Here is a 142,844-nt window from a genome sequence, read left to right as displayed (position 1 = left end):
AGATCAAGCCCCACATCAAGCCCCACATCAGGCTCCCTGCTCAGTGGGGAGTCTGCTTCTCCCTCTTCCTCTGCTGGTCCCCCTGCTTGTGCTCTCTCGCTCATGTTCTTTCTCTCAAATAAATAAATAAATAAAATAAAAATAAAATTGTTTCCAATGGTTTACACTGAAGAAAAAGTACAAACATTAAACGTCTCATTTTATAGCTTAGTGCTTCTCAGGTGCAAGGGCCCAGTCAGGCCAAGACCCTGATCTGGAGTTGTCTATGCTGTGCTGGAACAAGGCAGGTAAAGCTCAGTGAGCACTGCTACACCTCATGCGATTGCAGAGAAATGCGCTCACAGCCAAAGGAAATGAAAACAAGGTTCTGTTTTCCACAGAGACAAAAATGAAGAATAAAAAAGTTAATTCTAAAAATCATGATAGTATTTCACAGTGAGGAGAAGGCACATTCATCACTGCTGATGGCAGTGTAATTAGTAAAAAGGCTTGCTTGATGGATTTCTTCTCCACATTTGTCAGGAGTTAGAGAAATGCTCATCTCTTTGACCCTGGATTTTCTCTGTGGGGTCCTAGGATAGTGTCAAGGAAGAAGAAAGGCCTGAGGTGACATAACTTCCTTAATAACTAGTTCAAAATGACAAAAATAATTAAGTAACTTGTGACATGTCTATGTCATGGAACATGCAGTTATTAACGTGAATACCATGTAGTTTATTTTTTTTAACTTAAGGTCTGTGATTGAAAATGAAAAGAAACTTTTTTCCTTTCCACAATGCTCAGCATTGTGTGTGTGTTGGAGGGGAATAAATACAATGAAAATACTTCTTTTACTAGAAGATAAAATCCTTTGCCAATATCTCTACATATTTCCTTTATACTTATCATCTTTCTACTAAAATATATGTATTTAAAAAAACTTTATAGGGGCGCCTGGGTGGCTCAGTCAGTTAAGCATCTGCCTTCAGCTCAGGTCATGATCCCAGGGTCCTGGGATCGAGCCCCGCATCAGCCTCCCTGCTCGGCGGGGGGCCTGTTTCTCCCTCTCCCACTCCCCCTGCTTGTGTTCCCTCTCTCGCTGTGTCTCTCTCTGTCAAATAAATAAATAGGGGCGCCTGGGTGGCTCAGTCGTTAAGCGTCTGCCTTCAGCTTGGGTCATGATCCCAGGGTCCTGGGATCGATCCCCACATCGGGCTCCCTGCTCAGCGGGAAATCTGTTTCTCCCTCTCCCACTCCCCCTGCTTGTGCATGTGTGCACACTCTCTCTAATAAATAAATAAATAAAATCTTTAAAAAAAATACATGTGCTATTGGGGTGCCTGGGTGGCTCAGTAGGTTAAGCATCCAACTCTTGATTTTGGCTCAGGTCATGATCTCAGGGTCGTGGGATTGAGCCCCACATCGGGCTCCCTGCTCAGTGGGGAATCTGCTTCTCCCTCTCCCTCTGCCTGCCGCTCTCTTTGCTTGTGTTCACTCTCTCTCTGACAAATAAATAAAAAAATCTTAAAAAATAAATAAATAAACTTTATATGTATGTGTGTGTGTGGATGGATAGATGATGGCTAGATGGATGGATAGGTAGATGGATGGATGGACAGATACAAGTTTGTATGAGCTGGAAGTAAAGCAAACTGATTACCTCATAGAGGTGGGATATGTGAGGAGGTCAGGAGAGATTATTTTTTTTCTTTACACATCTCTTTATTTTTTATTTGTTATAACAAGTAAATATTACCCTTAGAATGGGGGGAAATTGAAATAAATTTTAAACGTAAGGAGGGGAATAAACAAGAACATTTTTTAATTTTAAGAAAAAATAAATTTGAAAAGAAAAGCAGTACTTACTACCACTAAACTGTACACTTAACATAGTTAAGATGCAATAAATGTAGGAGTGCATATGTCTTTTCAAATCAGTGTTTTCATTTTCTTTTAGGTAAATACCCAGTAGTGGGATTACTGGATCATACGATAGTTCTATTTTTAACTTTTGAGGAATCTTCACACTGTTTTCCACAGTGGCTGCACCAACTGTGCATGAGGGTTCCTTTTTCTCCACATCCTCACTAACACTTGTCATTTCTTATGTTTTTGATTTTAGCTATCCTGACAATGTAAAGTTGATATCTCATTGTGATTTTAGGTTGTATTTCTCTGATGATTAGTGATGTTGAGCATCTTTTCATGTGTCTGTTGGCCATCTATACATCTTCTTTGGAAAAATGTCTATTCAGGTTCTCTGCCCATTTTTTTAATTGGATTATTTGTTTTGGGTTGTTGTGTTGTGTGTGTGTGTGTGTGTGTGTGAGTTGTATAAGTTCTTTATATATTTTGGATATTAACCTCTTAGTAGATATATTATTTGCAAATGTCTTCTATTCACTAGGTTATCTTTTGTTTTGTTGATAGTTTCCTTCACTCTGAACCCCTATGTTTATTGCAGCATTATTTACAATAGGAAACAACCCAAGTATCCATCAATAGATGAATGGATAAATAAGATGTGGTATATATGCACAATGGAATATTACTCAGCCATAAAAAGAATGAAATCTTGCCATTTGCAACAACACGGATGGACCTAGAGGGTATAAACCTAAGTGAAATAAGTCAGAGAAAGAAAAATACCATATGCTTTCATTCATATATGGAATTTAAGAAACAAATGAATGAACAAAGGAAAAAAAAAGAGAGACAACCAAAAAACCGGACTTGTAATACAGAGGACAAAGTGGTGGTTGCCAGAGGGGGGTGGAGGAATGGGTGAAATAGATAAAATGAGATTAAGAGTACATGTATCTTGATGAGCACTGAGAAATGTATAAAATGGTTGAATCATTATATTATACACCTGAAACTAACACTGTGTTAATTATACTTGAAGTTTATGAAAGTTATTAAAAATGGTTAAGATGGTAAATTTAATATGTATTTTACCACAATAAAAAATTTTTTTAAAAAAAAAGAAATGATAATCATGCCTTAGGAATTTATAGCTAGCAAGCCTCTGAAGGATCCCTTTGATTTAGTTTTGCCATTCTTCCATAGCAAACATGTTTCCATTGTGCAGTAGTACTTAGCATTGTTAAACAATAGGAACACAGTAAATAGAACAATATGTTATCACGTGTTGTAACAACAATGATATTCTTAGGACATTAGTCAGTATCTCCAGATCTATTGAAACAGCTACTAGTAACATGGAGATATGCCTCTTTATCATTGAGCAAGAGTCATTTCATGTTTACCAGGGAATGGAAAGATCCAAGGTGTCTTCTTAAAAAAAAAAAAAAATGTCCAGGTTAGAAGGGCACAAGAACAAACCCTAAACCACCTAGCACATGGGATAATAACAGCCCACGTGTAGCCTGTGGTTGCTGTGTGCCAGGCACTGTTCCAAGGGTCTTCCATTCCTCATAGCATCCCTATGAAGCAGGTTCTATTATTTCCCCATTTTACAGGTGAGACACTGAAGTACAGAAATTGAGTAACTTCCCCAAGGCCTCACAGCTAGCAAGGGCAGGATGATGCCGGAGAACCCAGGAAGTGGATGCACAGACCGTCTCCCCTCCTGGAAACTTGTACAGGCAGCCTTTCCCTTCCATTGTATTTCCCCCTCTTAATGTGGCCCCTCTGCATAAACTGTGCTCCCCATGTCCCTGGATTTGCCCACACCGCCCTCCCACACACCCACAGCCTCCCATTCTCCTGCCATTTAAACCACACTTGTTCCCAGAAATTCTCCCCGAACACACAAGCCACAGGCGCAGCTTCTACCCTAAGCCCTGCAGGCACGCTCTGCCCAGCACTGCACTTCTCTGCCCAAGTCTCCCTCCCGGATCTGAATGTTAACGATTCAGGGCCCGTCCATATGTTCCATTCTCTAACATGGAGGGCTCATCAGACTCGGTCAGCACATCCCTCTCAATTTACCGATGAGGAAACAGAGGTCCAGAGGGGAGAAGACACTTGCCCAGAGCCCCCCAGCAGGTAAGGACTTGAATACCTCATTCATTCCAAGACTACTCTGACACTCCTCAGAGCCCAGTGGGGCCAGCACCCCATGGACGGTGAACAATGTTTTCAAATGAGTGAATAGTCGAGCTGGAGAGGTTCATCCCCTGGGATGCTGCTACCAGTTGGTTCCACAAGTTTACTGCCTCACAAGAAATGTATCAGCCTGGGAATTAGGTTGCCCCTCAGACGCAGGAGGGCTGTTGTGTCAGGCCAAAGAGGACAGAGTAGTCAAAAGACTTTGGAGCAAGGAGCAGAAATCCTCTTGCCCCGGCTCCAGCTGGGCAGGGCTGAGATCATAGCATCTCTGACCGGGACTGTATGGGGAAGGCAGCACTCCTGAAGCCCATCAAGGGCAACTCCACTGAGCCTACTGTCCTGGGGTGAATCTGCCAGCAAATCCAGCCCGTGTGACTGGATTTACCAGGATATGTCTGCATCTGTGTGCAGGCTCATATCCCTGTGTACTTCTGTGTCTTGGTGCATCTGAGAGTTTGCTGCAAAGGTGACCTTTTCCACAGCTGCCTGGGAGATGGGGTTTCTGGTTCTATATCCAAAGTATCTCTGCCTCATTTTGTGACCTTAAACAAGTCCTTCCTATCCACTTCAAAGCAGACACCTGCCATACCTGGTTGAATCACAGCCCCTAAGGAAGGGGCTCTGAGTGAACAACACTAGCTCTGCATCCAAGGAAACTGGTCCTGTGCCAAGCTTTCCAGGGGAGGCAACATAAAATTCAGTCAATTTATCTCCCATCACCAAAAGTGTTTAGGGGCCGGGTGGGGGAGGAAATGGACACTTATTAAGCACAAGAAATGGAGGAGAGAGGCCTTTGTGTGGGCTGGAGAAGTTAAGAAAGGATGGGGGGCTTCTTGGAGGAGGTGGAGCCTGAGTTGGGTATTGGGAAAGGGTAGACAGAGCATTTTGGGTAGGGATCAGTGTACAGGAAAGACATGTGAGAAAGGTGTAAACAAGGGACAGTGACGATGCTGACCTGGCTAGGGTGAGGGGACAGGGAAGCCTATGGAAGCAGTTGGAGCTGAGACCCCAGAGAACCAAGTTGTAAAGCTCTGGCCACCGGGCTGAGCCATTTGCACTGTCCCTGGTGGGCAATGGGAGATGGGCAGGGCAGTAAACCGAGTAGATAGAGCATGGCCCAAGAATTCCCAGGGTCCTTATAGCTCTGGCTTTCTCCCTCTTGAAGGCTGCTGTCCTAGCCCACAGAAAACACACTGAAGTTTCTGCATGAAAATGGATGAGAATGCATCTGTCCTTAAGACTGGGGACCTCTGGTCAGGAGGGAAACCAGCCCACAGACTCTGCGGACAGCACTGAGGCCTGACATGCTGACCTTCAGGTGAGAGAGCCCAACATTCCTCTGCTGTCTTCTTGCCTTGGGTCCTATCTTCCTCCCTACCTCACTCCACTGTGCCTTACAGTGGTAGGGAGGAAGAAGCCACATGTTGGCTCTCCCCACCTACAAAGCACCTTTCTCTGCCTTCACATTCTCTCCCCCTGCCTGATATCTTCTTCCCAACCCCAGTTCCAACCTCACCTCTTCTTTGGAATCTTGCCTGGATCAGCCAATCACGGGAAATTACTCCTACTTTGTTCATACAGTTAGTGTAGTGCTTATTATTATGCGTGGCTGGAGATCAAGGACAATGGCTGACCTACCTTTATGATCCTAGAGACCAACACAAAGCCTGACCCAAAGCAGGTACTCAACAGATAGGTGTGAAGTGTACAGTTGAGCTGTTATACTGCTCCCAGGGACTCCACACAGCCCAACCGCACCAAGACCACTGTGTCCAATTCCAGTTGAGAAACACATTGACAGGAGGCATCTTTGAGCTTGCCGAGTAGACACCATGAGCAAAGCTCACCCTCCCCAGTTGAAAAAATTCATGGACAAGAAATTATCATTGAAATTAAATGGTGGCAGACATGTCCAAAGAATATTGCGGGGGTTCAATCAGTTTATGAAATCTTGTGATAGATGAATGTGTGGAGATGGCAACTAGTGGGCAACAGAACAATACTGGATGGTGGTAATACGAGGACATAGTATCATCATGTTAGAAGCCTTGGAGTGAGTATAAATAATGGATGTGTTCATCAGAAGAAATCAACTGCTTCTACATGTCCTCTCCATAGTACCTATTTTACTACAATATAAAAATCAGGTCATGTGCATTTTCATATTGAACTTTTTTGTTAAATAAACTTTTATAATAGTTAAAAAAAAAAAAAAAAAAAGCACATTGACAAAGCAGAGAGTGACCAGAATGGAAAAGGACCTGGAAATTAGGTCCTATAAGAAAGAAGCTAAGGCACCAGGGGCATTTGGGTTGGAGAAAAGAATACTTAGTAGACTTAGGATGGGTTTTTTGAACACTGTGTGAAAAGCTGCAGAGAAAGGAGATTAGGCATTTAACCCCCAGTGGTCAAAACTGTGATCACTTATAGAAGTTACAGCGAAGCATGTTTCAGCTGAGATTAAGAAAAACATCTTTAAATAACTACAGTGGACTGGATTGCTTCTAGTAGCCTCAGGGAAGAGGGAGAGGGCATCAGAAGTTGACAGAAAGGGAACTAACATCTACTAAGCAGTCATTCTCTGCTACATGCTTATACATACATTACCTCATTTAATCTTGACATCAACCATGCAGAGAGGAATCATTAGTATTTCCATTTTATAGATGAAGAGAGTGGGGATGAAATGAAGGTGGGTCTATGTTTACAAAGCCAATCAGGATTAAAACCCAGGTGCCTCTAACTACAAAGCCAGTGACCTTTCCTCTACATCCCACAGCTGCCCACTTGGAGGTGGGGAGGGAAGTCAGGGGCTCTGTAGAGCCCTGCAACTCACAAGGGGATGGATGGGAGAGGTGCCATGTCCTGGCTCTTCAACACTTTGGCTCTATGCTGGGGGAAGGGGTGGAGTTGGCATAAGCAGATGACTCCCTGGGATAGCCAATGGGTGACAGTGATAGAAAAGCAGAAAAAATGAAAAAATAGACTATAGGCTATACCTGGGGCTTCTCCTGGAAAGCGACAAGAGTAGACATTGCAGTTTGCCCATCATCTCCTCTCTTTCACCTTCCCTTCCCTCTTTTTTCTCTTATTGTTCTTTAAAAAGCTTCATTCAACAAATACTGCTTGGGTGAACTTTGTGTTTAGGCCACTGGCAAGACAGAAAACAAGCACAGTGTCTTCTTGCAAGGAACGTCCCTGCTAAGAACTCACTGAGTCTACTCTCTGGGATCTCATCAGAGCCTGGCCCTCTTACCTGGCAAAGCAGGAATAGACTAGGCCAGTAATAGAACATTTATAGAAACTTTGGAGCAATGGGAGAAAATGTGTTTTAAGGAAGAAATTGAGTGGGGAACAAAATGAGTGCCTTGTTTCTGAGATCACTGAAGTCACTTGGTTAATTGAGAAACTTTGAAGTCAGCTGAGGTCAGAGCAAAGACAAACCTTGGCCCAGTATCATATGTGGATTTCACCTTCTTCATTCCATACCTCCTCTACCAACAATCCCGCACCACCTCTTCCCCTGTCTGGATGCCTCCCCATCCCACACCATAACATGTCTGTAGTATAAAACCCTATTCATTCTCCAAGACCCGGTTCAAATCCCATCTCTTCTTTAAATTCTTCCCAGACTCCTCTGGCAGAATAATTTGTTCCCATGTGGTTCATAAAATTAGTAAACTATGAAACACTGCAAGCTGCCCTAGGTCAGACTGTGGGCAAAAGCTAAGACTCACCCTGTTCCCCACAGTCCCTAGCACAGGGGTCAGCAAACTACGTCTTACAGGCCAAATCTGCCCCCTCTGACTGTTCTGTAAATAAAATTTTATTGGAACATAGCCATTGCCACTCGTGTACATATTATCAATGGCTGTTTTCATGCTACAATGGCAGAGCTGAATACTTGCAACAGAGACTGTATGGTCCACAAGCCTAAAATGTTTACTCTAAGATCCCTGACAGAAAAGTTAATAATTCCTGAGTTAGCACATAATATGTGGTGAATAAATGAATGGCAAATGCCGTAAGGTGTTTTATGAAGAAACCTCAACTGGTATTCAGATGTCTGGGTCCCAATTCTGCCCCAAATACTTGTTTGACTAAGCAAATAATGGTAGATGATAAGTACATAGATAGCAGATAGGCAGATAGGTAACAGTTTTGTGTGCTGGGTGGTGTGCTAAGTATTTTAAATTTCTTTTCTTTCTTTTTTATTATGTTCAGTTAGCCAACATCTAGTACATCATTAGTTTTTGTTGTAGTGTTCAATGATTCATTAGTTGCGTATAGCACCCAGTGCTCATCACAACACATGCCCTCCTTAATATCCATCACCCGGTTACCCCATCCCCCACCCACCTCCCCTCTGTAACCCTCAGTTTGGTTCCTGGAGTCCAGACTCTCTCATGGTTTGTCTCCCTCTCTGATTTCTTCCCATTCAGTTTTCCCTCCCTTCCCCTGTGGTCCTCAGCGCTATTCCTTATGTTCCACATATGAGTGAAACTATATGATAATTGTCTTTCTTTGCTTGTCTTACTTCACTTAGCATCATCCCCTCCAGTTCCATCCATGTCTATGCAAATGGTGGGTATTCATCCTTTCTGATGGCTGAGTAATATTCCATTGTGTATATGAACCACATCTTCTTTATCCATTCATCTGTTGAAGGACATCTCCTTTCACAGTTTGGCTATTGTGGACATCGCTGTTATCAACGTTGGGATGCATGTGCCCCTTCTTTTCACTACATCTGTATCTTTGGGGTAAATAGTAGTGCAATTGCTGGGTTGTAGGGTAGCTCTATTTTTAACATCTTGAGATACCTCCATACTGTTTTCCAGAGTGGCTGCACCAGCTTGCATTCCCACCAACAGTGCAAGAGGGTTCCCCCTTCTCCACAACCTCGCCAACACTTTTTTTTCCTGTCTTGTTAATTTTTGCCATTTTAACTGTTGTAAGGTGGTATCTCATTGTGGTTTTGATCTGTATTTCCCTGATGGCTAGCGATGTTGAACATTTTTTCATGCGTCTGTTAACCATTTGTGTATCTTCTTTGGAGAAGTGTGTTAAATTTCTTTTCCACTTTATCTTCACAACCAACTTCAGGGGTAGCTAATAGTATTTTCCTCAATGAAAGAAGAAAAAACTGGGGCTCAGAGAGGTCACACCTGAGCAGGTTAAACGCATAATCTCTACCTGAGTGGTAGAGACAGGTGTCAAAATCAGATCTGATCTACTCCCAGCTTGAAACTACGAACGACCTCAGGACACCCTTCTGAGATTCAGTTTCTTCATGAAATGGGTGGGCAGTGTGGTTTCCAAGCCTTTCTAGCAAGCGGAAATTTAAAAATAGGACATGGAACCCCGACATGCTGAAGCCTACCTAGAGGTGCCAGAACTTAGGCCTGCTCCTCATCTGTCCTCTCAGCACCCCCGCCTGTCCGGCTACTCCATGGCCCCGGCCAACCTCACGTCAGCCCCAGAGTTCCTCCTCCTCGGCCTGGTGGATGGAACAGACATCCACCCCGCTGCTCTTCCTGCTCTTCCTTGGTGTCTACCTGCTCAGTGCGCTGGGCAACCTGACGATGGTGGTGGTGGTGAGGTCGGATGGGGCCCTCAGCTCCCCTATGTACTATTTCTCGGGTCACCTAAGCCTCGTGGACGTCTGCTTTACCACTGTCGCTGTCCCCAGACTGCTGGCCGGCCTGCTGCACCCTGGCCAGGCCGTGTCCTTCCAGGGATGCTTTGCCCAGATGTACTTCTTCGTGGCTCTGGGCATCACCGAGAGCTACCTGCTGGCAGCCGTCTGTCGCCCCCTGCATACGGGGCGGTCCTGACGCCCGGGCGCTGCGCCGCGCTGATGGCCGCGTCCTGGGCGGGGGCCCACCTGCACTACCTGAGGCACACGCTGCTCATCTCGGCGCTCTCCTACCCGTGCCCCGCCCCTGTGCGCCACTTCTGTGACATGACAGTGATGCTGAGCTTGGCGACTTTGGACACGGCGGCCGCCGAGGCTGCCATCTTCTCTGAGGGCCTGGCCGTGGTGCTCACCCCGCTGGTCCTCGTGTCGCTCTCCTACGCTCGCATCCTCTTCGCCGTGCTGGGAGTGCTGTCAGCCGGGGGCCGGCGCCGCGCCTTCTCTACCTGCGGGGCCCACCTGGTGGTGGTGTCGCTCTTCTTCGGCTCCGTCCTTTCCGTCTCTTTCCGCCCGTCGTCTGCCTACTCAGCCGGCTACGACCGCCTGGCCAGCGTGGTCTATGCGGTGCTCACGCCGACCTTGAACCCTTTCATCTACAGCCTTCGCAACAAGGAGGTCCAGGGCGCCCTAAAAAAGGAACTCAGATGGAGGGCTGCGTCCCAAGAGTTGTGAGGGCAGGTCCTGATTAACAGGCATTTCAATAATAAGAACGATTACAAAAGAACCTCTCCCCCCTTTTCTAGTTTTGCAAAGCACTAGCAATTTTGATCCCACAGCATCTTATTTCTGGTTAAATTAAGTGTGGTCAGCAGCAACCTAGTGGATGGAGAGGAAACCCGAGAAGCAGTGAAGATGGAATAAGGTTCTTAAAAAGAGGGTTTGTTTTTTTTTGTTTTTTTTTTTTAGGTGGAGAGGGTGCTGCATTGTAGACCACACCATCTTCAGACTCTTTCCTGGAAACTTCAGGAGAGATCTAGTTTTTATAAAATTTTTAAAAATTCTATTCCCTAGATAATATATATCCATCATTTTCATGGCAGGAACTCAAAAATAGAAATAAAGATAAAATTCTCCTTGATGATCACTCAATCCAACCTCCACTCCCATCCCAGTTACCAGCTCAATACCTCCTCCACCTTTCTCTCCCTGCTTTTGACACATAAATAGTATCACTCTCTACATATTATTTTGTAATTTCTCTTTTCATGAAATAGTAGTCTAGGAGATCTTTTCTTATCCCTACAAATAGAACTTCTTCATTTTTATCTTCATGGTGTACTGTGATATTCCACAGTTTAACCTGTCTCTTATTGATAGTTATGCTTTCCCAATGTTTCACTATTACAATGGTGTGATATCCTTGTAATAAAAATAATAAAAGATAACATTTAGTGAGGACTTGCAATGTGCCAGGTACTGTCCTAACTGCTCTACGCATATGTTTCCTTTAAACCTCACGAGATTCCAGGAGGAATATATTGTTATTCTCATTGCACAAGAGAGGAAACAGGCTTAGAGAAACCAATTCTGTTAGACTCAGCAATCTTCTATCTGGTTCTGAGCTCTGACTTGAGCTGCTGCTACACAACCTCCTCACTCATTATCCTGATAACCTCTGGAGACACACTCGCTCTCAACTCCATCTGGGCTCCATCAGTGTGTGTAAGAACTTTTCTGATCTTCATGGCCCAACATGGTTGAGAAGATTCGCGTTTGTGTGCATGTTGAGGTAGAGGTAGAATTTTAGACACTCTTCCTTAGACCAGCCATGTCGTGGTATGGCTGCCCCATGTAGTGGTGGGCCCTTCTGCAAAGTGCCTTCTCCCAAAGTACCACCAAACAGGTTGGGAAAGTTCACTATGCCCTCCAATATCCAAAACTATTTGAATATTCTATAATCCCCTCCACTTGGTTATTGAAGGATAAAGAGCAGGACCTCACACTAACATCTGAACTCTCCTTAGAATAACTATTATTTTACATTTTTCTTGAAATGGTATTCAATGCAATTAGAAAAGAGAAATAATAGAACTATTTGAAAAAAAAATTCATACTTATCAATACTGATATTAGCTTTGATTGTGTATCTTCAGTACCGAGATATTTAACTGAAAATCCTTATTAGAAAAAATAAGAGAATTTAATAAGGTAGACTATTATAAAATTGATATACAAAACAATCAGTAACTCTTCTATGTACAAAAAATTACTTGTCTAAAAACACACTAGTGACCCCCCAACATTTTTTTAAAATGTAAAATACCTAGGACTAAATGTAGAAAGTAATATACAGTAATATGCCAAATTAAGAAATCTACAGAATTCAACTGAGAAATGAAAACTTGGAGTAAGTGGAAAGATATTTGTTATTTATAGTTTGTAAGACAACTGTATAAAATAGCCAACTCTAATTCATAAATCAATGTAATAATTCAATGTAACTCCAGTTAATTTCCCAATAGATTTTTTTAAATTATAATTTAACAAAATAGATCTAAAACATATCTGAAAGGATAAATGTGTCAGGAAAGTTTTGGAAGAGAAGAATATAGAGGAGGGCTTGTCACATAAGGTACTTAACATGTACTGTTATAGGATAACATCGATATAATAAGTCCAGAAATGAATAAAATATAATAATATAATAAGGAGGTATACATGAGCCTTAAACATTGTAAAGGCAGTTTTTCACGTCCGTGAAGGTGAAGACAAATCACTTGCTGAGGAATGGGAGAAGAGAAAAGGGGCAGTTGCCCTTAAACAAAATTTTAGGTGGATCAAAGATAGAGATGTAGAAACTAAAACTGTACAAAAACTAGAAAAAATAATGAGGTAATAATAATAATAATAATTTGGGGATCGAAAAGCCCTTTCCAAGCATGTCAAAGAAAAAATATATATCATGAAAGTAAGAATCAACTTACTTGTCTACTTTGAAGTTTATGATCTTAGTAACGGAAAAATACATCACTACCAAAGTCAGAAGTTGAATAACAGACTGCGGGAAATGTGGTTTATGACATAGATATAGTGGCACCATAAGAAAAAAGAAAATTGACTTAAGGCAAAGGACATGCACAAATTACATGCCAAAGGAACAGTTAATCAATATAAAGAGATGTTTGACCTCACTGATATGTATAGAAATTCAATTTAAAAATAGTAAATCTCAGTGTACCTGGGTGGCTCAGTAGGTTAAGCAGCCAGCTCTTGATTTTGTCCCAGGTCATGATCTCAGGGTCCTGAGAAGGAGCCCTGTCTTGGGCTCCACGCTCAGTGAGGAGTCTGCTGGAAATTCTTCCTCTGCCCCTCCCCCTGCTCGTGTTTTTTTTTTCCTCTCTCTCTCTCAAATAAAGCAATCTTTAAAAAAAAATAGTAAAATCTCATGTTTTGATATCAGGTTGATAAATATTTGGAGAATAAAAAATCCAGTGTTGGGAACATGTAAAGAAACAGCCATGCTCATTCACTTTTAGGAGTATACCTTAACAGAATTCCTTGGACACAATTTGGCAACTTCTACCCAATTATAACATGTTTTTGATATAGTAAACCCATTTCTAAGAATGTGTCCTTAGAATCAAACCACAAGTCCACAAGAAAACATATGGACCAGGCAATAAAATTGAAGTATTGTTCAAAGTAATAAAAAACTGAAAACAACCGAGATTATTTAAATAAGTTACAGTAAATGCATCCATTCAACAAAACACTATACAGTCTATGTCTTTATATGAAATGATGAATTCAAAATATATTTTATTCAAAATATATTTTACATAACAGCATGAAAAAATGGTATGCATAATTTAGTCTTATTTATTACATGCAAAGTTAGTCTGTGCATAGAAAATATCTATGCATATAGAATATTCCCCAGTTCTGGGGAGAGCAGAACTTTGGGGGACCCTCACATTCTCACTTTATTATTTGTTTCTTTATTGTTTGGATAATTTTCAATGAGAATGTATTCTTTTTTTTTTTAATTTTTTTTTTATTTGACAGAGAGAGACACAGCGAGAGAGGGAACACAAGCAGGGGGAGTGGGAGAGGGAGAAGCAGGCTTCCCGCGGAGCAGGGAGCCCGATGCAGGGCTCGATCCCAGGAGCCTGGGATCATGACCTGAGCCGAAGGCAGATACTTAATGACTGAGCCACCCAGGTGCCCTGAATGTATTCTTTTTGTAATTAATAAAAATTTTTGAAGAAGAAATGAAGTCAAAGTTGGCATTATTAGGAAGACTTTTTTTAAAAGGTGAGATTTTTTTTAAGGCACACATTAATTTCAAGAAACATATGAAAATGCATTCAAATAAAATCAATTACTATTCTACATCTAGCAAGTACAAGACATAACTCATCACTGAAGAGATTAGAGAGCACCTGTCTTCAAGACATTTATAATATACCTCATAAGAAAAGAAGTAAACAAAGAAAGCTTCATATAATTTTAGCATAATATTTCAGAAGAAAAAATCTACTGGGGAGTCATAAATAGATTTTAATCCTTCTGTCACTATTTGTGCTACCTTAGGCTGTGTATGGGCTACCATTTTACTTCCTATAAATTAAACAATTCATAACAGAATCACATGGTTCATTCCATATCATATGATTTTAACTCAAAAGAGAAATTCTCATCCAAAATATAGATATTATCAAAAGAAGTAATCTGTCATTAACTGACAAGTGATGGATAAATCAAAAAAGAAATTTTAGAGTGTGGTCATTAAAGAGGTGAATCAATCAACACCTGAAATGAAAATTAAGAACTGAATAGGTTAGCAAGTGAAGAATGATGATCTTTGGAGAATAAAAAATTACAAAAGGATGTACATAATAAATCAGAAGATATTCCTCATGGAATAAACATATTTGGCAGAAGCAAAGCACTGAAGTGGCTGAGAAATCTGGATTTATTTCTTAGAGAATTAAGAACTACTGTACATTTTTTGTGTGTGTGCAGTAAACAGTAAGGTTAGAGTGGTATTTATTCAAATTTGAATAATAATTACTAAGTGTCCACTACATGTCAGTCTTGTGCTACATCACCCCCAGAAACTGTGGTAAACCCAAGAGGTACGATGGACCCACCACTAGTGACATATGGGAAAAACCCCAGAAGTGCTATCAGGGCTGCATTAGCTTGGGTACTACCAGACTTTAAGAATACTACTCATTGTCAATATTACATCTACTGTTTGAAAACATACTTTAATCTTTAGAGTCCCTGTCCCAAAGAAAGCTGAACTGTCCACTTTGAAAAGATTCTTCCCAAGGCTCCCTTTATGTCCTGATTCCTCAGGCTGTAAATAAAGGGATTCAGCATGGGGGTAATCACAGTGTACCTCACAGCCATGACAGTCTCCTTAACAGTAGAATTATTAGCTGATGGGCACAAGTAGAGACCAATAATTGTCCCATAGAACAGCGATACCACAGAGAGGTGGGAGCCACAGGTGGAGAAGGCCTTGCAGATGCCCCTGGCAGAAGGGACCTTGAGGATGGAGGACACAATTCGTGCATAGGATGAAAAGATCAACAGGAATGGAACAATTATGATTAGCCCTCCCAAAATAAAGATCACCATTTCATTTATCTGAATGTCAGAGCAGGCCAACTTTAGCAGAGCTGGTATGTTGCAGAAAAAGTGAGGGATCACATTATTAGCACAGAAAGACAGCCGAGCCATGAGCAAGGTGTGCAATAAAGAGATAAAAGTGGTCAGGATCCAGGACAACACCACCAGGGAGAGACAAAGCATGGGGCTCATGATGGCGGTGTAGTGCAAAGGGAAGCAGGTGGCCACATAGCGGTCATAGGCCATGGCCACCAGGAGGAAGCTCTCTAGGTTTCCAAAAAACAGGAAGAAGTACATCTGGGTCAGGCAGCCAGCATAGGGGATGGATGGGACTTGGCTCTGCATGTTCTGCAGCAATTTGGGCATTGTGACAGAGGAGAAGCAGAGGTCAGAGAAGGATAAATTGCTGAGAAACAAATACATGGGCGTGTGGAGGTGGGAGTCCAGGCGAATGAGGACAATGATGAGAAGGTTCCCCAGGATGGTGGTAACATACATGGCCAGGAACAGGGCACAGAACAGGTTTTGCTGATCTGAATCCATGGGCAGGCCCAGGAGGATGAATTCTGAGATGACAGTTTGGTTTCCCATTTTCATGTTGTTTTTGTTCTACCTTTTTAAAATTAAGAATAATCTGTATGAAAGTGTGAATATATATGTATGTGTGTATATATATGTACATATATCATATATGTGTAAATATATATATATATGTATATATATATACATATATATATATATACACTCCTGAGCTGCCTCTCCACCAGCTTTATCTGGAGCAAGGAGTGTGCAAAACCAAGTGGGGCTCTACCACCACATACCCATCAGCAGCTGCATCCTTCTCACTGCACTGCACCCAGCACTCCTACTCCAAAGAAAAGCCCATCTATTTGTCTGCCCACCCAGCTTACACACCCCCTCAACCACCCACCTCAGTGGTGTGGGGAAGGAGATGATGAGCCAAAACTGATCTGAGCCCATGTTCTGCACCTACCACAGCCTGGGGGCCGTTGAGAACCATGGGGAGATCCCCAAACTGCAGAATGACACGAAGGTCTGAGTTGCTGCAAATTAGAAGGCAGTAGACATTCTCTCATCATCAGCAGGCACTAGAACCCAGCCCCTAGAACGCCAGATCCAGTTCCTAACACTGGAACTACCAGAAAAATGGCCCTTCCACTTTAATTTCTTTGTTACTTAGATTAATACTACCCAATCCACATGAAAATCTTGTCTGTTCCCCTTTTAAGACTTAAAGAAAAAAAAAAAGATTTGATTGACCCGGGGGACATTAGTCAGAGAAGCAAGAGTTAGAAGGGAATAGGAATGAGATGGACAGCAGGGGAAGCAGCTGAGATTGGGAGGACCCCAGTGTCCCTAGACAGCATTTAAGTTCTGGGCCCTGGAGCCAGTCAATCTGGGATCACCTTACTACACCCATACCTGTACCATGACCTGGCCAAGAAACTTAACCTCCCTTAGTCAGAGTTCCCTAATCAGCTCAATAGGAACACAACAGTACCTAATTTATTCCGCCAAAGGAAGTCAAGACAAAGTGTGACATTGGTAAGACATACTACTATCATCGTTAAGTTATGTGATGAGGATGCAGTATTTTCCCAAGTACCCCTACCCTCATCTCCACCCACCTCACTACCACCCATGAGCACAGCACCTTGGTGCAAGTAGAGTAAGTGGAAAGGAGTATTATGGGGTGGAAGAAGCTACTGGCCCAGAAGGGACAAACATTTGGAACCCAAATAGTGAGGATTTCCTCTCAAGTTATGAGTTCAATCTATCCCTAGCTAAAGATACTAATATTAGGATAACTCGATGGAGGGTGAGGAAAACTGGCTTCATGGGAAGGGGCTCCCAAATGGTCTCTTACACTCTGTTTACCTCACCCCCAAGCAAAATATTTAGGAGGCCACAGGAATCAGACTCCATCATTTACTGGCCTGTGACCTTAGCAAATTGCCGAACTCCACCAGCAGTGAATCTTACCTACCTTGCAGAATTGCAGGTTTGGAATGATTGGCACTTGCAAAGTATAAAGTACTCCACGAACATACAATTTATTTGTTCCCACTAATAGCACGGGTGATTCCCAGTTACACTCAGAGATAAGAATCACTGTTGAGAGAGGAAAACAATGAGGCTGATGACTTCTAAATCATCCTGCAAGAGTTGTACTATATAACTATGGAATCTTAATTTAATCTGCGAAAGGGGATTTTGGAGTAACTCTTCTGAACTCCCTTCCAGCTTACCCAGCTTGTCTTAGTGTGGCTCCAGAGCCTGCTTCCTGTTTGTTACTTCCCCATCATGCATGTTCAGCTGGTCCCTGCCATTGTCTTCTGACTCCTCTCTTCTACAATGCTTTGACCCGTGGGATCCCTGGGTCCCAAAGAAACTTGTTAGTAACAAACTCAGTACTTGCCTCCACCCTTACTCCTGCACATTTCTTTTTCTTTTTTTAAAAATTTTATTATGTTATGTTAGTCACCATACAATACATCATTAGTTTTTGATGTGGTGATCCACGATCCATTGTTTTTGTATAACACCCAGTGCTCCATGCAGTACGTGCCCTCCTTAATACCCATCACCGGGCTAACCAATCCCCCCCCCCCGCTCTAAAACCCTGTTTGTTTCTCAGAGTCCATAGTCTCTCATGGTTCATCTCTCCCTCCAATTCCCCCCCCCATTTTTCCCTTCCTTCTCCTAGTGTCCTCCATGCTATTCCTTATGTTCCACAAATAAGTGAAACCATATGATAATTGACTTTCTCTGCTTGACTTACCTCACTTAGCATAATTTCCTCCAGTCCCATCCATGTTGATGTAAAAGTAGGGTATTCATCCTTTCTGATGGCTGAGTAATATTCCATTGTATATATGGACCACATCTTCTTTATCCATTCATCTGCACATTTCTCAGTACGTCATGTCCTGAGACAGAATTCTGGGTTTACTCTAAGTCTGATCTCAAGAAAGCTTTCCCCAGACATTACAGCCCACACTAATATCTCCCTTCTCTACCTTCTGCAATATCTGGCATCTACAACAGTTATCAGAGTCAAATACTGTAGCACTTGGTCACCATTGTTGTATGTTGTCCAGTGATTGCTTCCATATATACCAACCTTCTCTTCTCAGGTGGGCTTTAAGCTCTATGATAGCAAGCATTGATTTACCCAGGAAATCCTTAATCTATTAGTTCATTAATGCATTCCTTCTAGAAATATTTACTGAGTACCTACCATGTGCCCATGACTGTGGGAAAAAAAAAAACTGTGGCCAAGGTAGACATGGTTCCTGCCCTCAAAGACCTTATGCCTAGCTGGCAGACATGGCAACTAAACAAGCTACTATGAAGCATTACAAATGTTATCATAGGGGAAATATAAGATGTGATAAGAGTGCTTATTAAGGAGACCTAACCTTATCCATTAGGTCAAAGAAGAGATTTTTTTTAATGAAGTGTAAGCAGAATCTGAGGAGTTTTCCAGAAAAAGAAAATAAAAGTATCTAGAGAGGAAATAGTATATGAAAAAAATCAGAAGTGAGAGAGCCTGGAGCTTTTTAAAAGCAAAGAAAGTTCAGTGTGGCCGAGGTATAGTGCAGGTGCTAGGAAGCAGGCAGAAGATGGGGGTCATTGGGAAGGAGGGAAGGTGAGTGATTCAGTTTGGTGATTCCTCAAAAAGGTAAACATAGAATTGCCATATGATGATCCAGCAATTGCACTACTGGGTATTTACCCCAAAGATACAAAAGTAGGGACCCAAAAGGCTACGTGCACCCCGATGTTTATAGCAGCAATGTCCACAATAGCCAAACTGTGGAAAGAGCCAAGATGTCCATCAACAGATGAATGGATAAAGAAGATGTGGTATATATATACAATGGAATATTATGCAGCCATCAAAAGGAATAAGATCTTGCCATTTGCAATGATGTGGATGGAACTGGAGGGTATTATGCTGAGCGAAATAAGTCAAACAGAGAAAGACATGTATCATATGACCTCACTGATATGAGGAATTCTTAATCTCAGGAAACAAACTGAGGGTTGCTGGAGTGGGGGGTGGGGTGGGAGGGATGGGGTGACTGGGTGATGGACACTGGGGAGGGTATGTGTTCTGGTAAGCGCTGTGAATTGTGCAAGACTGTTGAATCTCAGATCTGTACCTCTGAAACAAATAATGCAATAGATGTTAAGAAAGAAAAGAAGAAGAAGAAGAATGTAGCAGGAGGGGAAGAATGAAGGGGAGGAAATCGGAGGGGGAGAAGAACCATGAGAGACGATGGACTCTGAAAAACAAACTGAGGGTTCTAGAGGGGAGGGGGTTGGGAGGATGGGTTAGCCTGGTGGTGGGTATTGAGGAGGGCACGTTCTGCATGGAGCACTGGGTGTTATGCACAAACAATGAATCATGGAACACTATATCTAAAACTAATGATGTAATGTATGGGGATTAACATAACAATAAAAAATTAAAAAAAAAAAAAAAGAATTGCCATATGATCCGGCAATTCCACTTCTTGGTATATACGTAATAAATTGAAGTACTAACAAATACTTGTACATGAATGTTCATAGCAGCACTAATCACAAGAGCCCCAATGTGGAAACCACCATCAGCTGATGACTGGATGAAAAAAAATGTGATGTATCCTTACAATGGAATATTTCTCAGCAATGAAATAAGCAAAGTACTGATACATACCATAATATGGATAAACCTTGAAAACATTACACCAATTAAAAAAAGGCAATCACAAAAGCAACATATGATACTATTTATATGAAATATCAAGAACAGGCAAATCCATAGAGACATAAAGTAAGTTGGTGATTGCTAGGGAAAAATGGGTAGTGATTGTTAATGAGATTTATTTGGGGGTAATGAAAATGTTCTAAAATTGATTATGGTGATGGCTGCAGAATTCTGAGTATATAAAAAATTAATTTTATACTTTAAATGGGTAAATGGTACAGTATGTGAATTATATGTTTACAAACATCTAATAAAAACTAAGTCTTTATCATTGGAGAAATTTGTATATAGATTGTATTAAATATATGTATATTAATGTTAAATTTCTTCTTTAAAAATTTTTTATTGTTATGTTAATCACCATACATTACAACATTAGTTTTTGATGTAGTGTTCCATGATTCATTGTTTGTGCATAACACCCAGGGCTCCATGCAGGACGTGCCCTCTTTAATATCCATCACCAGGCTAACCCATCCTCCCACCCCCCTCCCCTCTAGAACCCTCAGTTTGTTTCTCAGAGTCCATCGTCTCTCATGGTTCATCTCCCCCTCCGATTCCCCCCCTTCATTCTTCCCCTCCTGCTATGTTCTTCTTTTTTTTTTTTCTTAACATATATTGCATTATTTGTTTCAGAGGTACAGATCTGTGATTCAACAGTCTTGCACAATTCACAGCGCTCACCATAGCACATACCCTCCCCAGTGTCTATCACCCAGCCACCCCATCCCTCCCACCCCACCCCCCACTCCAGCAACCCTCAGTTTGTTTCCTGAGATTAAGAATTCTTCATATCAGTGAGGTCATATGATACATGTCTTTCTCTGATTGTGGATCAGCCATTTTAAAAAGAAGAAGAAAGGAAAGGAAAGGAGAGAAAGAAAGAGAGGGAGAGAGAGGGGGGATGGAGGTAATGAGGAAGGGAGAGAGAGAGTTTGATATGTGCTATAAATATGAATGAATGAAATATGAACAAATCTGAGCAACTGATGGAGTATAAGCAAAACAAACTAATTTGAAATTAAGCTTGTAGCTTTTGTTTTGAATGTCGCAGGCGTAATGACACAGGATTTCATCTTTTAAAATATTCTCACATTTTGCTATTTTTTTTTTTAAAGATTTTATTTATTTATTTGACAGAGAGAGACACAGCGAGAGAGGGAACACAAGCAGGGGGAGTGGGAGAGGGAGAAGCAGGCTCCCCGCGGAGCAGGGAGCCCGATGTGGGGCTCGATCCCAGGACCCGGGATCATGACCTGAGCCGAAGGCAGACGCTTAACGACTGAGCCACCCAGGCACCACCTCACATTTTGCTATTAAAATAGAAATTCAATCATTTATAAATTTGTCAATTGTGTGGTCATTCAATTATCAAATCTTATTTTTTCAATTTTATTTTTCCTGGTTATCATTGAAGTCAAACATCTTTTCATACTGTTTATTCTTCATGAATTTTCTGTTAATATTTTTTTATGTATTAAGTTTTCATTTTAATTTCAGTACAGTTAACATAGACTATTATATTAGTTTCAGGTATACAATATAATGATTCAACAATTCCATACATCACCCAGTGCTCATTACAAGTGCACTCCTTCGGGTATGTGTTCTGGTAAGCGCTGTGAATTGTGCAAGACTGTTGAATCTCAGATCTGTACCTCTGAAACAAATAATGCAATATATGTTAAGAAAGAAAAAAAGAAGAAGAAGAATGTAGCAGCAGGGGAAGAATGAAGGGGGGGAAATCGGAGGGGGAGAAGAACCATGAGAGACAATGGACTCTGAAAAACAAACTGAGGGTTCTAGAGGGGAGGGGGTTGGGAGGATGGGTTAGCCTGGTGATGGGTATTGAGGAGGGCACGTTCTGCATGGAGCACTGGGTGTTATGCACAAACAATGAATCATGGAACACTATATCGAAAACTAATGATGTAATGTATGGGGATTAATATAACAATAAAAAGGGGCGCCTGGGTGGCTCAGTTGGTTAAGCAACTGCCTTCGGCTCAGGTCATGATCCTGGAGTCCCGGGATCGAGTCCCGCATCGGACTCCCTGCTCAGTGGGGAGTCTGCTTCTCCCTCTGATCCTCCCCCTTTCATGCTCTCTGTCTCCCATTCTCTCTCTCAGATAAATAAATAAAAAATCTTTAAAAAAAAAAAATATATAACAATAAAAAAAAAAATTAAAAAAAAAAACAACAAGTGCACTCCTTCATCCCCATTGCCTATTTCATCCATCCTCCCACTCACTTCCCCTCTGGTAACCATCAGTTTGTTCTCTGTAATTAAGAGGCTGAAAAATATTCCATTGTGTGTACATATTTACCACATTTTCTTTATCCGTTTATCTACTGATGGACAATTGGGCTGCTTCCATCATTTGGTTATTGTAAATATGCTGCTATAAACATAGGGGTGTGTGTATCCCTTTGAATTAGTTTCCAGCTTTGTTTTCCTTTTTCTAGATTGCTTTGACTATTCGAGGTATTCAGTTTGTTTTATTTTTATATTACTTGTAGGCATTCTTTGTATATTCTGAATTTTAATCTTCTGTGTTAGGCATATTACTGTCTGTCAATTTTCTTCCAAGTTTGTTTATATTATCTTTTGTTCTAGATAAGTTTCCTCTTTTTATGTGGTCAAATATGTCAAACATCAATATAAGCTTGTCAGTTTCCACAAAAATAATTCCTTTGAGAATTTGACTTGGATTGTACTGAATGTATTAGGAGAACTGATGTTAAAATATTGAGGTTTCAAAACTCATCAAAATGCACAATTTTAAGTGGATTGATTTTAGTGTATAAAAATTACTCTTTGAAAACTGTTTAAAAGGAGGCATCCAGGGTCATTGTATATGTCCACTTATTGTGGTATTCTTTTATATCTTTCAGTAAAGTTTTAAAATTTTCTTCTTATATTCTTGCACATAAATCCCATTGTTATTGAGAATAGGGTCTATTTTTCATTCTCTTTTTAATGGAATTTTTCTGTTATGGAGGAAAGTGGATTAATTTAAATATTAACCTTTTTTCTTGTCACTATATATCTGTTGTATGATGGCACTGAGATTTCAGAATTTATCTATTATAGGAATTAGTGTTACCTTAGCTGCCTCATGGTTATAATAAACTATTTCAAGAAATACAATATTAAATGAAAATGTGTCATGCAAGATTGTATGGCTGTTCAGGTAACTGGGTAGAAAGTGACATAAATGAAGATATAGAATAAAGGACAAAGAACAGACTTGAGGGAATATAAAGAGTTCAATATTGGGAATGTTGAGCTTGAACTGTTCATAGAGCCTCAAGTGGAGACATCCAATGGGCAGATGACAATAACAGTTTGGAACTCTGGAGAAAATTCTTGATAGCGATGTGGAAGTCACCAGAATGTACTTGAGGATGAAAGTGGGGGGTTTGGATGCCATAGCTTGGAGGGGACAACTGAGGATACAAATGGACTGAGGTTGGAAAACTAGTCCATGCCATAAATGGAGCTAAGAGGGTTTTGGGGTTTTTTGGGGGGGTTGTTTTGTTTTGTTTCTGTTCTGGTTTGTTTTTAATGGGTGCTCTCTTTCTTTCTAAAGTTAAAGAATATGAAAAGAAATCATAGAATCACAGTCTGGGATCTTACATAGATTCAACAATTGACACACTCTGTGACTTGACAAGTAATTGAACATCATACTCTTCAGTCTATGAAATAGTAACCATATCTTCTCTATTCCTTGGAATTGTCATGAGGTTGAGGGTAGGATAAAAACATAGATACAAAGTTCTTTTACGAGGTCCAAAATACCAAACAGAAAAGAAGCATCCTTAAACTCCGAATTTGTTTACCAGCTTCCAACTTCTTTCCCCATTCCTGGGGAAAATTTTCGGTCCCTTGAGTATTAGTTATTCTCAGGTAAAGACAAAATACACTATTGTAGCAAGGGCTAGAAAAATCCATTTCAGGTCAGGCCAGGTCAGAAAACAGAAGACATGAAAACAAATAAAGAGGGGGTTGGATTAAGAGATAAAATGATGTGAATCTTATGCAGAGAGAGGTAAGTAGGAGACATTAAGAGGGAGGCTGGGAGGTGGAGATGTTAGATCTCATTTAGTATTGACTTAAGAGTATAGAGAATTATTTTAAAATTATAACACAATCAAAGCAGAGTTCTGGCTTAAAAAAAGAAACATAGTCTCCCATGATAAATTAAAGAATGTAAGGCATGAAGATCATTTAAAAGAGGAGGGTTTTTTTTCCTGTTACTTGTCCATTTCTCTTTTTTAAAAATTTTTTATTGTTATGTTAATCACCATACATTGCATCATTTGTTTTTGATGTAGTGTTCCATGATTCATTGTAAAACAGGAGTTCTTAAACTACACACTTTGCCAGAATCACCTGGGGAACACAAAGAGGAAGGCTTAGCCAGCAGGTCACCAAGACCCCTCTTTCCTAGTTCAACTACAGATCTCAACTTCATCTCATTTACATATTGAATAATTATTTACTATATCATTTTAACAGAAAGTTTCCATGGTAAGGGAAAAATCTGGAATAATACTCCAATATTATTTTATCTACTAGATAGAAATATGTAAAAATATCAAATGTTACCATCATACAGAGAAGGTAATTTTCTTTCTACAGAAGACTCTTAGCAAGGCTCCCTTCATGTCTCTGTTCCTCAAGCTGTAGATGAAGGGGTTCAGCATGGGGGTGACCACAGTGTACATCATAGCCATGACAGTCTCCTTAACAGTAGAATTATTAGCTGATGGGCACAAGTAGAGACCAATAATTGTCCCATAGAACAGCGACACCACAGAGAGGTGGGAGCCACAGGTGGAGAAGGCTTTGTGAATACCCTTAGCAGAAGGGACCTTGAGGATAGAGGACACAATCCGTGCATAAGACATGATGAGGAGGAGGAAGGGGAGGACAAGAATGAGCCCTCCCATGATAAATATCACCAACTCATTAACTCGAGTGTCAGAGCAGGCCAGCTTCAGCAGAGCAGACATATCACAGAAAAAGTGGGGGATTGTGTTGTCTGCACAAAACCACAATCTGGCCATGAGCAGAGTGTGTAACATAGCATGGAACATGGTCAGCACCCAGGAAAGCACCACCAGGGAGAGACAGAGCTTGGGGCTCATGATGGTGGTGTAGTGCAAAGGGAAGCAGATGGCCACATAGCGGTCATAGGCCATGGCCACCAGGAGGAAGCTCTCCAGGTCTGCAAAAAACAGGAAGAAGTACATCTGGGTCAGACAGCCAACATAGGAGATGGATGAGTCTTGGCTCTGCATGGTTTGCAACAACTTGGGAATGGTCACAGAAGAGAAACAGATATCAGAGAAAGACAAATTGCTGAGAAACAAATACATGGGCGTGTGGAGGTGGGAGTCCAGGCGAATGAGGACAATGATGAGAAGGTTCCCCAGGATGGTGGTAACATACATGGCCAGGAACAGGGCATAGAACAGGTCTTGCTGATCTGGATAAATGGGCAGACCCAGGAGGACAAATTCTGAGATGACAGTTTGATTCTTTTCTGTCATGCTCTGTCTTCAGTATCTTTAGGAGGAAATAATAGTGTCCATTATAAACCTGAATAAAAATAAAAGTATTTCTATGATACATGGTAATTTGTTCTGCAATAATTGATTTCACCCTCATTATCCAGAACATTTTGTAACCACAAATATAACAAATCACTAAATCCAATCACTTTCAGACTTTTTTTTTCATCTCTCATTCATCACCATTTAATAATATTGACTCTTCCTTCCCTTCTGAAACACTCTCATCTCTTATCTTCTGTGCAACCATCCCGGTTCTCAGCCCTTCATTCTCAGTAACTATGATTGGTGTCTTCTATAACAGTATCTTATATATTGGTGTTTCCTTAGGCTTTTTCCTAAATACTGTTCTCTTATAATGCTACATATGCAGGCCTAAAAGAATGGCCTATTCCCATGGCATAAATTACCATATAAATCTCATTGATAAACCTCTATCATGTCAGAAACTGTATCAATTGCTTAGTGATTATCTCTTCATATAAAATCACAAGCATCTTTGGTTCAATAAATCGCAAATAAAACTCACGATCTCACCCTGCCCTTCTCCCAATCTGTGCCTCCAAGTCTCTCACATCTCAGTAAAAGAAATCCAGGCACAACTCATACACCTGAGTTTTCTTTCCTTCCGTCCTTTCTCTTATCCTCAATATCCAATCTGTCAACACATCCTACAGTTTCTGCCACATTAAACCTCTTTTTCATTCATCCACTCCTTATCTGGTTGCATCACTATCCTGGCTGGGCTGACATCATGTCTTATCTGTACTATTGGAACAGGCTCTTCTCTCTTCACTTATCTCTCTGCTTCCACACTTGAACACTTTCTCCTTTGGGACGCCTGAGTGCCTCAGTCCGTTAAGCATCTGCCTTCTGCTCAGGTCACGATCCCAGGGTCCTGGGACCAAGCCCCGCATCGGGCTCCCTGCTCAGTGGGGAGTCTGCTTCTCCCTCTGACCCTCCACCCCTCTCGTGCCCTCTCTCTCACACTCTCTTCTCTCAAATAAATAAAATCTTAAAAAAAAAAAAAATACCCACTCTCTCCTTCAATATACTTCATTCACAATGTGGCATTCTAAGATGAAAATCTGATCATCATTCTTCCTGATGCCTTCATGGATTCTCACGGCTCTTAAGATAAAAGGCAGGGGACGCCTGGGTGGCTCAGCCAGTTAAGTATCTGCCTTTGGCTCGGGTCATGATCCCAGAGTCCTGGGATTGAGTCCTTCATCGGGCTCCTTGCTCCACGGGGAGCCTGCTTCTCCCTCTGCCTCTCCCCCCTGCTTGTTCTCTCCCACTTCTCTCTCCCAAATAAAATCTTAAAAAAAAAAAAAAAAAAGATAAAGGCAAAATTCCTTTCAAAGGAATTGCCCAAAAGGTGCTTCATGACCTGACCCTTGCCGACTTCCACAGCTTCACCTGGCCCCATAGTGACACTCACAGTTACCTCTCCAGAAATAGTGACACTCACAGTTACCTCTCCAGAAATGCTGGACTCAAAAGGCAAAATTTCTTGCTTGCAGCCTTTTCTACTTGCTGTCCCACCCCTGCCTAGCATCTTCCTCCCTCTGCTTCCTCTTCACCTGGTTTGCTCCTACTCACCCTTCAGCCATATTCCATGTCACTTACTCAGCTGTATCTCTCCTGTCCCCACTCCTCAGACCAGGTGAGAACCTGCTACTATGTTTTCCTAGCATCCTGTACTTGTCCCTAAGGCACTAAATGCCCAGGGGATTGTTTCCAGCTGTTCTCCCTATTGCATTGTAAACATGCAGGAAAGGCCACGTCTGCCTTCATGACTGCAGAAGCGTCAGCACCTGGCTCAGTGCCTGGATATAGCCAATGTTTCATAAATATTTACTGGCTGTGCTTCAGGTTGAGACATGCATTCCTTCAACTTTAGAGACAGCAAACTCTTATTAGAATATCTACTTCTTAGATAACCATCTTAAAACAAAAATTTACTTTTTGACACTTTATTATAGAATTCCCTGACATAACCTCTAACTCATGGAAAATCTGACCTTCAACTACACTGCTCTTTAACCTAAACAGACAACCCCGTATACATCCACACCATCACTATTTCCTTGTGTTATATCCACAGGATTCAGTGATATTGCTGTAAAAAAAAATGAATCTGATGGATCTTGAGATTTAGTAATTTGGGGAGAAAAGGAAGAAATAAAGGTAATTTCTACACTGAGACCTTATATAGCAATATTTATGAATGCTATCATTAAAAAAAGATTAAATGTTGTGAACATCAGTCAAAATATTTCCAGAATGTGGGGAAGTCTCAGGATGCAGGGAGGTGAAGACGACGAGGGTTATCATATCTGAAGAACTATCCTGCAGAACGTCACACAACCTGGGAAAGCAAGGTCCTTGGGTTGGAAGGACCTAAGGGACCAGCTCCTTCCCTCTCTGCCCAACTTACCCAGTGTGTCTGAGGGTGACTCCAGCACCTAACCTAAGGTCCCATTTCCCCTTATTTACCAAGACATGTGAAGCGACAGCCTCTGTAGTTGTCACCTGTGTCTGCAACATCCCTTCTCACATCTCCCATTCTACACATCCCTGGGCCTGAGCGGCCCTGGATCCCAGAGGAGCCTAGGTCCTAAAGGAACTCATTAAAGACACAGAAATTACCCAGGACCCTTAGGACAAATGCTCTGAGTCCTGGAGCAGTGACTATTACATCACTGATCACACCTGACTATATTGGGGGAAAGTGAGGAAGGAGAGAAGTTCATATATGGATACTTAATCACTGCCTGTTTAGGGAATGGACAGTAGTCCCATGGGGCTAGAGCCCACATTTTGGTAGGTGAAGGAGAATGGTTGGAGAAGCCATAGAAAGGAACAGGGACCAGGCCATGAATATCCTAAAATATCTTACAGTGTAAGAGGATTTATCTTGTGGGCAAGAAGAAGTCATCAGTGGTTTTTGAACAAAGTGCCATGAAAGACACATATTTTGGAAAGATTGCCAGGGTGCCATAATCTCTCACTATGATCCAGTTTCTCATTAACATACTCAAGGGGAGAGATAAACCTGCAGCTAGCAAAGATCAGATCTCTATGACCCAAGCATATGCAGATGCATAGAAAGTACTGGAATAAAAGAGAATTCTCCCAGATTATTTTCAATTTTTCCTCAAGCAGAGATAGAAAAGAAGCCCAGATTTTCAGTCCATTGAGGTATGTTTAGCTTCTTACCTCTGTAGGAAGCCTTATAGCACCCTGCCACCACTCTCCTCATGTGTCAGATTACCTCATTTCCAGCTGTTTCTTACTCTGTATTCATCATAAGGCCATAGGTAATATTTATAACTTCTTCTTCCTTATTTCCTCTATGTGTATCACTTCAGCTTTACATTCTGAAATACATATGTTTCTTTACATTCAACTTTCATTCCTTGGAGTCTGAATCCTCAGTGTTAATGTCTTTATTGGGTTACTATAGTTTACCATTAACTTTTACTAAGGAGTACTCCAAAGAACCTCCTGGATATCAGGCATGGTCTTTCCACATTGTGTAGAGAAATCCAATTTTCTATTGTTAATTTGGATTGAATTACCCCAGATAGTATGGTAACTCATTTCTTTGCCTGTTGGTTCAGTAACACACAAAAAAAACTAAAATGGTCAAGTGGCAGTCTCAGCTTCCTGTAGAATAGAACCATTAAAGCAATCCTGGTAGAAACATTCCTTAGGAGCTGTACCAGAAACTTCTTGTGCCCCACTTCAGATTCTCTCAGACATCTTCTTTTATTCCAGCTACAGCTGCAGTAACCAGTTCTGCAGACTTCGATCAGCTTCACAGAGATACAATCTAACTGTATTACCTCAGGCCTGCACCACCTGTTTATTACATCCTGTCATAGGGTTTTTCTGCTTCCATGGAGTAGAATATCACGGGTAGCCAGTTCAATACTGATACATACACACTGAAAATGGGAGTTCGGGACCCATGCTCCAACCCTTAAAAAAAACAAGTGGTAGGGAGCTAAGGAATATATGCTCCCCATTTTCACTCAGGTGGACGGTTCTATGATGCATTTCATCAAGCCTTATTCACACCAGTAGCAGCCAACTTAATAAGCCACCCCAGTTATTGGTACTTTCTTGGCTATTTACATCCCTCTGTCTCTTCCTGTGAGGTAACAGTCCCAAATAAACTACTAGCAAATAATAAGATTTTGTCTACATTTTGAGCAACCCAGACTACAACAGAAAGTAAGATCTCTAAACAAGCAGCCTAAAATTGTCAGGGAAGCAAAAATTTTATGAGTACATTATTTGGTCTAATAATGACAAGAGTCAGTCCTGCTACCACCTCTTGATTCCCAAATTCCTAAATCATGGCTATGGGAGAAATAGCACCATATATGGGTTCTTGGTTCAAAGTATATACCATATTCTATAGAAGTGTACACCAATCTTTCTGGATGTCATCTCCCAACTGCCATCACAACTGAATCTTTGGTATAAGGCAGTAACTGCAAAGCCAGAAAAAAACTTGCTATCATCCTCTGCATCCTCCTTTCATCTACCTTCCAAGGGATTCTTCCATCTTGATTGATTGTTTTTGAAGGTGGAGACAATCATTCTCCACTTGTTTGTTTCATAGAGTGGTAAGCAACTGAGATCTTAAAATGAGGGCAGGGAGAGGATGTAGAGAGGAAAGACCAGAGTGCAGATGCATTTTAGAAGGACAGATATAAGGAAATAGAGAATTAAATGCAAATTATATATAAATATGTACATAAATATATATATTACATATGCTCACTAAATATTTGAAATGATTAAATGAACTGCATAGACTAGTAGCTCCAGTATAATGCTTAGTAACCGTACTGATAGTGGGCACCCTTGTCTTATTCCTGATTTTAGTGAGAATGTCTCTATATTTCCCCATTAAGCTTGATGTTGGCTTTTGGGCTGACTCAAAGATATTATTACATCATGTTAAATAAGCATCTATTCCTATTATTTTGAGCATTTGTATCTAGAAATGGTTATTTAATTTTAGCAAATGTACCATTTTCATAAAAAAAAACTCTTTCCACATTTAAAAGGATTGAAATATTTTAATTCAACAAATGAAATACAAAAGAACAGTAGCTATAACCATGGAGATGATCATTTAAACAATAATAGGAAAATGCTTTAAATTATACTATTTAAACTTCCCTTATCACTATTTAAATTTCATTCGTTGTATCAGTATAATACCTCATCTCAGCATCTACAATTTTAACAAATGCTTGGAAAGTTTTTTGTTCAGAAACAGATGCTGGTCTAACAGAAACACATTTGAAAATATTCTTTTTCTGGTCATAGTTTCCAACACACCTATGAACTCGGCCTCTAATCAGTCTCGGAAGTTCACGATCCTGTTTTTAAAAAAATAAATATCAAAGAAGTTATTTTTTTACTTCATCTGAATTTCAGTTTTTTAAAACTAATCATATGACCAATTAAATATGAATCACCCCAAAAAGCTGTAATTCCCTGACTTGATTTAGGGCCCCACCGCTGGTAAGACCATGATAGCTAGGCATATATGGGTGCCCTATCACAGAGGAAAGACCTTCACTTGGGTAGGGCTTCTTTCAAGCTGGTGAGCTGTTGCTTCTTAACAGACTGAATAACTCCCAGTGTAATGGCACATGAATTATTCACTTTATTAGACTGCTAGAGTTCCACTTCCAGTAGACAGCAGACAGGTAGTTCAGACCAACTCTCTAGCCAAGAACAACTAGAATAGCTGGATGAAATATTTTTAAATCTCCTTGTAGACATTAGAGAGATACCAATGCAGTGAGGGAGTAGAGAGACTCCCATCTGGGAGAGGACAGGAGTCCAAAGTGGGGCTTGACATTTAGGGATGTTTCCCCCCTTGAGATTATCTGTCAAGAACAGTCAAGGCAGTTGAGAGTCTAAGAAACTGAGCAGAGCTTTTGACAGGCTCCTAGGACTGGGAGATAAAAAAATGGAATCAGAGGCTCCCAAGGAAAAGAGATTCTGGTCACCATTCCCATCCTCACCCCTGGCTTAGGGTTGGGACCCAAAAGGGCTATGCCTTTCATGGGACTAGTAAAATGGAAAAACACCAGCCAGCATCAAATCCTCTCAATCATTAACTAAAGGTACGTATTCTGGAATTGCTTTCACCAAATGGTCATAAAAAGCACTAGCTACAAAAGGTAGTGCTGATAATTGCTAAAAAGACTATATTAAAAAGAAGAATTTCTATTCCTCAAAAGCCATCAAGACTAAAAAAGCAAACTATGGAGTATGAGAAAAAATTTGTAATACAAATAATGGACGAATAACTTGTACCCAAAATAGTCACATGAAAAAAACCCTCCAATAAATCAGTAAGGATAAAACAATAATAGAAAAAAAGAACAAGGGCGCCTGGGTGGCTCAGTCGTTAAGCGTCTGCCTTCGGCTCAGGTCATGATCCCGGGGTCCTGGGATCGAGTCCCATATCGGGCTCCCTGCTACGCGGGAAGCCTGCTTCTCCCTCTCCTACTCCGCCTGCTTGTGTTCCTGCTCTCACTATGTCTCTCTCTGTCAAATAAATAAAAAATAAAAAATCTTTAAAAAAAAAAAAAAAGAAAAAAAGAACAAGAGGCCTGAACAGACTTTACAGAAGAAGGTATCTAAGTGGCCAGTAAACACATAAGGTGTCCGACCTCATTAGTCACCAGGGAACTGTAGAAAAGTAAGATAGCACTAAACACCCACATAGCCAAAATAAAAAAGACTGACAGTACTAAGTGTTGATAGGAATGCAGAAAAACTAACTCGTCTACACTGATTGTGAGAGTGTAAATAAATACAAACCTTTGGAAAATTCTTTGGTAAATAACTACTATACTGGAACATACACATGCACTATGATGCAGTGATTTTACTTCTAGGTATATGCTCAACAGAAATGTGTGCATATGCACAAGAGACATATACAAGAATATTCATAGAACATTATTCGTAACAGCAAAAAATCTGGAAACTTGGATGCCACCAGCAGAATAGAAAGCTAAATTGTGTTACGATAGAATATTGTACATGGAAATATAAATAAATGGACTACAGTACATGAAACAACATGATGAATCTTACAAACATTGTGTTGAGGGAATGACATAAAAGACATACCATATAATACTATTTATATAAGGTTCAAAACTAAACAATTAATTTGTGATATTAAAAGTCAGGATAGTAGTTGTTTTTAGGTAGGAGACAGGAGGTAGTGAATGGGAGGAGACACAGGATGCATAGGGTGACAGCAGTGTTTTATTTCTTAGCCTTCGTAATGTTCACTTTGTGATATTTCATAGGTACTTCATAGAACTGTACAATTATGATTTGTAAACTTTTAGGTATACGTTATACTTCAATAAAAGATTTTTATAAACTTAACAGACTAGAAAAAATAAGCATTAAAGATATTATAGAAATTAATAATATAATTACTATTTCTTGATCATCTACTATGTGTCAGAAGATGTACATTCATATATTTTATTATCTAACCTCCATAACAACTTTTCAAAGTACGAATTAGTCTCCCCATTTTACAGGTTAAAAAAACTCAGGAAATTTAAGCAGCTTACTCAAGGTCATATAGCTAGTAAATGGTGGAGTAAAACTGGAATCCAAGCCTGATTTCAGAATTAAGGACAATTTCAGAATTAATACCGAACTCTTCTAAAAAGCATGTAAGTTTTACAAAATCTCCAGCCTCCTTTGTCACCTGCAGCCCCCTTTGTCACTAAGAGTCTTTCCTATATCCCAGCCCACTCCCTGCCTTCCTCCAACTTCAGAACCACTATCCTTCCACACTCTGGTGATTATTAACTACTTGCAGTTTCCTCTACAATCTATGCTCTCAGCTTCATATCCTTGCATATGCTGCCCTCTCACCTAAGAATGCATTCCTCCCACGTCTCCCCTCTCCCAACACACTTTGGCTTCATTTATTCCTCTTTAAATACGTAAGATAAGTTACTACATTCTTAAAAAATCTTTCTCTGATCTGCCCCATCCTTCCTATCTACTTTTATAGCACACTGTACATACCTCTACCCTACCATTTATCATACCACAGTGTAACACTTATGTAACTCTTTCTATCTGAGATTATAATAAACTCTTTGAGAGAAAGACCTGTTTAGCACTTACATTCCACTTTGTATCCCTTGCATCTAGCACAGCACCTGGCACATAGTAGGTTATCTATATTAGCTGAACAAATAAACTTTTTTTTTTAAGATTTTATTTATTTATTTGACAGAGAGATAGAGAGAGAGAACACAAGTAGGCAGAGAGGCAGGCAGAGGGAGAGGGAGAAGCAGGCTCCCCGCTGAGTAGAGAGCCAGATGTGGGGCTCGATCCCAGGACCCCGGGATCATGACCTGAGCCGAAGGTGGCCGCTTAACCAACTGAGCCACCCAGGCGCCCCTGAACAAATAAACTTTTATAAGTCAGAACTAAAACCAAACAGAATTTTGAAAGTATTACCAAATTGTTAACAGAATTTCTACTACAATGGAACTGTAGCCCGCATTTGCATGTTTTGTTAGCACAGGCTTTGCAAAGAATATTTAAACAAATACTCACTATTTCATAAAATACACAAGGCAGAGTATTTTTCCCATCTCTCATAAGGAAAGTCTTTGAATAATATGGACCAGGTGTAACAGCTGAATCGAGAACAGCTAAGCAACATTAAAATAGGGGAGAAAATCAGTGCTGGTAAAATGCAAATAAAATTTAACAGTGAGAAGTAATATTTATTCCTACACCAAGCTCTTCCAGTTTTATTTATACAATAATAAAGACAACATCTTAAGAGGGAATAGTATCTCTGAAGCTGTTTTATACTAAGAAAAACAAAACTTCTGGCCCTATCCAACTCAGGGGTTAAGTCAGAGCCCCTGTAAAAGTCTTCCACATTTTAACATTATGAATCAGAAGAATACTACCATAAATAACCAAATATATCTTAAGTCACACAAATCAATAACAAATCCAGGAAGTGAAGAAAATCCTCATAAACCATAATCTCCTTTTGCAAATTTTATTTTTCAGATCCCCTAGGTATTCCTATAGACATTCAAAACTATTGTCCAAATAGTATTACTGAGGTTTTCTGAAGTACTATACCTACCCAATATTTCAAAAAGAAGTACAGTTTTCTGTGCATGTTCACGCCAGTACTTCATGCTTTCAATAACTGCAGATATAATTCTTAAAGAATTATCTTTTTCCTTAAGCTTTAACTGATACAATGAGCCTTCCTTTTGAAAAATAAAAACATAGCATTAGAAAAACCTTTCATTTTTTTCATCATACTCTTTCACTTTCCATGAAAAGATTCTAGGTCCTTATGTATAAAATATGTAAAAAAATATTGAAAATTTTAGTACAGTTATTCCCCTAAATTTAAAAGACATCATTAGCACTTTATAGGAGGAGAAACTAGGATGTACTTGGAGACAATAAACCAAGAAGAGAATTATTTGTCTGGACATTCACTCACTCATTTGTGTATTCATTTAATATTTTTAAAGCATCGTGTGCTAATCCTCTGATAAACACAGGTGAGTAAAACACAGTTCCTTTCCCTAATGTGTTCACACTCTAAGAGTGGAGCCAGACACATTCACTCATTCATTCTAAAAGTACTTACTGGCATTTACTATGTGCCAAATATAGATAATGAGAAAACAACACTGAACAAAACAGACAAGATATCTCACAGATCTTGCCCTCTAATGGAGTATTCAGAAAACAAACAAATAAATACATAATAGAATGTCAGGAATTGATATATTCTATGAATAAAAAAAAAAACAGGGTGAAAGGATAAAGAGAAACAGGAATTACTATTTTAAATAGGTTGTTAAGTGAGGATTGAGGGAATAGCAAAGTATAAAGGCCCTAAGATGAGAATGTGTCTGTCATTTTTAAAGATCAACTTAGAATACAGTATGTCAAGGTACTAATTTCCCAGGGGGAAAGAGGGCACTTTCCTTTGTGAGGGTAGGAGCACATCAAAGAATACTTGATGGGACTTTTTTTTCTAACTACAATTACCTTCCCTCCTCCTCCCCTTCCTAACCAAAATATGAATGCCTCCCATTGAGAGCTACTGCCATAAAGTTACTAAGGTAACTACAGTATATCATTCTTTTGTACAAGGAAACATAAGGTTGAAAGCCACTATGAGGGGCCCCTGGGTGGCTCAGATGGTTAAGCATCTGCCTTCAGCTCAGGTCATGATCCCAGGGTCCTGGGATCGAGCACCACATCGGGTTCCTGGCTTGGTGGGGAGCCTGCTTCTCCCTCTCCCTCTGCTTCTCCCCCTGCTCTTTAAAAAAAATAATAAATACTGGTAAAGTGGGACATAAGAAGAAAGAAAGAAAAGAAAGAAAGAAAAGAAAAAAAGCAAGCAAGCCACTATGATATATGCTGCATTAGTTAGATTTTTAGCAAAAAAAAAAAAATTTACCCCAATGGCTTGTTGAAAAGACTTCTTACAGGTGTATGGGCAGAACAAACAGGGTACTTAAGCCCTCAAAGACTAACAACAGTAAGAGATTTCTGTCATTCCTAGGCTGAAAGGGCAAGGGAAAGAAATAAAATTACCACACCTGTGAAAGCTGGACTCATGGAAGAGCTGTATCATTTAGGGACAGCTACTGCCTACAACACAACATTTAAACAGGGACAAAATGGGAAAACCCAACCTCTCTCTCCACCCTCTGATTTCCTGCCAGTGACTCCCACTGGCTGACCCCTAACAAGAGCTAGCCTAGGGACCTCAGGATGCTGCAATATGTAGGACAACTCAGACTTCCAGAGCATAGAGAAGAGTGGAGAGTAAATAATCTATTGGGCCAGGGGACAAGGAAAGGAAGGTAGTGAACAACCAGCACACAAAATATATAAAAGATATTTACAAAGAACAATTAGAGCAAGGAGTGGTGAAAGGAGGAAGTAAGGCTGATGTACAGGTATAGGGAAAAATATAAACCAAAGCAGAGTCCTATTAGATGGCATATCATGTTCAGAGAATTGTGAAGGGTCTGAAATGGCTAGTATATAGCCATTTTTGGCTACGATTTGTAGACTGTGGAATATGAAGCTGGAAAGGTAAAATAAACTCTGGCCTGCAGTCCAAATCTAACCTGTTGTTTGTTTTTGTAAACTTTTACTGGAACGCAGCCAAACCTATTCACTTATGAACTGTCTATGGCTGCTTTCAAGCTACAATAGTAGAGTTGAGTGGTATACCTAAGAGAGACAATATGACCCGTAAGGTAAAAAAATATTTACTATCTGGCCCTTTACAAAAAGAGTTTGCTGACCGCTATTATAAAAAACTTAGACTGACACATGAAGAACTGGGAGAATTTCTGTAAGTAATGGATAAACTCTCATCATCTCAATAATCAGTCAACAGTGAAATTCAGAACCCAGTAGGACACTCTAAGGCAACTACAAAAAGGAGCAGCCATTCACAATCCTTAAGAAAATATTTTGGAAACATTCATATATGCCAATGGGACTAGATATCTGTGTTAACCATGTAATGCATGCCATAAGATTGATTTTAAATGCTCTCATCTCTGTAATCTAAATATTTATTTATCTCATTTTTAAATGTAAATGACCCATATTTAAAAGTTTACCTTGAGAGTGCTTTTTTCTGAAATATCATCCAACATTTTCTTCTTAAATTGATTTTGTTGAAAATTAGGCTTAAATGCCTGTAACACACTGTTTTTGTCTAGACCTCTCATTGTGGAGCCAGGTATTTTTGACGAATGTGTTTGTCTGAGTACTTCAGCTTCTCTTTGGTGAGATGAGTTAGGAGGTTCTGATATTCTTAATTGTTTCCCTTGTTGAGCTTCCCAACTCCTCGGACAAGAATTTATTCCATCATTTGCCACCAGGTTTGTTCTTTTGCACTGAGGCCTAACATCATTTCTATCCCAAGTTTTCCAGCTGGTATTTTTGTTGTCATCCCTGTAGCTGTAATAGGTTTGTTTGTTTTTTAATTAGTATTAGTTTGTTTCTATATACTTTTTCTTTTAAAAAATTAATAGTGAAAAATTATGGTTTATAAAGTACTTTGTAACTACTGACTAGTTGGAAATTCCAAATACATTATCACAACAACCCTACAATACATTATACCTCTCTTTTTAGGTGACGAAATTGAAGGAGGAAGTAACTTGCCTGAAGTTATACAACAAGTTACTGTCAATCTGGAACCCAGAGAATCCTAGTCTCCCAACTCAGAGTCCAGGGCTATAAAGTATATTTTTAAACTATTAAGCTTTCATACGATAGTGGTTGTCTCTGAGTGGTAAGATTCTGAGGACATTTGCCTGCTTCTTTATACATTTATTTTTAAATTTTCTACAAAGTAAAATTTTAACAAGTTAAACTATGGCTTATAGGTGAGTTTAAATCACAAGGAGAATAAATATAGGCAGTGTAGATAACTATTTGATTAGAAATTTTGTACTTTTACTACATAGCTTAAAAGCCCAATTTATGAATCTGTTGCAACATTTTAGTAGCTACATTAATCTAAGTGAATTATATTAGCTGATGAGAACATGATGTTAATGAGGCCAAAATCAAAAGTATAATTTCTAAGCAGACCAGTTAAGAGTTCCACAGGGAGAAACTAGTCCAGGTCACAAATTCTTATTTCTGGATAATTTTCCTGAAAATATCACCAGTATTACAAGGGGGCAAATAATACAACTCATCCCTTGTTAGAGAAAATAATTCAAAGAAAAGTCCAGGTTCCCTAGTGACCAGGCACAAGTCCAGACTTTATGGGGCCTGAAGCTTGTATAATGTGGGCAGCCGTCTTAAGTAAATTAGGTACAAAATTAGGTATGAAAATAATGAGAAAAGAAATCATGAATAACTTCAAACTTTTAAAAGTTGATAAATATCATAAACATCACAATATTCAGGAAAAAATATTACTAGTATTTTTATTAACTACCTGCCTGATACACCTCCATAAAATTTGTCCTACATTGATCACCTCTTCATATGACAGCAATTTTATTTTCAATAGAGAGAACAGAAACCAAATTTTGCCTTTCCTCTCTCATGGCTATAGAAATCACATTTATTATTCAGTTTAGAAAAGTTTCTTTCCACTTCACAACTCCTTATTGATAAACAACGCATTTGCAACTTCCTCCCACATCTTTGTCTAGGAAGTGCTCCTGGCCTGGGGACAAGCCCTGGAAGAACCATAGTCCTTTGACCTTCCTGGGTGAGCCCACACAAAGATGCTGCTTCAGCAGCCAATCCAGCTCAGCCAGGTCCTCAGCATCAACCATGAAAGGCGCTTAAGTTGTAGTGGCTTCTGAGAAGGGAAGAGTAGTGTCTGTTTTGGATTCTTCTCCTTGGATCTAGGTGTCCAGTGAGATCCCAAGAACAAGCTCTTACTGAGGCTACATGGATGTGAAGGTAAAGCAGAGATTCTAAAGCTAAGCAGAGAACCAGTTAAAAGAGCTTCAGGAGATCCAGCTGCCTACTTGGATTTTCAAATGGTTTTTGCCCCTGGATTTTCTGTTGTTATATTCCAACTATCTGATAAATTATCTATGATTTCAAATTGGAATATCTAATACTGACTGCCTGTCCAGATTACAATGTTACCTAATTCTCTAATGCTAGTCAGAACAGATTTTCTTATAGCACCTGCAGCTGAAATTGTGCCTCCAAGGACCATCTCAAACCACTGAATGGCCTAGGTAATAAGCCCTGATCCTAAAGAAAGTAACTAACTGGTTCTGAGAAAACTAGCATGATCAAAACTAATTTTAAAATATATATATTATTTTGATGTATTTATTAACTATTTTATTAAAAGTTTCTCCCTTTTAAAAAAATGGTATCTCTAATAAAAGTGAAGGTAATATTAACTTTACAGGATTGTTGTAAGGATAATTAAAATAACATATCAAAGCACTAAATAAGACTGATACATGATATGTGTTTGATGTTGTTTTTCTAATACTTTGTTCCCAAAATTACTTCCTTCAGTAGTTACTAGTTACTCAAGAATACTAAAATCCAACCTAACAAATAATCCATGTCCTTTCCCTATCTATTTATTTTTTCATCATATTTAGGGATTAAACTTAGATTCTTACGGCAATGATCCAGAAGCATCCTCACCATCTTCCTTGATGGTCATCATTTCCTGAGCACCTATCACTGTTTATGCATATGCATTTTGGTCATCATCTTTCTTTCTTACTCTGTTCTGTTTACCATGGAGCTGACTGTCTTACTAGGGTGAGATTGACCATTCTATCTGGTTGTCAATTTCTAAATATATCCAACACTAAAATACAGTTATTCCTGACTCTTCACCTACTGTCAATTAGATTATTAATGATCCATAGCATGATGATAAATATTGGCAGAAATTTCATTATAAAATGAGGAATTCTTTGGAAACATATTCACTGACAAATTTGCCTATTTTTAAAGTTTTATATAGCATTTTTAAACTTCTTTTATAAAACAAAGATAATACTGCTATGTTTTTATACTATTAAGTATAAAAATTTCCTAAATGTAATTTTGCCTGAGAAAGGAAGAAGAGATGAAGGAGCAGGGAATGGAGGAGAGAAAAAGAGGGGAAAGAGAAGAAGGAATAGAAGAAAGAAAAATCTTAAGTAAACTCACCTCCAATGACTCTTGTTTCTTTCAGTATTTGATTGAATAGACTTACACACAGAATCTTGACTTCTCAGAGGATGAGAAACTGAATGTGGTATTTGCCTTTCAAGGAAACATGTCTTATTAAATATTAATAGTTTGTTTCCAAAGTGAGAAATGTAAAATACACAATGAAAAATAACATCAGTCAGCAACAGACACTACAGTCACCGGTATATTTTTCCACCTACCCTGTGTTCATTGTTTTCATTAAAGGAGGCAACTCTGGATCCACAGCTTCCCAGGCCCAATCTCAAAAGATAGAGATAGCATAGACAAAAGTAAGATAGGTAGCATTTAAAAAAAAATAATTATTTCATACTTATTTAATTGGTAGAAAACTAAAAGCCTGCAGAAGAAAAGGACTTGGAAGATATGGATATGTTCTTCAACAGTACTTTGTTGTGGAATTTGTCTTATTAATTTTTATAGATGTCTTTCTTTCCCATTGTATTTTAAACAAAGGTAATAGTTAATCTGTATCTTTTCCATGATCAATTCTAGTGTGGTACCTTGTACTCTGTAGCATGAATTCAGTGTAATCAATGTTTCTTAAATATTTTGATCCCAACCCACAGCAAAAAGTACATCATAGCCCAGAACATACACACACACACACACACACACACACACACAACACACACATGCATGGTGTGCATGAGAGAAAGAGAAAGACAAAGGAGAGCGAACATAACAAAACTGCAACACCAATTTGTATCCCTACCATGTGTGATGCACCCTGACATTTTCTACTCTATTCTATTCACTTCTATTTCCTTCTTTAAAGATTGGTTCTCAACCAGACTAATGGATCAAGACAAAAATTTGAAAAACACTGATCTAGCCCTATCTCTTACCCAATGTAAGAATCTTATTATATCTCTGACAGATAGTAATATTGCTCAGAGCTTGGACAGTTCAGTACTTCAGGAGGATGAACATTTCCCTATGGAGCAGCTCCAACTGTTGTTATTTTTCAAAGCCAACATTCATGCTATTTATAAAAATATTTTAAATGTCAGAGAATTTTTTAAGATGGCAGAGGATGACCAGATAAATGCCCATTTATGTACATCCATGTGAATTTTTATCTTTTATAGATAAAAATGAAAATAATATAAAATTCCTAGTTTGAATTCCTCAAATGTGGAAGAAAAGAAAATAATTATAGATTTACAAGCAGAGTAAGGCCTATGGTTGCATGCTGGATGAAATTAACAAATACAGACACAGAGAGAGAGAGAGAGAAATTTTAAAATTCTAGTTGCAAAAAATCCTATTAAAGATTTTTAAAGTATCCTCAAAAATATATAAATGTATATAACCAGCATATACCAAGTATATTTCAGAATGCCTGCCTGTCCGTGCCTTCTTCTGAAGAGAAATAAAAAGTCAGCAAATATTAAGACGGCTCAGCACCCACCACCACAGCTAATTGTTGCAGAGATGAGAGGCCTAATCATAAAGCTAAACCAGAATTTTAGTGACCTTACTTAAAAAGATGTGCTGAACCAAAGGCTATCTTTAGAATTTAATCAACAGATACAGAAGGCAGTCAACAGTGGACTCTGAGAACTAGAACTAAAAGGCTATGTTAACTTCCAGCAAGGACAATTTAGTTCATGGGCTAGTTAAAGCTATAAGGAAGCCAACTGGATGAGAGAAATAAAGCAACAAATGAAAAAAGGCAAAATGCTATCAGAAGAGAAAAAAGCCAAGCAGTAGAAATTTTAGGCTTCTGCCCTTCCTAAGGTCTAAATTTTCTCCCATTTTTCATGTGTTCATGTGTACACATATCCCAATTCCTGAGGCAACTTGAGCTTCCCCATTCTTTATCACCACATGCCTAAGTCACAATAGCCATATATCTTGAAAAAGAAAAAACAAATCTTTACAATGTGGGTTACAACTTCATTAGAACAAAGGCTCCAGATCTAAGATACTCTATTTAAATGCTAAGCCACCCTTGTAGACAAGGAAACTCAAACTACTGTACTGGAATGTTCAGAAAGAGCCAAGTAATCCCTATATTTGGATAGGGGAGAGAAGAAAAAAAATAAACTTTCTATTTCCATTATAATAAAATAAAAATGATAATTTTCTATAATCCTAATTCCTATTTTCCAAAAATTTTCACCTTATTTTCTTACCTGGTGGTAGAGGAGGGAAATCATAACTGTCAGAAGCAGTACTGATACTTGGATCATTTGTAAGTGGATTGGATGTTAATGGCTGTCTATTCCTCTTTTTCTGATTGAACAATGGTACAGGCAAACAGCCTAAATTGAATGTATCAATAAATTAGTACACAATAGCAAATAGATCCAGTTATAGAATTAACTGTGTATAATAACAACTTTAATTTGTCTACTTCTATATGTTAATTTTATACTTATCACAGATATATTTCTACATCTTTGGATTGATTTTTACGTTCTTTTTAAGGTCCCAAATAACCGCATTTGTCTCTATAAAAACGCCTTTCTTGTTCTACATTAACGCTGATTTAATTCCTCTTGCATGGAAGTAATTCCCATCTCCTTCCTCACCCCCCAACCATTTCCAAATCCACTTTTTGTTTTCCTTATTTCCTTTCTGTGCTTGCTTATTACCATGTCAACTGGAGGGGGCCCTTCAAGTACAATAGAGGTGAGGGAGAACCAAACTCTGACCCATGCTTTCCAAAATCCTAACGACTCTTTGGATTATGACAGCACAATCTTTAGGGCCATGGTTCTCCAACTTTAGTTTGACTAAGATTTACATGGAATTGTGCTTAACATGCCAGTTCCTAGACCCCACTCTCATAAATTTTATTTCAACAGATTTAGTTTGGAATCCAAAACTCTGCAATTTTAACATGCACTCCAGGTGTCTGTAATGCATATTTTCTGTGGATCATCTTCAGAATGCTTAAAGTGATAATATTCAATCCACATGAGGGATAAATAAATATTACCTCCAAGCCCTCCAGATGGGAGGCCTGGGATCTCAAGTCAAGATAAAAGTCAGAATTTATAAACACTAAAACTAGAAGGGATCTCAGACAAAAAAAGGGGGGGCTCCAAAAACCTTGCACAGTGCCTAGATAGGACCCAAGCTTCCTAAATCTCAGTTCAGATATCTGGCCACTAGATCATACTCTAGCTGGTCCATCAACACTTGTACTATGGGAAAAACACAGACTCTGTGATAACTGTCTGATAAAAGGTTGGGAAAATTATGTGAGCTCTGAAATCAGATTGCCTGGTTTTGAATCACAACTTTGAAGTATAAATTTGGGCAATCTCCTTAACTCATTGTGCTATTATGACATACCCAGAGAAGCAGGATAATACAGGGATTAAGAGCATGGACACTAGAGCCAGATTCCTAGGTTCAAATGCTGGCTCCACCACTTCATAAATTACTTATTTAACCTCTCTGTGCCTTAGTTTCTCATCTGGAAAACAGGAATGATAATAATAATGCCTATCCCAGAGGGCTGGTGTAAGGATTAAATAAATTAATACATATAATTAAATGGCTAGAATACAACACAGCCACCATAAATAGTTATTACTGTCTACACTGTGTATTATCACCATTCCCCTGGTTCTCTTCATTCTTACCCTCTGTCCTTCTACTAACTAATAAATTGGGAAAGCAGAAATGGTAGGGGAAATTGTTAGGGAGACAGAAGTGCTTCTGGAAATATTTTAAGTAAGTAAGTCACAAATACAAATAGAAATAAATCAATTTCTATGTTTTCAGCTTAAAAGTGAAAAACAACTCAAGCACACAGAGTTCGTAGAAAGAATACTAGGGTAAATCCAGGAATGTTTCATTTTACTCCCACCTCTGCCACTAAATGTTTTGACTAAGTTATTTTATTTCCTTGGACCTAAAAAGTAAAGAGGCTAGACTATATGTTCAATCTTTTTAAAAAGCTCCTTCCAAAACGTTCCATCTATAAACTACACATGGTTTACATGGTATATAAAAATATACAAAATTTAAAATAAAAATTTAATAAATAAAATCAAACAATAAAATTCTTCAATACCTGCTGTACTTCGAGTTGAATTTTCACTTAGGTTTCTCTTCATTTCCTTCAATATCAAAGTCTGTAACTTTTCTTTAGCATTCCAAATTTACAAATGAAGTTGTCTGACTAAATCTTCAAAGAAAGAAATTTGCAACTCAAATTGTATCAACAAAAAAAATCAAATTCTCAGCCTAGTAATTACTGAAATTATGATTTAACACTACGGTTTCAAACCTGATAAGGGAATCACTTTACAGAATCTTTTGCTTCCCGAATAAGAATTTATAATATAATCTATTTTTCCAACTCTGTTCGAAATTGGTTAGGACTAAGGCAGCTATAACCTTGCTTCCTAAACATACATGGATTTTCACACACTCTACATATGTATTCCAGGACCAAGGACCCACAATAACAACAGTTCTGAACCAGATTCATATAGAGGGAAATGGACTACAAACACTGGCAAACTGGTATGCTTACAAGGCCACGGAGGAAACACAAACAACTGAACGAACCACGTGAGAACATGCTCTCTCTCACTTTAAAACACTGTGCAGATCACTTGCTTTGGCCGTTAATTTGAGATCCCTGTATTATATAATACCAAAGACCTTAAGGCCTCAATATCTATAATAATTGTAATGATAAGTTTCTATTTAGTGTCTATATAACTCCCAACAAGTGAAAGAAGTTTTTTTCTTTGTTTTTTCTTCTACAACAAAATATATTGTAATTTTTTCCATGTTTAGCCTCCTAATATATTTCAATCCCAATTTAATTCAAAAAACACTTAACTATTACATGAAAAGGCAAAACACAAACTTAATAAGGTAATTTCTGCTCCTAAATTCACTATCCAATGAGGAAAACAGACATGAACACAACTAAGCAACAATATAAATCATACTGAGGTAAACATTAATGTCCAAATATCATTTAAAGAAATAAAACTTGGGAAACCTAAGGGCAGGGACTATTTCTGCTTTGGTTCCACATCTTGGGCTTGAAGCCGGATGTGGCAGGCCCTTTAGAAAATATTCTTGATGTCATCCTAGGAAGCAAACAGAGGTTACGCAACGTCTTCTCAGCATAGAAGTACCAATGCAACGCACACCCTGAACCTACAGAGGGGCTTCCAAGGGCTATTACGTTTCTGAGTACCACGCAAACAAAATCAACAAAAGTACGACACACACACACACACACGCATCCCCCCAAAGACCACTGCCTCTCACACACACACACACACACATACACACACACACACGCATCTCCCCCCAAAGACCACTGCCTCAAATGGAGGCCAGGAGGGCCTATTATGGCTCCTCCCGGACGGTCCAGTCAGGGATAAGTTCTCTTCCAACGACCTCTACTGATGCAGGGACTGGGGCAGTTTGGTAACTAGGGACAACACGTCTTTCCCTCCTTGGCCCTCCAGCCAACATGACACGCAACTTCAACCTTCAGGTTCCCACGCCTCCAATAACCCTCGCCGGTCGCCCGGTCATCCGTCACCGACACACTCCAGTCAGCTACCGCCTACTTCCCGGCCTCCGAAAAAGCGCGAGAAGTCGAGCTTTGCGCAGGCGCACCGCCTCCCGCGCCTCCAACTGCGCAGGCGCAGGGGCCACCCACCTTTGGGTCAGTGGCGCAATGGCGTCGTCCGCTCCGTGGGCGAGGAGAAAGACACATGCCGCCTGTCTCAGGAACGAGAACGTTAACGCACCTGCCCTCCCGTTCACAACTGTGCAGTACGCGGCGCAGGAACGGCTCTAGGGACAAACCTGTTTCTGTTCACTGCTGAGGCGGACCCAGGACTGGTCGCCCAACATTTCCCTGCCCTCCTCCCTGCCTCGCACACATATTTTTTAGGTTCTAGACATCAGTTTGTGAGACGCTGGGAGTTCACCTAGAAGAGAATAATTCAAAGGCCACAGGCCTCAAAACCAGGTCATAGGGCTAGCTTCACCTTGCTTGGTCAGGGCTGGGAATTAAAGTCTCCCGGCGGGGCCCTCAGTGGGAGAGCTGAGGCCGGTTCAGAAGCGGGCCCTGCAAATCTGAGAGCAGTCGGTAAGGCTGGGCCTGTGCTGTGTGAGCTCAGCGGAGAGAACAAGCGCTTGAGGCCCGGAACAGGAAACGCAATGGTGCAGTGACCAGGGCTCTGGTCCTCCCGCGACGGACGGTCACTTCCTGGCCCCCCGGTCTTGGGCAGGTTATTTACCTCCTCTAAACCTACATTTCCCTTCTCAGTAAAACAGCAACGACTATCTGATCAACTACCCTCAAAGTATTAAAAGAGAAAGTGAACAGTCCTGCCACACATGCTCAATGAATGTTAGCCTTTATTTAATAAGAGTAGCTGCTATTTACCGAATATTTACTATAGGCCAGAAATAGTAATCCTAGCTCTGTCTGTGGAGTCCAAGACATGTTTTTTTGTTACTATAACTTCTGACTATTTGAAGACTGGGATAGGTGAACAGAAACGCAGAGGGTCTAGAGATGGAGGGAAGGTTATTAGTACAGGCCTAGGACTATGAAACCATGAGACATATTAATACAGTTGACCCTTGAACAACACAGGTTTGAACTGTGCAGGCCCAGTGATATATGGATTTTTTAGAGTACAGTACTGTACATGTATTTTCTGTCACGATTTTCTTAATAACATTTTTTTTTTCTCAAGCTTACTTTATTGTAAGGATACAGTATATAATACATATGCAAAATATGTGTTAATCGACTCTTGGTAAGGCTTCTAGTCAACAGTAGTCTATTAGCAATTTAAGTTGTTGGGGAATCAAAAGTTATACAGGGATTTTCAACTGCTTGGAGGTCAGCACTCCTAAACCTTGCATTGTTGGAGGGTCAAATTTTATAAGATTAAGTCAAAAGAAGGAGAATGAGGGGCACCTGGGTGGTTCAGTCGGTTAAGCGATGGACTCTTGATTTTGGCTCAGGTCGTAATCTCAGGGTTGTGAGATCGAGCACCACATCAGGTGCCCCACTAGGTGTGGAGCCTGCCTTAAGAATCTCTCCCTCCTTCTCCCTCTGCCCCTCCCCTCTCTTAAAAAAAAAGAGGAAAGTAAGTATGAATGCCAAACTAAGGAATAAGTTTGAAGGAATTGTGTCTTCATTTAATCTGGAAAAGAGAAGATTTCACACAATAAAATGTCTGAAAAGACTTGTTAGTTGTCATGGTTCCAAAAAGGGATTTTTAAATATGACTAAAAGCTTTGGGGAAACAGATTTTGACCTGATACACACACGCACGCACACACACACACACACACACACACACCCCAAAAATGATTTCTCATTAAAAACAAATACTTTAGGGCACCTGGGTGGCTCAGTCGGTTAAGCGACTGCCTTCGGCTCGGGTCATGATCCCGGGGTCCTGGGATCGAGCCCCACGTCGGGCTCCCCGCTCTGCGGGAGCCTGCTTCTCCCTCTCCCACTGCCCCTGCTTGTGTTCCCTCTCTCGCTGTGTCTCTCTCTGTCAAATAAATAAAATCTTTAAAAAAAAAATAAAAAAAAAAACAAAAAAAACAAATACTTTAGGGGCGCCTGGGTGGCTCAGTCGTTAAGCGTCTGCTTTTGGCTCAGGTCATGATCCCAGGGTCCTGGGATCAAGCCCCGCATTGGGCTCTCTGCTCAGCAGGAAGCCTGCTTCTCCCTCTCCCACTCCACCTGCTTGTGTTCCCTCTCTCACTGTCAAAATAAATAAAATCTTAAAAAAAAAAACAAAAATAACAACAAAAAAAAACCCCCAAATACTTTAAATCCACTATGAGCAACATGCTGTGGTACATCTGTCAGGACTGCAGACATGATCAATGTGGAATCTTTACTAGCAGTGTATAAGCTTACCTATTTTATCCCAATCTTGTTCTGGCTACATTGATATATTTTCATCTGGAAAGTTGGTCAGGATGGGTCACAGCAAGAGAGCCACAAAGGAAGGAAAAAATTTAAATAGAGTAGTTTGATTACATGACTGCTGGACAATCGCATTATGAATGAGATACCTTCCTTATATGTAATATTGGAAAGAAGACCCTCCTTATCTCCCAGTCATACTATTTTGTAAACAACATCTTAAATATGTCTCCCACAAAATTTTTTGCATGAATTTATTGGATGACCAAGACAATGAAAAATTTATTCTCCCTTTAGGAGAATATGTTTTATACTACATTATTTTACTAATAAATCAGGCACCACCACCCCTACAAAACATTTGTAGTGCTGGAAATTATTAGGCTTATTCTTTTAAATACTTCAGAACATTAAATATTCAACCTAATAGTGAGATGGTGATAACTAGAAACAGTTCCACTTTGTATACCATCAGTTCTTTGAGTTCTCAAGAAAGAATTAGACTAATAAAAATTTGTAGATTTTGTAGGGCTCAAAAATTTGGTATGCTTTGGGAAACAGGGAGTTAAAAATCTTTCGGAAGTTAACTTGGTATAAGAGTATGAAAAGCCTCTGTTGCTCTAGTTCTAAGGAAATGCTTTCCTTTTTTCTAATAAAGCTTTCCGCAGAAGACAAACTCTGTACACAATAAACAAGGTAAGTATAGGACAGAATTGCTGTAATTCATTAACTCTCAAGAAAGTTATTCATTTTGACATGTAAGGGAAACTTTATTTATGAATGTTAAATGTGCTTCGAAGTGCTGATCTGTTAAAATTCCATAAAACAAGCCTCGAAATGCAAGTAATTTGTGCCAGCTACGAGTAAATAACCAAGGCAGCATTTCCAGAGAGACTAGGGCAAAGAACAGAACTAACCACAATCAGCAGAAAAGAAACAAAACATAATCAAGTGTTAATAATTCACCATAGTTACAACTCTTAAAACCAAAGCAAACAATACAACTATCATTTATTTACATTTAGGCTTGTTTTCAGCATCTCTACACTGAAGTGTTCCCTGTACATTGATGTGGATAGAAAATCAAAGGCTACAGAGGCTTTTTCTTAGGTTAGAACGGTAATTTTAATGTGTAAATTTGGATTTTATTATTTTGCTTTCTCTATCTCTGCATTATAATCTCTTAAAGGAAGAACATAGGGATTAATTTATTAAATATTATGAAACATTCACATTTTATATTCTCTAACATATGTTTTGTTTGTATGCTTGTTTGTTTCCTGAGCACACTGTAGTAACTGTTTATGTGAATTCCAAAAGAGCAAAATTAGAACTTTGGGAAAGTCCAAAAATAACAGGAAGCACCCTGTTCTGTAAGAAACACTGGGCTCAGAATCAGAAAACTTGGGTCCCAGGCCCAATTTTCTCCTGGTAGCTGAGGGATTTTCCCTTTAGCACTACAATGGGAATGGCAATACCTAACCTACTCTATCTTAGAAAGTGAATATATGAATAAACTGAGATAACATGTGGGAAATTTAATTATAAATGAAACTACTCTGTGGTTGTAATGAATTACTCTTGTACCCCTATCAAACAATCTGACATTACTAGTACATAGTATTTCCAGTATTTGAACATATTTGACTTTCTGGATGATTGAGCATGAAATCAAATCTGATTTTGTTCAGAGTCATTTTTCCAAAGGGATGTAATCATCTTAGTATTCTGGATAGTTTCCCCTAATAAGGCCCCCTGTTGAGTAATACATTCCAATGAAGAGTCTGTGCTGCCAGTAAGTCAGACTGTGTATTATAATAAATTCTTAATTTGGTTAGTGTATATAGCATGCCCCAAGACATTTTCAAGCATTGCAAAGACTTGAAAATTATCCCCAGTTGCTTTTCCTTTAGTATTAAGGCAAAAAGTGAGGATGATTCCTAAAGAAATTGACAGAATTATCAAAAACTTCATCAGAAGGAAATTAAAGCATACTTGAAAGTAACTTTCTAAGTCCTAGGGATCATTTATTTGGTTCTCGTGTCTCTGACCATGAAAAAGCTACTGAAAGAAACAATGCTGGTTCCACAGGAGGTCTCTTAGGATCTATCTGTCTTTGGCTGTTTTTGGAGGTGAGATTCAAATGTCCTCCAGTGATGAAAAGGATTTGAACTCATTTCAGAGAAGAAACATAAATATCAAATAATAGCATGCATATTATGAACCACTTCCTTATTTTTATATAGTTTTTAAATTTTTTATATTTTTGAGGATTAGAAAAGTATAAACTATTTTTACTATTACAAGTAGTCTTAGAAGCACCAGTAGGTGACATTCTAGCTGAAAGGAAAACAGAATTTTTGTATTAGTATGAGATGCTAATTTATTATTGCATTTAGATCTACTGACCATGTGAGGGAGTAAGAAGTTAAACAGCTGTATCTAGTTCATCTCTGCATATTTTAATCCAAATATGGTAAAGGGCAGGGCTAAAGAAGGGAGTGTCCCTATAATAAACAGGGCTCAGGACTTGTAACAGAATATTAAATTACACTCCACTCAAGAGAACTCTGCACTTTGCACTTTGGTTAAAGTCTCACTTAAATTTAAATTTCTAAACTTTTTTAAAGAAATTTTTATTTGATCTCCTCTTTTCTGAATTGCAGAAATCAGATAAAACTTCTTGATAAAAATGACTTCTTGTCATGTTACTGAAGATCCTATAAAAAAGGTTGCTATCTTTGGAGGAACTCATGGGAATGAGTTAACAGGAGTATTTCTAGTTAAGCACTGGCTGGAGAATGGCGCTGAGATTCAGAGAACAGGGCTGGAAGTAAAACCATTTATTACCAACCCAAGAGCAGTGAAGAAGTGTACCAGATATATCGACTGTGACCTGAATCGAGTTTTTGACTCTGAAAATCTTGGGTAAGACTACATTTTGTGTTGTATGCATGGGTGCACGTATGGGGGTGTGTGTGTGTGTGTGTGTGTGAAAAGTGGTATGTGTGAGAGAACATGTGTGGGTAGTGCATGATATACAAATCCGTACATATGATCGCTGTTGTGAATAAGATCACTTTCACTTTTAATCATACTCTACTATGAATTTCTCAGTTACTTAAACTGGGCATTCACATGCTCTCTTATAAACTTTTTAAAGCATCAGACTATTCTTAACTGATTTTCTTTTTAAATGCATTCTGTATAGACTGAAACAATAAATAACAATGGTTTTTATTTTTAAATCCTATATTTAAAGAAACAGATTTAATGGTCTTGAAATTTATTGTGTTTGGCCACTATGCTTGCACACATATTTGTTAGCTTTCTAGGTGGTTCACTACTATGTGTTCATGCAACTGCATTTATGATAGTACATAAAGTTCTAGTCAAGAAAATTGTAATGTTTCAATTAATATTTTTTAACAAAAAATGTGAATATTTTCAAAAAAATATTCATCAAAAAAATCAGGCCACCCTGTGAAAGAGGAGTAGATGTACTGGCTTCAGTGGTGGATCGCTGAGAGATAAAGACACTTCACCTGCATGTTCTGAATTTAACTTGCAACTGGTTTATAATATATTGCACACAATGTATGCAATAGTAACACTCTAGGTATTAATTATAATACATAATATAACACATAATATAAATAATATTAATTATTTTTCCTTTGTTTACATCTTTGTAGCTCCTAGTGTAGATATATAGGCCTCTTAGTATTTGCTTCTTACTACTTTCTTTTATTTATCTAAAAATATTATTAAACACTTACTCTTCACGGGGCACTGTGTCAGGCACTGTGGGAGTACAAAGCTATGTACAAAATGGTTTCTGCCTGCAACAAGTTGGAAGACGACTAAGATAGAAGACATGCAAAGGAACAACTAACACAGCATTGATTTATGTACTCATTTTCTAATAAAGACTAACTTCAGTTTAGAGTTTCTTAAATTTAATCTCACAGCCGATCAAAAGATGATTACTACTTTTAGTACAAATACGCCTCACTTTATGAAATAGATGTTTTCTAGGGAAAATTATAATTAGTTATGTTTTGTGAATCAAATCCTATTTTTACTAGTATACATTTTAATTTCAGGAATGCTTTATCTTCATGACTGAGCTTATGTTGATACAATTAAGGTTTATCTAGTCACCTAAAATAGCTTTTAACTAACTCTTACATTACAAGAATTTGTTGAAGAATAACTCTTTTAGTCAGCATGTTAACTTCTCAGATAACTCTGAAATGGACTGGGGTGAGTCTTCTTATTAGGACCACTCAATAGTATGCATTTTCAATGAGAGCAGTCTTTTAAATTAAATTCATTTCCTAGTTCTTATACTTTGACACTCTTCAGAGGTTAGACAGTTCTCTCTCAGGGTGGTTATGAAACTTATAAGATAGATAAGTTAATTACCTTCTCTGGTCTTCCTTCTCCCAAATCTGTTCCTTTTCCTGTATTCACCCTCTCAGTGATGTCACCATTATCCACCAAATCCCCTATGGAAATCAACTTAGAACCTTTCCTGTTCCTCAAGCCCCATGTCTAGTAAGTCACAAAATCTTCCCCTTTATTCAAGTATTGAATATTTTGCAAATCCAATCTTCCTCTGCATTTTCACTTCCTTAGTTTATTTCTTCTGTGGACAGTTAGAGTAGCCTCCTAAAGAATCTCTGCATCTACCCCTACTCCATTCCTTTCTGTCATTGACTCTCTGTAGCAGCCATAGGGATCATCCTAACAGGCAAATCTTATCATGTCTGTCCCCAGCTGAAAATTCTTCAAAAGTCTCCTATCCAGCATAGATTTAAGTAACTTAGTATTGCTGCTGTGCCTTTTAGGATCTTGCCCCTACCTATTGTTTCAGCTTCATCCCTTGGGACTCCTCCTATGAGACCTGGACTCCAAGCATGAAAATGCAAAGTGTCCATTATCTTTAAGGACTCCAATCCTAGGCTCTGAGCAACTGGATGGCTAGTGACGCCATTTATTCACATGAGGGAGAATTAGAAGCAAATCAGTTGGGGGTAGAGGAAACATGGGTGGCTCAGTTGGTTGGGTGGCTGACTCTTGATTTCGGCTTAAGTCATGATCTCAGGGTTCTGGAATCGAGCCCCACATCAGGCTCCATGCTCAGTGGGGAGTCTGCTTGAGATTCTCTCTTTCCCTCTCCCTCTGCCCCTCCCTCCCCTCTAAAATAAATAAATAAATCTTAAAAAAATAAAATGCTTATCTATCCATTAGGAATTATGTTTGGTTGCATATGATAAAAACCTGAAAACAGTGGCTTAAATAAATGTTTTCTTTTTCACAAATAACTGCAGAGGTTGGCAGTCCAGGGCTGGTTGCAGGGGTTCAATAACATCATTAGTGTGACAGGTCTCTTCTGTCTTCCCACTGTACCATCCTTAGTATATGCAAATTTTGTCCTCATAGTTTTGCTTTATGGTCAAAAATGGCTGCTCCACCTTCTTGATTGCATTTCAGACAGGAATTACCCAGGTTCAAACTGTAGGTCCCTTGAAGATACTAACAAAAATAGTCAGGGAACAGATATAGATGGAATTATAGAGAAGTGATTGAATTAAACCGTTGTTTAATGAGGAAAAATAAACTTAAATCGTCATCATGTACAGTAAGAAAAAAAAATGTATCCTAAAGAGTAAGGGGAGTTAGAGACTCATATGAGAATTCAATTAAAAAAAAAAAAAACTTATCTGAAAAAAAAAAACATATGCAAATACCTGCAACATTTTGTATTTTCTTAAGAGTTTACAGACTTTGTAAAGCTTGCCCTGGACCACTAGTTGTTCCCTGATCTCAACTAGAATCCCTAATTAGATAACATGATCTCCTAAGTTTGACTATTTTTGTGCACTAGAAAATTGGCTAGAGGACAAAAAAAATTTATGTGTGTGTTTGATGGTCTAGCCCCATAAAATAGCCCAGTGCACATAACTTTTAAAAAACTATTGATTAAATTAATGAATAAATGTTGCTCAACATTGAAGTCAAATGGTAAATTCTGTTTGAAATGTCGTTTCTGGGATCAGCCACATAAATGAACTATGGTTTGTGAGCATACCAATACACCATTACATAAAATCAAATGGAGAAAAAAAAAGGAATTTTTTATTTATGAAGTTTTCAAATAAGTTTCCTCTTCCCTTACAGATTTTTCATATTAAAGATTTGGCAACTCGTTCCTTATACACTGTGTTCTTATTATACATTTATGTTATCTTAGCCACAGATGTTGTTAATCTTTTTCTTTCTGCTAATAACAGCAAAACCATGTCAAAGGATTTGCCATATGAAGTGAGAAGGGCTCAAGAAATAAATCATTTATTTGGCCCAAAAGACAATGAAGATTCCTATGATGTTATTTTTGACCTTCACAACACTACTTCTAACATGGGATGCACTCTTATTCTTGAAGATTCCGGGAATGACTTTTTAATTCAGATGTTTCATTATATTAAGGTAATGTCAATGTTATTAATTTATAAGTTAGCCTAGTTCCTGTACTTTTAAGTCAATTATAGGTGTAAGACAACCAGAAAAGCGTTAGGAGATGAGGGAGTGTCCAAGAGAGATGAGGGAGTGGGAAGGGCACCAGAATAGAGGCAGTGTTGACAGGCAGGAAAAAAGGTGAGGAAATGAGTAAAATAACAAAGACAGTGAATAGTGAAATAAGTCAATCAGAGAAAGACATGTATCATATATCCTCACTAATAAGAGGAATTCTTAATCTCGGGAAATAAATTGAGGGTTGCTGGAGTGGTGGGGAGTGGGAGGGATGGGGTGGCTGGGTGAGAGACATTGGGGAGGGTATGTGCTATGGTGAGCGCTGTGAATTGTGTAAGGCTGTTGAATCACAGACCTGTACCTCTGAAACAAATAATACATTATATGTTAAAAAAAAAAAGAAGAAGAAGAAGATAGTAGGAAGGGAGAATTGAAGGGCGGGAATCGGAGGGGGAGACAAACCATGAGAGACTATGGACTCTGAGAAACAAACTGAGGGTTCTAGAGGGGAGGGGGGTGGGGGGATGGATTAGCCTGGTGATGGGTATTAAAGAGGGCACGTACTGCATGGAGCACTGGGTGTTATACGCAGACAATGAATCATGGAACACTACATCAAAAACTAATGATGTAATGTATGGTGATTAACATAACATAATAAAATAAAAAAAATAAAGACAGTGAATAAAATAATGAGACAGTTGTGGATACTTGTGTCTATAAAATTATAAATCTTTTATCCAGACAGCCACCAAACCGTAGGCTATTTGGTAAATTTAAAATGGTGTGGTTGAAGTAGCTCAATTCTAGTTTTAGGAAGCTCAAGAAATAGTCATTTAATGTTGACTAAAGGCCAGTGATGGAAGGAGTGGCTCTTTTTAGTTCTGCCCTTGTCTGCATTTGATTCAGATACCCCAACACACATCTGTTCTTCCAGTACTTGATAAAACTAATCATTTTAAGGCTCAGAAATTTACAGGATGAAAAATTCAGCAATCCAGTGCCTATAGCTAGAGAAACAGTTGCTAGAAAGTAACAACCAAGCAAAACCACAAATAATAAACTATATGTTTATTTCTGTGTAATAGATGCTCTTCCTTCCAGAGGGCTAGTATGATCTAGTGAAAAGAGTTTGACCCATGTAGCCAGGAGAACCTAGGTTTATAATCCTTGCTTTCTCACTCACTAACCTTGGACAAGATAGCCCACTCCCAAAACCGTGCTTCCCTTGTTGTATGAAATTGGCATAAGAGCAACACTTACCCATATGTCTGTTAGAAGCCTTAAATGAGATAAAGTATTTAAAGCATTTAGCCTCATACCTAGCATATAGTAAAGAATAATTGTTATTTTTGTTTCCCTTGAGTTTTTGGTAATAACTAGATAGTAGTTCTGGTGGGAGATCATAATGCAGCAATTTTTTTGTTGCTCATTGAAGGGAGAGCCAAATGCTCTGTTTGCCAGGCATAGAAGCAGCATGGCTGACATTGTCATCAAAACCTGGAGGCATATCTTGAATTCTCATTCAGATAAGTGGAGGTGGGGGAAGTCACCTAACCTCTGCACAGACCTGGACTGTAGGGGTGGAAACAGAATTCTTTATGTGACCCATCCGAAGCTAAATAGTAACTGTAACCAGTGGTGAAAACAAAAATAACCAAATCCATCCAGAAGGAAAAATTATTTCATGTTCTTTGATCATGGTCTTCGAGAATTGTTTGATGTACCTTCTACCCAGAAAGCTATGCAGAATTCAATTTTATATGTAATTCATTGGTGTGTTTTCAAAGCTATAATAATTAACACTGAATCTTGGAGTATTTCATAAAGCTGTCTTTCTAATCTTAGCTGATGTAGTAAAACATATTGAAGGCATTATTGACCCTCTAGTAGCAAAGAGAAAAAAGCATATGGTCTTTACATAATAAGAAAGATGTTTTAAATTCTTTTCAGACTTCTTTGGCTCCATTGCCCTGCTATGTTTATCTTATTGAACATCCTTCCCTCAAATATGCAACCACTCGTTCTATAGCCAAGTATCCTGTTGGTAAGTCATAATTTCCATTGTCACAACTGCACAAAATATGTCCTAGGTGAAACTCTGAGAAAATTATTTTTTGAAGAATATTTATAGCTACCTTGCTTATCATTATGGTTTATAACTATCAATTAATAAGCAAACTAACTCCAGACAGGCTCTAATTATATCAAATTTCCTCAATTTCATTGAGCAGCTTTCTGCATTCCAGGAGAGAAACAGTGAGCTGAGGGAACTTGAATCTTTTATAATGAGCAGTAAACATGCCTATCTTTTGTGCCTAGAAAGAGATCATCTCCATCTTCCAAGACTGTTGACTATACAAACATTCTTGAAAAATAATCTGGAACTAAGGCAGTCAGTGTCTTGCTGGCAAGACATGCAGAAACACAAAAGACCCATGAAAAATCTTCTCTCAACATTCCTCTTAGCACTTGCTTTGCATTCATGTCTCCCATAAATAGTTTGCTATCCATTCACTTATTTGCCCTGAATGTTACTAGGCTGTGAATTCATCTTTACCTTCTAGCAACTTCCAATATGGAGGCTTGCACACTAAGTCTCTTTTTTCTATATTCCACTGTCTTCCTGAGTGACCTACTAACATAATTGTTTGCAGATATACTATAATCATTAAAATTGCTGTCATAACTTAAAATCCTTTTTTGTTAGATTGCAGATGGTTTTAACCAAGAGCAATTTTTTTTTTTTTTAAGATTTTATTTATTTATTTGACAGAGAGAGACACAGGGAGAGAGGGAACACAAGCAGGGGAGTGGGAGAGGGAGAGGGAGAAGCAGGCTTTCAGCCAAGCAGGGATCCTGATGCGGGGCTCAATCCCAGGACCTTGAGATCATGATCTGAGCCTCCCAGGACCCTGAGTTCATGACCTGAGCTGAAGGCAGACGCTTAACGACTGAGCCACCCAGGCACCCCTAACCAAGAGCAATTTAATTTAAAAACAAGTTGCCAAACAATGTAAGCAAATTTAAAGTTATCTTGGTTTTTCAGTTGTTGATAATTTGGTGCAAAATCAGGGATCTCTTGGGCCAGGCTAAATATCCAAGTATAGGTAATTATTTGAAACAAACCAAATGCTTAACAATAAAGGATAGAGATCCCATTTCTCTGGGACACCAAATAAATAAAAAGATTTCCACACTTTGAAAAAGCAATCTTGGTCTATGATGTTTGTGGGGCAATGCTGCTCTTAGCTAGAATTAATATCTACCAATATGTTTGGCCCTAAAAAATAGAGCCAAATCTTTCAAACATTTCAATATGAGAATATTATTAAATATATTTAAGATCATCATAAATAATTAGAAATATTGTATGTTCTCCTTGCAACTTTGCCCTTTGGAATATTTTTATACCATCCACTCATTGAGGGGAAAAACACTTAAGATCAGAGAGAAACTATCTCCAACTCAACATTTTATTTTATTTGTTAAGAAGATTTTATTTATTTATTTGGAGGGGGAGAGAGAGCATGAGCAAGGGGAGGGGCAAAAGGAGAGGGAGAAGCAGACTCCCCGCACACGGAAGAGAAACTAGACAGAATTTTCTACTAACTGTCTCAGATTGACCATGGCCTCACTTTAGACTCAGAAGATTTAATTTTATGACCATTACTTCTTCAGCTCCACTTAGGACTATGCCATGGCCATTTTCTACAAATTTAAACATTCTTCTCTGACACAGGATCTTGTGTCAAGGTTAATTGCTGGTTTAGAAAATAAGGCCACCCTAACAGACACATGAAAAAGTGTTCAATATCGCTCAGCATCAGGGAAATCCAAATCAAAACCTCAATGAGATACCACCTCACACCAGTCAGAATGGCTAAAATTAACAAGTCAGGAAATGACAGATGTTGGCGGGGATGCGGAGAAAGGGGAACCCTCCTACACTGTTGGTGGGAATGCAAGCTGGTGCAGCCACTCTGGAAAACAGTATGGAGGTGCCTCAAAAAGTTGAAAATAGAGCTACCATATGATCCAGCAATTGCACTCCTGGGTATTTACCCCAAAGATACAAAAGTAGGGACCCGAAAGGCTACGTGCACCCCGATGTTTATAGCAGCAATGTCCACAATAGCCAAACCGTGGAAAGAGCCAAGATGTCCATCAACAGATGAATGGATAAAGAAGATGTGGTATATATATACAATGGAATATTATGCAGCCATCAAAAGGAATGAGATCTTGCCATTTGCAACGACGTGGATGGAACTGGAGGGTATTATGCTGAGCGAAATAAGTCAAACAGAGAAAGACATGTATCATATGACCTCACTGATATGAGGAATTCTTAATCTCAGGAAACAAACTGAGGGTTGCTGGAGTGGGGGGTGGGGTGGGAGGGATGGGGTGACTGGGTGATGGACACTGGGGAGGGTATGTGTTCTGGTAAGCGCTGTGAATTGTGCAAGACTGTTGAATCTCAGATCTGTACCTCTGAAACAAATAATGCAATATATGTTAAGAAAGAAAAAAAGAAGAAGAATGTAGCAGGAGGGGAAGAATGAAGGGGGGGAAATCGGAGGGGGAGAAGAACCATGAGAGACGATGGACTCTGAAAAACAAACTGAGGGTTCTAGAGGGGAGGGGGGTGGGAGGATGGGTTAGCCTGGTGATGGGTATTGAGGAGGGCACGTTCTGCATGGAGCACTGGGTGTTATGCACAAACAATGAATCATGGAACACTATATCTAAAACTAATGATGTAATGTATGGGGATTAACATAACAATAAAAAAAATTAAAAAAAAAAAGAGATTCATTCTCAGCAAAAAAAAAAAAGAAAAGAAGGCCACCCTATTATCTTCCACTCACAATCAGAAACGAAAAAACCCTTCAATAACTGACTCTTCTGGGTCAAACACCCACTCCTAGCCATCATAGCTGCTCTCCACATAGGACTGCCCACACCCCACCTTCCATCTCCCCCCAAAACAAGAATATGTAGAATATTTTTTTGGCTGCAAGAAGCTCAAATGGCTTAAACAATAGGATAAATTTATTATTTTACATAACAGCTCAACAGCATCATGAGGGGCCAGGTTCTTCTTATCTTTCTAGTCTACCGTCTTTAGCATTTTTTTTAGCAGTCCCATGGCCGCAAGATGTCCACTGTAATTTTAAGCATCATATGCCAACAAGACAATAGCTAGCGGGTGAAAGAAAATTCTTAGGAACTCCCCCGCAGACCTTCTGTTATAACCACTTGGTCAGAACTGGGCCACGTATCCATTCTTAAATCAATCACTAGGGTAATGGGAGTACTCTGATGACTTACATTATTCCACATTTACACCTGAGCCAGAGAAAAGTTCCCTTACCTGGAAGATTGGATACCCAACCAAAATCAGGACTCTGTTAGCAAGGAGGACGGTGGAATGGCTTTTGGATAGGCAGCCAACAATGTCTTCCACAACACACGTGTAGACATATCCTTGAACATGTTTCACACATCTGTACAAATCATTTATACACAAGATGCTTACCTCAGCCACACGTATTATACCACATACTTAAATATATGTCCAAACGTGTATACAAGAAAGCTAAGCAAAACAAATAAAAAATGTAGATTAAATACAGAAGGATTTTGTGAATCAAGAAATAAGAGAAGTGGGTGAAAATAGAATGGACAAAAAAGAATGTATATGAATGCATATAAATTGGCTGGAAGAGAATAGATGGTATTATACTTGGTAAAGTTTAAAAGTGGAGGAGGTAAGGATTGGAGGGATTACTGTATGGGATACTGGAACAGGAGGGAAGTGACTAGATATTTGGTTTAGAGAGTATTTTGTAGGTGTGAGGGTGGATTGGCACTGGTGTGAAAAGAAATAAATACAAATTTATTCTAAAGAAAATGAAAACTATCGCACTATCATGTCAGGATGGGTTGTTACATTAAGGGCAAGAATGTTGCTCTAGGGTCACATATACTGTCATGTTGACTTAACCGCCATGGCTCTAGATTTCTGTGACTTAAATGGATGACTTTCTTCCTGTCAAAACTAAATATTAGGTCTATGACAGTTTCTCTTTGTGGCCACCTATTATTTTGTCAATATAAATTTTTCTACTCCATTTACTATATTATGATATTTAAATACTTCGACAATATTGAAGGAAATTTAAAGAAAAATGACCCCAAGATTTTACTACTCTAATATCACTCTTTGATATTTTCCATGTTTTCTCCCAGTCTTGATTCATTATGCTTATAACATGTACATGCAAATGTTCTGCCTTTATTTTTTGCCTAACATTGTCTCAAATATTTTCCATGATGCTACATGGTCTACCTTTTAAATTATTTTAATGGTGGTATTATAGATCTTTATACATTAAAATGTTCAATTTTATAATATATTATAATACTTGTTTTATAAATGTGACGATTTCCCCTTTTGTACCGAGGTATAGAAGTTGGTCCCCAGCCTCAAGGGGTTCTGAGAGCTGATATTTTGGATCAAATGAGAAAAATGATTAAACACGCTCTTGATTTTATACAGAATTTCAATGAAGGTAAGTAGGAGGTAGGAATTGTTTCCTTGTTAGTGTGTGTGTGTGTGTGTGTTTGTAGATAAATCAGAAAAGGGAGCTGAAATGAGCACACATAGTGACTTAACCACTAAGCACTGAAATAGCAATTGTCAAATTTGCCATGTTCATGATAGTAGATGCTTTTTAAAAATGTTATTCACTTCAGCCATTCACTCTACTATCCGCTCATTTATTTGGTAACCTAAAACTGCAGCAAAAAAAGTCTATTAAATATTAAAATTACTAAAAAATAAATGTATTTTTTCTTTCAAAAGAATATTTTATTTATTTTTTAATTTAAGTTCTATTAGCCAACATATAGTACACCATTAGTTTTTTTATGTAATGTTCAGTGATTCATTAGTTGCATATAACACCCAGAGCTCATCACATCACGTGCCCTCCTTAATGCCCAACACCCAGTTACCCCATCCCCCCACCTCCCTCCCTTCTGCAACCCTAGGTTTGTTTCCTGGGGGGAGTCAGGGGTCTCCCATGGTTTGTCTCCCTCTCTGATTTCCTTTAAAATTTAAAAATAAGGTATAATTAAAATCAAAGAGACCTGAAATTAATATAACACTGTATATTAACTATCCTGGAATTAAATTTTTAAAAACTTAATAAAATTTTTAAAACTTTAAAAAATTCCTAGAAGAAAGAGAGAGAAAAAAATCCTATTTAAATAACTATTCCAGAAGACTGAATTGAAATTGTTGTGGAGTGGGTCATTATAGTGACAAGGCTGGAGAATAATAGTTCAGTGTCATGGGGCATTTAATAATTCCTTAATGTCAGATTGTGCACCCTACTGAAATCACAGGTATTTCTTTTGTGCTTGGGAATCCTTTGACTCCAAAGTCATAAAGACTGAAAATCAGCTTTTTATCACCTTTGTCTGAGGACAGGGTCTATAGCATTGAATGGACCTGGGGTTGGGAAGGTCACCACTAATTCACAAGAAACCCTTCAAATAATAAGTGTGGGACTACAATACATTAAGAAATGATGTACCCAGGTAATTCAAAATCTTCATTTGACAGGTGAAGAAATTGAGCCTCAAGAAGTTAAGCATCTTGCTCAAGATTACAGGCTAGATGAAAGCCTGGGTATCCTGGGTATCCTAGCCTAGCCTCTTTGTCTCCGACACTGGCTTCTCAAGTTCTGTTTTCTGCTTCTATCCATCAGTGCATTTGTGGACAATGTACCAATAAGAGTAGTCTGAGAACTTCTTTTGGTCAAATGTTGTTTATGAATATCCTTAACTAAGATGGTATGTTCTTGTAACTGTCTTCATTTTTGGTTGGTTGTTCTTCCCTTAAAGTGTCAACTTCCTTTTTTTCAAGAGTTATTTTTAGTCACTAAATATGCATATTGTTTTCACCATAGGAAAAGAATTTCCTCCCTGTGCTATTGAAGTCTATAAAATAATGGAGAAAGTTGATTATCCCAGGAATGAAAATGGAGATATTGCTGCTATTATCCACCCTAATCTGCAGGTAACATTTGCTGTTTCTTTAAAATATTCAAAAAAATGTGGAACATAAGCAATAGCATGGAGGACCATAGGGGAAGGGAGGGAAATCTGAAGGGGGAGAAATCAGGGAGGGAGATGAACCATGAGAGACTCTGGACCCCGGGAAATGAACTGAGGGTCTCAGAGGGGAGGGGTAACCGGATGATGGGTACTGAGGAGGGCATGTGTTGTGATGAGCACTGGGCGTTATACGTAACTAATGAATCATCGAACACTACATCATCAAAAACTAATGACGTACTATACAATGGCTAACTGAACATAATAAAAAAAATATTCAAAATGATGATGCCCCACCTTCAAATAGAACTTTACAGTTTATAAACCATTTTACACACATTAGCTCATTTGTGTTCCCCAAAACACTGCAGTGTAGGTAGGGTATTCAAACCTTCATTCAGTAAGTATTTGCTGAGTAGATCCAATGCTGGCTTTGGGGATACAGTGAACACTGTCTATACTTTTGCGGTATTTACAGGGCAGCTGTACTGAATTCTAAACTGCGTTTTAGAAATCAAGATAGCCAGGCGCGCCTGGGTGGCTCAGTCGTTAGGCTCCGGTCATGATCCCGGGGTCCTGGGATCGAGCCCCGCATCGGGCTCCCTGCTCCATGGGAAGTCTGCTTCTCCCTCTACCCCTCCCCACTGTTGGTGATCTCTTTCTCTCTCACTCAAATAAATAAATAAAATCTAAAAAAAGAAAGAGTGGGGGCGCCTGGGTGGCTCAGTCGCTGGGCGTCTGCCTTCGGCTCAGGTCATGATCCCGGGGTCCTGGGATTGAGCCCCGCATCGGGCTCCCTGCTGAGCAGGGAGTCTACTTCTCCCTCACCCTCTGCCCCTCCCCCGTTCATGCTCTCTCTGTCTGTCTCTCTCTCAAAAATAATAAATAAATCAGGGCCCCTGGGTGGCTCAGTCGTTAAGCGTCTGCCTTCGGCTTGGATCATGATCCCAGGGTCCTGGGATCGAGCCCCACGTCGGGCTCTCTGCTCGGCGGGAAGCCTGCTTCTCCCTCTCCCACTCCCCCTGCTTGTGTTCCCTCTCTCGCTGTGTCTCTCTCTGTCAGATAAATAAATAAAATCTTTAAAAAAAAAAAAAAGAAATCAAGACAGCCAGATGCTATAACAGAATAATGAAGTAAGGAGGAAGAGGTCAGGCAAGGCCTCTCTGGGAAGGTGAAATTCCTGCCCAAGTGCAATGGGGCAGGAATTATTGTATCTACTTTAACATAAGAAAACTAGGTTCACACCGGCTCGTGTGTCAGTGATATGTAATAGCGTTGTACTGTGACAGATGGCAGCTACATCGGGGTGAGCACAGTATAAGGTATAAACTATGTTGTACACCTGAAACTAGTGTAACATTGTGTGTCAACTACATTCAAAAAAATTTCTTAAAAAAAAAAGAAAACAGAGGTTCAGTAGTTCGATCTTTCCCATAGTCCTATAGCTATCAGTGGCAGATCCAGAACTAATGTTCTTTGCCGTTGACCACACTGCTGCCACCTCCCTGTGATCAGCACTGAATAAGTTAAGAGCAAAACTCTCAGAACCTCTTTCTTTGCAATGTCTCCTGCCACCATTCCTCACTCTCCTCAGAACCCTGGTATCTGTTCCTTGTCTGGTTTGATCAATTACGGCATAGTTAAAAAAGGCTCTTGGGAGAGTTTAAATCTGGGCAAGGCAACGGTAGAAAAAAGGAAGAGCAAAGATTCCAAAAAGCTAAAACATCCATTCCCATTGTGAGTACCCTACTCACCCTCAGACATCAGAGATGGAAGAGACCTGGTGGATTATCTAATCGTGGGCTTTCAGCTCCCGCTACACATTGCCTAGAGAGCCTTTGAAGAATGAGATTCCAGGATCCCACTCAGATAATCTGATCTTATTGGCCTGGGTAATCAAGGTGGAGGGCCACTGATCCAGTTCAGACTCCTATTTAATGACCCTAATAATAGTCATCCAGACTTACAACTTTAAAAAGTAGCCTGCCCCAAAATGCAGACAAGCGGGACATATGGTGCTTGGTGCCTTCGGGGGATCCAGAAGGTGGAACCAGAAGAAGGAGCCTGAGGCAGTGATTTATTTATTTTTTATTTTTTAAAAAGGTAAGCCTTTATTTTTTTGTAATCTTTCTTGAGATACAATTGACATATAACATTGGTTTCAGGTGTGCAACGTAATAATTTGATATTTGTGTACGTCATGAAATGATCACCACAATAAGTTTAGTTAACATCCATCACCATACATATTTACAATTTTTTCTTCTGATAGAAACCTTTAAGATCTACTCTCTCAGCAGCTTTCCAAATATATTATACAGTATTATTAACCGTAATCATCATGCTGTACAATACATTCCCATAACTTATTTTATTTTATTTTTTTATTTTAATTTATTTTATTATGTTATGTTAGTCCCCATACAGTACATCATTAGTTTTTGATGTAGTGTTCCATGATTCATTGTCTGCATATAACACCCAGTGCTCCATGCAGTACGTGCCCTCTTTAATACCCATCACCAGGCTACCCCATCCCCCCACCCCTCTCCCCTCTAAAACCCTCAGTCTGTTTCTCAGAGTCCATAGTCTTTCATGGTCCGTCTCCCCCTCCGGTTCCCCCCACCCTTCAGTTTTCCCTTCTTAGGCAGTGATTTAAAGGAAGGAAAGATAAAGATTGAAGGAGAGAGAGAAGGTCCTACAGGTAACAAAAATAGCAAGTGCAGAAACAGAGGTCAAGATGTTGATGTCCTAACTGGCTACAACACAGGATTTTTTTAAGATTTGTATTCCTCGGGGATCCTTGAAGAGTACAAAAATCATCCTGGGGAGGCCAAAAAGTGAGGCAGAGATCAGTAACAAACAGGGTTAGTGGTAGGTCTTGAAAGGAAGGATAGTATTGATCTGATGGCTCAGTATTCTGCAAGGAACAAGTGATTCATTAGTTATTGCAATAAATATATTTGAATGACTACTAAGCCTATTCTGGGCCCTGATATTCAAGATAGACAAAGTCCCTCATGGAGCTTCCATGCTAATCAAGGGAGGAATAAGTAAATAATACATAAACCAGATCATTTCAAATTGTAATGAGTACTGTAAAAGAAATAAACAGAATAATGGAGGCTAACAGAGGGTTCCTGTTAGATGGAGCGGTCTGAAAGAACCATCTCTGAGATGTTAGCATTGGAGCTGGACCCTGGACCATGAGAAGTCAACCACACGGAAAACAAGTCCAGAGGCCCTGGGGCTGCAACAAACTTGGAGTGTTTGAGGAACAGCAAGACCAGTGTCAATGGAGAGTAGGGAGAGAACAGAGAGGACAGTAGACCCTGGAGCTAGAGACACAGTCCAGGTTTTATTCTAAGAGTGATGGTTCTTAATCCGGGATGTTCACTGGAGTGATCTAGAGGATGTACCCCCAAATGCCTGGAACCTATTACAAAAGCACCAACGCAGTGTTTCTCAAACTTAGGCCACAGGAGGGGTGCCTGGGTGGCTTAGTCGTTAAGCGTCTGCCTTCGGCTCAGGTCATGATCCCAGGGTCCTGCTCCGCGGGAAGCCTGCTTCTCCCTCTCCCGCTCCCCCTGCTTGTGTTCCCTCTCTCGCTGTGTCTCTCTCTCTGTGTCAAATAAATAAATAAAATCTTAAAAAAAACAAAACAAAAAAACCAACTTAGGCCACAGGAGAATCACGTGAGGAGCTTTTAAAAGATCTTGATTCCCAGGTCCCTTACCCAGAGATTTAATTCATCAAGGTGGACACAGGCAATCAGTTAGGTCTCCAGGTGATGTCCATGTGGCTCAGGTTTGGGTAGCCCTGCTCGACCCCGGCATCTCTGCGGGCTCGGCAAAGAAGCTGCGTCCCTTGTTCCAAAGGCACATCTCGGGCTGAAAATCTCCGCTCCAGAGGAGTAGCTATCAACAAGCCGTCCTACAGAATCGCCTGGGGCTTTGAAAAACAGAACCAACAGTGAGCTGTAAACAGGGAAGTGAGGGAAGTGTGTGCTGGAATCATGCACCTTCGTTCCATAGTCTGTGCTTACCTGACTCTGTACTATGCATATCCGAACTCATAGAACTATGCCTAAAAATGACAAAATTTTACTGTATGTAAATTTTGAAACAAATGTTTGAAAATTAACAGTGCCTGAGCCCACCCTTGAGGTTCTGATTTCATGTATCTGTGGTGGTGCAGTCAGCCCCTCTACTCCTCTATACTTTTTAAACATCCCAGGTGATTATAATGTGCAGTCATGGTTGAGCAAATTGCCACAATGCAGTGCTTCCCAAACTTTAATGTCGTGCATGTGAATCTCTGGGGATTTGTTAACGTTAAGATTTCGATTTAGCAAGTTTGCAGTGGGTAATGAAATTGTGCTTTTCTAATAAACTCCCAGGTGCTGCTGGGAAATGTTAGAAATGCAGAATCGTGGGCCCTGCTCCAGACTCATAGAATCCAAATCTGCATTTTAACAAAATGCATACACTTATCTGCAAACATGTCAAAGTTTGGGAAGAACTGGTTTAGGGTTCCTGTGGTGTGATGGCATTGGGGTTTGAGGGCTCAGAGGTCCAGATCCCTGATGTGGGACTTTTCAGATAACTCACTTGTTACCAGGGAGTACACTCGCCTTATCTTAGACTTGCCCCAGCCCACCCCCTCCCTCTCTGCCTGAGTCCCATCCGAATAGCATCCCTTTGCAGGCAGGTACAGTGGTACTCACTTTCACATCCCCAGCGGTATAACAGGTTGAACATACACTTAGGGAGATACGCATCTAGTTTTGCCCTTTCATGCTCTAAATCTCCTTGTCAACATTCAAGACAAACTTGGTATTGAGGCAAACTCTAATTACATGTATCAGTTATAAAAATTAAATGGGGAACTCTTAAAACTGCTGCCCAAAGTAATGGCTCGGCCTCAGTTTAGTGAGATCACTCATGTGTGATGAGTATCTCTCAGGTATCTCCTTTTTTATACAATGCTATAATTTATTAGTCATGTAGAGCCTGGCTTAAAACTTTAAAAGCAGGGGGAAAAAACCAAATGTAACTTACATATTTTAATTGTTTCCTGAGAGGATCAAGACTGGAAACCGCTGCACCCTGGGGATCCTGTGTTTTTAACTCTTGATGGACAGATTATTCCACTGGGCGGAGACGGTACTGTGTACCCAGTGTTTGTAAATGAGGCCGCGTATTATGAAAAGAGAGAAGCTTTCGCAAAGACAACCAAACTAACACTCAACGCAAAAAGTGTTCGCTCCTCTTTGCATTAGGAATCACTTCTAGCTCACCGGTTGTATAGGACCTCTACTAGTTTGTAAGCTCTTGAAGGGCAGGATCGTGCCTTATTCAACTTCACACCTGTGGCCCCTAGTCCAGTGCCTTGCACACAATGGGCATTAAGGCAAATTTTCTGAATGAATGAATAAATTAATGAGTATCTCTAAAATATCATATTGGGTAGGTAGCTTGAATTGTTCAAAGAGGTGCATTTCTTATTTCTGTAGAGCTCCTTATATATTCTACTTCAGTAGTTTAAGATTCTGAATAAAACAGCTTTTAAATTCAAATTTCAAAATTGAAATGGATACTATCTACAAAAATTATTAACTTGAGCATAGAATTAAATGTGTTTTCAAGTAATGTATAAATGCTACTAGAAACTAATGATGCAGACATGCTATTTTTAAATTTTCACATTTGAATTAATGATAATATATTAAGTATCCCATCTGTAAACTTTGCCAATAGTTGTGATATCCATAGGAGATTTTTAATTGCTCTTGTGAAGATGAAATGTGAACAAGAAATGAGGGCTGATTAGAAAGGTGACATTAAGAGTAAATCAAGATACTGAATGGACCTTTGTCCGCAGACAGACAGTAAGCCCCACCCGGCACCAGCGCTCTGACGTGGTCGCTTGTTCTGCGCTGACCTCCGGGAGCAGGGAGCCTCCTCCAGACAGCTCACATGCCCCTTGGGAAGCTAGCATTCCTTCCCAACTTGGGAAAATCCGGAAGAGGCATATTCCTTCCAGCGGTCACTTCCCATTTTGAAGGAATGCACGTGCCCTTGCCCCCAGCCAACATGTGAGAAAGTCTTTGGGCCCCCGCAGCATAGGTGGTAAAGACAAAATAGCAGAGGGCAGTGGACGCTAGTGGAAATGTGACCCAAACTCACATCTCTGGTTCACAAATGCATTCTTCCAAGAAAGCGCCCATGACCAAAAGCCCAAATCTCTCCCCTCTCATGATTCTTCTCCGCAAAAGTCTCCCTCTCCCTCCAGTCCCTGCAGGGACCTCCCCTGCCTCCTCTCTTAGGCCCCAGAGGCCAAGCAAAGAGAGTTTTTATCCTGTGATTTGGACCCCAAGGAACCCATGTTTATGGTTTCAAATGTATGTACCAAAATCATACTAACATTATCTGGAACAAAGATATGTGTAAATATCTCATTCTTCCGGACCAAACCCCATTAAGCCAATTTCATTTTCATATTCAGTGTTTTATAAAGCACAAGTAAACTGTTTCTAAAATTTTCAGCACCAATATTTTTGTCCTTTGCCAAAATGATTTTTATTGGAATAAACTCTTTTCCTTCTGAATTCTGAAGTAAAAGTGCAATTTATCAATGAGCTTTCATACATGACAAGTTTTACCAATCTTCCTTCTACCACTGTGGAATTTCCTTCATGTTTTGTGCCTGAGTCCAATTTTTCTGGGTCAGTTTTTTCCAGATGTAAATGTTGGCAAGAATACTTTTACTCTTCCATCAAATTTTCGTTTACCTATAAAATTTACAATGTAAAGTTTTATTTCTTCTGACTCAATATTTACAGAATTCAGAGTTTCTAATTAAATATGATTTTTTTAAAAATCTAGAGCAGGGGCACCTAGGTGGCTCAGACGGTTAAGCGTCTGCCTTCGGCTTGGGTCATGATCCCAGGGTCCTGGGATCTAGCCCCACATCGGGCTCCCTGCTGGGCAGGGAGCCTGCTTCCCCCCTCCCTCTGCCTGCTTCTTCCCCTGCTTGTACACTCTCTCTCTTTGTCAAAAATAAATAAAATCTTAAAAAAAAAAATCTAGAGCATATTGCTGTTTGGCTTTAGCCACTTTCAGTTTTACTTTCTTTTGATTATTTCTAACAGTCTACAGACTCGGTTTTTGCATTTGTAAAATGGGGGTGATCATAATAGTGTCCCTCTCTTGGGATTATTGTGGAGAGTAAGGGGTCTGATGCAGACGAGCACTTAGCACAGTGCCCAGCACAGAATAACAAGTTATTCAAGTTCAAATTCCTAATACAAGAGGCCTTTTATGATTTGCTCCTCCCTCCCCCACAACCTCCCTAGATGCTTTGCCTTTCAGGTCCTCCTGTCCTAGCCCATTTCACATTGTCTTATTCCTCTATGCCATCACACAGACTGGTCCTTCCACCCACAGTCCTCTCCCTCCTTCCTCTACCCCTCACCCCCATTCAGCCCTCACTCTAACTAATTCCTCCTCTTCCTTCAAAATGCTCAACTCTCGTTTCATCTCAAAGCCTTCTGGGCCTGCCCCTTTGCCCCTCTCTGCTTTCATCCCATCTTGAAGACATTACCGGTATCTTTTTCAGTGTCTGCAACCTAATGAGTGCCGAATACGGTGTATTCTACTAAATGAGTGTGCTTAAACATCCCTTCTCTACTGAAGTGTCTTCATATTCCACCAATGTCTTTGCCTTCTTTCCTTCTTTCCCAGCCACTCCCCGAGTATGCCCATCACTCTCAATTGAAATTCACTTGATTCTACACCCCTCAGATGTTACTGTGTCCCAAAGGATGCCATGGGGGGAAAATACACCCTTCTAAGCCGGCAATCCCATTGCAAAAACAGGGAAATGTTCACATTTAATAATTCCTCTGTGTAAAACCTTTTAGTAGCTTCCTCTAACCTTGATATGAAATCTCAAAACCTCACCACAGCTGAACAAGTCCTGTGTGCTCTGGCCTCTCCCTACCTCTCCAGCCTTATTTCATGTCCTCCATCCTCAACTGCATTAAGCTCCCTAGTACCTTGAGGTCTTTGCCCACATTGTTCCCTCTTCTTGAAGCCCTATCCCATCCCCACACTCCCTTTACCTGGATGAGACGTATTCTTAAATGTGACTCAGGCTAGGCTAGACCACTCTGTTATACAAGGTCACTGACGCTGCTGACTAGCACTAACTAGTAAACCTCAGAGAACCTGGATCCTTGGCCCAGGAAAAAACATTGTGACCTTTATGTGTCACTCCATGTCTCTCCAAGTCTTAATTTCTCCACTTATTAAATGGGGATGTAATACTCATCAAACCTATAAAACTGTTATTAAGATAACCAATGTGACTGGAAAAGCTTTATAAATAGGAAACATACTATCTTAAAGGCTTAAGTTGCAAAATACCTTTTGGAAGGTAACTTTCCGCAATATTGAGAGCCATGAAACTGTTCATATCTATTGACCTAGGCATCCCACTCCCAGAATATATCCTATGACAGGTTTTTCTATCAGTCCACGCAGAATGTTCCCGTGGATAGCACATTCCTAGATTATAGGCTGAAGCTTACCTGAGCTCAGATGTAGATTATGTACAATTCCCATTTCTTTGCCACCCAAGAAGACACATCCCAATGAAGGATGTTACTCTAGGAGTTGTTTGGATTAAGGAAATAATCCACCAAATTCAGCAGATCACTTATTAATAAACTGTTTGCGAGTTTTGCACCCATCAAGACACAGCAGTGTTGGGGCGCCTGGGTGGCTCAGTCGTTAAGCGTCTGCCTTCTGCTCAGGTCATGATCCCAGGGTCCTGGGATCGAGCCCCGCATCGGGCTCCCTGCTTGGCAGGAAGCCTGCTTCTCCCTCTCCCACTCCCTCTGCTTGTGTTCCCTCTCTACGTCTCTCGCTGTCAAATAAATAAAATCTTTAAAAAAAAAAAAAAAGACACAGCAGTGTCTTGACATTCAAGTTAAAAACTGCCATCCTTATGAAATACCGCAAGAGAATCTTACAAATGAATATGCAGGAGTTGGGCCAATAATGATAGTAATATCATTGTCTCCTCACAAAGGTCCTGTGAACAGAAAGGATTTATACTTTCTGGTCTCTATGTGGAGCCATGGTTTTATAGCCACATCAAATAAGTTGATAGCCAGGAGGACATGGTGGATAGAGCACTGCTTGGGGGTCAAGTGGCCTGAGCTGCTAGCCGTTTCTGGCTGTGATTCCTTGGGCATGTTATTTCAGCTCCCTTAGTCCCCCTTTACTCAAACTGGTTCCAGAGTTGTTGAGTGGTTCAAAGAGGATACTGGACATCAATGCATTGGGGGATGTAAACACCATACAAAGGTGACCTGTCTTGGCGTGCTGACTCTGACCCTGAGCTAGGACCAATAATAATGTTTCAGGTCCAAAAAGTGGGCTTTCCTTTAGCCTTAGAGTAAGCAACACTCTAGGATTCCTAGTTGGTCCTCATAGTGTCATACCTAAGACAAGGATAAACCACGATCTTAACAAGGCAAAATAAATATTTATTAGAAATCATAAAAGCATTTCTTCAGTGGCACTAAAATGTTCTTACTCTATGACTTCTTAATTAAACCCAGAGTTTCACACACACACAACGCTAAGAACAAGTATGTGAATTAAAATTGACAAGGATCAGGCACATTCCGTGAGAACAAGGTGACAATTCTGTGTTTGGAACCAAGATCACAGTATAAACATGTAAATCAATGCAAAACTCAAGTATGGCTTACAGGCCTTTATCCCGGCCTATCGACCCGGGCCCCGCCCAGAGCAAAAGGACACAGTTCAACCAGGCCTTGAGGAAGGAGAGGAACTTCAATAATACTGGGCTCTTTCAGGCAGGAGCCTTCTAAGAGCTTAATTACTTCACAGTACAATCTCGTACACCTTCTGCTACATCCCAGAGAGGAAGGTAAGCACTATTTTTATGCCAGAATATACATCACGTGACGTCTAGAATAATAGCTTCCTCCTGAGGCAGTTTAGCCAAAGGAAAATTCCCAGCCAAAACCATTATCTGAGCACGGGAGATTCCATCCCTGGAAAATGCCTACCCCTTACATTACTGAAATGTAAATCATGAAGTTTTAAGATGTCCTGATATGCCCCTGGATTCCGTGTGGCGTGCTGTGTGTATGTGTGCATGTGTGTGTGCCTGTCATGGGCATCATCGGGACAATGTAGACTGCCAACATGGATCATCTGAGCAAAAAGCCTTAGGCCCCTGACTTAACATATGTGGCAACCACAAAGGTGGGCCCAAATTCACTGAATAACTGTGCTAAAAAAAACAGATGGTGCTGGGAGAAACCTGTGGCCCACAAGTCAGAACACTCCAGCTTCAGCAGTTCTGATGTGACTTTCTGCACGGCTGCATGGCATTAAGTAAATCCACTTTTCCTTTCTGGGCTTTAGTTTCCAGGTATAAAATAAGGGAACTGATCCTTTCAAACCAATGATCTTTGACTCATTGCTTTCTTTCGCCTTGGTTAACCTACCCAGGCTCAGATGATCTAGGCTGAAAGCCTTTCAGGGATGAATACGGTACAGAAAATGCCCCTGCCAACAAATTCCATCCAGATCTGCAGAGAACAGCTCTCCAGTTGTGTGAGAAGACCAAGATCTCGTTATTGATGTCCATTCGCCTCACCGCCAGCTTCTGTTCAAGTGGGAAACGGCGAGCTGTCCGACTTTATCCATTCGTATCTGAATCGGAACAATTCTGGAATTCCTAGATCAGGGCACCATGGATCCAAATGGTTGCCCTTCAGACCAGGACATCTGCTCTGGATGTATACAAGTAGAGAACTCCAGATACAGGATGCTGAGCTCCAGGCTAAAAGGACCTCAAAGCCCATCTGATCGTGATTCCTTAACAACATGCCTAATAAGTTCCGCTTAAACATCCTCAATATCTGGAGCAGTTGCTAGACTGAATGGAACCAAAATCTTTGTCCTTGAAATTTCCTTTGGCACTGTTTCTGCCCATCTGGAACACAGGTGCTCCTCCTGCCTCCATGACAACCCTCCTCCCCCAATCTTCCCTTTCCAGAGAACACGCCTAGGCCCTGCTACCCCTGCTCACACCAGAGCCTGATCTGACCACCACAGCTTAGAGCCCTGGTCGGCTTCAGCTGGGAGTACAGGGGCGGAAGCAAACTGTGCAGGTCTCAGGCTCGTCCTTGACCCACCCCACCCTCTCCCAGCCCTGACCCATCAGGGGCACAAAAGCCAACTGTCCACTCACCCAGGGAAGTTGGCACACAGAGCAGCCCAGAGTGGAGAAACGGGCCCACAGTGGACTGCTTGGCCCGCACTCCTCAGTTTGCCTCAGGTCACATTCACTAGCCAATTGCCAAGTTGTCTAAAGGCCAAATTTATTGTTATGCCCTTTAAAATTAAAACTCACGGTTAATATCTTTGCAATTCCGCCTCCAAAAATTCCCACGTGAATCCTTTTACCAGATACCTAAGGCAGAGTGGCCTTTATGGTTGTTTAGGTCCCAGTGATCCAGACGAAGTCTCCCATCCCCACTTCACCTCTTCCCCAGACGGGGAAGAAATCAGAGGATGAGGCTCTGAAAAGAAGCCCTATGTCTTGGCAAACACTCCTTTATCACACTCCTTCTCAGCCTCAAAATTCACAGTTAACAAAAATATTTAATACCAGAGCATTCCGGGTATTTTGTTAAATTCCTCCAATGAGAAGTACTGATGTATAATAGTAACCTCTGAGATTGAAGACCATGTAAACAGAGCAGCTGCTATTTCCGTGTCAGATGAAGCCCCGCTCCCAGCTGGGAGGCACGCATGATGGCAGGGCCAGGACAAGGACAAGAGCCAAGCTCCTCCACCCGGGTCACAGCAGCCCGCACAGGCCCTGCCTGGCACGTCTCATGTGGACTTTTGTGTGTGTAAAGAAAAGCTTTTTGTCCCTGCTCTGGCCACCCTGAGCCCAAGTATATAATACTTATATCCAGCCCCAAATCCCCAAATCTGCTTCTCAGCTTTTAAAATCACATACTTCATCTGAAGTAACTTTCATTCAAAACTGAAATGTCTTTTCTCTATGGAAAATAAAAACCCTGTGTTAATTACTCTAGTGAAAACGTCTCTCAGTTTGAGACAGCTGGAGCCTTGGGCTTCCAAGGCACTCGTTCCAACGGTAGTTTCCTGTTCCCTGAAGGGTCCGGACGGGCATTTCCACAGCTCAGTCCCCTCCGCCCCCAGGACGTCCGACTTAGTTCAGTCCCCTGTTTATTCTGGGATGGGATCAAGAATCCCTTAAATTCAGGAGACCCAGTCACAGTAAGGGGGACGGTGGAACGTGTGGGCTGGGGCTGGGGACTGTGGAGGAGATGTTGGCTGGAAGGAAGTTCTGCTCCTCAGGCCTCTGCCCCTTCCCTGCCCCCCACCCCCAGCCAAGCTGCCCTGCAGTTGGTGAGCCCAGGGGCTTCACCCTGGACTTCAGGGACTCCCAGGCTCAGGACTGCCGGCCATGGGTTTACACAAACCCTTTGCTGAGTAAAAAAATATTCAGGGTGGGGCGCCTGGGTGGCTCAGTCGTTAAGCGTCTGCCTTCGGCTCAGGTCATGGTCCCAGAGTCCTGGGATCGAGCCCCACATCAGGCTCCCTGCTCCGCGGGAAGCCTGCTTCTCCCTCTCCTTCTCCCACTCCCCCTGCTTGTGTTCCGTCTCTCGCTGTGTCTCTCTCTGTCAAATAAATAAATAAAATCTTTATAAAAAAAATATTCAGGGTGTTTCCCACTCAAGCAGACGGACAACTGCCTCTCAGTACAGCCCCCCACTCAGCACGAGGGTGCTTTCCGCCTCTGGGCATGCAGTGCGAGGCCACATCGCTCCACAAGCCCTCAGCAGGGAGTCCAGGACCCAGCCTGCAGCGTCAGGTGGCCCATGCTCACACCAGCTCTGGATTCTGCTTCTACACCGAAGTTTCTGGAAACTCATCTATTTCATCAAATGCATTGAGGGTGGTTTTGCTGTTGCTCCTGGAAGAATCTTGGATTTTGTTGAAATCTGCTTTAAAAAAAAACAGACACCAAAACCACTATTTTAGAAAGGCGGTGCTCCCTGATGGGGGATTCCATGTCTAGCGCACCACCTAATTATTTTCCCCCACCTGATTTTTAAAAGTTATTCCAACTAGGGTTATAAAATGTCACAGCTGAAAGGGACCTGAGAACCCATTTAATTCAACCTCCCATTTTGCAGATGGGGAAAATCAGGGCCCCGAGACGCAGTCTGCCCATGGTCATGTGGTCAGACAGGCATGGTCATCACGCTTCCTGACAGCAACACAGTACCTGTCCGTCTCACAGGCCCCGGGTCTTCGTTGAGGAAGGAGACATGCGTTTTCCACTCAGTCCACTTCACCTCATTGATCCTGCAAGTGTGATAATCATTCTCACCACTTCTCAACTGCACCTCATTAAATGCAAACACCTAGGCTGGCATTTAGGGTGTTCTAGACAGCTCCCCTTCTGTCCATGCCAGGGATCTGGGACTCCCGCCTCACATGGTCATGTCAGCAGTGTTGGGGTTTAAAACCTGCACTAGTCCCCATCTTCCCAGACCTCAAAGGATTAGTCCCCTCCCAGTGTGTGGGGCCCAGAAACTCAGAGAGGTGTCAAGGGACATCTTCAGACAGCAACGGCTGGGGCCTTCCTGGTGAGAGGCGGTCCATGGGAAAGGGCCCAGGCTAAGGAGATGTGACAGTGTGAGGATGAAACTTGTAGAAGTTTAGAAGCTTGGGGTTAAACTAGGGTTAAGGTTGCACTAGGAGAAAACAGTTAGGCTTCAGACCCCGATAAGAGTGGGCAAAGTCGGGGCGCCTGGGTGGCTCAGTTGGTTAAGCGACTGCCTTCAGCTCAGGTCATGATCCCAGGGTTCTGGGATCGAGCCCCGCATTGGGCTCTCTGCTCAGCCGGAAGCCTGCTTCTTCCTCTCGCACTCCCCCTGCTTGTGTTCCCTCTCACGCTGTCTCTTTCTCTCTCTCTCCCTGTCAATTAAATAAATAAATAAAATCTTTAAAAAAAAAAAAAAAAAAAGAGTGGGCAAAGTCTAAGGTGCTAGATTGCAATTGGAAGCAATGGTTTGGCTAAAGTTCACGTTCAGGGAACATCTCTAGAATGAGGGTGTGAACATTAGAGATATTTGTTAGGATAACGGTTATAGAGCTGGAAATGGTGGTTTCCACGGCACGGGAGTCTCAGAGAAGCTGGGCGCAGTTATACACAGGGCAGTCTGTGAGGTCAGGCAGTCAGACGGGGGGAGAATGAAGTAGACTCAGCATCAGCAAAGTTGGCCATGGCACGTGCAAGTACTTTTTAAAAACCAAAAAGCTTGATATCTGTCCAAAGTAGCTGTCTCACTCTCCACTCGCCCGTGACAGGCATGCCTCAGGTCCCCTGGTGTCCCATGAACCCACGCAGCCCAGAGAGAAGGACAAGGACTACCCGGTCGGCATATCTTTCCTGAACCAGACAGTGGACAGGGAGAGGTCACGGAGGCCGCTGCACGGGGCCGGAGGGATGGGGGAGCTGTCCCCAGTGGCCTCCTTCCCTCTCCCTTCTCGAAGCTGGTGAAGCCTCGTCCCAGGGCTAGTGACCCCGGAGGAGGAAATTCCATGTTCTGAGGAGGCCAGAACCGACTGTGGCTGTGGTTTGGGAAGCACGCGGCAGCACCGTTTCTCTGACAGTCACTGACTCATCTCTCTTTCGCCCCCCAAAGACCACCAGCAAGGGGCCCCTCTCCCTTTGTTACCGCAAACACAGCCGGAAGTCTTCCTCTGCTACTTTACACAGCTCTCCCATCCGGAATCTGCTCCTCAGCCATTCTGGTAACATCTTCTCAAACTCCAAAATCGTCCTGGCTCTCTGGGGACATAAATGAGCCTAAGCACATCAATGAGGAGCCGGCCCAGGAACACAGCTCTGTATGAGTGTGCACCCCCTCAACACACACACGCACACACACACGCACACAAGTATATGCACACACCCCCAAACAGCCAGCTCCACTGCACCGGGTGCTTAATGCACAGACCCGAGGGTTCAGCTGATCTACAGAATTCAAAAATGAAAACCACCAAGCTCGGGAAAGGTGTTCAAATTGCTTGAAACACAACATAAACACTGTTTCTGGAAGTGCAGGAGCTTCCTAACTGAAAATGTTAGGATCCTGGGATCCCACGGGGAAGAGAGGGGCGGACATCATGTAATCCCACCTGCATGCCAAGCTTGGAATCCCCTCAGCAGTTTAACTGTCAATAATTTGTCAAATCTCTCCTGAATGTATTCAACAATCCAATGAAGAAGACCCTAATATAATTAGAAACTTCCTTGTGTCAAAGCAAAGCTTTCCTCCCTGTCATTGCCCATATAGCTCAGTTCTGCCTTCTGGGGTCACAGAAGGAAGCTGTCCCTTCACAAGTAGCTCCGCAGATATCTGAAGAAACTCTCACCTTCTTCAACCCTAGTCCCAATACCATTTCTTGTGAGGCACAGTTTCCAGTCCTGTCCCAAGCCTGGTAACCCACTCTGGACCATCCTGTGGGTTAGTGTCCTTGTGCGTAAGGCCCCCAGCAGGGAAGGAATGTTGCAGCCAGGATTGAGGCATGCAGACTTGTCACCTCCATTGTCCTATGCCCTATACTCCTCTTAATGCAACTGAAGGTCATGGTTCAACATCCACACATCACACCAGAGTCTGAGCAGATCATGCTCGTAAGCCTGAGTTCGTCTCACCTGTGCAGCTGTCCAGTCACACTGCCTCGACCCTATACTCAAGGAACCTAGACTAAGACTTCCCCAAACCTGGCCAACCACAGGGAGCTGATGCAGATTCCCAGGCCCCACCCAGGTCCGCTGGGACAGACGGTTGTCAGTACAACATGCTGAACTGAGTCCCCGTGAAGACCCCCACACCAGGGTCCCTGCCAGGCTCACCTGTAGACGCCAGATGCGCTCACTCTCCTTGGAGACATTCTCCACGGTTTCTCCCATCAGGGCGATGAGCATGTTGAGCAGGAGGACAAAGGTGAGGATGACGTAGGTGATGAGCAGGAACAGAAAGAGGATGGGGTACTTGGAGTTCTGCTGTATGTTCAGGTCGCCCAGGCCGATGGTGAGCTTAAAGAGTTCCAGCACCGCCTCACTGAAGCTGCCATAGGAGCTGCAGTCCTTGTTGTCGCTGGGACACTTCTCGATCAACGAGGCCAGGGCTGGGAGGACAGAATAGGGTGTTCTCCTCTGGCGCTCTGCCTGGTTAATTACCCAACAAGCTCATGCATACTTGCACGTACACACATGCCCCACCACCACCACACACACACACTGCAGGCCTACTGCCTCATCCTCTCTGGTCATTTAGATTTCACCTCCAGCCTCAGCTCCTGGAAGCCTCATCAGGTTGGTTCTCTGCCTTGACCTCCTGCAAAAAGCGCTTCCTGCCTAATAAAGCCCACACTCTTTTCTCCCTCCTCTACCCTGCCATTCAGCCCTTGATCACTCACAGCCTTGCAGAGTTGCTAACTATAATCTATGTGCATCCCCTGGCTCCCCAACCAGGCTTTGGGCTCCCAACTTCCTGTAGCCTGGGCCATCTCCTCCAAGACTGTAAGGTCCTGAGTTTCTTCCTCATGCTCTGTGGGGAGATCCCCTGGCCTAGACCTGGGCCTCTTTCTTCTCTCCCTTCCAACACACCATAGCAGTGGCTCATTGCTAAATGTGTAGACAGGTGAATGGATGAATGGTCAAATTAACGAGTGAGTAAATGGATGGATGAATAAACAGGCAAGTGAAGGAGCAAATAAATAAGCACACTGTGGCCCAGCAAAGACACCAGAAGATGGGAATGGCTGCCTAATTTCAAATGCCAATGATCACGGGGGGGGGGGGGGATGGGGGGATGGAGACCTGGCATGGGAATATACAATGATACCTCTCTATGCAGAAGCTAGAAATAAAATCAGGTTGTACAAAGGAAGAGACTTTAGGAGGGACCTCCCCATCCTCAGTCCCCAGGAGAGCAGAGGCCCTCACAGATATATCTGAAGCAAACTGCAAGTAACATGATGTGGGGAATCAAAGGAGCTTACCTTGATGCATTAATTTAGTCTTATTTTTTAAAGACCATCAGTCACATTTCTGCAAACTTTAGTTTCCCTATCTGTAAAATGGGGCCAAAACCGCCTGCCAAGCCTCTCTGAGGTGGTGAGGGCCACGTAAGATGCTGGATGTGAATGTGGGAGGCATACCCCACAGGACAAGGGTGACAGGTCTGGTTCTAAGCCTCAGTTACCTTATGATCGGGAATGATGACTTCCCCTTGGTCGAGATACTGAGAGAAGTAAAAAGACAATGCTTGGAAAACGCTAAGCATGGCAAGTACTCCCTAGTAGGTGACATAACTGGCTGAGGCTGCTGCGTGCTCTGTCATTTTGACATCTGTATAAGGTGCTTTACAAACGTGGGAGTCCCTAGTATTTATAAATCAATTACCTACTCCAAATCCAAGTAGGAACACGATATATACAAACAAGAACTTCAGAACATCATGCAAAATGACCTATAAAGGGAGAAACATGATTCAATGGTAAGATTTGAGCACATATTCGCTAGACCCTGATCTCCTTACTGCTTCCCACCCTCACCCAGCCCCAGCCCCAACCATGCCTTCCCTCAGACCATTCTCCCTTCCCCTAGCAAATCCTTCTGATGCTCCAAAGCTCAGCTCTGGGCCCCATCTCCTCCAAGAAGCCTTCCCTTCCGTTCCTGCTCGCCTCCCTCCTGGCACACAGCCTGTCTCTGTCCCTGATGATCCACCCTGTACGTGAGCCCCTTTCCTCATAGTGTCTCACGTCGGAGATCCTCCCACTCCCTGGGGGCAGTGGTGTGCTGGAGGCTGCTGACGCCGCTCCTAAGAGCTGACGGTTACGTTTTCATGAATTTTGTAAGGTGGCTGTTAAGCAGAACCATTATTAAAAACTAAATCACATAAACTTATAATTAAGTACATTATATTAAAAGCAAAGATAATAAATATTCAAAACTCATCGCTCATTTTACAATTACGTATGCTATTAAGGTTATTTCATCGCTGGCAGCCACGGGGTACGCATACTGTACCACGTGTTACCACGTCTCTTCCTGACTCTGTGTTCAACTCCGTCACGCCAGTAGCTGGAAATCAGCCGTGGTAGGATTTACACCATGGAAATTAGTAAATGGGACAAATCACAGACTCATTATTTTGCTGATTGTCTAGATCGAGATTTAAGACAGCGATGGAGACAATGTTAAGGTAGATTCAACTTTAATATGTGTCCTATCTGTAGCTGGGGTGTTGTGAATAACACAGTAACATTAATGAAAGAGTCTTCCAAAATTTGTAAAACTATTATCCAAGTCAGCAAATAAGTGGCTCACATCGCTGACAAGCAAGGGAAGTTCTCCCATAAGGCTGCACTGTTTCACTTCCATCTTACTCCTTAAAGAAAACATCAACCGATATCGATGTTGCAGCAACCCTCTCTGTCACTTGCACCCACAGATTGGCAACAGATATAGGATTTCAAGAAAAATCAACAAATCATTCTGCCAGACTCAACTAGCTACGTGGAATTTACAACAAAGAGCATTATATAGTTCATTATTTGTAAATTACGTACTACTCATCCTTTCTATGGTAAAAATGTATCATAAACGTAGTATCCGAGTGTCTGTGCGTGTGTCCGTGCATTTTCCCCCAGAGAGCTGGTTGTTAAATATTTACCAGCACACCACTGCCTGGGGGTGAGACCATTCCTTCCCAGTGCCCAACAAGCCCAGCTGTTTTAAGGCCTGGACACTTAAAGCCTGGCCAGAAGCAAAGGGAGACGGTGGTGTCTGGTAGGAAGAGCAGAGGCTTGCCCGAGGGACAAGCCCCTTTTGCTGTCCAGACCTGTTTCTCCCTCTGAAAAATGGACATTCCCTGAGGGCTCCCCCAGGGCTGAGCCTGCATGTCTGTGATGCTCCCAAGCCTCCAACGCACCTTCTGGATCATGACGCTGTACATGCCCATGGACTGGAATCCCCGCGTGTAGTAGAGCATGTTTGCCCAGCCCAGGGCCATGGCCAGCACAAGGCAGGCGAGGTACTCTTTGTAGGCAAACAAGTACAAGAAGACAGACAGTATCACAAGCACAGCTTGGACAAAACTGTTCAGGAGACACAGGAGACAAGGGCCTTACTTACTTCTCCTCAGCGTCAGGGTAGATCCTCAAACCCCAGCCTCCCTTCAAGCCCCGAAGCGGCACCCTGATGGGTCATGCTGAAGAGACAGGTGAGGCTGCCCCAGACCCTCTCAACAATGTCTGACATCCAGCCTTGCAGACGGCGTCACCAGACGTGAGTCAGAGCCAGCAGTGGGCTGCCAGCAGCTGGTGGGGACTTTTTAAAAATACAGATCCCTAGGACTCAAGGAGATTCGGGTTCAGAAGCCCATATCCCCACATAGGTCAGGGAACCGCTGGTGTAGACTAAGGCAGATAAGTAAATGATTGCATTTTCAACAAAAATGACAAAAGCTAACAACGTCTGTACTTAAAAGCCAGTCATAACAAAAGTCCCCCACAACCGACTTTTTAAAATCTTTTTAAAAACTATAGTATATGCTAAATGATAGATAGCCTAAACAGATTGGTTGCATAACAATATGAATGTACTTAACGCTATTGAACTGTACACTTAAAGTGGTTAAGATGGCAACTTTTATGTTATATAGATTCTACCACCATTAAAATTTTTAAAGTACCATGTATAACAAACACACAGGCTCAAAATCTAGTCCTAAACAGTGCTACTACACCAACAGTTATGCAGACCTCTAGATAAAAAGCTCTATTGCTTGTAACATCACACAGTCTCCATGATATAAAATATCTAACTCGTTAAAGTGAGGACACAGGCAAGCTTGCTTTTCTTGTGCAGTGAAAAGTAAATGTTTGGGTGATCGATGCATTTTTTGGACTGAAGTGAGGAAGCATGTGTTCACCTTCCTCACCATTAACAAAACACTGAAGAAGCAGAAAAGCAGGACAATGCACCAGTGCCTTTTGTCTGCACGAAAGCCAGCGGCCGGATAAATGAATTCTTCTTGCAATTATCATATTTTCTCAAAGGCAGAGACTCCCATGTGGCTGATATCATGGGGTTCATCTACTCACTGCAGTATCTGGGCACCCCACTTGCCCACAGGGATGAAGAATTCCGTTCATGCCTCTAGAAGGCAGGTACATACTTAATAAAACACCGAGGTATTTGGAAACATTGGGCCAAGATTTCAGGTCCTATAGACCCAGCTTCCCAAATGCTCCGAAGAGGGACTTTGGTGGGATCGACAGAGCTCTGGAGCCCAACCTCCTTCATTCCACACCGCAAGTCCTGTTCCATTCACGTGGCAGCAGTGCTGAATCAGCCTCTGTTCATTTAGGGACAGGCGTCACATAAGCCTCTGATGTCAGCTGCCCATGACCTCATTCAGAGAGGCTGCTGAGCCGGGCTTTCTGGCCAGGGCTCCGGGGTAGGCAACCGTGCCCTAACATAGGGTGAAGATGACTGGGAGGCTGGGGCTGGCTTTGACACCACTGACGCTCTGCCGGACTGTGAGTCACTCATTTCCCCGCTCTGGGCTTCGGGTTTCTTGCCTGCGGATGAGACTCGATGATTTCCTAGTGCTCTCCGGCCCTGCTCCGCCAGAGTCCAAGATGGCAACCTCTAGACCCCACACAACTAGGAGGAACGGGCCTGGACTACCCCTTCCTAGAGAAGTAGACAGCACTACTAAGCCTCGTCCTGCCTTCTCGGCCACACCCACCACGCAGGGCTCTGTGACAGGGTGGAGACAGTCATCACCACAACCTGACGGTGGGCACTGTGCTGGGGTCCTCTGGTCCTCTCCACGGGCATCCATGGGCTTCTCTTACTAGAAGGGAGAGAGGAGGTCCCTGGCCATGAGACTATGGCAGAACAGCTGGGACATGGTGACATGGGAGGATGCTTGTTCCAGAGGACACAGCAGCCGCCATACAGGACTTCGGCCCTGCCTGTGCAGTGGGGACCAAATGGGACAGACCTACTTACAAGACAAAGTGAAACCAGGCATCAGAGAGAATGGACTGCAGATCCGAGGGTCTCAGCAGGAAGATCGCGATGCCCTGAGGCCAAAAAGGAAAGAAAACCTGCACCCTCTTCATGCCTCTCACTGGAAGATCTGAGGAAGGTGGTGTTTCCTCAGGCCTAAGACTCAGTGGGGGGGGGAGGGTGGGAAGGCCAAGCCAGAGCCCAGGTGAGGGATATGGAAGGAGACCTGAGCCTGGGAGTAGAGGCAATCCAGGGTAGAAGTGGCTGCACCCCCAAATCTTCTCACCTCGCTCACTCTCCCCCTCATCCTCACCCGGACCCTCAAAACAGCACAGTCACACCATCCCCTGCCATTCCCCAAATACAGCCTCACTTCTAAAGCCAAAAACAAGAAACGACAGGTGTTGGTGAGGATGTGGCGAAAAAGGAATCCTCGTGCACTGTTGGTGGGAATGCAAACTGGTGCAGCCACTCTGGAAAACAGTATGGAGCTTCCTCAGAAAGTTAAAAACAGAATTACCCTACGATCCAGTAATTGCACTACTGGGTATTTACCCAAACAATACAAAAACACTAAATCAAAGAGATACATGCACCCCTATGTTTACTGCAGCATTATCTACAATAGCCAAGATAGGGAAGCAGCCCCAGTGTCCCTTGATAGATGAATGGATAAGGAAGATGTGATATATATACAATGGAATACTACTCAGCCATAAAAAAGAATAAAATCTTGCCATTTTCAATGACATGGGTTAAGTTGGAGAGTATTATGCTAAGTGAAATAAGTCAGTCAGAGAGAGACAAATACCATATGATTTCACTTACATGTGGAATTTAAGAAACAAAACAAATGAGCAAAGAGAAAAAACAGAGTCAAAGCAAGAAACAGGCACTTAACTATGGAGAACAACTGATGGTTACAGAGGGGAGGCGGGTGGGGGGATCGGGGAAATAGGTGAAGGGGATTAAGGAGCACACTTGTTGTGATGAGCACTGAGTCATGTATAGAACTGCTGAATCACTATATTGTATACCTAAAACGAATATAACGTTGTATGTTAACTATATTGGAATTAAAATTAAAATTTTAATTAAAAAAAAAGACAAAAAATGATATGGCTTAGCTCTCCTGCCTCTGAGCCTTTTTTTAAGCTGTTCCCCCTACCCACCCTGTCATGACCTCCTCTCAAATGTCCTCGTGCCAAATCCCACCCTCACAGACTAAATGTCATTTCTGCTTCCAAGCTTTCCCCCCCTCTTGTCCCCATATAGGAGTCATCTCTCTTCCTCTGAGCACTGGTCTGAACCCCACACAGGGCCCTTTCCATAGTCTCTTTTAGAGTCCAGGTGTTTGTGCCTGTCTGAAAGCCCCTGCAAGGCTGCGAGTTTAAAGAGGACAAACTCCCTCCCTCCCTCTCACCTCTCCCAGGGCTCCACATATAGAAGGTGATTCATTGGTTGATGGATGGGTCGATAAGGGATTGATTGATAAACCCAGATGAATGGCTGGGTCAATGTGAGAAGTGACTGAATGTGTGGATGGAGGGACAGGAAGATGTGTCACTGAGTGGCTGGGAGGGCATATAAATGGCTGATAGACAGACAGAGGGATGGAGGGGCAGATAGATTAAGTAGGGATGGAGGGATGGAGGGGCAGATACATTAAGTAGGCGGGACAGGCCTACTGATTTATTTACTCTCCTTTTGTAACTAAGAAATGGAAAGCTTAGAAAGGAAGTGCCTCCCCGTGGTAAGGCAGAGCAGGGCGGATCAAAGCCAGGCCTGCTGTCCCCCTGCCTGCCCCCCGCAGGCAAGTCCAGAGGGCCTAGTGGCCCACTCACCTCCTTCACAGAGATGCACAGGGCCCAGATGAGCACGAACATCCTTCCTAACAGTTGCAGCCACCCCATCTTGTGCGTCAAGGCCAACGGGTGTGGGAGGGCCTGGGAAGAAGGGAAGGAATGGATGGGTGCAAGATGGGGAGTGAGGAAGGCAGGGGTAATGGCAGCTCTGGGGGTAGGATGCACAGACACATGCCAAACCCTCTGGTTGAGCCGGAGGCCAGCACAAAGCCCAGGCTCTGTACAATGTGAGAGAAAGAATGGCAGCTTCCTGCCCCTGTCCCCACCCACAGTGGCACCCAGAACTCTATAGTGAGGGACACAGTCCAATCCATGCTAACAACCCCTCACACCTCATGGCATTTGTTCATTCCAGAACCCATTCATATCCAGACACTTACAGGACACTCAAAGCTGAAACCCTGTGCCCTGTGTAATGAATGGGAAACTGAGGCCCAGAGTGGGAGGACCCCCCGCCCATTTCCTGTGGCCCTCACAGCAGCAACACCCCAATTAGCTCTTTAGACGTAGGTGGAGCCTGGGCAGGCCTGCGTCTCCCAACCTTCCAGATCTCCCCACAACAGCTAAGCACTAGAGACATATCCAATTCCCTAGAAGCTGTGAAGGATGACTGCCGGGGAACGCCATGCGAATGTCTTGGTCATTCTGGGCCTCAGTTTCCTCTCCTGCACATGGGACGGCTCCAAGCTCCTGGAGCTCTGACCACCCCACCCGCCTCCCTCCAGGGGCCCACATACCTCCTCTTCCCGGGGGCGGTAGTAGGAGACCAGAGTCAGGGTGATGTTGTAGAAGAAATAAAAGCAGAAGGACAAGAAGAACATGTACTTGGCAAACTTCTTCCACTTCATATGCAGCAGTGTGTGCAGGGGCTCCAGGGTCAGCATCTCATGCCGGTTCTGGGGGTAGGACACCACCACCATTTTTAAAGGGCCCTCATTCCAAAGGGAGCTCTGAGTCCGCCCCACCCATGGCAGAAGGGGCCAGTCATTCTGTCCCATGGACTGGTGTGGCTGGAAATGTTGGGAAGGTAATTTCTGGCTCCTGAGGCTCCTTCCCAGTGCCCCCAGGCAGCAGCCAAACCCCACAGGAGCTGGGCTTCCAGTGGGAGGACCTGCTGCTCAGTGGTGAGCAACAGCTGCAAGGGGGAAGGGCCGTGACTGGCCCCAACTTGGCCCCTTCACTGTGTAACCTTAGGGAAACCCCTGACACTCCCAGGGCCTCAGTTTCCTCATCCACAAAACTAAAATCAACCAAACTACCCTATCAACCAGGCTGCCGTGAGGCTTCAGGGAGACCCCAGACAAGGCAGGCTGTGGTAAACATGACTCTTGGTAACATGTGGAGGATGAAGTTCCAATCTGCTGCCTCACTCCCCCCGCCCAAAAGCTGAAAACCTCTCATTGCTGATGCTCTCTCTTCCCCTCCAGCTTCACTGATCTTCCCCCCCCTTGCCTCCACCAGGAAGACCTCCCTGATTGCTCCAGCTGTGCCTTCTCTGAGGGGAAGGGTAGATTATAGAACCATTAGGGAAGAGAGGGAGAAACAAGATGGAGAAGATCAACAGCAATCATCCCATCCCCACTCTCACACTGCCCAGGATTCTGGGGCCAGGAGACACCCACCACAGAGGTTTATAGTGCAAGGTCAGCTGGGAACAGGTAAACGCAGCACCTGCCCTAGCCCTGCCCTTTCTGTGTTGACTCTGCCCACTGAGGCAAAGGAATGGGGGACTACAGACACGTCCAGCTAGTGGCACGGGTCTTCCCAGTGCAGCCTGAGGCCCCGCCCCTCATCCCCTGCCCTTCTCCAGCCCTCCCGAGAGACCCACATCAATGTTGGTGTTGTAGACAATGATTTCCAGCACCGAGTTTTCTGTCATAGTGTCCACGTTGGTGAGGTCGTAGAGTGATGATGACACGGGCCCGTACGCCCAGTCGGTGAACTTCCTGGACAGGCTCCGGAGGGGCTTCTCCTTGATCTCACGACTGAGGATATACTTCAAGATCTGGGGACAGAAAGAGGAACAGCCGTAGAACTGGGCTGGGAAGATGCTTCCGCCTGGACAGATTGAGTCCCACCTCTGCCCCTGCCATCGTGACCCCTGGGCTGGGCTTCATCTGCGGAATGGGTGTGAACCTCGGGGCTCTGCCCAATTCACCAGGGACTGAGAATACAAGGGACAAAAGGTGTGGAGGCCCTTTGCAGGATGCAGAAAGCTACACGATCAGTTCATAAATCCTTGTACCAGTTGGGGACCCCATTCAGTGAAGCATCTGGGAACTGACAATTTTGAGAAATAATTTCTGTTTGACCTGGATGGGAGAAGAAACTAGAAGTTTTCCCAGCTTTCCTATCCCACCCTCGGTCAAGACCATTCCAGTTGAGGTTCACTGTGGGCCAGACGGGGTGATAGAAGATGCCAGCCTAGCAGAGAGGCCTGAGAAACCCACTCTCCAGGTGATCCTCAAACTCTGCTGCACGGTAGAGTCACTGAGAACACTCGACAATCCCACACCACCGACGAGTTCTGTCCAAATCTCTGCAGGTGGGACCCAGACATCTGTATTTTGTAAAGCTCCGTGGGCGGTGCCAAAGCGCAGGCGAGGTGGAGAGCAACCACTCTCCAGCTCACCGCTTTCCAAAACTGGGGCCAGGGCTTCCTGGGGCACCAACCCAAGGCCCAGGAAGAGGGTCCCGTTGGGGAGAACAGTGTCAGAGCCCTGATCTCACACACCCAGTGGGGTTCCCATCTCATCTCATATGGGAGCCTTGTCCTCACAGTCCAGGCAGAGAAACTCCAGACACAGGACCAGTCTCCCCGTCCTGAGCCCCAGCCTCAAAGAGCCCCAAGGAACAGGGTCTGTGTCGTAAGCATCTCTGCACCCTCCACTCCCAGCACAGTGGTCAACCTGGGCAGCATCCAGAAAGGTTTTCCAAAGAACACTGAATGAAGAAGAGAAAGGGCCAGGAATGGGGGAGTCCCCTCCCCAGGACTGGCCATGGGGAAGCACATCATACTCTAGAAAATCAAAGGGTCATGGGGCCATGGTCCACGCAGGCAGAAGACATGCCACAGTGGCTTGCAGGAAGCTCCACTCACAACCCTCCTAATCTGACTCTCCTCAAAGCCCCCCCCAAACTGTTCCTGGGGGTGGGTAGGAAACGGTGGGGATGGTGGGAAGGCGCACAATTCCTCCTCTGTCAAAGCCAATCTCCAACCCTTCCTTCCCCCACAAGAGAATGAAAAGGTCCTTTGTGGGCCCCAGCCCTGACCGCTGGGACTGGACCCAAGGCCCTCGAGGCAGCCGCCTCCCCTGTCAGCCGCCCTGAGGCTGGCACAGCTGTGACTGCACCCAGCCAGTCCTCCACAGCCTCCCAGGAGCCTCAGTCCCCTCCCAGGGCTTGGACACATGGAGGCTGAAGAGCAAGCTTCTCTGAGCCTTGCCCTCGGGCCCACCTGAGTCCTGACCTTGATCTTAGACCAAGTTGTGACTCCAGGCACCAACAGAAGTGGGAGCCCACCCCAGCCCAAGTCTTCACCAAGGTTAAGCCCTGAGCTCCTCAGCCACTCCACACAGGCTGCAAAGGGCCACAAGCAGCCATACTCTCTGCTGAGGACTTGGCTCAGCGTTTCAGCACGACAGACAGTGGTCTCTCCAGATGCAGGCAGCCCATTGGCTCTGGAGCCAGAGCAGCCATTCTGGGACTCCTGTCTTCATGAGAGGGTCAGACGCAGCCTCCGCCTGGGTGCCTCACCACACGGGAAGCCTCAGCCACAAAGCCCGTGAGCTACTGTGTCACCATGGCCTTCAAGGTCCCCCACTCCGACCCCAGATGGGAGCTCCAGAGCAGGGCAGAGACACATGGAGTGTTAGGGACTGAAGTCCAGAGGGGGTTCCCACGTGCCGCATCTCTGTGCGGTCACTCAGAACAAACCCACCCCAGGCCACAAACGCACTTCCAGACGGAAGGCTGACCTTTCCCCGGCCAAGGTGTAATCTGCGGGGTCCCCAGAAAGGCCCAAGAGCTGGCAGAGAGCCCCCCTGCCCTGCTTCCCGCCCCTGAGGCCCCACCTCGGCCTTGCCCATCTTGGCAGCCAGCTGCAGCGGCGTGAGACCGTCGTTGTTGTGCATGGTCTCCAGCTCCCAGGTTCCGCTCCTCAGCAGGATCATGTCGTACATGCGCTTCACAAAGTCATTCTGCGTCTTGAAGTCCTCCGCCACCGTCACCAGTGCGTGTAGGATGTTGTTTCCCCGTGAGTCCTGCGAGGTGATATCTGTCTGCTCATTCTCCATCAGCAGCTGCACAATCTCGGGCTGGTTGGTACATGCCGCCAGGGCCAGTGGTGTCTCGCCTGGGGCAGGGGGGAGCGCTGGAGCTCAGTTCTCTCATAGACCTCCCCAGTGTTCCCCAAGCCCTAGGACTGAAGCCCATGTCCCCAGCAGGACTGACCCCCGAGCTTCCCTGTACTTCTCCCCATCTTCCCCCTTGGATGGGGAGAGCAGGGAGACTAAAGCTGGATCACTGCCATAACCTGCTAACTGGTCTCCCTACTACCACCCTGGCCCTCCATCACTATCCTCAGCACAGCAGTCAGACTGATCCTAGTAACACATAAGCTTCACCTCCCCCAGAATAAAAGCTCGGGTTCCAACAACAGCCCACAAGGCCCTGCATGTTTGGATGCCATCTCCTCTCTTACCCCACTCACTCCCTCTCTGGCCATAATGGTCTTCTTCCTTTTCCTAGAACATACCAGGCATTTTTCCTACCTCAGGGCCTTTGCACAGGCTGTTCCCTCTGCTTGTAGTACTATTTCTCCGTATCTGCATTGTGCATCCCCGCACCTCCTCCAAGTCTTTGCTCAAACATCACCTTTTCAATGAGTCACCCTAACCACACTATTTAAAATTGAAATCCACCTCCTTCCTGGCCTGGAACTCCTGACCCCCTTTCCCTGTCTTATTTTTTATTTTTTTCCATGGCACTTCCATTTTCTAACATATTACATAGTGTTCTTATTTATTATGTTTATTATTGATGGTTTTCCTCCAGTCTAGAATGTAAGTTCCATGAGGGTAGAGATCTTTGTTTTGTTGACTAATATATTTCAAACACCTAGAACAGTGCCTGGTGTATATAGTAAGTGATCAATAAATGTTTGTTAAGAAAAGAGAAGGCAGGTGACTCATACGTGGTCACACAACAAGCCTGGGATGGAACCAGGACTGGACAGCAGGTCTCCTACTCTTTCCCTTCCAATCTCTCTCTTGTTCCCTCTCTTCATCCCCCCTGACAGACATTTCCCAACACTGGCTCCAGCAGGGTCTGATGTTGGACAGTGGACTGGACAAGACCCTGTCCTCATGTCTGCTCAGACCCATCTAGTCCTACTGATAAAAAACAAACAAACAAAAACCACCCAGAAGAGAAAACAGGTCAGTGGTTGTCAGCCAAGAGCTGGGATGGGAAAGGGGTGGACAAAGTTGTGTGGGGAAAGTTTCTAGTGTGAAGGAACTATTTATACCCTGTCCTCATGGTGGTGGTCACATAACTGGATGCATTTGTGGGGCTGAACAGAACTGTCCGTGGAAACGGGTGAATTTCACTGTATCTAAAATAGGCATTACAATCTTTTTTCCACCCAGAGTATCCTAACCCCGATTGCTTTGGAACTCCCTAACTCGTCAGTGAAGGAATTTGCCTCTCTTACTTCTGGCTCCGAGTTTGCAGTCCTGGAAAGCCCTGGGCACAGGGGCAGAGGCGGAGTTGGGTGCTCCTTACTACACCGGGCAAATCATCTCCCCTCCCAGAATCTGTCTCCTGGCCTCTAAGATTGGGCTTTCTCCTTGCTCCCTCTCCCAGGTCTCTGTTCCCTATCCAAGGCTGCTCCAGTGGACGCCTGCTTGCCCCCGTTCCGAAGGCTCTGCCCCGTGGCCTCCCGGGTCCCGGTTCTGTCCCACTGGGCCCCAGACAGGTCCACGGGTCTGCGCGTCAGGCGGGCAGGAACCCGCAGTGGGGGCTCCAGGCCGGCCCGCCAGCGCCGACTCGGGTGCGGGTGGTCGGGGAGTCCGTGCCGGGCGTGCGCAGCACCCACCGAAGTAGAAGCCTTCGTGCAGGTACTTGGGGTTGAAGAAGAAGCCCCTGGCGTGGGCGTTGACATCGGCGCCGGCAGCGATGAGCAGGGCGGTGACGTCTCCCTGCCGCCGCTCGATGGCGATGTTTAGTGCCGTCTGCCCTGCGGAGCGAGTGGGGACGAGAGGGGGGCGCTCAGCGGCCGGGCCCTGTGGGGGGACGGGAGTTGGGCGCTCGGCGGCCGGGCCCTGGATGGGGGACGGGAGGGGGCAGCCCGGCGGCCGAGCCCTGGGGGAGGACGGGAGAGGGGCGCTCGACTGCCGGGCCCTGGGGTGGGGGGGGAGGACAGGAGGGGGCCGCCCGGCGCCCGGGCCCTAGGGGAGGACGGGAGCTGGGCACTCGGCGGCCGGGCCCTGGGGGCATCCCCCTCTCTGGCCTCCGTACTCCCCACCGAACCACAGCGGAGTACTAGCTGCCGGCCGGCTCCGCTCTCCGGTGCCAGGCGCTGGGGACACGGCGGTGCACAGGATGTAGTTCTGATCCTTCTCCTGGAGAAGCTCAGAGTCTCGCTGGGATTTAAGTGCTGTGATACTGGGAGGTCTAGGGCTGTGGTACCTAGAGCAGGGGCCCTTAACACAGCCGGAGGGGGACAGGTGAGGGTTCCCAGAGTGGCCCCTAAGCTGAGACCCCTTAAGTTAATCAAGGCTGGGTGGGCTGGCTCAAGACTTTATAAAGCAGGTTAAGAGGTTAGAACTTTATCCTAAGTGCTATGGGAAGTCACGAGGCATTGAAGCAGGCAAGTGACAGGACCAGAGTTTTGGGCTTTGTCCATGTGTATTTTCTGATCACTCTGGATGCAAAATTGGAGGACGCATTAGAACGAGCCCAGACTTGGGAGGAAATGCCGCTCCAGTGGAGAAAGAGATGATGAGGGCCAAAGACCCTTAGGAGAAGAGTCCTCAGAACAGCCTGTGGGGGTTGGGAGAGAAGGGATGACTAGCCCAGGAGCTGGGAGAATGGTGCCACCATGAGCGAGGAACAGAACAGGGGAGAAGCAGCAGGAAGGGGCTGGAGGGATATTAACCCAGTGGGTGGAGCCTGTGGACTCTCCAGATGGAAGGGACTGGAAGGCTGGGGATCTCAGAATGTCCCACCAGAAACAGCATTTTCCGAAGAGCTGCCACCATGCCATACACAAAAATAAAGTCCTGGTGAAAGCAGGAAAGAATGTCCAATGGAAAAAAGACAGTCTCTTCAACAAATGGTGTTGGGAAAATTGGACAGCCACATGCAGAAGAATGAAACTGGACCATTTCCTTACACCACACACAAAAATAGACTCCAAATGGTGAAAGACCTAAATGTGAGGCAGGAATCCATCAACATCCTAAAGGAGAACACAGGCAGCAACCTCTTCGACCTCAGCCGCAGCAACTTCTTCCTAGAAACATCGCCAAAGGCAAGGGAAGCGAGGGCAAAAATGAACTATTGGGACTTCATCAAGATAAAAAGCTTTGGCACAGCAAAAGAAACAGTTCACAAAACCAAAAGACTACCGACAGAATGGGAGAAGATATTTGCAAATGACATATCAGATAAAGGGCTAGTATCCAAAATCTATAAAGAACTTATCAAACTCAACACGCAAAGAACAAAGAATCCAATCAAGAAATGGGCAGAAGACATGAACAGACATTTTTCCAAAGAAGACATCCAAATGGCCAACAGACACATGAAAAAGTGCTCAACATCGCTCGGCATCAGGGAAATCCAAATCAAAACCTCAATGAGATACCACCTCACACCAGTCAGAATGGCTAAAATTAACAAGTCAGGAAATGACAGATGTTGGCGGGGATGCGGAGAAAGGGGAACCCTCCTACACTGTTGGTGGGAATGCAAGCTGGTGCAGCCACTCTGGAAAACAGTATGGAGGTGCCTCAAAAAGTTGAAAATAGAGCTACCATATGATCCAGCAATTGCACTACTGGGTATTTACCCCAAAGATACAAATGTAGGGATCCGAAGGGGTACATGCACCCCGATGTTTATAGCAGCAATGTCCACTAATAACCAAACTGTGGAAAGAGCCAAGATGTCCATCAACAGATGAATGGATAAAGAAGATGTGGTATATATATATACAATGGAATATTATGCAGCCATCAAAAGGAATGAGATCTTGCCATTTGCAACGATGTGGATGGAACTGGAGGGTATTATGCTGAGCGAAATAAGTCAAACAGAGAAAGACATGTATCATATGACCTCACCGATATGAGGAATTCTTAATCTCAGGAAACAAACTGAGGGTTGCTGGAGTGGGGGGGTGGGGTGGGAGGGATGGGGTGGCTGGGTCATAGACACTGGGGAGGGTATGTGTTCTGGTAAGCACTGTGAATTGTGCAAGACTGTTGAATCTCAGATCTGTACCTCTGAAACAAATAATGCAATAGATGTTAAGAAAAAAAAAAGAAGAAGAAGATAGCAGGAGGGGAAGAATGAAGGGGGGGAAATCGGAGGGGTAGACGAACCATGAGAGACTATGGACTCTGAAAAACAAACTGAGGGTTCTAGAGGGGAGGGGGGTGGGAGGATGGGTTAGCCTGGTGATGGGTATTAAAGAGGGCACGTTCTGCATGGAGCACTGGGTGTTATGCACAAACAATGAATCATGGAACACTACATCAAAAACTAATGATGTAATGTATGGTGATTAACATAACAATAAAAAAATTTAAAAAAATAAAGTCCTGGTGGATTAAAGAAGTAGGCATTTAAAAAAAAAACTAAAAATTCATTTATAACTAAACTTTTGGTAGGGCAGTACTTCTTAAGCAAAATCCAAAAATGCAGAAACAACCACAAAGAAAAAATCAATATGTTGGCTTACAAAAAAAAAAATAAATAAAGCTTTCTGTATTTCAAAAGACATCGTAAAGAAAGTTAAAAGGCAAGTGATAGGCTGGGGGAAATATTTGAGACATAAAGAGACAGTAGGTTTTCTAAAGTTCCTAATATTTTAAGACCCCTTATAAATCAATAGAAAAACAACTTAAAAGAAAACTAAAAAAATATTAACAAGCACCTCACAGAGAAGAAAATACACATGGCCAATAAAGAAAGTGAAACATGTTTGGAATCACTGATAATAGAGAAAATGAAAGTTAGAATCTAACGAGTTAACACTTTTCTACTTTTCACTGACTAGATTGTCAGAAACCAAAAACAAAAAAACAAAGCAAAGCAAAAAAACAACAGCAACAACAAAAAAGGATAATTTCCAGTATTAGTGAAAGGTGAGGGAATGAGTACTTTGTATTTTGGGGAGAATAAATTAGTACCTTTTGGAGGCAAATCTGACAATTATCATTATAAATTTTAATGTGCAAGCCCTTGAACCCAGAAAATCCAATTCAAAGTATTTTCCTAAAACATGTGTGCACTGAGTACACAAGAATGTGTACTGTGATAATGTCATAGTGAAAAACTGGAAAACATCCAGATATAAATTAGCCACAGGGTAGCCATACTCAACTAAGCAGGTAAAAAGGAGGCAGACTTGCATATTCTGGGATGAGAAGGTGTCTAAGGCATATAGTTTAAAAAAAAAAAAAAGTAAGTTGTAGAACAATGCAAACAGTATACTAGTCTATGCTAAATAGACACGTGAATAAATAAACCTATTTCTACGTGCACAAATACATATGTGTAAAAAGCCTAGGAAAGTCCTCAAGGTCTACACAACATAATCATTTCTAGAGAGGAGAGTGGAAAACAGGCAAAGGGTTTTTTTTAAACTTAATTAAAATCTTTGATTTTTTTAAGTTCTAAAGGTATTTATTTTTAAATTTTTAAAAAAGATTTTATTTATTTATTTAGAGTGTATGCAGGGGGAGGGGCAGAAGGAGAGAGAATCTCCAGCAGACTCCCTGCTGAGCTCGGAGCCCAGCGTGGGACTTGATCTCACGACCCTGAGGTCAAGACCTGAGCAGGAGTCAGTTGCTTAACCGACTGAGCCACCTAGGAGCTCCTCAGCAGGTTTTTAAAATCTGGAAATGTAGGTCCTTCAGGTCTGGAAAATATTTTTGTAATTACTCCTTTGACCATGGACTCCCTTCCATTTTCTCTATCTTGTATTTCTTCTGTTGGGCCTCCTAGGTGGATCTTTTACTTTCCCTATTTTTTCTCTCTCCTCTTTTCCATACCTTTATTTTTTTTCTGCTTTCTCAAATACTTCCTTGACCCTATCTTTCAAACCCTCCTATTGGCTACTTTATTTCTGCTACCGTATTTTCTTCCTTTTTATTTAAATGTTTTACAATGAAACTCTATTCATGTGTTATTTATCCAATTAAAAATGGTTATGTTGAATCTCAATGATGGGTATAAAATCATTTGTTATATTAATCTCAAATGTATGTTTAAAATTTTTAATAATAAATTTTTAACTGAACAAATTGCTTTTAAAAAGGCGAATTGCTAAAGGTCTTTAATAAAATGCTAAAAATGATAATATTTTAAAAGTTGTTTTTGGATCCTCTTAGCAGCATAGGAAGGTAATATTAATTAGCCTCTGCCAGATGGAGGAACTGAGACTCAGAAAGGCAAAGTAACATGCCCAAAGTGAGGAAAAATGCTCCCCTGGTGGTGTTGTAGTCCCTTAACCCCCCGGCGGCAGGGAGCACCCATCCAGGACACTGAAGGGAAGGTACCAGCAGATACCATCAGAGGGAAGAATAGGGGGTTGGTTTCTGGGAAGACAGAAATAAATGGCTCCTCCCACCATGCAGAGAGAGAGTTGAGTGCTCACACCCCCCAACAAGCCCACCAGCAAAAGACAAAGTCATGAAAGAAGGAAGTGATAAGGGGAGGCTAAGAAAGAAGAAAAGTAAGGAGTTGCAGTCAGGACAGCAAAGCCTTAATAGTAACCTTCATTTATTCACTCATTCAAAAAACATTTATTAAAGACCTCTTATGTGAGACCCCAAGGGTCCCAGGGAATTCACTATGGGCAAGACAGACTCCATCCCTGGCCTCAAGGGGAACATGCTGCTAGAAAGGGGTTTAAGTCCCTGTATACTGACAAGAAGGAGGGGACAGAAAGGGACTGAAAAGGGAGAAGAATCAAGACAGGCAAGCCTGAGGCACTGGCCTAAACCTCCCTGGCTAAGGTCTAGTATCAACTCCCTAGTGACAGGCTGAGAACGTTATATATAGCTCATCTGGTTTCTCTCTTTGCTTTGGCTACCAGGGAGCTCAGCATGCAGTTCAGCACTCAGTTGTAGCCATCATCCCTGGATTCCCTTTCTTCCCGTCAACAGTGTTGAGTTTTCACAGTCCTTTACTTTTTCCAGTATATAATAAAAACCCTTGTGAAAGTCTGCAGTTTAAATAAATAAATAAAAATAAAAAGGACTTTGCCCCATGAGAAAAGTTGAGGGCCAAGCTAGACTACTCCCTGCAAAGAGCAATGTTTAGTGCCCCCTGGCATATCAGCGACATAGCATCCAGTCATCCCTGAGCCCATCATTTTTGCACCTCATTAGAACTGAAGAGGATGTTTACTGAGTCCAAAAACTCCAGTGAGGACACACCTTACTGATTATTCACAACAGATTTGCCGGGCAGGGAAACACTATCCCAAATGTGGCCTCCCTGCCCCTCTCCAATCCACTTAAGAGAGAAGCCACAAAATTGAGACCCAAATGGGGCGGTAAGTAGTAACAATGATGGTGACACTAAGACTGGCCATGTGTTGGCCTCGCCCAGCTATCTGACAGCATCTCTGGCCGGCTTCCCACTGATCGGCCAAACTCATTCCCATCTCAGGCTTTGGCCCTTGCCCTGCTCCCAGTCTTTCTCATCATGCAGGCCTCAGGTCGAAGGTTACCTCCCTGCTGATACACTCTAAAGCTGCCCATCCCCAGTCACTTTGGATCACGTTACCTTCTTCTATTTTCTTGTCCTAGCATTTTCCATCTAAAATTACTTTATTTAAAGCAGTGGCCTATATCTGTCTTGTTCACCACTGCGCCCCAGTGCCGAAAACAATGCCTGGCATGTGGCAGTTAGCTCAAAACTCTCTGCAGAACAAAGGACAGAAGTGAGGAGTGCCTGCCATGTGGTACGAAAGCAGGCTCAGTGCTTAGGGCCCACGGTGACAGCAGGGGCCCTGTGTGGCCTGGCCCCCAGCCCAGCCTCAGAAATCCCTGTCTGCACAGCACCTCCCACAGGCAGCATACCTTTGTAGGCCTCCTCTGTGTACGCAGCGTTGATGAACCTGTCCAGGATGTCATTGTCCTCGGCAAAAGCCAGCAGGATCCGCACAATCTCCTTGGTGTTGGGGTTGATGTTTAACAAGGCCTTCATCAGGCAGGTCTTCCCCGTGTCAGAGGCCGTCAGCTTGTGCATGAGGAAGTCTGCGGACAGAGTCACACAGGATGAGCCGCAGGAGGGGCCCCGGCTTCCCCTGGCCCTTCCAGCCCTGAGGAGGGGAGGCCAGGGTGAGGGGGCGGCAGCCTCAGACCTCCAGACCCTGCTCGGGCCTCCCCCACTGGCCTCCTGGAGCCTCTGCTACCTACTCTCCTCCTCCCTCTCCAACTGCTCTTCCCCTGAGGCCCCCCAAGAGCGTCATCTAAGGCCTTTTGCTCTTTGCCTTCTGCACCTGCTACCTTGGAGGGGGCAGTCTCACCCACTGCATGCCTTCCCGCTGTCCACCTCAGTGCTGATGCCCTGAAGTCTTCAGCCTGCCTCCTCCTAGTAGCCTACATCCCCTCCCTCTAACAAGCTACTCCCCGGGCCCCGAGACAGCGTGGGACCCACCATCCAGCAAGTGGCCAATGGCGCTACCCTGGACTCCTCTCTTTCTCTCACTTCCCTTGTCCTCGATTCCAGCCAGTTCCACTGCCGAGGTCACCTTCCCCCAGCTCTTCTGCTGTGCTCCCAACGCTGCCTGAATAGCGCCCTTCTCCAGTTTTACACCTGCCCTCCATGCAGTGGCCAGACCTGACCTTCGCCTGCCTAAGCCCTTGCATGGCTCCCCGTTGCCCTCGGAGTCAGCTTCAAAGTCCCCAGCCCAGCATTCTGGGCTCCTCACACGCCCCCCTCATGGGTGGTTGTGGGGAAAGGCTGACAGCAGGAGCCACACGGGGCCCCCAGCCCTGCGCTCTCTCTGCCGGAGCCAGCCACTGACCAGCCACGTCCAGGCCGCGCCGCCGCCTGCAAAGCTCCTGCAGCTCCCGCAGCAGCTCCAGCAGCTCCTCCACGCAGCCCTCCGACACGGCTGCAAAGATGCGCTTCTTCAGCCGCTTCTTTTTCCGCCTCTGCTCTTCCTTGGCCAGGTTTGCACTGAGGCCGGAAAGTATTGCCAGTTCACCGGGCGGGTACCACCAACCTGCTCTCCCCTCCCCCGCCGGAGCCGCTGCGCCTGCGCAGAGCCGCTCCAGCCTTGGCAGCCCCCGCGCCGCCCCGACGCCCCAGGCGCTGTCCATCAACGCTCCAGGCCCCTGGCACCCCGCACCCCTGTCGCCGCGTGCAGGCTTCCCTCCCAATCCAAATGCAATCACGTCTTTTCAAAATACATATTTGGATACACAGAGTAAAGTTGACTAGGAAGGACAATTAATAGCGATTGCCTTAAAATGTATGAGATTAGGGGAAGGGAAATCCCACTTTAATCTTTTGGGATGTTTGCATTTTTAAACTCCATCTCTTCCTGCCCCCACACTACAAAAAGACAAGCATGGTAATGCGTAATTTTTTGTTTGTATGTGTTCTTGCAAAATGCACATGATGCTTCATGGTTTATAAGCATGTATTTTTAATTTACTTACATGGGATTGTGTTACAGTTCTCCTTCTCTTGCATACTGTTCTTTGAATGCTTTATAAATGAATGGGTAATACTTTTTATAGTTTATGAAATGTAATACTCCCCTCCCCCCAAAAAAAAATTCCTACATGCCACAACCAGGGGTCCAGACGTTTGTCCCAACCCCCAGGAACGGAGGCTTCTTTCTCTTTCCTGGGTAGTGATGCCCATGCCTCTGTCACCCACCTGGTAGACGCAGTGAGGGGAAGGGAAGGGCCAGGCTGACCTGGGACTGTTGGGATTGGACGGGGTCTCCGTCACATCGTCCTGAGGAGACTGTGGTGAGTCCATGTCATCACAGTTGCCAGAGACGCTGGAAAGGAAGAGAGAGAGAAACAAGTTTAAAAGAGAGACAACCAGGCCTGGCCATTTGGCCCCGGGTGAGTCGCTGCCCGCCCTGGAGCGGAGGCCTGGGCTGGCACGGGGGCCAGTACTCACCACTGCCGGATGTTGGAGTCCATAGGCTTGGAGAAGACGGGGGGAGAGGTCTTGGAGACAATGGGGTTGGGATCGAACCCTTCTATCTCCAGGAAGAAGTGTGCACTGTGGGGACACCCAAGCAAGGCCATTAGAGCTGGGGCGGGGACCGTCCACCCGCGTGCCCTGCACCCTGCTGCTGAGGCTGCCCAGCCGCCCAGCACACTCGCTCTCGGCCAGCTCCCTGCCGGGCTCCGTCCCTCATGGCCTCGCTCAGCCCCCACAGCAGCCCTCTGGGATGGGTACGGCCCCATCGCCGGGTGCAGGTGGGCAGGTGGAGGCTCCGAGGTCAAGCTACTCGCCCGAGCTCACACAGCAAGTAGGTGGCAGAGGCTGGACTCAAAGCTGGGTTTGGGTGATTCTTGCCACTAAAAATACTGAGAGATGAACCCAGGGGTCTCTGCTGGGGTGGCCTAGCATCTGAGGGGGACTTTCCTGTCTGCAGCTGCCTCCAGGTGCGGAGGACTCACCAGAGATGGGGGACATGGCAACAACGAGAGCTACAATTCCCCATCATCCCCTGCAACTGTCCCTCTGGCCTCGGGTCTGAAGAAGAGCCCTTTCAGGAGGAAGTCCCTACATGCTGACATCTACAAGGGCCTTTCCTGGTTGCCAGGACACATTCAACTCCCTCTGATCATCTCTTGTACTGTTGTGTCGGCACAGAAAATAGTCAGACCTAGAGCAGTGAGGGGATGTAAAAGTTCAGGGGACAGGGCTAAGAAGCCTCATCAAGAAGGAAAACTCAGGAAACCACTTTGGACAGTGGGTGTGAGGAGCAGTAGAGAGGCAAGTGAAGGGCACACTTTCTCCCAGGGCTGAAAGAGAGACATGGGCCCAGGGCCTGTGACCTGACTAAGCCCCAGGGGAGGGGACAGACTCACTGCCTGATCAAAGATGAGACACACACCCAAGATACGACTCCCCAGCCAGACACAGCCCTGACCTCACCTTCAGAAGCACCCACAAACACAGACACGCATGCTCTCAGAACCCACGGTCACACACTCAGGAACAAGCCTTCCCATGACAGCCTGGATGATGAGCATCAGGAGGAGGGTCGGTTGCAGCGATACCCCCCACCCCGTGCTGCTGCAGCATACCTTCTTGCTCTGTGACCTGGCTGGGGATAGTGGCCTCCTGACCAGCTGGTCTCTCTCGTAAGTACCTTTGCTGCCTGTCTCCTTCCCATGCCCAGAAGGATCGACATGCCCCCTCCCTTTCTCACAAGATCACAGAAGAGCTCCCAAAGCACAGTCCCAGCCACATCAAGTTCAGAAGGGTAGCAGGGGAGGGATTGTGGCCCCATTCCATAATGAGGGAACCAAGGCCAGGATGGAGCAACACTCATCCATGGTCACCCCCCAAGGATAGAAGCCAAGTTGGTCAGAGAACCTGACTCTTGATTCCAGGCTCCCAGTTTACACCACTATCCACGCTGCTGTCCCCTCAACCCTCTGGGTCTTCTTCCAGCCAAACCAGCTCTAGGGATTAGCTGCAGGTGCAGACTGCCCAACATAGCCACTTCCCGGGATGGGCAGGCATGAGGGAATCCTGGGTCCTGCCTGTCCTCTCCGTCTCCTCTCCTCCAGGCACAGACAAGCCTGGAAGCCTCAGAACAAATCCAGAACTGGGGCACAAGTGGGGTGGGTGACAGGGCTGGCTGGCACATTGGCCCTCACCCTCCTATCTTCTGCCCATCAACAGGAACCTTCTGACCTGACCTAAAATCAAATCCTTCTTCCAAAAGAGAAGTACACCCCTGACTGGGAGCCCAAAACCTGGGTTCTAGTCTGGCTCTGTCTCTGCCTCCTGGGTGACCTGAGGATGGAGAGTGCTTGGGCCAGATGATCCTGGACTCTGGAGCCAGGACAGCTCTAAAATCATCCACAAATGGACTGTGCAGCTGAAGTGGGCATCAGAGGTCATCCAGTCTGATAACTACTCCCAGCATCCTTGGAGTGCCCCAGAAATGCCACCCTAAAGTGTCCCTACTTGTCTAGGCTCCTTGCTAGTGTGCATCTACTCAACAAAGACTTATTGAGCACCTACCATATGCCAGGCGCTGTTCTAGGAGATGGGGATTAAATGGTGCACAAATGGGCAAAAATCCATTTGAAGAGCTATTGTCCCAGTGAATTGGTCAGAATTGGACCCAAGGATTGGACCAGGTCATAGCACAATGAGGCCATTGCTTTCCCTGGTCCAGACAACACACTGACCTTCAACTGTAAGATCCTCAATGGGAGGAAAGACACCTGAATTGTCCTTAATTCTCCAGAACCCAATGCTTCTTCTGACACTCAGAAGACTTAACAGAGGAGCAGAACATGGATAGGTAATGTGTGAAAGAAAGGAAGAATGGCTGGTCAGATAGATGGACAGATGAGTTGGATGGATGAATAAGATGGATAGATGGATGCATGGATACATGGAAGGATGGATGAATGGATGCATGGATGGCTGAGCAATGAGTAGTTGGATGGGCAGATTGGTGGATAGATGTAGAGGCTGGTGGAATGAACCAATAAGCAGACAGACCAACACAAACCTCAGGTGACTCCCATTGGGCTCTCTGTTGCCCAAAGCTCTCATCTTTTTCTCAGTCTTGCCCAAGAAGTTGAGGAAGGGTCCTTTGCCTCTCTTCCAACTCCTCTCCCTCTCAGGGCTTCCTCCCAGAGGCCAAACGAGCCTCAAGAATGGACTAGGAAACCAGATCACGACAGCATCTATCTATTCCAGGCCTGGGAGCCAAAGGGCCCGAGGGAGTGGAGGAAATATATCCTCATCTCACCATGAGGTGTCCTTCTTTGTGTGGAGGGACTGTGCTGAGCCACCAGGACACTTACTCATCAACTCGCTCACTCTGTCTCTCATTGTCTCACCTGCTCCTGCACTGACCCACCTACTTACTCAAAAACCACAAATATGCTCTGTGTAGGAAATGTTGGAAGCAGGGAAGGAAGAGATGACCCTTCCAGGGACCCTGTCCTCAGAGATCTGTGGCTCGGGAAAATCCCCAGCAGCAGAGAGGGCAGCATGAGAAAAGCTTCTATGGCAGAAGGCAAGGACTATGTCGGAGGAAGACAGTCTTCAGTGGCTGGGAAGGAGAGTGGTGAAAGCCAGACTGGAAAGATCCCTGACTGTGAGCAAGGGTTCCTGGGACAGGGAGCTGTAGACCATGACAGTCCATCCCACACATGCCCTATTTGCCACTGCACATGCTACATCTTACCTGCCACCATGACAGATGGTGATGTCTTGGCCATGTGACATCCTGGCTTCTAACCTGCAGCATATGCTGTTTGTTTATTCCTACCTTTGATCCAGACCAAAGGCACCTCACGGGTGTCATTAACTCAGGGGAGCATGTAGCTCTGCACCATCTCTCCTTCATTTCTGTCCCTTTGAAGACGATGAACAATCCCTGAGCAACCCCAGGGCTGGAAAGGAGGCTGTGTGACCAACTACTTTGTCCCAAGAAATGCCCAAGTGCTCTGATCTCCAAAAAGCCAGCCCCTCACAGGTTTCATCAGCCCATGTCTCCACCCCAGGGCATCGCCTTGCCCAGGGTCCAGTAAAGAGGCCACAGTGGTAGCTGCTCATGAGAAATAGCATGATGGGGGCGCCTGGGTGGCTCAGTCGTTAAGCGCCTGCCTTCGGCTCAGGTCATAATCCCAGGGTCCTGGGATCGAGCCCCGCATCGGGCTCCCTGCTCCACGGGAAGCCTGCTTCTCCCTCCCCCACTTCCCCTGCTTGTGTTCCCTCTCTCGCTGTGTCTCTGTCTGTCAAATAAATAAAAAATCTTTAAAAAGAAAAAAAAAAAGAAAGAAATAGCATGATGGTTCAGGAAAAGCTACAGGTCCAAAAATCTCTCCTCGCCTAGACTTCTTGGTACCTTCAATCCCACTATTAGTACAGATTTCCTTACTGGTCAGACTGGCTTTCTTTATTTACATTGAATTTTTTCTTTTCTTTTCTTTTTCTATCTAGGCTGAGTCCTATACTCAGTTTTGAGGGAGATGCCCAAATCTTCAGGGAAAAGTAGGCACTTGAGGGCCCTCAAAGAGCCGTTGGGAAGAAGGTGCTCCTGCTTCATGAGACAAAGGTCACACCTCACACCCAGGCCGTTGGCTGTGTGAGGCCATAGGTAGAGCTGAGTCTAAGGCTAAGTTCATGAACAGGGATAGGCTCAGAAAAGGCAGCTTGACTGTGGGAAGATCCTGGGATTTTCCTGAAGCCATGTCCACAATCCTTCCCTGAGGTCCAAACCTCCCCTAGGAATGCGAGAGGGCAGGGGAAGGGAAAGAGAGGCAAGACGGTGCTCCATCGGGCACTTCTCAGACAACATTCACATCTGAACTTGGCTTGTCTCTCCTCATCTTGCTCCTCCTCCTCTGATGTGCTCACGTCAGAGATGGCCCCATCATCCATTCAGGTCCTCCCACCAAATGAAGGGGATGTCTCTCGGTTCTCCTTCTCCCTCCCTTCTCATAGTTGATCCTACAGACCCCATGATCCCAATAAATTTCTGACCTGACCCCTTCTTCTCCATTCCTGATCACCCAGGTTCAGACCTCAACACCTGTCACTCAAGCTTCCCAAGAGCCTCCTGTCATCTCCCTGCTCCCAGCCTCCCCTCCAATCCATCGTCCACATAGATCACCCAGAGTATGCTTTCCAAAATGCAAATCTCACCATGCCCTCCTTGTCACACAAAATCCCTCTGTGGCTCCCCACTGCCCTCAGGTTTGTCCAAACTCCTTAACCAACCCCCAAGACCCAGCCCCAATGGGATTCATATTCTCCAAGATTCCTCCCCCCACCCAGCCCTTCAGTTACACAGATCCTCCCTGGTCCCTGCCCCAAGCCTCTGTCTGGGGATGCCCTTTCCCTGCCTCTCCACCTGCCATCACCCATTCGAAACCACCTCATCCAGGAAGTGCCCTGAGACAGGCTGCAGAGCCTGCAGGGTCAGAATGACCCACCCCTTCTCAGACCCCTCCCCACCTTGTTATTGGGACACTTCTCACATTCTTCTGGGTGCCCTTCTTACCAGACTGTGAGCCGGGATGGGCATTCTTTCTCTCTGTGTCTCCGTCTCCCCGGCCTGGGCCCCGGTGCACAGAAAACCTCAGCAATTATTACTCACAACAACAGACAGAAGGGAAAACACTGATCTCACCTCTGGCCCAAGCCGGGGCCTGGGATGGGGCCAGAGGAGGCGAGGCAAATGAGCTGAAATACACCCGGGGCCCACCTGGGTCCAGTGAAGCACAACCTGTGGTGAAGAGGGGCATTTGGGCTTAAGGGCACCAAATCTGCTGGGGGGCTGGGGGACTGCCACGGAAGCAGCTCAGGAGCCAGGAATGACCCTAGAGAAAGACTCTCCCTGCTTTGCTTCCTCCACACCCCCAGCTGGGAAGTAGTCATAACCATCCCAGCCCTGCTCGGTTCCCAGGGGCCCTTTGGAGGGACAGTAACAATGACAATGATGAAGATGAAGCTCCAAGTAGCAAAACCACTATCCACACTAGCATGTACAGGACGCCAGCAGCGTGTCGCCCAGCGCATTGTGCCGACGATCCCAACAAACGATCACCCTGTGAGCCAGTGCCTTTGCTGGTGTCCCCACTACACAGGTGGTGTTAAAGAGCTTGAATAGCCTGGCTGGGCGCACAGTGGACAGGAAAGCCATTGGTGCACGTGAAAAAAGTAGTCACTTGGAGATCCAGGCTACCTGAAATTTCCACGCACCTTTTGGCTCCTGTCTAAAGGATGGCTCCAGCAATCCCTTGCCTCAGCCAGAAGCCTTCCTGAATATCACTGCCTCAGTGCCTCCGACCCTTCCAAGGAGGCCTCCCTGATTATTCCCATTGTACTGACTTTCCCAGCTCAGCCCCCTGAGTATGTAGTGCTATCTTCCCACCCTCCCCCCACTTATACCTAGTTGGGCACCAGGTCACCCTGGATGAGACTGAGAGTCTTGTGTCCACCCGGGCAAGGGCTCCCTGAGGATGGGCACCAAAATCCCTGATGTGCCCTCACAGCACAGTGCCCAAGCCTGCCCGTCCTACCTCTTCTTGGTGGGGGTGATCTCTGCTGACCTCTTCTCCTGCAGGATGGCAGGGTTCCCACTGGGGACGGCAGCTTTTCTGCCCATGAGGGGCACCATCTCCTTGGGGTGGGCATTCATGGCTGGAACACAATCATAGCACAGATGCTTAGGTTGAGTGGGCATGGAGGAGCTTCAGGGGGCTTCAGACGCCCATGTGGTACCAGGTGGTCCCTGCTCATACTCCCGGGATGAGGAGCTCGCTCTCTACCTTCCCTGGCTGCCAACTCTTCCCAGGAAGAGAGAGACTGTCCCCGCAATTTCTCCTGCTCCCCGCTCCAGCACCTCTGCCCCTGTGCATCTTAGGAGAGCCCAACAGAGCTTCCAGGCAGAGACCACCATGCCCTTAGCTTCTCTCAAGACATCATCTCAACCCACCAATCTTCAGGTGGACTCCCAAGAATTAGTTCTGCTTTTTCCATGTCCCTATCAGATTTTGTGTTCAGTGATATCCTCAACAGAACAGGACTATCACCTCCTTTGTTCTACACACTATGCTCCTAATAATACAACCTCTGGCCTCTTTGGTGCTTTGGATTTATTACCACCCTCGTGGTCTCTGAAGCTTAGACACTGATTATCTTTGTCTCATCCACCCAGAACTGAGTGCAACCAGCCTTGTGGCCATCTGTCCATTAGACTCCCTTCTCACCTGAAGCAAGCAGTTGAGCCCCCTCCCCAGAGGCAGAGGAGGCAGCCCCTCAGTCCTGACCTGGTTTACTGATGCTCAGTACAGGCTGGACCCCTCTAAGGGGACCTTAGAGGTTTCTATGTAGATGAAGGACAATCCAGGCAGAGGGGACAGCCTGAGCAAAGACCAGGGGTCAAGAAAGTTAGCAAGTGGCAAGGAGCTGGTGTGCTGCAGAGTCTGGGGAGTTCATGGGGACCACTGGCAGTGAGAGGCTCCAAAAGCAGGTAGGGCTCTGTTGTGAGGGCCTGGAATACCGGTGAGGAGTTGTAGCTGGTGCCAAGGGCAGCGGGGCCTGGGAGGGCCCTGGGTTGCACAGGAGACGGCCATGTTAGAGATAGCAGACTGTATGGGGGGTGAAGGAGACTAGACCATGGAGCTAGGAGAAGGGTGCTGTGGGGGCATTGGCATGGGGAAGGGTGGGCTGGCCATATAGGATGAGATGGACAGGGCAAAAAGGCTGCGTGGACAGGAGGTGACTCTGCAATCAACAGGGGCCATTCTCAGCTTGAGCAGCCCTCAGAGAACTCCCTCAGGGTCATGGAGGTAGGGCAGGGGACAGATTTCTGTACGAAGAGCCCAGCTATGCAGGGTGGAGCTAGGGCCGCTGGTAATCCTGGCCCAAATAGGAAAGCTGCCTGGAAAAAGTATCGGGTGGAGTTTGTCTTCAGACTACAGTGAGGTCTGGAAATGGGACAGCTGCCCTCCCCAAGAGTAAGCAGCCCTGGGAGAGGAGGAGTTATCCAGGGGAGGGCTTTGGCCTTGGAGTGCAAGGACCTTGAGGCAGGGACCTTTGAGGAGGGGCCTTGAGGCCAGAGAGATGGAGAGAGAATCATGAGCATGTAGGTCCCTGACTATATCCACAGTCACAGGGTGAGGATGGGTGGCCTTTACCACCTTCCTCAGCCCAAAGTGGTCTACGGACAGATAGGGCTAAAAGGCTGAGCTAAACCAAGAGTAAAGGAGAGGGATGGAGGGCATGTCTCTTACCCCTCCCTGGGCCTCTGTTTTCCCTTCTGATAAATGAGCTGAAAGGACCCCAAGGACCTTCGAGTTCTCACCCATGACAGCCGGCTGCTCCATCCTCATGGGCCCATGAGTTGGGGCAGTCCTGGGAAGCGGGGGCAGGAGAGGTCAAGAAAACTCTGGGCTGGAGCTATAATTAGCAGTGATAATTGGCTCCCTGAGTCACCCCATAAACGCTGAATTCTCACCTGCGGGACTCTCTCGCTGCCTTGCCCTCCCTCTCTGGGTCTGGGCTTCCCCGCCTGGGAAGTGCCTCCCAAGCCCTGACACTGACTGGAAGACAGGCCAGGCCTGGGGGCCGCAGGGAGGCCCTGCCGCCTCTGGCTCAGCCCCTGTGAGGAGCCTGCGCCTTGTCACTCTCAAGCTCTGGGCTACGTCATCTCATCCGGAGCGCCCCCCTCACACGTCTGCACTGCAGAACCATAGCTGGGGGCCTGCTGGCGGAGACAAGAGCCTCACCTTTGCCCCTTGGTGGTTGTGAGCCCTTCCCCCTCCCCAAGATCTCCAAACCTCAGGAAAGTTTCCTGGGTCCATCAGAACCTGTGCTCTGACACACTCCCTGGGCCAAGAGCTCATGCCTCACTTTGCTTCTCCTGCTAGAGACCCGAGCTTCTTCCCAACCCCTCCCCCAAGGCCTATCAGCAAAGGACAGTGTGGCCTAAAGGACCCCTTAGGTCCTCGCTCTGGCGTCCCCTCGGACCTTGGACAGCACTGGCCGCCATGTGTGGTGAGGACTCACCTGGTGAGCTCTGGGTGGTGGTGGCTGCCCGTGCTCGGAGATCACCGCATGTCCTGGGCCCAAGGACCCCCGGAGGGACTGTGGCTGAGGCGGCGGGAGGCTCTCATCATAGGCAGAGAGAAGGCTGAAATGAGGTGTCAGAGGCAGAACTGGCTGGGCCACCTGCCCTGGGCGTCAGGCAGGCCACACCCACCAGCCGTAGCTGCAGCGCCTGCCCACGCACATGCCCTGCCTGAGTCACCCCCACACCCACACGGCAGCGCAGCCTGGGACAGGGCAGGGGAGGCGGCAGGTGCCAAGGCCAGAGTTCTGGTCCCAACTCTTCTCTCTCTTGTATTTGATGCTTCCCATCACAGGCCTCAGTTTCCCCAACTGGGAAATGGGAATTACAATAGCTACTTCACAAGCGTGCTGTGAAGAGTCAAAGAGATCATGCTGGTGGGAGAGCTTAATGAATGGTCAGGTGCTCTGCCCTGAGCCCCGGGAAGACAGGCCACAGCTGAGCACTGGCCTGGTTGATCCCAGGGTGGCCAGCCCCAAGACTTGGTATCTGTCCTTCAAAGTCTGCGATCAGATTCTGTTAGAGACAAAAGAAGTCCCCATTCAAAGCTTACCACCAGAAATTATGCACTTCAGACCTTGGTGACAGACAGCCTCACCCCTTTCTGGCTATATGACCTTGAGCAAGTCATTTCTCCCATTTCCTGTCTGTGAAATGTGCATAGTAAATCCACCTTGCAGGGGCGCCTGGGTGGCTCAGTTGGTCGAACATCTGCCTTTGGCTCAGGTCATGATCCCAGGGTCCTGGGATCGAGCCTCACATCGGGCTCCCTGCTCCGCGGGGAACCTGCTTCTCCCTCTGCCTGCCGCTTCCCCTGCTTGTGCTCTCTCTCTCTCTGACAAATAAATAAAAATCTTAAAAAAAATAAATAAATAAACTTTAAAAAATAAATAAATAAATCCACCCTGCAGAATTACTTGAGAAACACATAGAAAGGACTTGAACAAAGCCCAGAGTACAGAATGAACGCAATAAACAGTGACAGCTATTAATTCCCACTGGTTTTATCATCCCAATCCATCCCCCAGCAACCACCTGGGCCACCTGCCTCCAGGCCCACGTTGGGGAAGACTCTGTGCCCTCCCGCCACACGCAGGCCGCAGCTGTGGAGGGGGCGGAGCCAGGCTGCCACTCAGGAATCGCCCAGCTGTCCCGGCTGGCAGACAGGCCTGGGAGGGAGCCGGAAGTCTTGCTGACACTGACGGGGAGGGATTTCCCAGCGGCCCTCTGGGGCAAGTCCCTCCGTCCCCCATCACCACAACCTGCCAGGCCTGGGCAGAGGCAGGCGGCAGGCTCGGGCTTTTGACCATAGAGCAGCGGGACCTATGGCCAGTAAGGGACAGGAAACCTGGCTTCGGGACCAACAGGCTTTAATGTGGGTAAAGTGGGCGCTGCTTTTGCAGTTTTACATCAGGGGGTCCTGAAGTTCCCACAAACATTGCCTGAAACTCCTTCACGAAAGCCTGACCTTGGATCGATCATAATCTTCCCTCTAGTAATTAATTTCTCCTTCTGACTCAGCCCCTTGTCCCTCTTAGCTTGCTTCTCGCTGCCTCGGAGCCCTAGGGATGAGACTGTTGTCCAATTTCAGTGTTTACATTTTGCCTGGTGTTGGCACTTTTTCTCAAAGGCCAGGCTGGAACTGCTCTACAAGGCCCCTGTCCCCACCCGAAGACACGCACTGCGCCCAGCCAGGAGTAAGGGGAGGCTTCTCTGCTGTGTGTGGGAGCAGGGACCAGGTCGCGGACTGAGTCAGACCCACTACCCCCCGCCGCCCTGCTCCCACCCCAAATACAAGGAAACAGAAGCTCCTGCCCCTTGAGCTGGTCTACGTTCAATCCCATTTAATCCAACTCATTGTGAGAGCCCGCAGTAGGAGACAAGGCAGGGAGGCAAGGGCCAGCATAGGGTTCAGAACTGGAGAAGGTGGTCTCCACCCTCGAGACACTGTGAGCCACACAGGAGACAGGCTCAGGCAGGAACCATAACCCCACCAAGCAGGTTGTCAGGACAAAAAGGGCTCAAGTCACTGAGGAGGAAGGAGATCCCATGGGGAAGTGGGGGATGGGCTCAGGGAAGGGAGAGCATTTGGGTTGGACTGGGAATGAGGGAGGACAGTGCACACCGGGATTGGGAGGCAAGAGATCCAGGCACATTCGAGGAGTGATGACGAGCTTGGCTGAGTGACGTACAACCGTGGTGGGGGGATCAGACAGGAGCCGCGCATCGGGCCACAAGCCAGCGAGTCAGCCCTGACCCTTCAGTCGCAGGAGGCCGCACTGGTCCAGCCTTCTGGGGTACGGGGCCCTGTTGAAGACGCTCTCGCCAATGCGGCCAGGCAGGGAACCGGCCCGGCTCAACCGAGTCAGCTTCTCAAACCAAAGGCAACACTTCCCCAGCAGAAACCCTGGCTGCGCTCGCCTGGGGTTGCCCGTGAGCTTGATTCCCACCCTGTGTTTGGGGCCCACACGGCACGGTGGCAGGAGTGTGGAGCCAAGAGTCCGGCCTTCTGCCCAGCCTGGAGCCTTGTAGAAGCCAGCATTGCCCACTCAGCCCTGGCCGCCACACGGGCGACTCTCAGTGCTCAATCCAGTTGCGCCAGTGCCTGGGCACCCAGGAGCACTGACAAGCCGCCCTCCACAGCCCAGCCCCTCACTCCCTGGAGCAGCCGTGAGCCACGCTGGGCACCCCCCCCCCCCCCCCCCCCGCTCAGTGACTTCCGCTCCTTCTGTGACAGTTCACGGAACAAATAGAGCTTAAATAAAGACAAAAGTGACAGAAGGAACCTTCCAAATGGGCTGTGTGTGTGAAGCAAAACACCAAGGGCAGATGCAGCCTGGGGCCCGGAAGGGATGTGGCAGTGAGAGGTAAAGGGCGGCTTCTGGACATTCCTGTCCCAACCCTGCCTCCCAGAGGCCCGAATTTTAGGCAGGCCCTGGCCATCTGCCAACATACCCTACATGGACGCCCATCTCACCAGACTGGGGTCAGTGTAAAACGCCCCCCAACGGACATACCAGGCAGGAGTCAAGCACGCTCTTACCTCCTCCCCACACCTCCCAAGCACTGCAGACATCAGACCCTGGTGGCAGGTGCACAAGCTCTCCCCTCAAGAAGGAGGAAGGCCAGTGGTCTCTGTAGGGTGAGTGCACCCTAGGAAATGCCCCACTTAGTGCAGTGAACAAGGAGGGAGGACTGGGAGCCAGGCAGAGCTCCATCAACACCCTCAGGCCTGAGCAGACCCCCCCACCCCGACAGTGGTGAGGAGAGGCTTTGTCTGCATCCTGGCAGGCCACAGTTCTCCTTGGGCTAGGAGAGCTGAGCAGCCTGCCCATCGGGGATTCTGGCTTGTGGCTCATCCTGCCTCCAGGTGTTGGGAGGGAGGGACATGGGGACAGAGACAGATAAAGAGACAGTGACAGATACAAAAGGGCAAAGAACAAGCTAATTGCATGTGTGTCCTTTAAACAACACAGGTTTACACAAAAGGTTACGATCATTCATTTTAGAAAAGAACGCCCACAAGATTCCTTCCAGCTCTGAGTAAGTTTTTTTTTCTGTTTTGTTTTGTTTTTTAGAGCCACCATTTTTTTTTTAATTTTAAAAGTATTACAAAAGAAGCACACATGTCATCACATTGCCTATTTTTAGGGTTTTAAAAAATACTTTGATAATTATATTTCAATATAACTGTGATCCTACGTATTCTGGTTTAGGCATTTAAAAACAGTATTTTAGGACCATGAGAGACGACAGACTCTGAAAAACAAACTGAGGGTTCTAGAGGGGAGGGGGGTGGGAGGATGGGTTAGCCTGGTGATGGGTATTAAAGAGGGCATGTTCTGCATGGAGCACTGGGTGTTATGCACAAACAATGAATCATGGAACACTACATCTAAAACGAATGATGTATAGTGATTAACATAACAATAAAAAAATTTTTTTAAAAAACAGTATTTTAGGAAGGGATTCGCAGGCCTCACCAAACTGCCAGAAGGCTGATGGCACTAGAAGGGTAAAAAGCCCAAGTCTATGAGAATCCATTTGCCAGGGTCTTGATTCCTCAATCAGGTCTGGTCAGTTCTCTCTTTTTTTTTTCTTTTTTTTTTATTATGTTATGTTAATCACCATACATTACATCACTAGTTTTTGATGTAGTGTTCCACAATTCATTGTTTGTGCATAACACCCAGTGCTCCATGTAGAACATGCCCTCTTTAATACCCATCACCAGGCTAACCCATCCTCCCACCCCCCTTCCCTCTAGAACCCTCAGTTTGTTTTTCAGAGTCCATCGTCTCTCATGGTTCATCTCCCCCTCCGATTTCCCCCCCTTTATTGTTCCCCTCCTGCTATCTTCTTCTTCTTCTTTTTTTTTTTTCAAACATATAATGTATTACTTGTTTCAGAGGTACAGATCTGTGATTCAACAGTCTTGCATAATTCACAGCACTCACCATAGCACATACCCTCCCCAATGTCTATCACCCAGCCACCCCATCCCTCCCACCCCCCACTCCAGCAACCCTCAGTTTGTTTCCTGAGATTAAGAATTCCTCATATCAGTGAGGTCATATGATACATGTCTTTCTCTGATTGACTTATTTCGCTCAGCATAACACCCTCCAGTTCCATCCATGTCGTTGCAAATGGCAAGATCTCATTCCTTTTGATGGCTGCATAATATTCCATTGTATATATACACCACATCTTCTTTATCCATTCATCTGTCGATGGACATCTTGGCTCTTTCCACAGTTTGGCTATTGCTGCTATAAACATCGAGGTGCACGTACACCTTTGGATCCCTACATTTGTGTCTTTGGGGTAAATACCCAGTAGTGCAATTGCTGGATCGTATGGTAGCTCTATTTTCAACTTTTTGAGGCACCTCCATACTGTTTTCCAGAGTGGCTGCACCAGCTTGCATTTCCAACAGTGTAGGAGGGTTCCCCTTTCTCCGCATCCCCGCCAACATCTGTCATTTCCTGACTTGTTAATTTTAGCCATTCTGACTGGTGTGAGGTCGTATCTAATTGAGGTTTTGATTTGGATTTCCCTGATGCAGCTCTGAGTAAGTTTGAAAGTTGATCTAATTTGCAGAAACTTGCAAATATCTGACATCTACATGACACCTTCTAAGGAAGGCCTACAGGAAAAGCGAGGGGTCCCAGACCCACAACAGGAAGCACAAAGCCCTCATGTCTCCGCTCCCCAGGCACGGACTGGCATGCCCCAGCCCATTCTCTGCCAGATAGCCTGGCACCACAGTTAAGTTCCAGGCTTTGGAGTCAGACTGCCTGGGGGCAGACCCAAGCAATGGTGTTTACTGGCTGTGTAACCTTCTTAACCTCGATAGTAAGTCCCAGCCTCGGTAGTACCACACACACACATACACACCACAGAGCCAACTAGCGATGCTAGCCCAGTGACTGGCACAAAGTTCACACTTGGTATGATATTTATTTATTTACTTACTTACTTATTTATTTGATGAGTGACAGGATGGATGGAGGCAGAGGTATGTACCACTGCAGGGGGCAAGACTGTGGTCACTATAAATGGAAGATCATTAAAAACTCTTGCCACGTGCTTTTGAGACATGGTTCTGTACTTTTATCTGAACAGCAATAGAGCTAATGTGTTTGGGACTGTGATGTATCACACAGAAGGAGAAGTTGCTCTGGCGAAACCTGATTCTGGCAGAGCTGGAAATAGGGCCAGCCTCCCCCGCCTTCTCTGACAACTAAAGGACATCACCCCCAGACCACTCTGTCCAGGGGAGGTATTAAACACAATACAGAGAACAGCTTCAGCATTTTACATCAAAGGACATGTTTTGTTTTGTTCTAAAAGGTGTTTTCCTGGGCCTCATTTACTTTTACTCCTAGTATTATAAATAAATAAAACAGGGGCATCACATATGTCCACACAAAGATTCATCATTCATGATACTTAACAAAGTCAGTAAAAATATGAGAGCAAAATCCTTTCTTGGTGGAGACTCACTTGGGGACAGTGAGGGCTGGACAACTATCTCTTCCCGTGCATCCAGCAATGCTTCCCGCAGCTTGTCCAGAGCAGGCGAAGCAAGTGCCTAGGCGGGCCCAGACCAGGCGAGGCTGCTAAGAGTGCCCTATTGTTCCCTACACAGTGGGGTATTCTGAGGCCCAACAGTGTTAAGAGTACCCTAGAGGGGTCCCTCACTTCTCCCCTAAAGCAACAGGATCCTTGAAGACCTCAGCATCTTCTGGCTTGAGGGACCCTGCAAAGTGCCTCAGATGAACTTCCTCTGGCTGGGCAGAGTGGCTTTCTCTTGTACTTGCATCTCTTAAAAGGGGAACCAGGGCAAAGTTCTTCCAGTTTCTTCCTGAAACTAAACGGTAAAACATCATTACGACCTTGGATGCAGCAAGCAGAAATAAACACTTATTTCTTGGCCTTACCAACTTGTTGGTCTCTTAAAGGAGACCCAGACATTTGGTGCTTCCTGAGACACATGGAGAGGTTGCTCTGGCGAACCTCTGAGAGGAAAGAGCCATTTCCTCTTCCCTTGCCTGTTTAAGGAGCCTCATCCACTCTGGAAGATCCTAAATTCTCTTCCTTCACCTCACCCTGACTTGCAGGGACCTCATGAGAGTCCATTGCTTGCCCTTCCCTGGTCTCCATTTCCCGCCGCCCCCATGGGAGGGACTGCAGCTGTCCACAGAGCAACACTGGGGCCTGTGCCGTGGTGGCGCCGCACTGGGTCAGCTGTAGGGTGATGAACAGCAGCCAGAGAATCAGGATCTGTGGACCAGGCCCCACCAGGGCATAGCGGATTGGGAACAATGCCAAAGAAACCATGGTAACATTAGGCCTTGAATGGGGCGCTCATGTGTGGGCAGGGAGCTCCTGAAGAGAATCCAGTTGTCACCACCAGAGCCACCTCCAGCTTCCCCGCCACCTAGGCAAACCAAAAACCAAGAGGGAAAGCTGTACATGTTCTCCTACTGCTGCCAGAGCCCCGGTCAGCCAAGCCCTCTGGTTGGCCACCCTGGGCCTAATCTCCGGAAAACCAGCCTCAATTTATACCTCCTACCCTCAGGCTCCTCTGCTGCTGTCTAACACTGACCGCATGTCAAAGGCATCAGGAATATGGGAGACTGGGCCCATCATGGCCACTCCAGCCAAATTCTCCAGGTCTTGGTGTTTACCCAGGCCTGCAGGCTGATGCTGGCCTGCCCCCAAACATAGTCTTATATCAAGCATCAACTGCTGAAGGAGGATCCCTTGGGAAACCCAGGCATTGAAGCAGGACTCCATGGGGACATAGGCCAGGTCTCATTGAGACACAATCTTCTGGCTGGTTCAGTGTTGGGGACACCCAGCCTCAGAGACTGCTTGGCCCAGCTCTAGCTCAAAGGCCCTGAAAGGAGGCATGGGGCTCCCAGGGCCCACTTCCCACAGTCCTGATGCCAAGACTCCCTCAAGTGCCCTCCCTGGCTTAGCCACTAACTGCTTTCTTCCCTGGCCTTTCTCTCATGCGTTCCTTCACCCCTTCCCAATCATACACACTTTGTGGGTGGGAGAGTTCCTGGTAATCTGAATTGTATGACTATTCATTACTGAAGTGTCCACTGCTACAAAGTTGTACAAAAAAGCAAAATGCTCAGGAAATATTCACTAACTAATTATAAATGTGAAATCAGGGAACCTCTAACCATCTCCTACCCCAACCCAAGTAACACAAATGTGTATATCCCTGCTACTTGGTCAATATCTTTATTAATATCACAGTGAATGTGCAATGTTATAAACAGCCAACAATGTCATGCAAACACAATGCAAATCAATTGCAAAGTAAAACAGCAAATCTTTAAAAGACGTGAGGTTTCATGAAATCAATAAGATTGATATTGGAAAACTGCTCAAATTACAGGCAAAATCATCTTTGAATGGCTCTGTGGCAAAGTTAGACCAGTAACAATTGAAGAGATAATCAATAAGTATTATGACATGACACAGGAAGTGCTTCTAATGAAACTCGTGGGAAAATTACAGGATTGCAGGAGGCTCCTGATAAAATAGATATCTACTTCCAGCCCTGATGGAGTATGTAGTACTGGGCTAGCTACGTAAACAACCATAAAACAGGACAAAATGTTTGCAGTAAATGTTTCCAGGCATAGGACACAGATCGAAAACTGCAATTGCTGAGAAAAGTGAAATTCACAAAGTAAGCCCCATGATTGCCCTGATGCTTTGCATAGGGACAGTTTCTCTGACTGTGGTGCAGTGAGCTGGAGTCCAAGCAGAGCATGGCAGTACCTCAGAACTAAGGAAGAAGAGATCGGGGTTTTGGGCAGCTCAAGCACAAGAATCTATGAGAAAGGGCTCAGAAAAAGAGGAAGAAGAGAGCTGTGGGGGTGGAGGTCTAGAAGTCTCTGGGCTGAGGGCTGGACAGTACTTGTACAATGTGAGACTGCATAAGGCTGACCAGACAGTGGCCACTATAGGGTTGAAAGTGGGATAGAAACACTAGAAGCTGAGCAGCGCTGAGTGGAGAGACCTCCTTAACACCTTTTTTCTACTCTGAGGATCAAGTTAAAATACCAGAAATGCCCTACTTACTCTACATGTCCTAGAGTAAGATCTAAGCAAGATCCACCCTAACAAAGCCTAAAACCAAGCCCTGACAAGATCCTCAGTGGAAACAATTTGGAGGTTGTGTCCCACATGTTTGATGGAATTGGCAAATACCCTTGGCATTTCACAGATCTACCATAATAAAGTTTAAAACTAAGCCTACACAAGTTCAGGGTGATTCATCAATAATTGAACTGCCAACTAAAACAAAAACTCAATCCAGGGTCTCTACAACATATTATCCACAATGCCCAGTATACAATTAAAAGTTACTAGACATGCAAAGAAACAGGGAAATGTGACTCACAATAAGAGGGGAGAAAAAGGAGTCAATAGAAACTGTCCCCAAGATGGCCCAGATGTTGGATTTAGTGGGCAGAGAATTTAAATCAACTATTATTAATATGTTCAAAAAAACCAAAGGAAAATAGGATCTTGATGAGAGAACAGCTAGAAAATCTCAGGAAAGAAAGGAAAACTGTAAATAAGTAAATAAATTAAATAAATAAATAAATAACCAAATAGAAATTCGAAAACCAAATAGCATAATACTTGAAATGTAATAGTCACTGGATGAGCTAAATGGTAATTTGGAGGATAGGATCAGTGAACTTGAAGACAGAACAATAAAATTATCAAATTTGAGAAACAGAAAAAAAATCAAGGAAAAGTAAAGCCTCAGAAACCTGTGGGACAATTTCAAATGATCTAAAATACATGTAGGTGCACCTGGGTGGCTCAGTCAGTTGAGCATCTGGCTCTTGATTTGAGCTCAGGTCATGATCTTGGAGTCCTGGGATCAAGCCCTGTGTCAGGCTCTGCATTCAGCAGGGAGTCTGCTTGAGATTCTCTCTCCCTCTCCCTTTGTCCCTCCACCTGCTCTCTCTCCCTCTCTGTCTCTCTCTCTCAAATAAATAAATAAAGCTTAAATAAAATAAATTAAATAAAATACATGTATTCGGAGTCCCCCCAAAAGAAGTTAGGGACAATGGAGCAAAATATATATAGTTTCCCAATTTGATGAAACACTGATGTATAGATCCAAGAACCTCAGGCAAACCCTAAACAGGATAAACCAAAAAAATCAAACCTAAGCACATTTTACTCAAACTGCTGAAAACCAAAGATGAAGAGAATACTTTGAAAGCAGTCAAAAAGAAAAAAACAATTTACATACAGGAATGCAAATAATGAGTAACTTTTCATCAAAAACAGTGGAGGCCAGAAGATAGTGGAGAAAAAGCTAGTGATGGAAATTTTTTTTAAAAAGAGGAAAAAAAAATCTGTTAACCCAGAATTCTTTATTCAGTGAAAACATCCTTCAAACATGAGAATGAAATTCACATTTTCAAGTAAACAAAAGCTGATAGCAAACTAACTAACCGTGACAGAAATTAGACAAGTGGTGACCTGGGATGGGGAGAATGGAACTGATTACAAAAAAGGTACTTCCTGGCCTGATGGAAATGTTCTATATCTTGAGTGGGGTGGTGGTTGCCTGAGTATACATTCGCCAAAACTTACCAAACTATACATTGAAAATGTGTGCATTTTATTGTATGTAAATTATATCTCAATAAAGTTGATTTTAAGTTTATAAAATATTTAAAAAATGAGTTTCTCTATGAAGCCATATCAAATATGAAAAATGCAGTATCAGGCAAGTTGATCTGAAAATTGTGCCCCTTCCCCCACCCTACCAAAGAAACCCCAAACTGTCAACATCTGATTCATTCTTTGTTCAAGAATTAGTAACATCAGCAAAATGGCAAAGTAGGCAGCTCCCAAAACTTAGGCCTCCACAAAAACATCAAAAAAAGAAAAAAAAACCAGAAACTTTGGAACCAATGTTGTCACGACTCTGGGAAATAGTCTAAGGTTTATAGCAAACAAGCCAATGCTGAATCAGTTTTAAAAATCAATGTAAATGTATCATATGATCTCACTGATATGAGGAATTCTTAATCTCAGGAAACAAACTGAGGGTTGCTGGAGTGGGGGTTGGGGTGGGAGGGATGGGATGGCTGGGTGATAGACACTGGGGAGGGTATGTGCTATGGTGAGCGCTGTGAACTGTGTAAGACTGTTGAATCACAGACCTGTACCTCTGAAACAAATAATACATTATATGTTAAAAAAAAAAAAGAAGAACATAGTAAGAAGGGAAAAATGAAGGGGGGGAATCGGAGGGGGAGATGAACCACGAGAGACTATGGACTCTGAGAAACAAACTGAGGGTTCTAGAGGGGAGGGGGGTGGGAGGATGGGTAGCCTGGTGATGGGTATTAAAGAGGGCACGTTCTGCATGGAGCACAGGGTGTTATACACAAACAATGAATCATGGAACACTACATCAAAAACTAATGATGTAATGTATGGTAATTAACATAACATAATAAAATTTAAAAAAAGAGAAATCCAAGGGAGAATAAAAAATCAATGTAAAAATGGTAGGGATATGGAGGTTCCTCAAAAAGTTGAAAATAGAGCTACCATATGATCCAGCAATTGCACTACTGGGTATTTACCCCAAAGATACAAAAGTAGGGACCCGAAAGGGTACGTGCACCCCGATGTTTATAGCAGCAATGTCCACAATAGCCAAACTGTGGAAAGAGCCAAGATGTCCATCAACAGATGAATGGATAAAGAAGATGTGGTATATATATATACAATGGAATATTATGCAGCCATCAAAAGGAATAAGATCTTGCCATTTGCAACGACGTGGATGGAACTGGAGGGTATTATGCTGAGCGAAATAAGTCAAACAGAGAAAGACATGTATCATATGACCTCACCGATCTGAGGAATTCTTAATCTCAGGAAACAAACTGAGGGTTGCTGGAGTGGGGGGTGGGGTGGGAGGGATGGGGTGACTGGGTGATGGACACTGGGGAGGGTATGTGCTCTGGTAAGCGCTGTGAATTGTGCAAGACTATTGAATCTCAGATCTGTACCTCAGAAACAAATAATGCAATATATGTTAAGGAAAAAAAAAAGAAGAAGATAGCAGGAGGGGAAGAATGAAGGGGGGGAAATCGGAGGGGGAGAAGAACCATGAGAGACGATGGACTCTGAAAAACAAACTGAAGGTTCTAGAGGGGAGGGGGGTGGGAGGATGGGTTAGCCTGGTGATGGGTATTGAGGAGGGCACGTTCTGCATGGAGCACTGGGTGTTATGCACAAACAATGAATCATGGAACACTACATCTAAAACTAATGATGTAATGTATGGGGATTAACATAACAATAAAAAAATTGAAAAAATAAATAAATCAATAAAAATGGTAGGGAACTAAAACTATAGAACTCTTACAAAAAAACATAGGGGAAAATCTTCAAGACATTGGATTTGGTGATAATTTCTTACATATTACACCACAAGAATAGGCAATAAAAGAAAAGAATAGATAAATTGAGCTTCATCAAAATAAAAACTTTCATATCAAATGACAACTCACAGAATAGAAGAAAACACTGGCAGATGATATGCCTGCTAAGGATCAATACCCAAAGGTATAAAGAACTTTTATAACTCAGCAACAACAAAACAAATTTTTAAATGGGCCAATTGCTCTAATAGGCATTTCTCCAAAGAGTACCTATAATGACAAATGAGCGTATGAAAAGATATTCAAAATCTAGTCATTAGGGAAATGCAAATCAAAACCACAATGAGATACAACTTCACATCCATTACAATGGCTACAACCACCACCACCACAAAAACCCAGAAAACAGCAAGTGTTGGTGAGGATGTGGAACCCTCATGTATTGCTGGTGGGAATGTACAGAAATACAGCTGCTTTAGAAAACAGTTTGGCAGTTCCTTAAAAAGTTAAACATAGAATGATCATATGACCCAGCAGTTTCATTTCTATCCAAAAGAACTGAAGCATCCGACTCTCGATTTCAGCTCAGGTCTTGATCTCAGGGTCATGAGATTGAGCCCCTCGTTGTCGGGCTCCACGCTGGGTGTGGAGCCTGCTTAAGATTCTCTCTCTCCCTCTGCCCCTCCCCGCTTCTGCCTCTCTATAAATTAATTAATTAATTAATAATAAAAAACTGAAGGCAGTGAGTCAAACAGAATTGTGTAGATCAATGTTCGTAGCATTATTCACAACAGCCAAAAAGTTGGACACAATCCTGGCGTTGATTGAACAGGTGAATAGTAAATAAAACATGGTATATACCTACACTGGAATATCACTGAGCCAGACACAAAATGTGAGTTCCACTTATACTGAGGTATCTACCCTAGGCAAAACCACAGAGACAGAAGGTAGAATAGAGGTTACCAGGGGCTGGCGGGAGGGAGAAATAGGAGTAATTGTTCAATAGGTACAGTTTCTGTTTGAAATAATGAAAATGTTTTGGAAATAGATAGTGGTGAAGGTTGCACAACACTGTGGATGCAATTAACACCAATGAATGGTACACTTAAAAAATGATTAAAATGGCAACTTTTGTATTATACATATTTTACCACAATTTTCTAAAAGCTAAAAACAAAGAATTAGTACAGAATTGAATTATAACTCAAAATCTGTTCAATACAAACGAGGTTTGCTTCATTTTTAAGTAAATGTTCTCAATTAGACCTTTAATTTAACACGTACTATTAAATGTTTACCATGAACTGTTAAAGGACTTTTTTTTTCTGGTGGTGATTTTCTGCAGAGCATTTCTGCTCAAGGTATATCTACCCTCTACTCTCCCCATGCTTCCTCCGCCTGCCTGGATGTGTTCCTGCAAGGGGAGTTTTTGCCTGCACCTGCTTGTGCCCGGAGGCCTCACAGAGCGGAATGTGACACTGGGTATGAGCAACGGGAGGAGAAGACAGGGCAGCCCACAACAAGGCCAGCTGTCCCAGATGGCTGTACACGGGACAAAGGGCTTCCGCTGGGGCACCTGAGGACAGGTGCCTGGGCCAGGGTGCTGGCAGAGCTGGTGAGCGTGGGCATGTGTCACAGTCGGCTGTGCAGGAAGGTGTGAGAGTACACAGAGTGCCTGCGACTGAGTGTGTGCAGGCGCCTGACCCTTGGGGCTGTCCCAGCATCCAGGCTGGGGGGTGAAGAGGGCCTGCAAGGAGCAAGGACCCCCCAGGGCTTCACCCGCCCAACATCAGGCCACCTCCATGCCACAGCACCCTTCCCTCACACCTCACCTCTGCCTGACCGCAGGGAGAAGCTCAGGGTGCGCTTGATGCCCTCACAGTTGCCTGGGTCTTCATTGATGATACCTACATTGGTGTTCCAGGTGGTCCAGTTGACCTCATCCACCCTGCAGGGCAAGGAGACAAGGGAGCTAGGAGCTGAGGGCCTAAAAGCCATGCCTAGCTTCCCAGGTTGAGGGCTTAGTGCCACAGGCCAATCCCAAGAAGCCCATAGACCAGGATCGGGAGACATAGCTGGTAGGGGGAGGGCTGAGAGGGGCCTGCTTTTTGGACACCACCCCCAAAGCTGTGTTCTCGGACCACATCATGAAGCCCAGGGACTTTAAATGCTGGATTCCTGGTTCTGACCCTGATCACTGGATGACCCCTTTTGGACACCTCACTTTCCAGTAGGTCTCCTATGCCCACAGTAAGTCCCTGATGCCCACAGCTGAGCCTTGGGGTAGCCCTTGTACCTACCTACAGCTGGCCTTGGGAGAGTCCCCTATGTTCATGACTGGTCCCACGAAGCCCTGAGCCAGGTTTCTCTATCCACAGCTGGCTCTAGGTGAGTGCCCTATGCCCACAAAGCCCCAGAATGGCCTCTGTACCCATAGCTGGCTCGGGGTAGATCCCTGATATCTATAAGTAAGCCCCTGAGCTCCCTAAGTTTGATTTCTTGCCTGGGCATTACCTGAAACACCACCTGTAGTCATCCTTGCCGTCAGGTGTGTACCCCACTTGCAACAGCTTGCCTGAGCGGAAGGCCTTCCTCATACACTTAAGGAAGCTCTTCTCCGTGTCCAGGATGGTGATAGCTCTCTGTGAGAAGACACAGAGAGCAGAGGGGCAGAGGGCTCATCCCGGGGCTTCCCTTGGCTGCCAGTGGGGCTTCCAAGATCAGCCTCTCCAGAGTTTCTCCCAGCCCCCGTGCCCCTAAGCTAAACCCCAGGGCCTTCTATATCAGGCTTGTTTCTGTAGCCTGGCAGGTGCACAGTCCAAGCTCAGCCTATCCAGCCCAGACCTGCCCAGGCACTGCTGGTGCCTGCCAGCTCGGGTCGGGGCAGGGCCTCCCATGAGTGATGTGGAGTGTCCAGCCCCGGACTCTTCCCCGAAGTGCTCACAAAGGGGCAGATAGTGTAGTAGCTAAGAGCAGGGCCACAAGATGGGACCGCTTGGCTTGAATACTGACTGTGCTACTTACCACAGATAGTCCCCAACTTACGATGGTTCAACTTAATGATTTTCAACTTTACGATGGTGTGAAAGCAATACGCATTCAGCAGAAACCATACTTCAAGTTTTGAGTGTGGATCTTTTCCCGGGCTAGCAAAATACGGTACAATCCTCTCTCGTGATGCTGGGCATTCCCAGTCAGCCATGCGATCACAACGGTCAACAACCAGTACACTTACAACCACTCTGTACCCATACAACCATTCTGTTTCTCACTTTTATTATAGTATTCAATAAATTTCATAAGATGTCCGACACTTTATTATAAAATAGGCTTTGTGTTAGATGATTTTGCCTAACTGTAGGCTAATGTTAAGTGTTCTAAGCACATTTAAGGTAGTCCAGGCTAAGCTGTGATGTTCAGTAGGATGGGTGTATTAAACGCATTTTTAAATTATGGTGGTTTATCGGAATGTAACCCCATTGTAGGTTGCGGAAGATCTGTAGTTACCTTGGACACAGATACCTAACTTCTCTAGGCCTCAGTGCCTTTATCCAAAAGTGGGAACAGTAATGGTAGCCACTTGATAGCATTGTTGTGAGAATTAAATGAGAGGATGTAAAACACTTAGAACAATACATGGTATATAGAGTCAATGCTACTTAATAAGAATGACACTTTTATTATTAGGTGGGAGGGTAGATGTGGACCAGGGGCCTCAAAAATGCAGCTGTTAGGGCTCACCCCATTCTAGCTGCTGCCCCCAAGTCTGGTGTCTGGTGCCCACCCTAGACCAAGCTCCTGTGAGGTGGGCACCCCATGGGGCTGAGCCTTCCATCTCCTGACCCTGGGGACTGCCCAGCCACAGTAAGCACATGCTGTGAACACCAGTTGGGGATGCTTGGGAGGGAAACCCTGAAGGAGGGCCCAGAAGGGAGCCGACTGGGGGAGAGATGCTGCTGCTTGATCCCCCAGGGCTGCCTGGGCTCTCTGCCCTTCCTCAAACCCTGCAGGAGCTCACACACCTAGCTGTGTTAAGCAGCAAACAGAGCTGCAGACAGCCTCCTGCTGCGCACACCCCACCCACTGACCCACCTGTAGCTTCCAGATGTTCTTGCTCTCCTGCGCGATCTTGTTGACAGTCTCACCCATAAGGGCAATGAGCATGTTGAGCAGAAGGATATAGGTGAGAATCACATAGGCCAGCAACAAGATGATGAAGACAGCCTTGAAGTCATAGTTCTCGGTGAACTCCAGGTCGCCCATACCAATGGTGAACTTGAACAGCTCCAGACACGTGGAGTACAGGCTGTTGTAGGAGCTGTCGGGTGGCCGGCAGCCAGGCCCTCGCCACCTGTGCGATGTGGACTCAGCCGGCACAGAGTTATTCTTCCCATCCTCAATCAGTGTCACCACCGCTACAGGGCATGGAGAGGGACAGGTGCAGCTGGATGGAAGCCAAGACAGATCCACCAACAGACATACCCCATATCTCAGGATGGGTCTGCAGCAGGAATGCTGCTTGGCCATGGGACACTTTTTTGTGAATTTAAAAACAGAAAAACAACCCTCTTCTTCAGAACTATCAGCAAACTGTTGTAGTATAGTTGATCCTTGAACAACATGTGTTTGAACTGCATGAGTCTACTTATACACAGAATTTTTTCAATAAACACAGTATAGTACTGTAAATGTATTTTCTGTATGATTTTATTAATAACATTTTCTTTTCTCTAACTTACTTTATTATAAGAATACAGTATATAATATATAATATACAAAATATGTGTTAATTAACGGTTTATGTTATTGGTAAGGCTTCTGATCAGCAGTGGGCTATTATTAAGTTTTGAGGGCGTCAAAAGTTATTTACAGATTTTTGACTGTGCAGGGAATTGGTGTTCCTAATCCCCATGTTGTTCAAGGGCCAACTGTATACTGTTCTGTTACAATAAGAACTTTATCATCCTCCGCTAGGAGAAAACTGTTAAAATAAATATGCAAATCTATATATACAATGTGAATACAGTCACCTTTGTGCAGCACACAACCTGCCTAACTTTACATATCAGTTCTGAATCCATACCCAGCTTCTCAATCACCCCCTGTCTGCCTGTACCCCTTAGAGGGTGACCCAGAGCCAGCTCATTCCAGAATGATAGGGACTAAGCAGCTCAGAGCAGAAGAGTCTCTTGCTGCTTGCTACACCTTTCTTTGGGAAATATAATCTGGAGCCTGAGAGCTTCTCTAACAGTTGTGCCCCACGGTTACTGTGTATCCGGTATCCATTAACCCACTTCCTGTGGGGACCGAAGACCAGGTGCCAGAGCCCACACCCATCCCTGTCAGTCAAAGCTCCTAGTCAAAGCTGTCCATAACTCTGAGACAGAGATTCCAAAACAGGCCGTGGGGTGGGGACAGGGGAGGGTGTGCATATGAACCACGTAACTGCAGGACTCAGATGAGGATCAAAGCAGAACCAGGTGTCCGGAAATGCTGTGCGTGTGTCAGAAGGGCACAGGAACCAGCTTGGAGAGGCCCCAAGTAAATATGATTACTCAGACAATCTCAGCGTCAAGATAGGTGGTAATAGTAAAGATTATGACCCATTTAACAAAGTGAGAATCCACGAAAAAGAAACAAAACCAGAAAAGAATCTGTGAGGCCATGCTGATGTAAATAATAAATGAATGTAGGAGAATGGAAAGCTCCTCCCTACAATAGAATACCAGCTAATAAATGTCGAAGGGATGACGGAGTTAGAAAATTGTCGTCTGGCAACTATTAGGATTAAGTGATTCAAGTGAGAATCATCAGTGGATGTTAAAACTACCAGTTGAAAGTTTGATGAGAAATAGGATATCTACCTAGTCTCAAAGCATCTCCTCACAAATTACTTATTGATTCCAAAGGGAAAGGTAATTACTTGACAGTAATCTAGCAGACCCGTCAAAACCAAGTAATTAAAGCTAACATCACCAGAAATGGACTAAACAAACATTGTGGGACTCCTGATACAATGCACTGAGGAAGACACACATTACTTCCTTGACATTCTGATAAAAAAATGCATACCTGAATCTAACTGTGAGGAAACATCAGACAAACTCAAATTGAGAGACATTGTAAAAACTAGCCTTTACTCATTAAAAATGTTAAGGTCACAAAAAATAAGGAAAAACTGAGGAACCACTCCAGATTAAAGAAACCAAAGAGACATGACAACTGAATGTAATTCCTGATCTGGGATTTTCATTTCTCTAAAGGACGTTATTAGGACAATTGGTGAAATCTGAATAAGTTTGGTAGATTAGCTAATAGTACTGTATTGATGTTTATTTCCCTATTTTGATCATTATACATTGTTTATGTAAGAAAATATTCTTGTTTTTAGGAAATGCAGGCTTTATCCAGTGGTAAAGGGCTGATCATGTCTGCAGCTTACTTTTTTTCTTTTTAAGTATGGTGGTGGTGGTGGTGTGCATGTGCTCGTGTGTGTGTGTGTGTGTGTGTGTGTGTGTGTGTGTGTGTGTACCAGGGAGAGAATGTGATTTTAAAATGTGGTAAAATTTGGGATAAGAAGTAAAGAAGTTATTTGCATTATTTACAAGTTTTCTGAAAGTCTGAAATAATGTCAAAATTAAAATTTAAAAAGGGGCACCTGGGTGGCTCAGTTAAGTGTCAATTCCTGATTATAGCTCAAGTCATGATCACAGGGTTGTGAGTCAGGCTCTGCGCTAGGCATGGAGCCTGCTCAAGAGTCTCTCTCCCCCTCTCCCTCTGCCCCTCTCCCTCTCTCTCAATTAATTAATTAATTAATTAAAAATAAAAAGTTGAAAAAAATAAGCCAAAATGCAGCTATACTTTAGGCAAGCAGCACTTCATACCTCTAAAATTGCTTACAATGTTTTATGAATTACATTTCCAGGTTCTCCTGCTCATTTCTCTGTGTTCTTTATTTTCCAGCTCTGTCACCTGCAGATACACACCCCAGCGGGCCTCTCCCCACCCAGCCCCTGCAGAGTCCTCAGGAAGCTGAGGTGAGCAGGATCTCTGCCCACCACCAGCCCTGAGCAAGCCCATTACCTGTGGAAAACCCGAACAAGAAAACAAGGTAGACAAACATGAAGCGACACAGGTCTCTCAGGATCATCTGCAAGAGAGAGCAGGCTTGTCAGAACCGAGTCCAGTCCCAGACAAGGCCAAGGGAAGGGTCAGGACTATGTCAGCCTGGGGGTTAATCTTGAGCCCAAGTAGAACTGGAGAACATGCAGGAGGGTTTGGTTTGGTGGTTTTCAGTTCTGGGGTCATACGGACGTCACCCACAACTCCCCCCTCCTTGGCCTTTGTTCTGGTGGGAGATGGGGGCCTGGTATGTAAAGGGGTCAAGTTTCAGCGGAGCCCCCAAACCTGGGTCAGGGCCAGATAGCCTGATTCTTGAGGAATTAGCTGGGAAAGTGGGTCCTGAACTAAACCAACACCTCCCCAGACATTACAGAGGATGGACAGTTTGTAGACCATGTCCCACACACCCATGGTATAGACGGGCTCTGTGGAGAAACTGCTTGGACACTGGCACCCACCTTCTCAATCATAACAGCATAGATGCCCATCTGCTGGAAGCCGCGGGTGTAGTAGAGCATGTTGGTCCAGCCCATGGCCAGGGAGAACACCATGGAGGCCACGTACTCCTTGTGGTGGGAGAAGTACAGCACCACGGTCCCCAGCATGAACAGTGACTGCACAAAACTGAAGGTGGAGGGATAGGAAGCTCTGTCTGTGAGCACCCAGAAGACCTGGCACCCCTCAGAAGCACAGACCACAGGCTGTGGTAGGAGCCAGGGTTGGCTGTCCTGCCTCCTTTAGCCAGTGGGAGCAACAGCAACCCCAAGAGGGCAAAAGTTGGTTAGGGGGGTGCAAAATCTTACTCTCTTTTTGTAGAAAGCACAAATATTAACGCAGTACATAGACAACTATACAGTATATTTGTGGTACTAGATTTCATGGAAGGGGCAATTAGGAAAAAAACATCTAAAAAGGCAATAATGAAAAAAGGCTGACTTTATCAGTAAGGAGGGGCAGGCCATGCTCTCCTGAAAAATCACAGTGGAGTCTGCAGGTCACACCCTCAAACTCAGAAGCAGAGCCAGGGAAGATGTCCCTCAGCAACTTGGCCTGCTGAGGGCTACCTAAGTAGGATCCATGGATAAGGTAGAGTAAATCTGATAATCCTATGTCAGAGTCTGCCCAGGGCTCCCTTCTTTACATATTCATCCCAGGTCTCCTGTTCATCACGGCCTCCTCCTGAAAGTTCCCCCAGCTACCTTTACACTATAGACCACACTGACCACCTCAACTCCCATTGGTAGGAGAGAACCCAGCAAAAAGCACTGATGTGAGTTTACTGCAAATTGATGTCAGTAGACTGGCTCATCAATTCTGCTGCAAAGGAAAACTATTCATCTGTATTTGCAGAACTTTATTCCTCTGTATTTGCAGAACCTTAGCCAAGATAAGAACTGACACCAGTTGAGATAGGTAAAGAGTTGCCTTGGGTGGCAAATGGAGCCCCCACATATGAATTTGGGAAGCAGTGGACAAATGAAAACTGACTTAGCAGATGCAACAAAACCAAATCCAAATCTGTAGGGGGGAAAGTCTCAAAAGGCTTAGGGACTGCTGGAGGAGAGATGAAGAGACCTAAAATAAGGAAGAGTGGAGGTTTTGTCTCTGAAGAAGATAAAACAGAGGATCTTTGGACCCACTTTCATCAAACAACAGTGAAAGCATTGGTATTTTACCAAAAGCAGGAGACTATATGATTTTTATATAATACAGATTACAGAAATCCCTCTTTTCCACTCAGTTCTCAGAAATCTGGCAACCAGACTTCTTCCCTCCAAGTAGAAAATTGAAAAGATACAATCGACTAACTTTGGATATTCTTCAATAAAGAGCTTACATAGACTAGTTTATAGTGAAGCTCAAAATTGATAAGCCCTATTCACGCATTAAGAGCTTCTAGGGGCACCTAGGTGGCTCAGTCAATTAAGTGTCTGCCTTCGGCTCTGGTCATGATCCTGGTGTCCTGCGATTAAGCCCCGCTTTGGGCTCCCTGTTCAGTAGGGAGCTTGCTTCTCCCTCTCCCTTACTGCTCCCCCCGCTTGTGCTTTCTCTCACTCTCTCTCCTGCTCTCTGTCAAATAAATAAATAAAATCTTTTAAAAAAATTTTAAAAAGAGCTTCCAACCAGCTTTTCAGTCCTCCACTCTTACCCATGAGCAGCCAGCAAAAATTTCCAAATATCCTCTAACATGAAAGATAGAGCAAAACAAGAAAATGGGAAACAACAACTTGGAGAAAATAAAACCTATGCAAAAAGAAAAAATTTACCAAAAACTATTTTAACAGTCTCAGAGAGACAAAAGAAGATTGCATCAATGAAACAAGAATAGAATGCTATAAATAAGGAACAAAGAATTTTTTAAAGAGTACTTAGAAATTAAAAACATGATACAAAAAATAATAAATTCAATAGAAGTGTTGGAAATTAAAGTTGACTTGAACCTCCCAGAAAGAAGAGCCAAAGATAAAGAGATAAAACCCAAGTGGGAAAAATACAAGAACTGGTTCAGACTAGGTCAGGAAGTTCAATATATATATCATAGGGTTCCAGAAGAGAAATCAAGAAATAAAAGATATAAATTTCCAGATTGAAAGAGCCCCCTAAGTGCCCAGAACATTGGATAAAAACACATCCACATCAAGACACATCATTAAGTTTAAGAACACTAGGAACAAATGGAGGGTACTACAGATTTACAAAGAGAGAAACAAAACAAGGTCTTAAAGGAGGATCCAGGATCAGAATGGTTTTGGACTTGTCATCTATAATACTGGACGCAAGGAAACAATGGAGAAATATCTTCAAATTTTTAGAAGAATTTTATACCCAACCAAGCTATCAACCAAACATGAAGGTATAGTAGAATATTATCAGACATGCCAGATTTAAAATAAATTTTACTCCCCCCTTCCCTACTATGTGTCTTCTCTCTATGGCTAAAGGATGCCTTCCCCCCAAACAAGGGAGTGAATCAGTAAAGAGGAAGACATAAGGTTCAGAAAATAAGGGATTCAAATCAGGAGAGAGGTGAAAGGGATCTCCAAGGTGCTCGTGAAGGGATAACACCTTGGATGTATACGTGGCAGCAATGAGACTCAAGAACCAGGTATGGAAAGCTGTCATCACTGTGTTCTCTACCATAAGACCATCCTTTTCACCAGATGACAATACTGAAGGATGTGCTCAAACAAAACAAGGAGGAAAATCAAAAAAGAGACAAGAAGTCTAACCCAGGAGGAAAGCAGTGAGTATCCCAAGGCTGGCAGCAAAGAGGAGTCCCAGGATGACAGCTAAGCAGCAGGCCCAGAGAGCAACCAGCTCAGTTAGAAACAGAGGACAGCACTTCAGGAGGAAATCTCTCAAGGAAAAAAAGAAAAGGAGCAGGGGATTCCGATCATATAATTTAGGTGACTGATTTTGAGAAAAATTGTACTGAGAGACTTCAAGATGTGTGGGACGAGTTAACAGTGGATACAAATAAAACTAAACAAATAAAAACAAGACAATTACTAACTTTAGGAGAAACAGGAAAAAAAGAAATATAGTATATCATGAAGCTTGACTGTGATTACTACACGTAGAGACGTAAGAACATAAATTACTCAATATCCAGGAAAACAAAAATTACTATGAACCATATTAGAAGGCTAGAGGAGTGGAAGCAGAAAGGAAGGAAGTACAAAGATGCTAAATCGTCATCTACTGGGTGAGTAAACATCAGAAGAAAGTTACGAGAATGAAAAGTGATTGTCCCTGGGAGGGAGGAATGCAAGGAATGGGAAGGGTTAAGATGAGGGACTCATATCCTGGCTATAAGCTTTTTAGTGCTCTTCAGTGTTTCCCTATGTGCATGGGTAGCTTTGAAAAATTAAAATAAAATAAATTTCTAACCTGCCTACAATGGGTATTCCTAGAAATAGAATCAAGTTTATTGGCACAATGCTATGTAGGAGAATATTGCTTCTCTTAGTAAAGCAAACCAGCATTGCACTAACTCTACAGATCCTGTTCTTTGGGGTTAAAGTGTAAGTATCTCAGAGAAAGACAAATACCATACGATTTCACTCATATGTAGAATTTAAGAAACAAAATAGATGAACATAGGGGCAGGGAAGGAAAAATAAAATAAGATGAAAATTGAGAGGGAAGCAAGCTGTAAGAGATGCTGAACTCTAGGAAACAAACTGAGGGTTGCTGGAGGGAAGGTGGGTGGGGGGAAGGGGTAATTAATTGGGTGATGGGCATTAAGGAAGGCACTTGATGTAATGAGCACTGGGTGTTATATGCAACTGATGAATCACTAAATTTGACCCCTGAAACCAATAAAAAACAAAACAAAATAAAAGTGTAAGCATCTCAAGATTATAGTAAAAGGATGGGGTTTGTGAGTCTTAGGGACAAGCTAGCTACAATTGGATGAGAATCAACTCCTTGCATTTGCCAGGAATAAAGAAAGAGGCCTCAGGAATGAGGGAAACCTGGAGATCAGAGTAAAGTCCATAGAAGAGATCCTAGGAGAAGAATCCATCCCCATCTGAAGACCCCCTCTGTATCCTGGGTCTTGCAAGGAAACTTCCTAAGGTTCCAGTTTATTTTGTGAAGGAAGGAGGTTCTCAGTGACAACCACATTGTTTTATAACTCTTGTTTTTGCTCATCTGTCTCCCCATAAAGCAGTGTACCTCCCCAAGTGGGGGGCATTTGTCAATATCTGGATACATTTTTGGCTGTCAAGACTGGGGGACATCTGGAAGGTAGAGGCCAGGGATGCTGCTAAACATTCTACAATGCACAGGACAGCCCCCACAGCAAAGAGGCATCCAGTCCAAAATGTCCACAGTGCCAAGGCTGAGAAACCCTGCCTTAAAGATTGGAAATTCCTTGAAGATAGGAATCATATCTGTTTCATCTCAGTATCCCAGTGCCAACTCAGTGAATGCCAAATGGTCGGACGAATGTATGAAAAAAATGAACAGGAGCGTTCCGACTGTAACTCAGACCCCAAGCCACACAAGCCAAGCCCGGTCATTCCCTAGCACCTGGTGCATATCTGACATAGAGAAGAGCCTCAGCATCCACTCACTCAACACACATTTACTGAGGGCCTTCCATCGTTCATTCAACACGTTTGTGAGGTCCTACTATGTTCCAGGCCCAGCACATGTAAAAGGATGGGTGAGAACGGAGGGCTCTAATCTTAGGACGGGGCCAGAAGATGCTGTGTGCTGCTGAGGCATGAGAGTCAAAAGGTCACGTACAAAAGCATCTCACTGTAGCTGTCCACAAACAAGGTCTTCATTGATGGCCGCCTCTGCAGGAAATATTGAATCTGTAGGCAAACAGAGAGAGTGAGATCCCAGGAAAGGCTACATGGTGAACACTTGCAATGTTCCCTAAAGAGCCTACAATGGAACACAGGAGTGCATCAGAGCAGAGACTCTGAAGAGGGTAGAACAGTGAGGCTAACAGGTAATGTTATGTAACTCAGTTGGGAGAGATTTTTAAAAATAGAGAGTGGAATTACAACTATAGCTAGAAATAAAGACAGGAAGGAAAAGCATCAAAATATTATTAATTGCTGTGTTTGAATGATGAGATGGAGAGATTTTTTTCTCCTTCTTAATATGTGCATTTTTTCCTAGTTTTCTCTAAGAACTGTGCATTAGAGTAAAAATTTAATCAGCCTCCACTGACCTAAATCCCCAGACTAGGCGGGGCTCTCCACTCCCTGAAATCATTCTGACTGATGCCCACAGTGAGTGCTGGTGGCTAGGAGATCCTCTCCCGGACACGCACACACTCCACTCCCTCCCACTGGTTAATCCTGCTTGCCGAGAGTGCTTTTTGCCCACTACAACTTGCTACTGTGGCTTTGTATTTTATTATAATGTAAAATACGAGTGCAAAATAAAGATAGTTGCTTCTGTGAAGACAGAGTCCAATGATTTGGAAAGACTCCTTAATGGTGAGTCACTAAGAAAAATTGGGTGTAGCTTAGATCAAAAAGATTAAGGGGAAAAAATCTCAATAATCTCCAATTATTTGTAACAACGTAACCTGTAACAGTGGTCCCAATTTCAAAGAAAAGACTGTTCGTATGTTAGAAAAATTGCCAAGGAATATGCATGTATTTTCAGGTAAAATAAAATGATACCAGTATATGTGTAAATTTCTTTCATTATTTTGAACTTTAACAGACTGTTTGGATTAATTGAACAACTACCAGTCATGATCCTGTCACTTAAGACGCTTCCATTCTACTTCTGTAATTAAATATTACAGTTGATCCTTGAACAGCATGGTTTTGAACTGTGAGGGACCACTTACATGCAGTTTTGTTGTTGTTGTTGTTGTTTTTGGTAAATACAGTACGGTACTGTAAATGTATTTTCTCTTCCTTATGATTTTCTTAATAACATTTTCTTTTCTCTAGCTTACTTTATTGTAAGAATGTAGTACACAATACATATATCATACAGAATATGTGTTAATTGACTGTTTATGTTATTGGTAAGGCTCCCAGTCAATAGTGGGCTATTAGTAGTTAAATTTGGGGGAAGTCAAAAGTTATATGCAGATTTTTGATTGTGGAGGCAGTTGGCGCACCTAACCCCTGCAGTGTTCAAGGGTCAATTGTACATTCAGTGAGGGGTCCTGACTGTCTTCAAACGTGACTACCCTGGGCCTGCAGGAACCCACTGGGCAGACCCTCAACCCCCAGTCGTGAATGCTTGGAGGGCTCTCATCTTCACCTGTGTATCTCTCCCATGAATTAAAGAGTGAGTGAGCAATGAGTGAGTCTCTTGGCTTTTTGTTTTGGTGATAATGGAAACTCACAGTGTGGGAAGGAATGCTTACCCCTCGGAAAAAAAAGTAGACTCCCCCTGATACAGAAAGAATCTCGCCAGTGACTCGGAAATAGTCCCCAACGGTGTGTTTCAGCTTATAGGGAGGCTGCAAGGTGCAGAGAAGTTAGTGACTCCATTCACTTATTTATTCACTCAACAAACATTTACCAAGCCCTGCGATTGAGAGTCAGCCCCTGCCCAAGAGGCTCACCCTCTATCAAGAGAGAGGCATAGGGGTGCCTGAGTGGCTCAGTTGTTAAGCGTCTGCCTTCGGCTCAGGTCATGGTCCCAGGGTCCTGGGATCGAGCCCTGCTCAGCAGGAGGCCTGCTTCTCCCTCTCCCACTCCCCCTGCTAGTGTTCCCTCTCTCGCTATATCTCTCTGTCAAATAAATAAATAAAATCTAAAAAAAGAGAGAGGCATAATTAAAGACCATGCATTATTGGGGACAATTGCAAGGAGGCCCCTCTGTGGGACCCGATTCCCCAAGCGGCAGCCCCTAGGTGCCAGGCAGAGCATCCTCACCGTGCTGTGCTACCTCCCAGACAGCGTCCCGGCCCGGAGCTCTGCCGAGACGGGCCTGATGGCGTAGCTGCAGATACTCCTACAGACTCAATGCCATGTGCTTCCCGCTGCTCCCACAGCCACGCTGGGCCCCTGTCAAGGCTGCCCGCGGATGGCGGGAGGCGGGACGTCCCCCACACTGTGTCATCCTTGTGTCTCCGACACTTTCCTGGGGTGGGTTTCCTTTCTGCCGGCCATCGGTGGTTTGTAAACACTGCTTCACTAGCTTGTCTTATTAGCATGTTTCTCTTTTCTCATAAAATGAAATTATTAAATGGCCCTACTAGGTGGATAGAAACCAGGTTCTACCTAACTTGGAAGTGGAATTTTAAATCAAATTTATAAGCAAGGCACCCTGGAAATAAAGGCAACAAAGTAAGTGCTTCGGTATCGAATAGAAAGGATCCAATTCAGTAACTCAAAGGAGTCAATAGCTCCTGGCAAAGGAAGAAGTCTGGTCTTAAGCTGATGTGAAGGATGGCCCAGGGCCTGGCACAGAAGATGTGCTCAAGGGGCGCCTGGCTGGCTCAGTCGGTTAAACATCTGCCTTCGGCTCGGGTCATGATCCCAGGGTCCTGGGATCGAGCCCCGTGTCGGGCTCCCTGCTCAGTGGGGAGTCTGCTTCTCCCTCTGCTGCTCCCCCTCCTTGTGCTCTCTCTGTCTCTCTCTCTCTCTCTCAAATAAATAAATAAATAAAATCTTTGAAGAAAAAAAGATGTGCTCAAAAGTAGACAACCAGGGAATGAAAAATGAGCGAGTGAGTGAACAAAAGGGGGCAGGTTAGCAGGATGGCAATGGGCCCAGGGCTCATGCTAGCCCATGACCCTGCAGACAGCCAACCCAAGGAAGAGCTGCTTCTGGAGCCCTAATTCCTCCATCTTTTCTAACCTGTTATCCCTCCTCTGCCATCAGGGACCTCGTAGACCACACACTCGGCCTCACAGAACCAGGAGGCTAAAGGAGGGACCGAGAAGGCTGGGGGAGGAGTGTTACCAGGACAGCCTGAGAGGTGGAGGGCTGAGCATGGGTACATAAGGAGCTCCAGGTGATCTTTTTCATCTCTCCAGCAAGCTGGGAAGGAGTTCAGGGCCTGGCCTGGGCCTGGGTCTTGGGGGTCTTATAAGAATGCCCATCGCTCTCCCCACTCCCCTGTCCAGAAGCTGAGGCTCAGTCCTCACCAAGCCATCCACAGGCCTGTAGTAGGCTGCCGTGGTGAAGATGATCATATACAAGCAGTAGACGAAGAAGTTGAAGTAGAAGATGCGCTTGACAAATCTGTCCCATTTGTCCTGCAGGAGTCGGTTCAGAGGTTCCACCAAAAGCATGTCGTGGCGATTCTAAGGGGAGCAGAGAGAGATGAGGCTCACTCCCCAGCCAGAAACCACAAAATCTCATATCCAAGAGTCTCTGTTAAAGTTCCAGCTTCCCTAAGATGGATGAGCCAAAATCAGGTCATCCTAACCTTTGCAGGCCATCAAGTCCAACCCCCAGCCCAAGCTTAAGCTCCCCCAGTGAGGTCTCTGTTCAGTGACTTCTTCAATAGCTTTGGGGATAGGAATCGCCTTGCTGCCTCACACAGCCTGGGGAGAAATGGTAACTGTCAGGAAGATTTATCCTCTGGAGTAAAGTTGGTCTTCTCCGCTTTCCACCAGTTGTCCCAGTTCTGTACTCAGGGACCCCAGTACTGAATTTCTGCCCAAGAGAGCCTTCAGAGACATGAAAATGGCAGCCATGGCCCCACAGCCCTCTCCTCTCTAGGTCAAACACCCCAGCCTTTTTGGAGCCATTTCGGACATGGGCCAGCCCTCTCCAAAGCCCAGCTTCAGCGAGGCAGCCCAGATGGAGGCTGGCAGGGCGGAGCAAAGCAGGCTAGACCTCTCTCTCCCCTGAACTTTGCCCCTGTAAACACAGCCTCTGTCCTGTGAGATCCTGTGGCAGCCCCTCCTCACTGACAGCCCAGACCCACCCCCTGGGTCTGCCTCGGGGGCAGGTATCACCTTAGAAAGAATGGACAGGGAAGGTGGCCTTTCAAAGCAGAGGTCGTAGGACAGACTTTTCATTAAGTGGCCCTGGAGTCCTCATTTGGAAACAAAATAATTAAGTAAGATGCCTACCTCACACCTACACAAAAATAAATTCTAGATAAATTAAGGAGCGAAACATAAAATATCTACAAAGGAGCTAAACAAAAGTATTGAAGGATATGTGTATAATCTTAAAATGGAAAAGGCCTTGCAAAGCAAGATACAAGTCACAGAAGCTATAAAGGAAAAAGACTAATTAATTTGACTCTCAAAATGAAAAACTTTTATAAGCAAATGATGCCTTACATGAAGTCAGGAGGCAAGAGACAGACTGGAAGAAAATAAAATATTTGCAACTTATGCAGTAGAGAAAGGATCAATTCATTCTATAACAAGAGCACCTACAGACCAAAAGGAATGGGGCCAACAGTCCAGTAGAAGAGATGGCTGAGGACAATGAATAGGAAATCTACCAAAGAAATATGAATGGTCAGATAACTATACGAAAAATTATCCACCTCACGTTAGTCAAGAAAATGAGAGTGAAGACATCAATAAGATAGTATTTTTGGGCCCAAGAACTTAAATTAGTTTCTGAGAAAAGATTGATGATACCCAGGTTGACAAGGACATGGGTAGATGTATACCCATTGGTGGTGGGCAAATGAATCGATGCAGTCTTTTTGGAGGATACTTGGCAGGAGCTATTAAAACGTTAAAACAGACATACTTTTTTGATTTAGCAATTCCAATTCCAGGCATCCTAGAAAAATTCCCAAACCCATGCCAAGTGGCCTGCAGCATTGTGGTAGCAAAAAACTGGAAATAACCTAAATGTCCTCCAATGGACGTTTACTCCCCATCCCTACTAGGGAACACCATGCAGCCGGAGTTTTTGAACGGAGCAGGCCCATATGTACAATATAAACTGATCTACGGACACACCAGTAAGTGAAAAAACTGCTTGTTCTACATTTTGTATAGCATGATCCCATTTATGTAAACAAAATGAAGCCACGTGTTTTTATATGGTATAAAAAGAGGGTTCTTTTTGTCTCTCTGAAATATTTATGTTTTTATGGGAAAACTAGCCTACATTATTTGTACGATGAAGGAAAACATTCAGTGGGAACAAATGGGGAGATGAGGCATCAGGGCCTAGGCCCCAGGCAGCAGGTTTCACTGATGAAAGGACAGGCAAAGCTGGATGGGGGCGGGGGCGCAGAGAGGCCAGAAGCCCGCCCTGCCCAGGCCCCACCCAGGCCCACTCACGGGGGTCTCACTGCTGCTGTAGGCGATCACCTCCAGCACCGAGTTCTTCTCACAAGTGTCGATGCAGGACAGGTCGTAGAGCGAGGAGTGCACGGGCCCGTACGCCCATTCGGTGAACTTCCTGGACAGATGCCTGCACTCAGGCTCCTGGATCTCCCTCTGGAGAATATAGGCCAAGACCTACCACAGGGATACAAGAGCCTGTGAGAGACCAGCCTGGAGCCCCGCCACGGGGGCATCCCCCCCAGGCCACCGGCTCTGCCTCAACAGTAGGTCTGCTTCCTAGGCCAGCTGGAGACCCAGCCCAGCCCCAGGAGAGCCCTCACTTCTATGCAGCAGCCTCCTGACCAACCTGCCCACTTACTCAGACCCCAGCTGTAGCCACATCAGACCCATCGTTGCCTGATCGCACTTGGCTGATCACACCCGGTCGCATCCATTTCACCCTTGGCCAACCCACCCCCACGCCCAGGCCCCAGCACCTCACTCCCACTCCGTGTCTGGCTGTTGCTGCTCAGAGGTGGAAACCGGAGAGAGCCAGGGGTGATGCCTGGCTTCTGCTCAGCATCTCACAATTCCTCTGGCTTACTCTAATAGCCCCCTACCCCCCACCCCTACAGGCTAGTATCACAGCAGCAGGGCTCTGCAGGGGGGTGACGCCAGGTGTGCAGCAAGGCAGGCAGTGCCCTCCCACAGCACCCTCGGAAGTCACGCCCCCAGCTCAGGCATGAAGCCTCCCCCGTACCCCAATTTTCCCACTCCTGGCGGCCAGAGCCAGTGGTGTCAGCCCCTTCTTGTTGGTGAGCTCCTCCAGCTTCAGTGTAGGGTGGAGCTTGGCCCCTAGGATCAGAATCTCGTTGTACATGCTCGTCACAAACTTGGTGTTGTCCGCTGTGTTGTCGGCCACCTCGACCAGCGCGTGCAGCACCGTGTTGCCCACGGAGTCCCTGGCGCTGATGTCTGCTGGCTGCCAAGAGTTCTGCAGCAGGAACTTCACAATGCCCAGCTGGTTGGTGCATGCAGCCAAGGAGAGGGGCAGCTCACCTGTGGCCAACACAGGCATATGATGGGCCCCAGGAATAGACTAGCTTGGTCCCTGGGCCACCCAGCCTCCAAATCCCTCTGTCTCCACCCCAAACCTCCCCTTAGCAATTGTCAAAAAGCCAAGTGTCTGCCATGTGGTCTCCCTACCAAAGTAGAAGCCAGGCCGCCCTTTGGTTTTCTTAAAGAAGTCCCCGTTGGCTGCAGCCTGGACGTCTGCCCCATTCTCCACCAGGAGGGTGACTAGTGCCATGTTCCGCCTCTCAATGGCAATGTGCAGGGCCGTCTGGCCTGTGGAGATGCGTGCCGTTGGCTTTGTGCTCACAGTCCTGTGCTTGGACAGGTGCAAGGGGGAAGACTTGGGCAGAAGATGCCAGATGACTCCCCCACAAAAGAGGAGAGCAGGCCGGAATGCCCAAAGGGGGCCCGGGGAGTCCCTGAGGCAGGAGTAGAGACCCCCAAGGGAACACCAGACCGGGGACTGGAGTAGTTAGAACTGCCCAACGTCAAGGAACAGTAGCAGAGAGAGTAGCCATGGCTTCCAGAGGCAAAGAACACCCAGTCCGCAGAGGGGAGGATGGGACCATCAGCACCGGGAGAAACCAAGTCCAGCAGGTGGGGGGGCGGGAGCAAGGACCCGCTGGGAGCAGGACATGCCATCAGTGGCTGGTGCCGGGAGCAAGGAGCCAAGAGGCTTGCCCAGGCACGACAACGCCTCTGGGCTCCGGGTGTGCTTGTGGACAGAGCCGTGCCAGACCCCACCCCCTCCTCACCCTTGTAGTAACTGTCCGTGTAGCTGGCGTTGACTAAGTCCTTCAGGCTGTCCGTCTGCCGGGCAATCTCCAGGAGCAGGGGGATGGTGTCATTCTGCCCATCGTGCAGGTTGAGCATGGCTTTCAGCAGACAGGTCTTCCCTGTCTCTGGGTCTGCAAGACAAAGTGAGGGTCAGAGCAGGGCACGGCGGCCTCGGCCCCTCCCAGGAATCTGGCTGTCCGGGGCCACCTTTGAACTCGCTGTCCATGAGGTGCTTCTTGCTCCTCTGCAGGAAGAGCAGCAGGCTCTGCAGCTCCTCAGAGTTATTCTGAGCGACCGCTTCAAAGATCTTCCTGCGATCATAGAGCTTGAGGCTCTTCTCAGGTGCAGCAGTGACAGAATCCTGGGACGGCTGCCTGTGGGCCGGACAACACCTTCATCGGACTATTGTGATTTGCCCTCAGCGCTTGTCAGGGAGCACAGCGAAAGCCCAGGGCAAACCAAAACGGGGGAAAACGTGGTACAAAACCCATCCCTTAGTCTAGGGGACGGTCTGGGAAACTGATGTAACAAGGAACTGTGGAGTGCATGTGCCCTCAGTCCATCCCCACCCTGTCTGTAGGCACCATCTAGAAAGTCTTCCCTGCCCCCGCTTCCTCCAATGCCCTGGCCCCTCACTTCCCTGCTTGTTCAGCAGCTGCGGCTCTGGAGGCAGTCGCCTGGAGGGGGCTGGAGGCAGGGGTTTCAAGGGTTTGGATGGCCACTGCCAAGTGAAAAATTGTCCCCACGCTGGCCCGGAGGCTAGCTAGTAGTTAGCAGGTCACCCTCCCTGACCTGCCTTGGCGGAGGCAAGAGAGCTGGTGGGCTCCTCACTAGAACTGTTCTGCACTCTAACTAAAAGCATCCCGGCTTTGAGCTTTTCAACTGAAAGTCTAAATGTTTGGGGCTGCTGAGCATTCGAGGCCCGGACACCTACAGATCAGCCGGCAGCTAAGATCAGCATATATGCCAGCATCCATGACCATGTGTCCCAAAGCTCCTATGAGTGCAGATGCTGGACCACAGGATTTCTGAAGGCCACCGGCTCCCTGGCTCTAGGACCTGCAGCCCAGAAGCTCGAGCACCACGTGATCTCCGTCGCTGGGGCCTTAGCCAGGTGAGCCCGTTCGGCTCCTGGTGAGGAGAGGGCCCAGGCTCCAGATACAGCTTACCTGGCAGAGGTGGGGCCGTCCTCCTGCTTCTGGATGATGACAACAGGGCTGACTGTGATGGCTGGGAAGGAGGCTGGCTGGCCTTCTTCATAAGAGCAATCCATCGGAGAAGCCTCCTCTGAGTCGCACTTCCCGAAAAGCCGGCTACGGCTCTTAGCCGTGGGGAAGAACTGGGGCTTGGCTGGAGCTGGCCTGGAATTACGGTCTCCATCCAGGGGGTCTGGGCAGGAGTCCTCTTGGGGTGGGTCCTCAGACTCCCCTGAATCTGAGCTCCCCCATTTCTTCATCCTTGCCAGATCCTTTGTGGACTAAGAGGCAGCCTGCGGGCAGCCACCAAAATCAGGTTTGTTCCCAGCTCGAGGACTACATGATTTGAGACCGCATCTGCCCTCCTTGCAAAAGCCCCTGTGAAGCAGTGCACCCCAGAGGTCCAATAGCTGTTGGCACTGGCCCCCCAGAACTGAAGCTTCCAGAGGTGCTGTACCTTCTAGCTCAGAGGCCCCAGGGGAGAGAGCAGGCCTAGCAGCCCCATGGGCATTGGGCTCAGGGGTGAATGTGCCCCCCAGCTTGGAGCCATCAGGCTCTGAAGGACTTGAATGTATTGCTCTCCTCTCTGGACCTCAGGTGCCTCAAGGGCAAGGTAGGATGGTAACCGCTGCTCTGCCTCCCTCCAAGACCAGAGTAAGGGAAACAATGGGAGTGGCCGTCACCGACTGCACATTCGGGGGAGAACTCGGTGATGAGGATGTCTCAACCCCAAAGAGCAGGGCAGGCTGTGTCTTCACGAACAAGGCGAGCGGCGTGTCCCTGTCACTAGCCATGTGCTCTCTTGCCTCTGCTCTTCGACCCAGGGGC

At 44.4% G+C, this 142,844-nt stretch overlaps 7 protein-coding genes across 18 annotated transcripts; 2 read left to right on the top strand and 5 right to left on the bottom strand.

Moving 5' to 3' along the window:
* Window positions 1-9,505: 9,505 nt before the first annotated feature.
* LOC118536169 (olfactory receptor 1L6) lies at window positions 9,506-10,423 on the top strand. The gene is given in 3 exon segments (XM_078066440.1): window positions 9,506-9,577; window positions 9,579-9,873; window positions 9,876-10,423. Coding segments are annotated over 3 exon segments (915 nt in total).
* A 4,548-nt stretch (window positions 10,424-14,971) lies between these two features.
* On the bottom strand, window positions 14,972-15,928 carry LOC118536168 (olfactory receptor-like protein DTMT). Its single transcript, XM_036092870.2, has one exon. It carries the CDS (start codon window positions 15,926-15,928, stop codon window positions 14,972-14,974), a length of 957 nt encoding a protein of 318 aa, XP_035948763.2.
* An 8,800-nt stretch (window positions 15,929-24,728) lies between these two features.
* LOC118536158 (olfactory receptor-like protein DTMT) lies at window positions 24,729-25,673 on the bottom strand. Its single transcript, XM_036092849.1, has one exon. It carries the CDS (start codon window positions 25,671-25,673, stop codon window positions 24,729-24,731), a length of 945 nt encoding a protein of 314 aa, XP_035948742.1.
* A 5,234-nt stretch (window positions 25,674-30,907) lies between these two features.
* Window positions 30,908-44,581, bottom strand: SPATA22 (spermatogenesis associated 22). The gene is made up of 8 exons (XM_036092842.2): window positions 44,539-44,581; window positions 42,644-42,772; window positions 40,685-40,745; window positions 40,461-40,556; window positions 37,418-37,760; window positions 34,891-35,020; window positions 34,341-34,438; window positions 30,908-31,099 (listed from the first exon to the last, which is right to left on the bottom strand). Exons 1-8 carry the CDS (start codon window positions 44,579-44,581, stop codon window positions 30,908-30,910), a joined length of 1,092 nt encoding a protein of 363 aa, XP_035948735.1.
* Window positions 44,582-49,015: 4,434 nt separating this feature from the next.
* ASPA (aspartoacylase) lies at window positions 49,016-75,640 on the top strand. 5 transcript variants are annotated; one of them, XM_036092845.2, is made up of 7 exons: window positions 49,016-49,101; window positions 51,072-51,333; window positions 54,705-54,900; window positions 56,899-56,992; window positions 61,419-61,526; window positions 62,931-63,040; window positions 68,162-69,688. In XM_036092845.2, exons 2-7 carry the CDS (start codon window positions 51,098-51,100, stop codon window positions 68,357-68,359), a joined length of 942 nt encoding a protein of 313 aa, XP_035948738.1. In that variant the 5' UTR covers window positions 49,016-49,101; window positions 51,072-51,097; the 3' UTR covers window positions 68,360-69,688. The 5 variants fall into 5 exon arrangements, with proteins under 5 accessions (XP_035948738.1, XP_035948740.1, XP_035948739.1 ...); XM_036092847.2 differs by lacking the exons at window positions 49,016-49,101; window positions 68,162-69,688 and adding an exon at window positions 73,635-75,640 and having other exon boundaries at window positions 50,949-51,333; XM_036092846.2 differs by lacking the exon at window positions 49,016-49,101 and having other exon boundaries at window positions 50,949-51,333; window positions 61,425-61,526.
* A 207-nt stretch (window positions 75,641-75,847) lies between these two features.
* On the bottom strand, window positions 75,848-109,264 carry TRPV3 (transient receptor potential cation channel subfamily V member 3). 8 transcript variants are annotated; one of them, XM_078068048.1, is made up of 18 exons: window positions 109,131-109,264; window positions 106,640-106,760; window positions 100,524-100,628; window positions 100,312-100,398; window positions 99,409-99,563; window positions 98,459-98,635; window positions 92,236-92,376; window positions 90,212-90,492; window positions 87,967-88,143; window positions 86,876-87,034; window positions 86,118-86,219; window positions 84,274-84,347; window positions 82,184-82,349; window positions 80,653-80,719; window positions 79,099-79,373; window positions 77,915-78,045; window positions 76,456-76,535; window positions 75,848-76,171 (listed from the first exon to the last, which is right to left on the bottom strand). In XM_078068048.1, exons 2-18 carry the CDS (start codon window positions 106,756-106,758, stop codon window positions 76,074-76,076), a joined length of 2,394 nt encoding a protein of 797 aa, XP_077924174.1. In that variant the 5' UTR covers window positions 106,759-106,760; window positions 109,131-109,264; the 3' UTR covers window positions 75,848-76,073. The 8 variants fall into 8 exon arrangements, with proteins under 8 accessions (XP_077924174.1, XP_035948733.1, XP_035948734.1 ...); XM_036092840.2 differs by having other exon boundaries at window positions 77,915-78,027; XM_036092841.2 differs by having other exon boundaries at window positions 75,848-76,168; window positions 77,915-78,027.
* A 5,370-nt stretch (window positions 109,265-114,634) lies between these two features.
* On the bottom strand, window positions 114,635-142,276 carry TRPV1 (transient receptor potential cation channel subfamily V member 1). The gene is made up of 15 exons (XM_036092868.2): window positions 141,990-142,276; window positions 141,028-141,194; window positions 140,799-140,951; window positions 140,176-140,316; window positions 139,730-140,028; window positions 138,985-139,164; window positions 136,867-137,025; window positions 135,136-135,231; window positions 133,536-133,606; window positions 128,738-128,903; window positions 128,241-128,307; window positions 125,250-125,572; window positions 123,672-123,799; window positions 122,990-123,105; window positions 114,635-115,567 (listed from the first exon to the last, which is right to left on the bottom strand). The coding sequence occupies exons 1-15, from the start codon at window positions 142,274-142,276 to the stop codon at window positions 115,395-115,397; spliced, it is 2,526 nt and encodes an 841-aa protein (XP_035948761.1). The 3' UTR covers window positions 114,635-115,394.
* Between the last annotated feature and the right edge of the window lie 568 nt (window positions 142,277-142,844).

The sequence above is a fragment of the Halichoerus grypus genome, chromosome 2 (assembly GCF_964656455.1).
Source record: "Halichoerus grypus chromosome 2, mHalGry1.hap1.1, whole genome shotgun sequence".
Lineage (NCBI taxonomy): Eukaryota > Metazoa > Chordata > Mammalia > Carnivora > Phocidae > Halichoerus > Halichoerus grypus.
This window is presented reverse-complemented; position numbering and strand designations above follow the sequence as displayed.

Bases quoted from the DNA above. Each gene is read 5' to 3' on its own strand.
- LOC118536168 (XM_036092870.2), bottom strand. From the start codon at position 15,928: ATGAAAATGGGAAACCAAACTGTCATCTCAGAATTCATCCTCCTGGGC.
- LOC118536158 (XM_036092849.1), bottom strand. From the start codon at position 25,673: ATGACAGAAAAGAATCAAACTGTCATCTCAGAATTTGTCCTCCTGGGT.
- SPATA22 (XM_036092842.2), bottom strand. From the start codon at position 44,581: ATGAAGAGAAACCTAAGTGAAAATTCAACTCGAAGTACAGCAG. The intron at 40,746-42,643 runs GTAAGAAAATAA...CTATCTTTTGAG, and splicing joins TTTCCCTCCTCTACCACCAG to ATTGGGCCTGGGAAGCTGTG. The intron at 40,557-40,684 runs GTAGGTGGAAAA...TTTCCTTGAAAG, and splicing joins ATGAAAACAATGAACACAGG to GCAAATACCACATTCAGTTT.
- ASPA (XM_036092845.2), top strand. From the start codon at position 51,098: ATGACTTCTTGTCATGTTACTGAAGATCCTATAAAAAAGGTTGCTATC. The intron at 56,993-61,418 runs GTAAGTCATAAT...TTTTGTACCGAG, and splicing joins TATAGCCAAGTATCCTGTTG to GTATAGAAGTTGGTCCCCAG. The intron at 63,041-68,161 runs GTAACATTTGCT...GTTTCCTGAGAG, and splicing joins TTATCCACCCTAATCTGCAG to GATCAAGACTGGAAACCGCT.
- TRPV3 (XM_078068044.1), bottom strand. From the start codon at position 106,136: ATGCGCTGGGCGACACGCTGCTGGCGTCCTGTACATGCTAGTGTGGAT. The intron at 98,636-99,408 runs GTCAGTGGCTGG...CTCTGTCCGCAG, and splicing joins GCGCGGCCTGGACGTGGCTG to ACTTCCTCATGCACAAGCTG. The intron at 90,493-92,235 runs GTGGGTGCTGCG...CCCCTGCCCCAG, and splicing joins GCACGAAGGCTTCTACTTCG to GCGAGACACCACTGGCCCTG.
- TRPV1 (XM_036092868.2), bottom strand. From the start codon at position 142,276: ATGAAGAAATGGGGGAGCTCAGATTCAGGGGAGTCTGAGGACCCACCC. The intron at 140,317-140,798 runs GTGAGGAGGGGG...GCATCTCCACAG, and splicing joins CACGGACAGTTACTACAAGG to GCCAGACGGCCCTGCACATT. The intron at 139,165-139,729 runs GTACGGGGGAGG...TCCCTGTGGTAG, and splicing joins CCAGGAGTGGGAAAATTGGG to GTCTTGGCCTATATTCTCCA.